The sequence below is a fragment of the Ammospiza nelsoni genome, chromosome 11 (assembly GCF_027579445.1).
Source record: "Ammospiza nelsoni isolate bAmmNel1 chromosome 11, bAmmNel1.pri, whole genome shotgun sequence".
NCBI classification, from domain to species: domain Eukaryota; kingdom Metazoa; phylum Chordata; class Aves; order Passeriformes; family Passerellidae; genus Ammospiza; species Ammospiza nelsoni.
Window position 1 is genome coordinate 6,801,746 of NC_080643.1, and position 140,215 is coordinate 6,941,960.

The following is a 140,215-nucleotide window of genomic DNA, read 5'->3' on the forward strand; positions in this document are numbered from 1 at the left end:
CATCTCCACTTGATGGAGGGAACATGCTCCAGCACCAGCAGTGTTTGCTGTGTGAGGTCAGGAAAGACAAATTCAAAGATATTTAATAAACAGATGGAGAGACGTCAAGAAAAGCAAAATGAGAAGTAGATGAACGCAGGCCAGAGTCAGACACGACTTCCACACCATCCTGGATGAACTACAGCTGAAACTAGGGCTGTTTAGGGCCCCCATTATTTACCTTCTACTTGTTCTGAGCCACAAGCTTTGGTGTAACACATTTGAACTCCTTTCTGAAACTACAAAGGCTACAAACCCACTTTTTCCTGTGAAAATTCCCCTTTGAGGTCTGTGTCCTTCCCCTGTGCTCAAACACCCTCAGGCCCTTCCTAGGCCTGTTCAGCCTTGAGGAGAGACAACTGAGAGGGCTCCTCATCAACGTCTGCCAGTGTCTGCAGGGAGGATGCCAGGAAGATGAGCCAGGCTCTGCTCAGTGCTGCCAAGCAAGAGGACAAGAGACAACGGGCACCAAGTGATGCACGGGAGGTTCCACCTGAAAATGAGGAAAAACTTTCCTGTGCAGTGACTGCACACAGGAACAGATTGTCCAGAGGGGCTGCGGAGTCTCCCTCACTGGAAACATTCCAGAATTACCTGAACACAGCCCTGCACCATGTGCTCCAGGATCACAGAATGGTTTTGGTTGGAAGGGCATTTTGAAGATCACCCAGTTCTAACCCTTGCCGTGCAAAGGAACACCTTCCACTACACCAGGAGCCCCTTCCAGCCTGGCTTTGGACACTTCCAGGGGTGGGGCAGCCACTTTCCCTGGGTAACCTGTGGCTGTGACTGTGATTTAGAGGCCGTTTCTGTGTTTAGTTGTGTCCCCATGTCGCTCTCTGTGTTTGTTTGTGTCCCCATGTCGCCGTGTCCGTACCAGGCCCGTCCCGCCGCTCTCCGCCAGGGGCCGCCGCTCTCCTCCCGCCGCCGGGGTCCTCCGCGCCGCCAGGGGGCGCCTCGCGGCGGAAGCCCGGGGCCGCTTCCGCCGGTCGCGGCTGAGTCACTGGGCCGCGCCGCCTCCCGCTGCCCAGCGCTGCCCGTCCTGCCGAGCCCCGGCCCCGCGGCCCCCGTCCCGCCGCCGCCATGCCGCTGGAGAACCTGGAGGAGGAGGGGCTGCCCAAGAACCCCGACCTCCGCATCGCCCAGCTCCGCTTCCTGCTCAGCCTGCGGCCCCGCGCGCCCGACCCCGCCGCGCGCGACGAGCTGATGGCGGCGGTGCGGCTGCACAGTGAGTGGGGCCCGGGGGAGGCTGTGTGTGTGTGTGTGGGTTTGTCTGTCTGTCTGTCTACCCGCCGGCCCGGCTCCCACCGTGTGTCCGTGTGACCGCCCGTGCTCGTCGGTCCGGTTGTGTACACGTTCCCCCTCAGTTCGGCATCGCTGTGACTCCCCCGGGGCAGCCCGAGGGCCCCGTCCCCAGCTCCGAGCGCTCTTCCATCTTCTGGGACTGCCAGAGCTGGAGCTGAGCTCCGCGGGCTGCTGTGCTCACAGCGGGATAGAGAGAGTCACAGAACGTCCTGAGCTGGAAGGGACCCACAAGGATCATCAAAGTCCAACTCCTGGTCCCGCACAGGATGCTCCGCTCTGCGTGAGGGCATTGTCCAAGGGCTCCATGAGCTCTGCCCTGGGGAGCCTGTTCAGTGCCCGACCACCCTCTGGGGCAAGAACCTTCTCCTGATATCCAGCTGAAACCTCCCTTGACACAGCTCCATGCTGTTTACTCAGCTCCTGTCAGGGCTTTCCAGAAAGCTGAGATCAGCTCCTGACCCTCCACTTGGTCTCATGAGGAAGTTTTAGACAACTTTGAGATCTCCCCTCAGTCTCCTCTAGGCTGAACACACCAAATTCCCTCAGCTTCTCCTTATACACCCCTCCCAGACCCTTCATCATCTTCATGTCCCTCCTTTGGATGCCTTTTAACAGTTTAATGTCTTTCTGGTATTGTGGTGCCCAAAACTGCCCCCAGAAGTAGAAGTGAGGCCACCCCAGTGCAAGGTACAGAAAGTGCAGATGAGGTCAGTGAAAGGAAGGCCTGCAGAAGCAGGGGCTGTGCTGTGTCTGGGTTCAGCAGGTACCTGGTCACAGAAGGGACATCTCTGGTGTTGACAGTCCCGTTGTCCTTTTAGGAACAAACACACTCTCGTTGCAGCAGTGAACAGCAGAACCCTTCCTGCCTCTCTTTCAGACATGGCTCCATACTACGAAGCCCTGTGCAAGTCTCTGGAGTGGCAGATGGACACGGATCTGCTGAACAAAATGAAGAAAGCCAATGAGGAGGAGCTGAAACGTCTTGACAACGAATTAGAGGATGCAGAAAAGATCCTGGGGGAGAGCGAAATCCGGGATGCAATGATGGCCAAGGCTGAGTACCTGTGCAGGATTGGGGACAAGGTTGGTGACAGCAGAGGCTTTATGGACTCCTAGAAAACACTGCATGGGAACCCTGCTGGCTGGGCAGGTCCCAGTGAGCACTGGGGGACTTGCAGAGCATTTTCTCTATGGCACAGGTCACACGTGACTGGCAGGTAGGGGAGAGTCTTACTGAAATATAAATTATCTAGAAACAAAACAGTCCTTGAAAGAAAACTTTTTTCTTGACAATGAGAAAAGTTTGCAGACACCTTTATTTACTTTCCTTACACCTTTAGACTTTTCCAAGCTATTTAGATTGTGCAGCTGAATTTCAAGTTACAGAGTAGATTTTCATACTCTTTTGCTTTAAAAGATACATAAGGAACAGCTTTTCTAACTTGATTTAAACTTGGATACATTAAGATTATTCCGAATGCATAATGTCGAAATTACAACTACCAGTGGGAGACAATACATGTTCTTACAACAGGTATTTTGTGAATGTTCTGGGTGCTTTTAACATTCTTACAGTAGCAAATTGTGTTTTGCCAGGAGGGAGCTCTGACTGCATTCCGCAAGACTTACGACAAAACTGTGGCCTTGGGACATCGCCTGGATATCGTGTTCTATCTGCTCAGGATTGGCTTGTTTTACATGGACAATGACCTCATCACTAGGAACATTGAAAAGGCAAAAAGGTACTGCTGGGGTTGTCTGAGTGCACTAAAGCATTTTGGAAACAAGCTGTAAAAGAAGGAATGGAAGATAAATACTTTTTTGTGCAGAAATGACTGGGACTGGTTGTGTGAGGCAGTCAGAGTGATGGGTGGGTGTTACTTTGTTTTAGAGGACTTCCTGCTCCTGGATTTTTTTTATGGGGGCAAGAGAAAGGTTTAAGATTTTGTGGTATGTGTTTTCTAGCAGCTGGCTCATTTGTATTTGCAGCCCAGCTCCCACTCCTTCTTGCGGTGTGGCTGCTCCCAGTGGCACCCAGCTGGCTGTGTAAAGAGGGAGCTTTTCCTCTCAAAGCAAGAGTGCTATGGTGTGTTTTGGTGCCACTGGTAGCTTCAGTGTCTCTGTGCTCCCAATGTTTTGAACCTCAGCAGTTCCTGTAGAAAGCTGTGGTTCCATTCTTTCTGCTGCTGCCATGAGACACCAAGGCAGAGGAGGTTCCCACTTCCCTTGTTCCTTGGGCAGGGATATTTTGTGTTGCCTTCTCAGCAGTTTTGTCTCATCCCTGCCCTTCTTACAGCCACATCGGTTTTGTGCAATCCTTAAAAAGAGGCAACCTGAATCTTTTTTTCTGTGCTGCAGCTTTGATTTTAGCAGCAAAGGCAGTGGAAATCTGTTGCCACAGTCCAGGCTGACAGTAATATTTACCTATACTTTCACAGAGACTCTTGTCACAGCTGAAGAGGCTGTAAACTTTTCCTTTCAGCTAAAACTTGCACTGTGGAAAAGCCTCTGGCCTCTCCTGTCCCAAGGAAGCCACTTTCCAACACCAACAGGTGTACAAAGCCTGGGCTGTTTCAGCAAGCTCTAACATAAACCAAGTTATCACCTCTCTAATCTCATGGTATCAGTTGATTTGTATTTGTTTCATATAACTTATTACATGACACATTTACATAAGTAAATATTCTTTGTTCTGTTTTAAGTCTAATAGAAGAAGGAGGAGACTGGGACAGAAGAAACCGTCTCAAGGTGTACCAGGGCCTTTACTGTGTAGCCATTCGGGACTTCAAACAAGCAGCAGAGCTGTTCCTTGATACAGTTTCCACATTTACCTCCTATGAACTGATGGATTACAAAACCTTTGTAACATACACTGTCTATGTCAGCATGATTGCCCTGGACAGGCCTGACCTGAGGGAGAAGGTAAGGGGAGCATGTGGAGCCCTGCTGCAAACTGACAGAGCCTTAACCTGTTCATCTGGAGGCTGAAGGGGATGGTGGTTAAAGATGTGTGTTTGTTGCAGGTGATTAAAGGAGCAGAGATCCTGGAAGCCTTGCACAGTTTGCCAGCTGTACGGCAGTACCTGTTCTCTCTCTATGAATGTCGTTATGCAGCCTTTTTCCAGTCCCTAGGTAAGGCTGGGTTCTGTCCCTCAGCACTGTTTCAGATCATACACAACTTTTGTGGAGTAGCTACAGTCTAAAACTAGAGCTATGTACAGAAAAAATTACCTGTAGAGATTTTTTTAACAGTAATCTAAAATTTTCTGCTTTGATTTTTCAAACAAAGAAAGACAAATTTCTCATCCAACTAGCCTTGTGAAAGGTCACATCTCATTAGGTGAAAAAGCACTTTGAAAATGGCTATGAAACAGCATCTTACCTGAAGAGCCAGATCAGGAAAGATTTGAAAGCTTTCTGTGTAAAAGGGGGACAGCAAAGAAAAGCTCTTCAGAAAACCCTCATTCTTGCCAGTTCTCAGACTGCTTGTTTTTCTTCTGTGAGAGAATACAAGAAAATGAGATATTTAGAAAAATAAAGGAAGAGCCCTTGATTTTGTGGAAAACTAGGCCTGATGAGACTGAGTTAAAGGGCAGCATCTTCCTATTGCCAGCCTCATCCCAAGCTGAGAACCGATGCTGAGAAGGAAAAAAGGTCACTTCAGTGCCTGGAAATCCTTGTAACTAATTTAAGAGCTAGTAGCAGAAAATTAATGTTGTGTCCTTATACAGGTGTGGGTAACAATGTTTCTTGAAGGAGTTACATACCAGGTTCTGCTTGTTACCCAGCTCTGCAGGCAGCCGGTCCAGCTCTTGCCTTCAGAGAGGTGCTCTCTCCCCTGAAAGAAGGATGCTGTGCATTTTTACAGGCTCCCATTAGCTCTGCCACAATATTGTTTGCATGTTCTTACACTCCTGGTTGCAGAACTGATACAGATTACATGAATTTACTTCTCTTAGTGCAGAATCCCTTTCATATCCTGAGGAGTGCAAGAATACAACATAGTTATGGTCGCACTTAATAACTGGTGCCGTGTCTTTTATTTACATAACTGATATATGACATTTCTTAGAAGTTACTGACGTTTTTTATTTATTTTGCTTCTTTCTTTCTCTTCTCAGCTATTGTAGAGCAGGAGATGAAGAAAGACTGGCTGTTTGCACCCCACTACCGATACTACGTGCGGGAAATGCGGATCCACGCCTACAGCCAGCTCCTCGAGTCCTACCGCTCCCTGACGCTAGGGTACATGGCAGAGGCCTTTGGAGTCAGTGTAGAATTCATAGATCAGTAAGTTCTTGGCCTTTCCCAGTTCATAGACATCTCCCTTTATACCTTTTAAATATTTTTGGTGATCTCATTGCAAGTAAAAATCTTTGTTCGCTTGTATTCTAAATATGCCAAGGTACGTTTCTATGGAAGAGTGTGAGAAGCTGGTATTTTATATTAATTATAATAATATTTTTTTTATATTGCTGTATTTATTGACCTCAACATGCTATGGAACTTTAGATTTTAGACAGCTTCGTTCACAGTTATGCAAAAACTGAGCTGTTCCAGCTTTGGGGATCTGCACATTTTTTGTACTCTGCCAGTCTCCTTCTCTCATTTTCCTTGGTTTCTGTTATGTGGACAGGATCTGATGTTTTTCACTTAAATTAAGCATACTCTGCAGTTCCAATTTGAAATTATTTTCTAGAATAAAACCAACAGATTTAGATCATGGTAAGAACTAAGTGGTGAGTGAAGTAAGAAACTGACTTTTACTCTGTGTACATGAAGCACATTATTTTCAAATGCCTTCACAAGAGTTATTCTTGTTTCAGAGAGGTTTCAGATTTTCTAGAAAAGAAAACTTACAGAAATATGAAAGTGCTTGAAATATTCAGAAATTAGTGTTTCAAGAGAAACCAAATACCATTTAATTCAAAAGTAATTTTTTTAAAATCATACTAATGCTTATGTTTCCTGTAATTTATTATGAGTTGTAACTTACCTTACTGTTGAACACAGGAATATTTTCTTCTACCATCAGTTGTATAGACCACCTGTGTTGCCAATTGTTTGATTAAACAAAACAATAATAATAAATTTTTTAAAAATTAAACATTATTGAGATACTTTTCTAATTAATTGACTGGCTTAAAGATATTTACCTCAGGATAAATTCCAAATAGCCACTCTGCTTTACTGCTGCCTTTGGATTTGAAGAGTAGTTGATACAAAGCTCAGTGATAAGTTTCACTAACTCAACTGCAACACTTTGGCCTGAGGAGAAGAACTAAGAGGTTTTGTGTTCAGGTCACTAAAATGATTATTTTTGGGTGCAGTGTGCAAGCCTTAATAAGATGAGGATGCATAAGATACCTGATGAAGATCCATAGGCTGTTGCTTCAGAAATACAGTGTGGTATAACAGCAGTTTCAGTGCTCTTAGGTCTACAAGTCCCTGGTGAAACAGGATTTAACTAACTTTTTTTCTTTATTTAGGGAGCTTTCAAGATTTATTGCAGCTGGGAGATTGCACTGCAAAATAGATAAAGTAAATGAGATTGTAGAAACAAACAGGTATGTGACAATTCCTGGAGGTTGTTTTTAACAGACCAGTTGAATTCTATATATTCTGATGACATTTACTATAGAAATGTTTAATGCTTTGGTATAAATCATGTTCTCAGTTCTAACCCCCTGTTTTTTTCCCCCATGATTCCTAGGCCTGATAGCAAGAATTGGCAGTACCAAGAAACCATCAAGAAAGGAGATTTGCTGCTAAACAGAATTCAGAAACTTTCCCGAGTAATTAATATGTAATTTTTTTAATGCAAGGGAATGCAAAATTTAGATGTTTAAAACGTTTTGGAAGTAACCTATAAATATATTGCATAACTTGGTATACTGTAGGGAAAAAAATAACTAGCAAGAAAGGTAGTGTTTTTACTTTCCATTTCATTATGTACACACTGTTCTGTTCTGGTGTATGGAACCCAGTTCATTTATTAAATGTATGATACCGTTGGTGATCTCTTGTAACAGACTTTGTTCCTTTCCTTGCCTGTATATCCAGTGTTCATGTTGAACAGCAAAGCAGGTTCACAGCCTGTGAACACAGAGAGCTCATGGCCACTTTATGCTTGCTGTTTTAAGACTTTCATATTGGAATCAGGGGTGAAAACAATCAGTTCCATAATAGTAAAGTGGCTAAAAATTGTAGTGAAGAGTGCACCCTGTCCAGACAGGAGGGAGTCTTGCAATGACGGGATTACAGCTTAAGGGAGAAGGAATAAGGATGAAAGTGATTGGGGTGAAGCAATGATACAGCCACAGAAACTGCAGGACTAAAACTTTAGGAACAGCTGGAACAGAAGTAGCCTCTCTCTTTAAACTATTCTTTTGCAAGCTGTTGAAAAGGAAGCCAGCATGTGAGCAAAGCATTACATTTGTAATTACTGCCTGAGTTAGATCTGCAGATGTCAGTGATGGTGGGAGCTGTGGAAAGGCCTGCTGCAGTCTGGCAGAGCTGATCAGGTTCTGCAGGGGTTACAGTTCCTTTCCTCCCAGCTGCTGAGGAATGAATGTGTCACTAGGCTGCTGCCATGCTGATGACACATGGTACCTGCCTCCAGCAGCAGCTGCTTACCCTGCTGGCCTGCCTTGAGGGGTTTTCTCCCTCCTCCCAAAGAAGTCCTGTGAGTTCTGTGAGCTTTTGATGCCACTGCATTTGGAACATTTACAGCCTGTGTGCATTGCAGCTTCAGTGCTGGAAGGAACCCCAGCAGGTAGGTGTACCAAAGAGCAATCCTAGCATTTGGAAGCTACTGTGTCACAGACAGGACTTGCAATTTCCCCTGCCCAGCCCTCCCATTGCAAGGTCCCAGAGGTCTCCTGTCCTGGAATTGCTGCTGCCTGCCTGAGGTTGGAACCCTTGGTGCTGTGGGGGCATTTCTATTCTCTGATGAACTTTTCTGAAACCCAAAATACAACCTCATGATTTTGGGGTATTTTACTACTTACTGGATGCTGTTTTGGTTGTTTCCCCCTCCAAGAAGCAGCTATTTAGCCAGAGTTTAAAGATTTACATTTCAGATAGTACTAATTAGAAAAAAATTCTGATCTTTCTTCAGAGTTATAAACAAGAACTCTAGTTTACCATGTGTTCAGCTCTGAGTCTGTGTTTCCTGTGTTCACACAGATACCATTTCCTATTAAGTTTTAATTGATAAAAGCCAATATTCAGACTTTTCAGACCTGCAATAAGCTCTCTTGTTTTTCTCCATTTGTTCCATGCCAGATAAGTAGAGCTAGCTAGGAAGGCTTTAATCAGTCTGACTTTTGGAAATATCTCCACCTTCCATAGGTGCAGGTGTGAAGCCTGTCAGAAAACCATACTGTCTTCATGCCTTCACTGACTTGAGGAATTTCTATTTGGTGCATAAATAAATTTACCTTTCCAGCATATTTATACATGAAGTGACCTTAATTAACTGCATCAAAGTTTCCATTCAGCATATGTATTGCCATATATTTCTTTTAACTGTAAATTAAAGGGAATAGAAACCCACTCAAGAAAAATCAGGCTAAAAGAGGCTTCATGTGTTCCAGAGAAATCTTGCTGCTTTCTTAGTGTAGGTAAGAGCAGCAGAAAAAAAATAGAAATCCCTACTCTGTGGAAAATAAAAGCATTGCTAAAGAGTTTTAGTGCTCTAAGATACTTGCAGAGCTATCAATCATTTTATCTTAACTGTGGCCATCATCCTGTGGGAGCCAAGCACTTCAGAATCTGGTGTTCTCTGCTCAGGTGGGTGAAAAATAATGTTCCAAACAGAAGTACACAATCCTACTACAGCAAAGACCCCCCCTTTAAAGATCCCAATTGCCTGCACATTTCCTGGTGCCAGCCTACATTGTGTAAAAGAGGATCCAGGGAGAGCCTGGAGATCTTCTGGACAGAGATTTTTGTGCCATGGCCTGGCAGGAAAGAGTCACAGCAATTTTAGCTGAACCTTTCAAGGCTTTGTGCAGCAGTTCAGCCTGTAAGCCATGCCAAATAGTGGTGGGATAAAATCCTGGGAAAGGTGAAAGGCAGCACCTCCTGAAGCCCACAGCTGGAGACACACAGTTTAGCCAGCATGGCAGTTCACACTGTTCTCCTGGAACAAAAAGAGAAGTAATCTGATATACACCTTTTCCAAAGAGGGAATGCTGAGGGGTCCAGGGTGGTCAGACCTTGAGGAGATCAAGGGCATAATTTTGTCTATTCTGTTGTTTTAAAATGCCTTCTTCCATCTCTATGTCAAATCAGAAGCATTAGAATTTTTACTTCCTGAAGTAATTTCAAGTTAATTTTTACTGTCCCGTGATCATGTTAGTGTTATATTCTGTTTATCTGATCTCATAATTTCCCTTTATTTAACTCTGATTGTGAGCAGCACTCCAGACACAGGCCTTCATGCCTTGCTTTTGACACCTTTCCATGGATTTATAGTCCACATGCCAAAGTTGTACATTCTCTCTTGTAATTTAAGCTTGGGCAGTTCCTTGAGCTAATGCCATTCTCCAATTTCGCTTTGCAAGGCTGACTTGACCCTCTCTACAAGGTAGCCAGAACCAGACAGAGATTTCAAACCTCAGCTTGAACTTCTCTTTGCAATTCAATGGTGGGAGAGCAGGTGGGAAGGGCAGGAGATGGGGTGGTTTAGGATTTGTTAGTAAAACTGTGCTACAAAACAGTTGAAATGTCATTTCTGTGCAGTTTCTGGCTCACCTGCCAACACCTCTGGTGCTTCTCTCGCTGAACACCAGGCTCCAGAACTCAAGGTCCAGCCTTGCAGGCCAGGGACAGGGCACTGGCTTTAGGAAAAGTCACCCGTCATGGACAGGAAAGGACTCAGGTGAAGGGACCTAAACTGCAAAATGGACAACAAAAAACTCTCAGCATTGTCAGAGACCACCAAACCCAAGCAGCAACACAGTCCCTGCTGATGCTGAAAAAAACTCTTTTGCATCAATTTGGGCACAAATATCAACACCAGCTATTTCTCATAGGCTTGGACAAAGCTATTTAACTGCATTTCTCAGGCTGTATTTCCTCCTTGGCAATAAAGTTTCAATCCACGTTAGTTTGAACAAGTTCCTTAAAGGTTTTCAAAGTTTGTTGGGTCAGAAAAACCCCAAGCATATGCCACTTTTCCATGACAAAGCTCCCATGCTGCTTGCTAGGAACAAATCCAGCGGCTAACACAGCTCTGAGCCAACGCACTGAAAAAAGCATCCAGTCAAAATAAAAAGTCCCACGGTGGATCCTACAAGCCACATGCGCTTGATTATTTGTTGCAGCAGAACGTGATAATAATGCAGCAACAAGAATTTGCATTTTAAAAAGCCAGGGCAAGCCCTGCTCTGGGTTGTTTTGGTAGTCGGTGTAAACAAGGCTGCCCACGGAGCGGCGCTCCGGCCTTGGCGGAGCCTGAGGGCAGCCGGCCAAGCCCGCACCCCGCACCCCGATCCCGAGCTGCGAGCACAGCAGGGACCGGCTGCAGCCTTTGAGCCCAACGCTGCTCCGCCAGGGAGAGCCAAACAACCTCGGGCTCCCGGGACACAGCTCCCCAGCTTTGATACTAAATGCAAAGGGCACTGACAAGATGTACAGATACGCAAACCCTACAGACAGGGAACCTCTGACCCTGGGGTTTCATTGCACGCATTGGCAGTTTCCTACATCACCAAGTTACTGTCCCAAATATAAACAGGAGTATTTTCCTGTGAGGCAGTCACTGATGGAGGGAAGCTTTTCCAGCCGGTTCAGGGACATCTGTGCTTACTGAGTTCCACTTCAGCACCTGGTCAGAACCATTTTTCATCACTAACTCCTTCAGTGAGTGGAGTCACCAGGAGAGAGCAGCCAAGGAGCAGTACTGCTCTGCCCCAGGGTCAGGGCTCCCTGCACTGCACTGCACCAAATGCAGCAAAAAAGGGGAGAGGGAGAACGCTCCAATTCCACAGAGCTCCGAGAGCTCAGGGTTACACAGGATGAATGCACCTTTTTTCCCTTCATTAACCTTGCCAGTTTTAGAGGACACTGAACCCTGTATGAAATGCGGTAAAATGCAGAGTTATTCCTTCAGTGTTGGAGCAGTCAGTCACGAACCTGCCTGAACACGATGCCAAGCTCAGAGCTCTGCACTCCCACACGCTCTGGGCTGTGGTCACTGGTACAGCTCTGCAGAACCAGCTGCAGCCCCAGCAGCTCGTACAGGATGGCACAGGTGGTAAAAATTGATACTGGGAAGGAAAAGGATTTGCAAGAAGGCAAGACAAAAAAAGGAAAATTAAAATACTTAGTAGCACAAAGTAAACATAGAACTACTAGAGGTGCTTTTTATAAGATAAAGCAAAACTTGCCTGTTGGTACCTTGCAGCATTTATTCTAAATATTAAGAAAAGCTTGTTTTAAGAGGGGAAAAAAAACAAAACCAAAACAAAATAGAGACAGAATAAAGGAAGCTTTGCCACAGATGTCACACTGAAGTCCTGTCCCAGTAACAAGAGCTTTACTGGTTTTACAAACTGCTCCGAAATCGCCCACGACAGGTCCCGAGTCACGTGCAGAGTAAAGCTCTGCAGGAGTGCTTAACCTGCTGAATCCACACACTGGAACTTCCAACTGTGAAAACACAGAAGACACTTTTTTAGGAGGAAAAAAAATCCAGGAAACACGACGACTCAACATAACCACATCTGGGGCTGTAGAGGCTGCTGCTCATTATTCTGATTAGAAAATAATATGAAGTGTGAACCTTAAGTAACAGAAGGTCCTTTGCACAGAAGGAAAATGCTGCAGAGGTGACACAGGCACTGCTCAAAGCCAGGTACCAGCCCCCTGTAGGATGGGAAGCTCCAAACCTACCGGGCTGACTCACGATGCTGAGGGACAGTGAGAGAATTTGACCACATCCAATTCTCTGAAATTAGTTCACATAGGCACCAATACAGATAATGTTTTCCTTTAATAGCGAAGGATTTTATAATGAAGCAGAAACATATAATATATTCCATGCAACCAACCTCATTTATTGAAAAGTCCTAATTTTATTGCCTTGTTTAGTAACATGTTTGTTCAACAAACTAATCTTTTTCATGAAGCAAAGCACAACTTTTTCTTATAAATAGTATAAATTATTTTATTTACAGAAACTTGTTACAAAACAAATAGACTATATATTTATTTTTCTTTTAAATATCCAAAGTAATTTTTCTATCCCATGACATTTGTTCATGTACTATACAGCAGCCAACACAGAGTTCAGCTGATCAGATGCTCTTGATTATGTATACAAATTATCAAACTATTCACACATTTTACACAGGAGATTGCTTTTAGAACCAGGCTCAACACCGAGCAAGATGCTTCCGAGGCCTACATTCACATTGACATTATGTAGTGCTCATTTCAAAATTATCTTTAAAACATAAAATATCTCGCACAAAAGGTAAAAATGATTATTTTCTGCTGAACAGTGAAACATTTAAGAATCTTTCTAAGCCCAATTCCCTCCTCCAGGACAGAATGAGTAAAAGACGAGAGATTCCTTGGCAAGAGAACTCTTACAGGAAGACAACTGCCTTAGAAATGTCATTTGGAAATCACATCTTTATTTTTTCATGGTTTAAGAGGTACTTACTAGGGGTTTTTTCTTTGTTTTGGAATACCAACAATTTGGAACATTTTCTAAATTATTTGACTAATGAATATTGCTCCCCCCCCTTCCCAAAGTGAGACAGTTAAATAAACTGCTGGTTAAAACCATATTTCAAACCCTTGGCATTATACTAAATATGAGTTATCAATGGGATTGTTCCAACAGAAGGTATTCAAATTAAAAGATTTTACAAAAGCTACCAGTATAATTTGCTTTCTTTTATCAACCCATCTCATTAATTTCAGATATATAGATATATGCATGTGTGTGTATATATATACACACACACATATATATTATATATAGGTGGAAAAAGCAAGCTCCAAAATTTCAACTGAACATTCAAGTCTTTTAAGGAGAAGCTGTCTAAACAGTCCAAGCTTAAAACTAGTTATATCAGGCACTTTCAGTTTTTCCGTTAGTTTGAAACCACATGAGACCCACACGGATGCGCACGCACACACACGCACACGAACACTAAAAAAAGAGAAGCAGTGTGTCACTTAGCTATGGATCTGCTGGGAGTCAGGCAACTGAGAAGCAATCAATGCCACACCAACCACAAGGGCTCCGGGCTCGGCATCCTCGGCGTGGATCCACCCACTCCCAGGACAAGGAAAAGGGACACAGCTTTCACAAAACGGAGGCATCCCTTACATTGCAAAGTAGGCATGTTAACTATTGGCTTGGCAGTGAACCACTTCAAATTATAAAAAGGTATTTGCTTTTTTTTTTTTTTAATTAATTAATAAATAAATACTAGATGATCTCAATTGTACCAAAACTGGATATAAGAAAAAAAGACCTGTGCAAAAATACATATTTAAATATGTACAATCAATTAACAAAATATGTCTTCTGAAATAGGGATACTTCAATATTTATAATAGAACAAGAAATTCCAAAATAAAGATACAAAAGTATGTTTTTTTTCTTGTATAATTCTTTGTTCATCATTGCAGCAATTTTTTAGGTTAAGAAAACTGCAGGAGTCATAACGAGAAGTTGGAAAGACTATAAAAACTGTATCTCTTAAATTAATACCAAAATCTGTCTAGAAACAACCCAGCCACTGCAAATTCAATTTTGCAAGGAGAAATTAATTTTAAGCTTCCTTAATTATTTACAGTAAGAACTATGTGACAATAAAAGCTTCAGGAACAGTGTTCTGCTTACAACCAAGATCTAAAACATAATATTTAGAGCAGGTCTAGGGCAGGCAGAATTTATGCTCGGACTCTTTGCTCCAGTGGCTCAAGCCCATGGGGTGCAGGTGGCTGCACCCACTGGCTCTGGAGGAGCAGCCATCAGGAATTCACTTTGTACACATCTGCATGCTACTGAAGGAGCACAAATTTGCCATTTTGCTTTCAGATCAACAGAACCTTAAAAACCAGAGGACAGTTCAATCACAAACTTGCCAGCGCCCAATCTTGTCAAATTTCTGTTTCCTTTACCTTTGTTTCTACCAAGAGTCAAATTGCACTTGTGACTGATGCTATCCTGAAGTAGAAGCTCTGCCCCAGGGACTTTCATCAGAGCATGGATTTCTCTCCAAACGTGCAGGATTTAATACACTTGGATTTCTTTTTGAAGCATTTCACTTTGGTTCCTTTTACATTAAACCAATTGCAGTTCTAACAATCCTTTCAACAGGGCATCCTATTAAATACAAATCCTTTTGTTCCTGAAAAGTTGTCTACTTTTTTTTTTTAAAGTTTGCATAATAAGAGTCTCTAGTACATTGCTTTCTCAGTGTGATCTTTTGTATCAATTCAAAGCTAAAGTGTCTGCATAGAGGCTTCTTGTTGTTTTGCTGTATAACAATGATTTCATAGGAAGTTCAGGAGAAACTGAAAGCATTGTTAGGTAAACAACTAAGCAACTGCTACTCAGAGTGGCTTTGGATTCCCTGATGTACTTACTACTTGCCACCACAACGGGGAGAAGGCTGGGCTACGTGAACAGCTGGACAGGCTCAGATTGTCTCTTCTCAGCAATAGCTGATGCCCCTTTAAGGCAGAAAATAAAAATCTTCTTCGTTAGGATTTCATCTTCCTTTGCTTTGCCCCCTTAATAAAAGTTTAGCCAGTTTTGAGCCTTTACCTGATGTTTAAAAACTTAACAAAAACATCCAGATGAGTCAAACCATAATACAATGAGCCCTTTGGCAGAATTAATTTTTGAGGTGTTTTGAAGCAAGACAAAATACTTCATAAAAATTGGCTGGGTTATACAAAACTGTAAAGCCTCCCATGCTCATAAAGCCTGGGTGGGCCTGGGATGACTGTGATGCACAAACCAGTGCTTCACAGTGAACTCTGCTGTCAAATTGGCATTTATTCCAGAATTTTGACTAAAAAACCCAAACTTACTGAGCGGTAGAAGACATCACACATCAACAATCTTGTTACACAAACAAGGCAGAAAGAAACTGACTTTTATGGTTGTTAAAAAATATTTAAATACTTTAAAAACTCATTTTTAAAAGGGCTAATTTTATCTGCTGGAAGAGGAAGACAAATCCAGCCTAATTTCATCAATACAGTTTTTCTTTAAAAAAAAACAAAGGCCTGTGGTATACAGTATAAGTCAATAAATAGGTTCTTTGGGCATAGAGTTTTAGAGGTTATTTGCCTTTGTCTGTTTGATATTTTTTGGAATTTTTAAAGAACAAAATTAACTTTTCTTCCACAATAAAATCTCATTCAAAAGAATAGAAAATAGGTTTTGTATCACACAAATACGGCATTTTTATACTTGTTTTCTGAGCAGTGGCCTCAAACAAGTTTTTCTGGTTTTGTTGGGTTTGTTTTGTTTTAAACTCCTGATAGCTTCTTATCCCAAATTACCTGCAAAAGGCTGGGCAAAACAGACTATTTTGAATTGTGCTATTTTTTATATTCCATTAAAGGAACATTGCTATAAAAACACTAAAGCCATATTCCCTTCTTGAGGGCTTCTTTCCATTGTGCCTCACACATTTTTCCCCTTGTCACGGGGTCCTCTCCATTGAGGGTGTCTGTCTGGTTAGCTATCACCTACAAAAGACACCATCAGTATAAAAATAAGTCCACAGTAATGTTTATTTCCCCCCAGAAAACATTCGTTTGCCCAGCCAAACTATGTCAAATAGTGGCAAGATGATGTACTCCTGTAAGGAAAATCTCACAGATTTGTAGCAAACAGTCCAGACCACTGTTAACACTGATAAGAGCAATTATGTGGCTGAACTTCATCCAGTGTCCATTTCTAGTATATTCACTGCTACAGACATGGCTTCAGGGAAATTCCTTGTTTAAGTGACAGTCCAGTAGATTTCCACACCTGAGGACCATGGGAAGTTGGGAAAACTCAAGGCATCTTGGAGTCCAGAAATCCAGATGGAGGTTTTGCTTGTAGTGAAAACTGTCCAGTTTGTTTCTCACCTTGGTGCCTTCAGCTATCAGGGACGGGCCTTTGGCTTGGGGCAAGAAAAGAGAGAACCATCAGTGCAGGCACTGAAAACAAACTTATTTTGTGGCTAACAAGGGCATATTTGGGGGAAAATCTCAGGCACAAAGCAACCTTGATAACCTCAGGTTGGTCTCTCTGAGACTTGAAAATCCTCAGCTAAACCTCTTTGAAGCTGTAATGGTTTCAAGCATGCTTTTCTTCTTAGTTCACTCAAATCATATTTCTTTTTTACTTATATTGCATAGTTGAAACAGTAATTATTAGGTAAGTCCAAAAATAAATTCAGCCATCTGAAGGCTTTTTTTCTTAAGTAAATACACAAAAAGGTGAAAATCTTCCTCTGTGGCTGAAACTGAAAATTAAGAAACCACTCTGAAAAAGTTCTTACCGACTATCTGGCTCTCCAGGTACAGTGATTTCAGTTTTTAGCAGCAGAGAAAACAAAGTTTCTTGCATTTTTGATCCTGAATGCACTACTTTTCCAGCGAGATTTGTTTCAAAAAAAAATCAAAACCCCAAACTAATTTTTAAAATGAGATCTTACATACTCATGAGATCTGCTTCCTTTATAGCATATCTATTTGCCTTACCAACTAAAAAGGCTTATTATCTGATTTATTACATTTAATCTCATTATTACTAAGAAGTTAGTCAATGACATCTTGGGATAATAGGCTTATTTTATCACAGTATCACAGTTCTGTTATCAGCATCATTATTATGTTCCACTTTGTAGAATGTTTGTTCCTGACACAGAAACATGGAGTCAGGCTGAGGCACACAGCTCAGTTCCATGGCAGGCTGGCAAGATTCTTTTTTAAAATTATGGTTTAAAAATAAGAGGAATGAATTTTATCTGAAAGCAATTCACAGGCAACAGCATCTAAGGAATTTGAAATATCCCATATAAGGTTTCCTTCCTAAAGTATAGCTTTTTTATTTAGAGCATTTATAAATGTCTTGAATAAATGCACCATAAAAACACTCAAAATGAGTACTGGACAAAAAGAAGAACTACCTTTTACTCAAGCAGGATCTGGAACTGGCTATCTATTTATTATTAAAGAGAAGACATGAATTATAAGCACGTGAGGAGGCATTTCATGCTGGCTTAGTTTGAGACAAGATCTCCTACCTGATGAAACAGAGAATTGTTCATCAGTCCTTGCGTCCCTGGGATTGCACCAGTATGTTTTGCATGAACATTGTTCACCGATGTCAATTTGGCAACTTTGTTTGATTTGCTGCTGCTGCTGTTGATGCTGCTTGAACCAGGTGAGCACTTTCTTTTCTTTCCTATTAATTTGTCAAGGGAAGTATGTGAATGTGAAAAACTGCTGTGTGAATTTACAGTCAGCTCACTAGACTGATGAACAAAGGGCCCTAAGGAGAGCGTGGAGTCGCTGCTGTTCATCATCACACTCATTCTCTTGATGGACTCTGCAGGGCTCCCGGTCGGAGGACCCCTCCCTGATTGGTCATGTTTGAGGCTAACAGAGTTAGCTTTGCTAGTCATACAGTTGAGGCCAACGCTGTGGGACGAAGCTGTCACTGAGGGATGATAGGAGGTCCCAGAGTTAACCACACAGTTTTTTCTAAAGGACTCTGTGGAATGAGAAGGTGCGAGCAGTGCGGAACTGTTTTTACGCTTCTTTCCTGAGCCGCCGCTGCTACTGACGCTGCCGGTGCTGTTACAGGTGCCGCTGCCAGCAGGAGATTCCTTAGGTTTAAAAGATTTGCTGGATTTCATTTTCTGAGGTTTGCTGGCCATAGGTGAAGGTACAGAGGAAAGCACTGTAGGTGTTGAAGGGGAAGAAGACACTTGTCTTGATTGCATACTGCAGACGGGATCCACGGCACCCAGAGCAGCGGGGTTGGCGCTGAGCGTCGTCCCGTGGGATGGTACTGATTTGCTGCTCAGGGACACACAGGAAGGAGACACCAATGCTGGCGATGACATAACCGTGGTGGGCAAGAGGAACCCTGCTGCACTGACCCCATGCTGAGAAGCAGGCAGCAGGTTTGTCCGATGTGGGGCACGGACTGATGCTGTGGTACTGGATGCTGGAGGAATTTTCCTGCAGGTGAATAGAAAAAGAAAGATAAAATCTCACATAGTCACCATTCTTCAGACTAATACTCATATATACTAATAATGCTACCTTAAAATGATTGTATCTTGAGGTTGATTAATGCCTCTGATTATATTAAACTGATAGTTAATTGTTGCAAAAAATGCAAAGCACAAACCATCAACCTTCAGTCTAAACACAAGATTACTTTCTTTAACTAGAATCACAAGGTTTATGTACTTCTATAAACACCAAGAAGAATAAGAACTTTCATTTCTACTCACTTCCACATCTGTGAATTCAGATGCTTCTCCAACATGAAGTCAAGTGCACATCGAATATGGTTCCACCGCTTGTCAAAGACGTAATAACCTCTTCCAATTTGCTGACTACCAAATGTGCAAAACTGAAAAGACATGATTCTTATTGGTGTTTTCTGCTTTCAGTGACAGCTCTCTGAATAACAATTTGTTTATGATACATATGCTTTTAGATGTTTAAGTAGAGGATCAAAAAATAAATTAGAGTTTTTATGTCTGTGGCCCAACAACTATTTAAAATTTTTGGCATTGGTATATTGAGAATTTTCTTGTCTTCTGATACACCCATACTTAATAGAAGAAGTCAAATTTGACTTTAATCAAATCCTTTGATTAAACAGAGAAGGTTAGCAGTATGTCTGTTTATGTATAAACATTATACACACAGACATATTTATGTAACATCTGCTTCTGAGGACCTACCAGCTACCAGCTAGAAGTCTGTTTCTGAAAAAAATATAATTTGACATCCAGGACAATAAATTTGCTTTTAGTTATACTAATAACTTTTGTCAAAATTTAAATATTAAAATACCTTACTGCTATCTTTAACATGATGTTGGTAACTTGAGTAAAAAATGTATGTGGGTGTGGACAGGGGAGTCCAATAAGAAAATTGCACCAAAAAGACACTGTTTACTTATTCCAAAACCACAGCCCTTTAGAGCAGTTAGCAATTTCATCTTTAGTATGCTGGCATTTTGTTTTCTTTTAGACTGGGGAAGTGAGCTATGAACACATTTTTTTAGCATGTTTATTTTGTAACTAGTTAAACCTTCACTGCCTACTAGGCCACAAAATAATTTTCTCAAAATATAAGAAGGGAAAAAAAAAAGAAAAAAAAAAAAGAAAAAAAAGTATCACACACCTCACAGAAAACCACCCCTAAAACCCCAAAGTAACTTGTTTACACAATTAGAGCCAGAGACAGACTGAGGTTAACTTTGCAAACGTACAGCGGCTGGTTGAGGATGATGACCTGAATAATGACAATCCAGTTTTTCAACAGGCTCTTCTTTTTCATCACATTCTCCCTCATCACTGGATAACCGAGATGCTGGCTCAGCTGCAGGCAAGGGAGGGTGTGGGGACTCATGGACAGAAGGAGACTCACTGGGGGCATTTCCACTGTGCTGGGCTGGACAGCCTGGAGGCCTGGCAAGGCAAGCAGTAACCAGGTGTTATTGAACCTAGTACAGTTAAAAATTCCACCCTTTAAGGGCTTATTATTACTGAAAGAAATCTAAATTAAGAGATCCCTGGTGTTGCCCACCTTGTAACCTGCCAAGGGCAAGCACAGAGTATGGTGGTACCCCCAGAAAAGCAGCATTGCCCAATTGTTGCTCAACTGCTTCCACTGATTGCAAGTCAGCTTTTACTACTCCAAACAGTAGTTTTACTACTCCCTCCTCACCAGGAGTTACCCTCAGCAGGTAACTGCTAATTGCAGACAGGCACCAGGCCTGCAGCAAACACACTGCCCCATCCAACAGATCCATATCTCTCCCTCATCAAGCTCCCAGTGCTCATTTCATACCACTGCATCTGCAGATTTTTCTTACCTTGGAAGACTGGGGGGGTGAGGTTTGGGTTTATTAGGTAATAAAGGCTTTGATTCTGTAAGAGTAACTCCATGAGAATTTTGGTGCAGCTCCTGGGAAGTTTTAGTAGGTGAGGGATGTGGTTCCCTGAGAGGGGGCATCTGCTGATGATGATCCGAATGTCGAAGAAGTTCCTTTTCCCTGGTTTTGCTTTTGTGCTCAGCTAACAACACATCAAATCGTTTTCTTCGACCCTGTACAGCCCTCCGCTGGGTTAAGGAATGTGTCTGCAGAACCAGGAATAAATCATTAATCCCAGGCTATGACATTTGTGGAAGTCAAACACTCAAAACATGTGTAGAGAGCTCCAAAACAGAGAAAATCATCACAGTCCTGGTTTAGTAAACAAATGGAAATATGACTTAGAAAACAAATTTTAAAATTGCTTGGTGGATGATTATGTCCTTGTCTGATACAGAGCAACTAACCCAGCAATTTGGTAAAAGGCTTCTTTAAAACTTCTTTTTAAAAACCAAACTGCCAAATTTTTAATAAGGTTAAGACTAGAACCAAAACCAATTTTTTTTACATTGATATTTCAACTGCCAACTCCTGCAAAACCAAGAAGAGAAAATATTTACTTCCACTTCAAAAAATATTCAACAAAATAATGTTTAAAATCAGACTTTTAATGGGAGACCTGAAAAATATTTAGAAAAGTACTGTGCTGCCTCCTATAAACTAATATATTCCTTGAAAACTAATGTAATCAAATAGATATTGAGGAATTCAAAATATCCAGCAGAATCCAGAGTCAGGGAGGACTCAAAGTTCTTTGAGTGTCCTGAACACTACAGACAGTAAGATGTGTATGTGTATAAATGGCACCAATTCTAAGTAAGGTGAAGTAAATGGAAGCTATTTTTCTAAATTGTTAAAGTCATACACAATACCTTTTTAATATGGCACAAAGGATTTGATTTGGTTCTTTTTAGTAGGTAAAAATTTTTGTCACGTAATTCAGACACAAATAGCAATTCCAAAAGTTATTTTATGAGTAGTATATTCTAAAGAATTCCTGAGAAATGTTTTTACTCTTTCTTTTTCACTTTTGATTTGCCTATTTCTCTTGTAAAATCTTGCAGCTTTTCCCTCCTCTATTAGCAAAACAATTTCCTCCCCTCTGTAATTCCAAAAGGGCAATGTGTTCAAGTTCAGTTCCTCTGGCTCATTAGTGCCAGCTTCATGTACCTTTGTTCTGTAGGTGGTTTATTTACCAGACCTTTCCCAAACTGAGGGTAGAGCTGCTTTGCAGGAAAGGACTGAAATATTACACAAGTGCAGGAGATCTGGATTCTTGGTTCCTTGGGAGCAAGTGACAGCTCTGTGTCCCCCCAGGGTTTTGGAGCCAGAGGATACATTTTGTCAGACTGAAAGTTTTTATGACTGTTTAATTTAGAGTTTGACCTCTAGGTGTGCTCCGTGGCTCTTTCAGGAGCTGGCAGCAGCAGTACATCCAGCAGCATTAGCATTTACACAAATTCCTACCAAGAACCTGCTGCAGACTGCTGGGGGGAGAGGAAAGAGTGTGAGAAGGGAAGAGCTTGAATGATTTAAATCCTGCATAAGCAATATTTTCAATGCTTATGAGGAATTTTAAAATTCGTGATCTATAACTGGAAGGTTACTCCCAAAAAGAGGAACACACTGCTCCTGCTACCTACATGTGGAGAGACAGTTTGCTCCATGTCAACATGCATGTTTAAAGGATTTATACAAAAATACAAATCTCCAGGTTACTTTGAGAAATGCTTTCCAAATAAATAATTAACTGAACTTCATAACCAATTTTTTTTTTGGTTCTGAGCAACATGTTTTGAGAGGTACCACGTACAGTGGTAATTACCAACAGCAAAATATGCAGTTCTCTGTTTTTTATCATGTTCCTCAGGAATTTGAATAAAAACTTCAGATAATCTTATTCTGACTCAGATATCCTACCTTGCATGTTAAAGACCTAGTACAAGGTTTCCTGGTTTCCACATCAATGACACCACAGTATATATCAGGATCAAATTCTCTCTCTGTCAAAGACACAGTATTGAAAAGTTAGCAAAATACATTTTCAAATACTAAGGTTTAGTTTCATCATAAAATTAATCATATTGGAAACTTTACAAATATGACAGAGTACATATAAAAATGCACAATAAAAGTATACAAATAAGTTTTTCTACACTCTCAGCAAGCTTATGGGGTGCTGAAATACAGATCTCAAGTCCACAAACACCTGTAAGTGTCCTCAAAGGAGGACTTGATGCTCCCTGCTAGGAGTAGACATCACCATTATGAATTGTGACAAACAAATGGTGGGTTTCTGTTGGCTTTGGTGTCGAGAACTTTTCTACCATTCTACTAACACTTAAAATAATTGTGTTAAAAAGTGTAAAGAGCAGACTGGGTTTGCATTTTTCAGTTTATCAGGTGCTGTTTTTTCTGTTTTCTGTGTACATTTGGACCTTCCATATAGAAAGAAGGAAACCAAAATCTTTGGAGATAGTAAAAGAGTAATTTTAAAACTGTCAGGACTGACAGGCATTTGAGATCTGTACAGGTTTCTGAAAGGAAAAGTCAATTTCAAGGCATCCTTAAAGTGTCTGTCAAATTATAGATATAAATTATAATATTTAAACACTCTTACAACAATTTACAGTATTACAGGAGTTTTAAGTTAGTTCTGGAACTTATTTCCATACATATATTTCTACTAAAAGAAATATAGCTAATAATAATTTTAAAAAATTACCTGACAATCTTTTATGTAAAAATTTCCTATTATTCGTATTTTCTTCAGGTTTCTTTTCCAAAAATGGAGGCACAGAGAGAAGACCTTTACCATTCAGTATCTGTCCAGGGGAAGGCAAGGGTGGCTTTGGTATTGAGGGACAATTAAGGCCAGTCTTTATTGAGGAACTCACAGTAGTAGAACAAGTTGGACCAACAGCAGCTTTTAGTTGGGCACCATCTATCTTTGGATGAATCTTTTCCACTTTGACAGATGGAGTCATACTGTTATTTATGAAAAACAAAGAGATAAAAATTGGAAAAAAATAAGCTAAAATATGTTATTATTTAACAACACTCTGATCTATTCCCAATATAAATGCAAGCCTTCCTCCTACTATCTTTCTAATTTTCACATTTCTTACGATATCCATAATCTCTCCTATCCTTTTTTCCCTGACACTTCAGAGTGTCCAGGGATTTCAGAAACCATTATTTACATTCATGGACAGAGAGCATCAATGCAAACTGTCCAAAGCAACGGCAATGGACCCATTACATCCAGTGAGAGATGCACCATTCTGCAGCAGTAAATTTTACCAGCACCGCTGTCATCTCACATGTGCAGGTTGAAAACCACCTGAATCAGAGCTAAAACTCCCTTATGATCAAAGTATGCAGATTACACCAAAGAATTAGGAGCCTCCAGTAAAATGACCTTTATTCATGATGATTTAAGATGAAGCTTTGCGAGAGTTCTTCCTCAACACAGATATGAGCATTAACTATATAATCTTTGACTAGGCTGTGGGAAAAGATCTGGAGGAGTTTAAAATTATTTTCTAAACCAAAAATACTTTGAAACAAAAGGAAGCTTTCTTGACATAGCAGTGTCTATGCAAGTAATGACATTTAACTCTGTTTCAAAAGGCACACTCACATTTTGTCATGGGGAACTTTGCTGTGCTGTACCGAATGCATTAACCTGTTGTTTCCGCTGATCTGCAGCTTGTCTTTGGGTGATTTCAACAACTTGGAGTTTGATGATGATGCACTAGTACCTCCACTGGATGAACGACTGCTCCCACTTCCACTGCTACCTTTGTTTTTTGAAGGGAAAGATGAAATGAGGGAAAATACTGAAGAGGAGGGAGGAGTCAAAGGCGGCTTGCTGGAGGAGCTGTGTCTTCTTTCTGTAAGAATGAAAAGGGTTTTAAGCTCCCATATAGAAAGAATTTGTAAATACTTCATGTCATTTACTCCATTAGCATTTTTCCTTTATTGTCCTGGGAGGTTCCCTGCCACACAGAGAGCATAGAGGATTCAAGCCTCTCTGTAATCCATGAGGTTCCACTCAAGGCTGGTCTCCAGAGGGTTACGGGAATCTTTTTGAGCTTTGGGAGCTGCACATCTCAGCCAGTAAAGCTTAGCTCTCCCTCCATCTCAAACAATCAGCTCTGGACCTCAGACACACAAAGCCGAGAGAGCCCTGTCCTCAGGCCAGGCAAGCTTAAATATCACATTCCCTTAAAGGATAAGAATTATCTGTTAGTATGTCTCCTAATCGTTAAAATTATATTGAATCCAACATTTTCACTTTTACTTAATGACAAACTTCTGGTATGATCTACCAGACCTCCAGTACAGAACACCTCTGAAAACATCAGCTAAAATATTGACCTACACTGGGCTTTTTGAGCATCCTTCGTTTTTGTTTGGTTGGGTTTTCCCCTCTTGTTTCTATGTAGCAGCAGCATCAAAGGCAGCAACAGATACTCTTCTGCAAAAACCTGAGCATCTGAATTAAGCGAGGTCAGGTTCCATCACTGGACATGTTTTATAATTAACACCAAACCATGAAAACTTCTATGTTTCTAGCACCACTCCAGGTAAAACAGTGTCTATTGTAAAGGCAGGTTTTTAGAAGCATGAACTCTCAGAACACCTGGCAGCTCCCAGCTCTGCCTACACAGACACATGGACCGTGTGCTCACTGACACACGGACACCTGTGATTCCTCGAGGATCCGTGTCATCAACACCTTCTTAAAAGACACTTCTGGCAATCAAGTAAATGAAAACCACAGATCTAAGAGACGAGAAAGAGGTCTGTCAGGGGAGTGCAAAGGCAGTGGTAACACCTCTTTTGCAGCCAAGTATTGTTAGAGGTGCCCAAATCCACCACAGATCAATCTCAGGATCACCTTACAGATTTTGACTCGAGTGAACTGTGGAAGCAGCAGGCTACTCATGAAGCTACAAATAGAGCCAAGAGTGACAGCCAAGTCCAGTGCAACCTGTGCAGAAGCCTGTGACCCTCTGGGAAATGTAAATTAGTACATCTGTGTTCTATGACCTATTTGGAAGTAGCACTTGAAATGTGTTCATTAGCTTAGAAAAATAAAAGTAATGAATGAATACAGAGGTTGGACTAAGAAAGAAAAGGAACCAACTCCTGTGTGTTTCTCTGTTTAACTGCAACAATGGGTGCAAACTACCTAACAAATCTTCTGCAAAATTTTGTGAAATACTCATCATTTCTGGATTGGTAATTACCAAGAAGTGGAGAATTCAAGTGTGAAACGCCCGACAAAAATAACAAACAAATTCAGTAACTTATCATCCATCTCAAGGAACAACTGCTTTAAAATTGTAGTATTTAAAACAATTAGTTATCAAAATCATCCACTTAGTTTTCTAGAACAGCTGCCACTGAAGAGACTGTAAATGAGATATTTTAGCATATTTATGCTCTAGTAAATGCCTGTGCTTTTAGTATGACGCAGTGCTTATTGCCAAATGGCTTTTTATAGCAATGGCAAGAATCCCTGAGCAGCTCTGTTCAGTTACTATTTGAGAGTTCAGTGATGCTACACCCTGTGACATAATGAGAAATATTACTCAATGCTCTTCCACATTCTGTATATTTAGAAAATTCAAAATCCAAGTGCTTATGACAGTTACAAATAATCTCAAATAAGCCAGTGGATGACTAATGCAATCCTTTGGAGTTTGTTATGATGACGTTGTCTTTCTGAAGGAAGTGAGAGTATTACTTTCTTGAAAAAAACCTAGCAAATGAAAAGAAGAAGGGACTAGAATAAAACTGACAACCTCCTTGCATTCCATCACTTAGGAAGCAACTAGACAAAATAGTAATTCCAGCTATTTATCTGGATAATAGGAGTATTTCTCTTCTGGCAACTGCAAACTGAGATGCTACTGCTATTTGCACAAATGTTCATTCAACAGGCTCAACAAAGTGAGTTTAATTGAAAGTGTTTTAAATTGGTGATAGCAAAAAAAAAAAATAACCTAAGAGAACTAAGGCTGATCACACACAAGTTTACAGTCTACCTGTCAGAGAGGATTTCCTTATACAGACACACACATCCAGAAAAAAATCCATCAAATTAACTTTTTTTAGAATTCTGGGACAGTTTCTGAAAGAGATATTTTAACACTGCAGGGCTGTGAAATCTTCACTTATCACTTCTGTGCATAACCACGACTTATGTTGTCTATTAACAAAACAAGAAGAATTTTCAGCTCATTTTTCATAACCTGCCTAGACCTACTTTTTTTTGTTGACACACATACAAATTGAGGTAGGGCTGCTACATTAAATATAATATTTAATGTTTCAGTCTTTTTATAACATTCATGGTTTTAAATGAAATCTACTTAAGAACTGTTTTACAAACCATGTGAAGAGCACTGAAGTCTCATCTTACTAGAGAAATCCAATATTATTTTTGAAACCAGATGTGTTAAGAATTACATATTTGACCTCATGAATATAGTTACAGACAGATTGCCACAGTTTTTACTGGAAAAATGACTACACAAACTGTCACTGAATAATCAAGACCACCATGCTTTTTATGCTAAGCATATTACAATAATAAATTCTACTAATCTTCTGCCAATTTAACATAGTTCCCATTTGTCATTAATTCTGTCTCAGCCCGAAAACATTTAAAAATATAACTATCTCCAGGTGTTCAGTTTTCAAATTTTAAAGGCTGCCAATCACATCCCTTCCCTTCACATAACTCTTAAGAGGAAAACTATTTTTTAATGTCATGATTGCTTATATAGCAGATCAAAGTGATATTCCCATTTCTGCGCCTGTGTATGATTATTCTAAACCCTAAAATTATGGGGAAGGAGGGGTTTTATTGTTGTTGTTGCTTGGGTTTTTATATTGATTTTTTTTTGTTGGTTTGTTTTGCTTTTATCAGAAAAAAGTAAGTATTGGCTTTGGACAAAGAGCCTGAAAGTCTTCCTTGATGCCACAGCACTGGAAAGAATATGATCTAAAATGACAGCTGTGTTCAACACTAAACTTTAACAGATAAACTCCTCCTTAAACACCTTTGCATTTATACAACAGGTTTGTGACACTGTGGAGAAGGGCTGGACAGAGTTAGAAAGCTGTGAAGAGAGATGGCATCCCATGTCTCTGCTCCATGACAGATAACTGTTAACTATCAAGCTGGAAAATCACAGCATTTCTGTGCTACAGCTGAGCAAGTATCATATATGCATCAGGCCAAAGAACACAGGACTTCCTGATAAAATAGATAATATAGATCTCTTCCAGAACTTAAAAAAAGCTTTACCTAGCCCTTAGTCTGGTTGCCAGTTTTCTACCAAAATCCTATTTTTCATTGTCTATTTCCTACTAAACATGTAGCAATCTCTGACAATATGCAAAAAAGTAACCTGGAAGGGGCAGGGGAAAAAAAGATGGGGAAAAAAAAAAAAGAGAAAACTTCCCATTGTGTTTGGGTACTACTGCTTACTCTTCTATCAATGAGTAAACAGTTGGACTTACTGTGACTCATAACTTATTGCTATATTAAAAGACAATACTCTTTTATTTTAAAAAATTGATTTTCATAAAATGCCACTTTGCTGCATGCCTACAAAAAAAAAAAAAAAAGAAAAAATTAATTTAAGAGCAATAATAATCTTAAAAATTTAAGATATTCCTCCCAGGTTTATGCTTATTTCCAAAAAGCTAGCAAGTATTTTGTGCTGTTCATTCTCTCTGGGCATCAATTAATAGCTTTGGGCAGCAAATACAAGATGTACAGATCAAGTTTCATAAACCCATTTTTTTTTACTGACTCCTTACATAAGTACTGGGCAAAAAGTCAAAGTGCCCTGTGTCAGTGCTGGTGCAGCTGCAGTACAAATGAAGCACACCCAGGAGCATACACATGAGTTTGGTTCAGCTAGACATGCTGGAACTTCAGTGAACATTCAGAAAAAGAGTAACACAGGTTAAGAGTATTGTGTAAAGTGTTAGAGTACTCCTCAAACTATAGGATTAGATGTGTATATTGAAACAAAGCATAAAAAAACCTTTATGCTTAAGTAATTGTTATTTCATGTCTGCATCACTAAGTGCAAGCACAATAATCATGAAATTTAAACTTGTCCTTTTCTCTATCATACTGAGCTACTGTGTGTCTTGTCATCTGAGAAATTTAGACAGGCATATCAAAACAAACATCTTCTACCTGAGGATAAAAAAACTTATTTTCTGTCAGCAAGAGTATTTCATCCCTAGAATAACGGAGAGCTAATTGCCTTTCTCCAGGAAGCTCAGATCCATGACACGACAGTAGAGCACAGACACTGCTATGGAAGGGCACCTTAACATAGCTCCAGATTTTACTCAGTAAGCAACTAAAATCTCCTTTGCAGCTCTAGGCCACCAGCACTCTGATCTCACCATGACAAAGATAAAAAAAAAGTTAGGTTCATGAGGATTTTGCAGGAGAAACTGGGAACTAAAACAATCACACGCATAGCAGGCAAATACTCCTTTGCTGCCACCCTGGCAGCTGCTTGGTCTGTGCAGGAGCTTGATCTGCTGCTCACTCACTTATTGCTGCTTCATTATCCTGCTCTAATCACGGGACCTAGATACCAAGGATTCTGCCTTAATCTTCCACTGACGTCCCTTTAATCGTGCCATCAATTCTGTGCACACTCTAAGTCAGGATGAGGTCACTCCAACTGGGTGGTGCTTGATCTTACACATTCAGCTGAACAGAGAGCAGCTGAACAAAGCCAAATTCACTTCAGCAAGAAGGTTACAAACCAGAATATTGATGGAGCCCAAGCAACCAGTATAACAGACCAACAAGGCCTGATGGGTGCCAGTATTATCTGTCATGTCCTGAGAGGCTTTGTCTCACTGTTTCATAAAAAACCATTGGTTTGCATCTGGCAGCTGGTATTATTAGTTTATCAGTGTTAGCAAAACCACAAGAAGAAACCAACTGACAGTCACATATTCTTGTAGCACCAAGAAACAGCCATATATTATATCTTTGAAACAGATAATGGCCAAGCAATACTGAGGCAACCTTATGTCTTGCACTTCCTCACTTGAGAAATACTCAGCACAGTAAGTTTATCATTTTCCTAGACATTTATTTTGGAGAACTAAAATCTACTCACAAGTGATCACTGTGCAAAATATGTTCAATAAAGGTGTGTTGGATTATGTAGAAGCAGGATCAGTTTTGTTGCTGCCATTGAAAAAAAGAGAGAGAGAAATGGAAAGTGATCATCCTCACTAGTAAGATTCTGAATGCCAACTTCAGTACTTTGAAATATTTCAAAGAGGAGATAATTGTGTAACTATAATTTAGGATAAATTATGATTTTGATGGTATAGCTACAGCATAGCCGGGATGGGTTTTACTTCTCTAGTAACACACACTACCTGGGCAGGAATGCCATCTCCTCTGTGATATCTGCTGCAAAATGGCCCCAAACCCAGCACACCTCCCCTTACAGCCAAGAATGCCACCACAGGAAAGAGTGAGGAGCACATTGCAAACACAGTTATTAGGAATATAACAATAAATTAATGTATTTAAATAAACAACCTTCAAATATCTCCCTTTCCCAACTGCTGCCCTTCCGCAACCATTTTTTTTCATTTTTCCTTATTTGTTACTAATCCTTTCAAAACCCCCTTTTATTCAGCACAGAAGTAGTTCGGTAATCAATTTCCACAGGATTTAAAATTCCTCTATATAAAATATATGGGTTTTCCCCTGAAGCACCAAGCACAGTGCTATCCCAAGTCTGCAGACAGACTGGGCTTTTCTGTGTTGTGTAGTGGCAAACTGGAATTAAGGACACTCCCATGAGGCTTGAGCTACTCAGAGCCCCCTCAGACCAGTAAAACTCTGGAGAACAGAGTGGGAAAATTGATAGAAGCAGGACACTAAATTATTCATGGAGCAGAACCACAAGCAAAAATGGAGCCAGGGAGACCAACTGTTGGAACATTTACCCTCATCACCCAGAGAAGGATGTTCACCTCATCCTGCTCCTCGTTCAGGCAAACCCAAATGCAAGGGCTTTAACATCCAAGCCCAAACTGGGTACAGTTCCCCAATGAACTTGCCAAGAGGGGTGGTCAGTAACTGTCCTGTAAACCTGTTAGGCACTGAAACACAAATATGGCAAAGTTATTATGGAAGGACAGTAGAGTGTCTCGGATGGTAATGGGGCCATGGAGAGATTACAACATCCACACTATGAACACTAATCTCTCAGCCAGTTCATGACACAACAATACCTGTCTGATTAAAAGGCAGGTATTGAGTCAGTAATTCTTCCACTATTAAAAAAAATTTCTAATTTGAAATAAACTTCAGAAAAGCCACAGTGATGACAAACAAGAGCATCAAACAGACAGAAATAAGAAGTACAGATCAGCAGTGCCTCAAGATGCACTGAGGGTCAGCTTTGACACTCTGGGTCAGCTTTCTCAAAAATACAAGACAACAGTTTTCCAGCTGCTTATGCTTACCCTGAATGACAATAAAGGTTCAGTTTTTCAAAAAAGGTATAAAGCAAATTCAAAATAAATGCCTCACCCCAACACCATTGCAAAGTTTAATAAAAACTTTGGTAAACAAATGATTAATAAAGAATGGTGTGTTAAAAGATGCAAATAAAAAAGGGAAGAACCACCACTGAATTTCTGCTTTTCTCTCTCTCGGTCCACTCTCTACCCAGAAATTAGATTTCTATCTCTAACACCATGTTCTTCCACTTCAGCATCAATAATGTTCCTGAGAAGACATTATCACATATTATAATATAGTCATGACTTCAGATCAGCTCACCTATCCAAATGCCTGTCTGGCTTTCATCTTTCTAATGCTTCTATTCACACCAGACTGGGAATTAAATGTTTTCCCCTGTAGCTATTTCTTTACACCTAGCAAATTTTAAATGTTGTATGTTGACTATCAGACTCAGTTCTGCTACAAAAGAAAAGATGCTGACAATGAAAACTTGCTTAAAAGCTGTTAGTGAACCAAAATACAAAGGGGGCTACAGCTAACTTAAAGTTCTGAAGATGGGTATAAAAGAAAGGCCTTGAAATGGAAAGCTCTCCACACAAAAGAGATCAACAAGAGGGAATTGACTTTGTTTTGAGCCTGGAAATGGGAGGAAATATCACAGGGTGTACACGAAAATAGTGATGTCAGCTAAGGAAATCACAATCTTTGATTTTGTCACTAAGAAACTAGAGGATAAAAAGACACTGAGCACAAATATTTTTCTTATGTACTGCATAACTAACTAGTGACATCCACTGCCATGATACGAGAGCTTTGTAAGATTAAAAACTAAAATATAAACATGTACATTTGAACTATTTGAACTGGCCAACCTCAAAGCCCCTCTCTGCTGATGGAAGTAAGGAGGGAGCTCCCGGGGCTCTCACTGATGTCACACCCATGTCTCACCTGTCACACAGATGTGACAACCCACGTGCTTCCCCTTGGCAAACAGGGCACTCCACACTGAGGGGCAGTGCCCACCTGCAGGAAAAACTCAAGAAATGAGAACAGCACGGGGTTCTGCCTGCACAGCCAGCACCCCTCTTTCTGTTCTGAGGTTTTAAGCACAAAATGTTTAACTCTTTCAAAATGGCAAAAATGATGGGAAGCAGTTCAGTGGTATTGCAGTATTTTTCAAATTTCCAAAATTTGAAATCCCTTGAGATGTAAACGTGCAATTTGCAACATCAGTGAAAAGCAAATAACTTGGTTCCTTCTTTTAAGACAAATCCTTACATTACTTTACCCCAATTAAATGCATAGACATGGGAACATTAATATTTAGTATCTGGGGTTTATGATTTAGTATTAATTTCTAAGTTTTACCCCATTTTTAAGCATTAGTAAGTTTTGAAGGATAAAAAAAGATCATTGTTGCTTATTTCATTATCACTGATCAATCACAATTGGCATAAAACAACTGTTTCCATGTTTAAAAACACTGATCACGTTAAACTTTACAGTAATTAAAAATTTACTGCAGCAAAATCCTAGGGAAATCACTAATACAGTCAAATGAGGGCACAGACCTACTGTGCCTGCACAATAGTGTCTTTCAAATTAAATATTACCAGCCTTTTCACACTTCCTTTTGAAAGAATGGAGCAATGCTGTAATTAGGATGTGCTAACGAAAATGTTTGTGCAGTTTAACCTTTTAAATGAAAAACATGACTGCACTTGACACATGCAGGCTGTGCCTGCGTTTCCCATTTCCTCCGGAGCCCAGACCCTCCTGCCCAGAGCCAGCCATCCACAGAGTGTAACACCAGCGTGTTTGCCCTCTGATTTACAAACTACACGGGTGAGCACGCCCAGGAAAACAAGCTAAAATGAACACACTCTTACTAGTTTCTTTAATTAACATTTTGATTAACAGCCGCCAATTTATCTAAGGGGCTGACGGGACTGCAATCGGCTGTCTAATGTTTGATAGCTATTTTTTTCTCTTGCCAGTCTCCCCATCTGAGCTGTGGCTTTTGGGGATTTTCAGGTTTCAGCAGGGAATGAGCTCAAAGCAGCAGCGTCTGGCGCTGTGTGGCACTGCCCCTGCCCGGCCTGCAGCCCTGAGGATCACAGCTCCAGGGTTTGTTGTCCCTGTCCGTGGCCAGCTCGCTGCCCGCCCGCTTCTGGAGCCGTGCCAGACGGCTCCGGTGACATTTCAGAAGGGCTCACGGGGCCGCTTGCAGTGTTTAATCCCTCGCTGTGGGATTTTCCACGCCGTGCATAGAGCTCGCCAAGGCCCGCGGCTCTGCAGGCAGCCCCACCGGACACATCCGGGCTGGCCATGGGAGCTCCGGGCCGGCCTTGGGCACCCCGCGGCCTCGGGAGCTCCAGACCGACCATGGGAGCTCCGGGCCGGCCTCGGGTACCCCGCGGCCTCGGGAGCTGCGGGCTGGCCTCGGGCACCCCCTGGCATCGGGAGCTCCGGGCTGGCGTCAGGAGCTCTGGGCCGGCCACAGGCACCCCCTGGCATCGGGAGCTCCGGGCCGGCCATGGGCACCCGCTGGCCACGGGAGCTGCGGGCTGGCCTCAGGCACCCCGCAGCCACCAGTGCCCCCAGACCTCTGCCCAGCCCCGGCTTCACCCGCAAACCTGCTGCCAGCCACTCTGGGGGTGGCATTGGCACCGGTCAGGCCCAGGCTCTGTGGATGCTCCTGTGATTCCCACCGAGAGCTGCCAGGCCTTGCCAGCAGCTCCAGGACAAATTGTCCAGAAACGTGCCTGTCCACCAGCCACCCTGGGGACACCCAGCACCCCCAGAGCTGCAGCTCCCTGGGGTACCCCTGCTCCGAGAGACACAGTCCCTGCACCCTGGCAGAGACTCCTGCTGTGCTTTTCCAGCAGCAAAAATTCACTCCATTATTTACTGGCCTGAACTTCCAGAGGGGTCGCCACATCCCAAGTCTCCATGCTCTGAGGTCTGACTGTCAGGGTCTGATTTCCACCCAAAGCATGGACAGTAAAATCTAATTTTCACCAAATGATTAATTTCTGGATAATTTCCTAAGTAATCACTTATAAAAATTACAGCATATCTGCTGACAAAAGGAATAGGAAAAAACAGTTTGTGGCTTTTGCTCTTATTTTAAGTAACCATAATCAAAGCTGAATTTTTTGGTCTTCCTTCACTTATCAAATTACACACAAATTCATTTTTAAAACCAAGCAAATTACTTTTTCACTAAGTTTGCCAAGAAGAGAGGCAGCTGGCTTGTACAAACACCTTTGTGTATTAGCATTAGTGTGTTATAATACTACTTTTCATCATTAAGAAGGTTTAAACAGAAGAAGGGAGTACCATTTCAGCAGACTTTGTTAGGCTTTGTTAGGGTTGGGTTTTTTTTTTAATTTAAAGAAACTTGCAGAAACCTGGAGGTTACTGCTCCTATTACCAAGCTGAGAAATGAATACTAAATCCTAAATCACAGATACTAAATACTACCATTCCCATGTTTATGCACTCAGAATACTAGACAACAACCAGCTCCTCTGTGGCTACCAATTTCAAGAAGCTGACAGCTCATGTCACCTACCATTAATTGTTAATGACAACTGAGAAATACAAAGACATTTCCTTGGATTATGCTGTTTTTAAAACACTACTCCTTCCACCACTAAAATTAGTATCAGAGGCATGTGTGTTTTTAAAGGATTTGTTTCTACCATACACCCCTCTACTTCACACCCATAATTAAAACTGGGTAAGTCTCCAACAGATTTTAGTGGTTCACAAAATTCTTGACTTCAAAATACTATGTGGGGAACCAGCACTGATGTATTTGTTAGAAACTAGAATTCTTAGTCTTTGATTTGGCTCATTCTTATTTTTGGGACAAGAGGGCAAGTAAGTTTTATTTTGTTGCTTGTTCCACAAATAAACTGACCAAGACCAGGCAATGTAATTCCCACATGGAACAATGCAGAAAGCTGTCTTCCTTCTGGGTAAGAGTGAGGACAAAGAACCCAACTGCTAAGAAACCCCAGCAGCTGGGCATCAAGGGAGGAGCTGGAATGGAAGGGAGAGGCATGACGGGACACTCACACGGGGAGAGAGCAGCCTGGGCCCATGGGAAGGCACACAATGGCACAGAGAATACAATGGGATTTTTTTGCCTGCTTATGCTATAGCAGGAGTTTATATGCCAACTGCCTCGATCCAGGCATTTTTACCTACTATTTTCCAATGTCTAAAGGCTTCTGAGTAACACTGAGCAGTAAATACTCACAAAGTTTCACCTTGAGATGGATTGTGCGTGTGGCACAGTGAAATCATGTGCTGCCAGTGTACTGTGACAAATGCAAAAGTAATTTTACTTAACGTAGTAAAAGCAACCCATTATGTAAGGCAATGAAATTAGTAAGTTCTTTTCCTGGTACTAAATATTGCAAGAGGTTTTATTTTCTATCAACAGTACTTGAAGCCATTGAAAAAAAAAATCCCCAAAGCATCAACAGCATTAGATTCAATATAAACACTCATACCATCAGTTAATACCTGAGTTCAGAAGGCTAAAATTAGCCCTGCAAGCTGTGATAATGCACTGTGCAGATCCATACACAAAGAACACCCACCTGCACACGCAGGGAACGAGGCTGCAGAGAGGAGACTCCTGCTCTGGCATCAGGACAGTGCAGGAGGGAGAGAAGCAGTTTGATATCAATCACTGCACAGAACCCAATTTCTTTGGAGTTACACAATCACCCAAGAAGAACAACTTGAACTGTGCCAAAACCATTGCAATGGAAGAAAGTTTGCTTCCTACCACTCCAGATAAAGAACAGCATCAACCCCCTCTTTATTTTATTTTCTCACTGAACACATGAAACACAAAAAGGTATTTATATAATTCATGATGCTATCACTACACACACACATACAGTAGCTCCCTTTTATGAATGAGTACTGCAGAATGTCAAGGAACTGAAAACAAACAAACAAGAATAAAACTGGGGGAGTGGAGAGAATCCAAAAGTTGAAGTATCCTGTGTGTTTTGCATTGCCAAGAAAAGTCGTTTTAAGAATAAAAATTTTCCAGCCAATCTTTTACTTGCATTACATTTCTTGTCTGGTTTTGTAAACTGAGATAAATGCAGGTCTATCACATCTCCTTCCATATGTCTACATTACAGTGTTCTGTATTTCAAAATTAGGCCGATTGTAGTAAAACTGAAGAGCTGGATTTGAGACAGTGCCCTCCCACCCCCTGCTGGGAGATGTTCTGAAGATACTGGTGTTTATCATTAACAATAAAAGCAGCATTCAGACAGCAAAGGTAGGACTTCTTGGTACTGGTACACAAGGAAAGCAGGAAGATCTTTGCTGGCTGGACACCATGAGCACATTCCAGCCCAGTCGTGCACTTATTAAATTGGCCAACAAACAAAAAAAAAAAAAGGCAAAACACGAAGCTCTGAAACCTGAAGCTCTGTCTGTGCACAGAGCAGAAGGTGCTGCAATGGGAGAGTGATGGCAAAACACACAGGACAAAGCCACAGACAACCAGGCTTCACTGTCTTCACCACATATTAAGACTCACTTATCCTTTCTCAAAATTCAGCAAACTCAGGCACCGGTTTCACAACCACTTTAAACTGGCTGGTGCGAGCTAATACTGCCACAGGCAAAAAGCATTCCTGCCCTCTCCCCAGTCCTGACCACTCAGTCTGAGCCTCTGCACCATCTGCTCTGTCCACAACAAAGAGCAGAGCCATCCTCTCAAAGGCCTGACAGTGTCACAGACCAAATGCCTGCTTGTGCCAAAGCTGGCAGTGAACTGAGCGAGGACTAGCGAGAATTAAACTGTGACTTGATCCCAGGGACAGGGCTGCAGGCCTAAGAACTGGGCACAAAAACCAACTGGGTTGTGAGCTGCAGTAATGATAAGTTTGCCAGTTCCTAGAAGCTTTGAGGGGTACATAGAAAAAATCGGACTTCCAAGGAATTTCATCTGATTGATATCAACAGTGCATAAGCTGGGCTTCCTTACACTGCAGCCTGCTTATGTTTACATTTATTATGTCTAAGATGATTTTCTTGTAAATATTTTGCTTTAAAGAGATTGTTTGGTTACTGGCTACTATTATTATTCTTCCTGGAAGGAAGAGAATAATGGGCTTTGAGCCAACATCAAACATCTTAAAGTTGATCAATTGAGCACTCCAGTGTGGTTACTTAGAAAATCAACTTTGCTCCTAGAGGGGGTGCATGGAAAGAACCCCTCAATTTGCTACATGACACCACACAGCCAGCCTTAGCAAAAGAACAGCAAAATCACAAAAAAATAGAGCTACTGCCTTGTTTTTGGAAAAGAGTACTCTGAAGTACCAGCATGAATCAAATTCCCAGAACCTCTAGAACCACAAGGCAATGGATTCTGAAATACGTGGATTTTTTTCACTAGCAGCTGGAGTGTTTTACATACTGCAGAACAAAACAAATATATTGGGCAAGATTACTGGGTTTGATGTTTTCTTTTCCAAGTGAGCAAGTTTAGAAGTTCCTCAGGTTTCAGAAAACTGGAGCAAGTCCAAAATAAAATAGATGACTGAGTAGAGAGGAACAACTTGACAGGCTTGTTGGTGCACAATCAAGTGACAGCATTTTATGCCTTAGTATCAACTACACTTACACAACATGCTTGTTTACACCAGAAAACCAAAATATAACTGCTACTCATGCAGCACATGTGCACACATAGAATAAAGGTTTCTATACAGAATTATGTCATTTCCAGGGACTAAAATTAGGAAAGGACATCGAGTCCATTAGATTTCAAGTGTACAGCCACAGCTATTGTGAATCTCTGCCACCTGGACAACTGGGACAGGGCAGAGGAAATAGCAAACACTCCAGGAGCTCTGCAGGGCTTTCACCACATCCTAACTATCTGCCAACTCCAGTCTTCCTAGATATGTTCTTGTAATCAAAGAAAAATAAGATAAGCATGGCCCTAAAGGTCAGTGCCCATCCTCAGTCTGAACAGAGACAAATCCTACAGAGATACAAACTTGGCACTGACCAGTTCCTAGGTGTCCTTCTCAGTCTGTGGCAAGCAAGATGTGAGCATCAAGCCTTGCAATACCACACACATGTATAAGTTTATATAATTTCTGTGGCTATTAAAGCAGTCCCAGGTATTTTTAGAAGGTAGCTGGTGGATTGCTTCGTGACCCACACAGTGACCTTTGGTCAAATAGTACATGTCACTGTGATGGGAGGGGACTGAACTGTGGCAGTTTTAAAACCTTTCCTCTGACCTTAGAGGCCAGCAGAGAGCCAGTGTGGAATCTTTCCAGGCATATACATGGTTACATGTGGCTTGCCAGAGGCTGCAAGCCAAAAGGAAACTGAGGAAAATGAGTGCTGGCTAGTCCCATGCCAATGATGAGCAGGGCCAGAGCTTTTACAGAGTACCACAGGGCTTCTCATTATACTCTAGAAAAGTGAAAGAACTAAAAACAATTACTTCATGAAGCCCACCCTAATACAGTAGAAAACTAAAATGTTTAAGAACTCAGGTGACAACTTCAGCCATGCAGTAACAAAAGAAACACAGCCAATTTTCCTCTTAGCAAGGAGAAGAGCCATGAATTCCATGTGAGTACCATATGTACCATCACACAGTGATGAACAGCTCTTAAAACTCCCAGTGTACATCACACAAAAATGACAGCTCCAACCCAGCTCTACAGATAATCTACAAACATCGGAAAGTTTTAGCCTCAAAGGTGGAAGGGTGCCCTGAAAGGGGCACACCTTCTCCCTAATGCACAGAATTCACCACAATGCTCCACAGAAACCAGGGCTTTTCCAAGAGCCAGACATGACAAACAGGTTCTTTGCAACCAGCAGGGTCAGACAGGGAGGACACAGCACAAAACCACTCCTGGCCTAGCAGAGGGAGAAAATCCTGTGCGGTGAAAATGTAAGAAAAGAAAACACTTCCTTTTGGAAAGCTACTTCATACAGAATTGTGAATTAGAGATTTTGTGACAATCTTGCCAAACAACAAGGAAAAACTCAGTTATGTAGGAACTGCTTCAACCCTGCAGGAGCCTGGTCTAATTGCATCCTTTACAAAGCAGTGCAGAGGGAGAGTGTCATACCAACCTGGGCAACTTGTTATCAGGGGAAGAGAGAACAGAAAATAGGACAAGAGTCTCTTGACAGTGGTCCTTCTTTTTCTAATGCAACTTGGTGAAACAAAACAGGATTGCTGCCTTGTGGCCTCTGACACAGCAGAACTTGCATAAGGACAAATGTTTTTCCTACATTTTTTTGTTACTGTTGAAAAGATTAACCTGCTTCCCAAATGCACAACAACTGCAGGAATATATACACAAGTTAGAGTAAAAATAATTATTTTCAATACAAACACTACATTACATATTTGTTTCATCAATAGGAGATAATAAGGTTTGGAAGTATTTTGGCTGCTACTGCCTGAGGTAGCTAATGATGACCTAATTAGACAATAATATCACAAACTTACATAAAGTTACATATAATATTTATCTATTCCTGTTAATTTTCTACATTTAAAAAAGATATTTTAATTGATCCATATTGTTACGGAGCTCTCACAGAGTTGGATAATGCAAGAGCTAATCAAAGACTGATACTGAAAAGCTGTTTGAATTACAGTAGACTCAACACACCACTTAGAAATCTGAATTGCCTTCCAGGCCATTTACATTACTTGGATATAATTATTTAATGTTAAACTGAATTAAGTCTAATGAGAAGCTTAAAAAGGTGGCATTAATTGTGTTATTTTGAAAGTGAATTTGACCCTGCAGTTAATAAATAACTTTTAAAAGAGCCATGTGGTTATTGATTGCTCTTCATCAATAAACTTACAGGTTTCATTGTACAGAAGGTGTTATACACTCCCTCTTCTGCTTATATCTTAAAAACACAGTTTCTAGACTTAAAGTGTATCATATGTTAGTTTTTAAGTGTATCATATTGCTTCGAAGACAAAAACTCTCAAGGCAGTATCATGTTTCTTTTTAAAAAGCCAGCAAACTGGGGATCAAAACAAATAAATAACAGGTGAAAACTACTTGACATAATGCCCAACTAAAGTAAGGAGCAGCTACTTTTTAGCTGTGTCTAAACCAAAATGTTATAGATTTGTTTTAATTTGGTAAAAAAAATATCATCCCAAGTCTTTCTGAAAGCTTGACTCATGCCTAATGCCTGGTTACCATCCAGTGCACTATTGCTGTAGGTGAGAATGTAGATTTTAAAGTGCTGCCTATTTTTCCAGAGGTAGCAGTTGAAGTTCCTGCAAAACATTGTTTTTATGTTGGTCCAGCATGGATAACTTTTTTCCACCTAGTACACCACACCTCATCTTCCCTGGGGGCCATTCTTCTAATAGCAAAAGCTGCTGAAGGCTACACATACATCCTGCTGTCTAAAAAATATTATTCACAGTATGGAAAATGAGAATTGTCGAATAACATTAAGAAGTCCAAACAGAAACAGTAAAGGCAATGTAAAAGAAACTAAAAGATTAACTATTACTAGGTGCACACACATGCATGCATCCATCTCTTCCCTTGATGCTCAGTGCCTGATAAAGCCAGATCTGTCTCAAGCAGGACACATTCTTGTTGCCCTCACCCCCCACCAAAATGTGCAAAATCCAAGAACATCACAGCATTACACAAACCACTTTAATAGTATTGCTGCCAAAACATTGAGAGAGGAAAAACTTGTGAAAAAGCTTTTGTTTGTTTTGCCCTGTTTAGCCTCTCCTCCTTTCTACCAATTTTATCCCTTGTTACAGAGCAATAAAACCAGCACTGTACCTACTTCATTCTCCCTCCTTCAAGGTAATTTTGTCCTACCTTCCTTATTTTGCTTCCTCCTTATTGTCTTCATCTCTTTCTTTTTACGTGTCTTTGACTCAAGTACTTTGTTTTACATTTCCCTTTTTAGCTATTCCCCAGTGTCCTCTCTTTCCCCTCCTCGGACACACACACACACACACAGACTGCAAACCACTTAATTCCAGCTGTGCTGAGGCAGCCCTGTCAAAGCTGGGCACCACTGCCCCAGGCAGCTACTGCAGAGCCAGCTGTACTGGGTGCACTGGAACCTTCACAAGAAGCAGTGTAAATGATGGTTACTGATGGGATTTCCTATCTGACCTGTGAGGTTGTGCTTGCAGAGAAAAAGAGACCATCCCAAACACAGCAGTTGTTCAAGAGTCAGATGCTGGGATGAGAGGGTACAGTCTGTGCAACTGGAAACTATGTACTTCCATGGGGAGGGGGAAGGCAAAAAACCAACCAAAAATTATTTTCTTCATGACAGTTCAATACTCAAAACACTTTTACAAGCTTCCCAGAATACTCCTCCCTGGAATCACAAAGTGCTGTGGTATTCACTGAGGTTTGCAGTTCTTGGAATAATCTACACAGTTCATGAGAACACACTTCTGCCCAAAAAACAAATGAGAAAGTCCTTATAAATAATTCATCTGCATGTGGTTAGCTTTTGAAATTAAACTACTACTAACCCCACCCTCCAACCCCAAGTCTGTATCTCCATGGCTCTGACACATTCCCATCTCTCCAGAAGAGCAGAAATTAGTCTTTGTTTTTTACTTCAACTCAGGCTCCTTCCGCCTCCCCAGCTCTTACACAGGTTGCAGCTCCGTTCTCCTGCACCCAGCTTGGGGCAGTGTGCCAGAGCCTGCGTGCCCATGGCCTGCCCTCAGTGTGTGCCACCTCCCCTGGCTGAGCTCCAGCCTGGAGGAGTGGCCTAGGCGGCAGAAAGAACCCTTTTAGCTGAGAAGGAAACCTTCCAAGGATGTGGATCATGTAAGCTGATGCAGAGTGGCCTTCCCTGACCCTGCAGAAAGTCAGGAATGATGGCTGGGAGAGCTGTGTCCTGTTCGTGCCATTTCCTCTCACAAAATGAGTTCTGAGTGATGAAACTCAACTTTAATTCTAGATCGGTTAAGTCCTCTCATTGTCATTTTTTTGTCACTAAACAAGTAATTTTTAATTGCAGACCTGATGCAACTATCCCACCTGGCTACCCTCAAAGTGAAACTGTAGTCATTTACACTCAATAACAACTTTCTATTGGAATTACTTGTTCTCTTTAGATCTTATTTCAACCTATTGATCAACATGCTTTCTCCCTCTTGCTGAACTCCTGTTTCTGGGATAGTGAACATGGCACTGCTTTTTCTTTTCCCACAAAGATAAATACTTGTTTTTCGTTCTTTCTTTCCACTTGTTCTTCCCCATCACCATTTGTTTTGAAAAGAGAGCAGTCAGTCCCAGTGTCCAAACAAATATCCAGCAAGGAGATCACTATAAAGGAGCAGGGTTCTCATGGAACCCTTGCATAATTTTGTATGTTAGTCTAGTTTTAAATATTTTAACATTTCAGTAAGAATGGAATAGAAAAACTATACTGTCTCTTCAGCCAATATTAAACCAAAAGGATTTTTGCATCCTTTTGGTCTTCTGCTATGGCAGAACAGCATAAAATTAATTTCACATTAACCAGAGGTAAGAAGAGCCTAAAGCACACCAAGCACTTGAAGTGTGCAGTATTTTAGCACACACAGTGCTGTCAAGAGACTAACATGAGTTACATGGTAAGCAGTAAACTGAATAATCACTATCTCCTAAATTTGAAGCTGAACATCACCTTTTTTCTTAGCTGATACTTAAAAATTGCTTTGTCTTCAACCAGAGCTTGACAAACTCATGTACCCACAAAAAGGAGGAAGTTGTACTAGAAAACTGCCATCAGCTTCTCCAGCAGACTCCCTGTGCTTTCATGCAATAAACAAAGACCACAGCCATTCTGTGTACAAAAATAATCTTCTGCATGTGAACAGTCTGTGATGATAGAAGTAACCACAGCACCGAACTCCACCGCTCTGTAAAATCTGCATGGCACATTTGGTATTCAGCTAAGGGCTTGGGGTGCACATTTCAAAGCTCAAAATATGTTTACAGAGTTTCTTTCCACATTATAATAATTTCTTATTTAATGATGCATTATTTAAAAATGACTAAATAGCCAGCTGAAACTTTTCCTTCTGAAACAAATCCTGTGCTGACCTCTGATCACGTTCCCTGCTATTTGCCAAGACAATTCTTGCAAAAGCTACAGAATTTCACAAATTTCTACTAAGAAATTAAACTAGTTGTTGCTGGACCCACAGATTAAGATCCAGCTGCTGCAACTTGGACTGTGTGGAGGACTGTGCATTTAAACAGAAGCTGATAATGATAATTTGTCAAAACATATACATTAACTGGAGCCATAATATGCCAAATGCCACCTGTGCATGTTTGGCAATATGCTTGGCAGATTGCTCCAGCACAGCTGTGACACACCACAGAATATTCAGGTTTATTTTGGCTGTTACACTTCTACAGAAGATCACTGATACCCAAGAAAATTCTTACAATTTATAAAAAACCTTTTCACACTGCTTTAAAAAGACTTCAGTGAACAGTGGACATTAATTACTGAAACAAATTGTTTGCTGTCAAAAGTATGCAGGCCACAATGAAGACTTATCCCTCCAAAATGTGCTTGAGCTCATCCTATCTCCCACGAGAAAAAAAACCACACACTCAAAAAAAATATCCCAAACCAACCTAAAAACCAAGCAACAACAACCCAGTCCTCAGGTCCAATGGCTTTGGAACAAGATTCAGTACATTCCTTTCTTTTCTTATCAGCTTCAAATGCTGCCTTGTACAGACACTTTGACTTTGTAATCCATGAATTCATGCTAAACATGATCTCTTATTCTACTTTAAACACGCAATACATGCACAACAACTTAAAAACATTAAATATTGACAGATTTTTCAGAACAATTAGCTGCTGCCAAATTTAACAAAAACACAGTAGGACAAATTTATACTCAATTCATGGTGTGAGAAGAACCCAAACATTTAACACTGCAGGGACTGTAATACTTAAGTTATGTATTATACACATCCAAAATACATCAGCACACCAACAGAGATAGTTAACAGGTCATTTTTCTCAATTAAAATCACAAGTATCACGTGTTCTCTCTGAATCCAGACACTTAACACCAACACAAAAAAAACCCTTTAGGACTCTTGAAGTGGAGGCCTGTAAATGAAAGGTGGGTGTGGGCCCTGGCTGGGGGAGGAAGGACCTCGGTTACACAATCAGATGAAGGAGAATCACTAAAGACCTCAAAATGACTCGGAGGATGGACCCAAGTAACCAGCAAACATCTCTTTCTCTACTGCCAGGATCTGCCCTCCAAGTAAAAGGTTGTGTGATGCTCTATTCCAATTCCACAACTTCCTAGAAACCACAACAGATGATGGGCATATCTGTACAGTAACCCTGCTTCTGATTCATGCACTTCATGTTTAAACCTGCACTGATTGGAAACCAGAATGTTTAAGCAATTCCCCATCAGCTCTCAGGACAGCAGCAGCAGTCAAAGCTCCCGGTGGTTGCTCACCTTTGCCACTGTGCCAAACCCATGCAAGTTAATCAAAACACTTTACATAGCTTTTTAATGACTCAACAGCCCAACACACTATCATCATCTCTTTCCAACATGTACTGTATTCATGGTTTTCACAATCATTACATGAGTCACAGGCACTCTCAGTGTAAGTTTTACAGGTAGCCTTCATTATTGCTCAGAGTTTAACCCTACTTTGTATTCATGGAAACTAAGGCACAGAGGGGGAAAAAAACCTCTGGGGAAAAAAAAAAAAAAAAAAAAGTTAGAAGGAAGAAACCCCACACATGTCTATGCTGATGCTCCTTTCACACTGCTGAGCTCTCAGCCAGAGAGCAGCCCAGCCAGGGCATAGAAGCAGCTCTCATTAGCCAGGAGGCTGATAACCACAGGGAGATGAGATAAACCTGTGGAACAGCTGAAATGCCAACAAAAGGTCACACAGCCTGAAAACCACGGCACTTCAGGGCTTCCACGAACAACCTGAAATAACTGTCACAATGGCTTCCTCAAAGAGCAATCTTTGGGTGCAGCACAAGAACTGCATCTACCATGTCTTGGGGGAGGAAAGAACAGAAATGAAAGGGAGACAGGCACATCCCGCTGTCCTGAGGAGTGTGACAGCTGGCACACCATCACCCAGGGTGTAGAGAAATACTCCTGGAGAAAAACACTTTCTGGGAATAGGTCATCAAAATAAGTGATCCCAGGTGCTTCACCCACAAGACTCAGTGCCTGAACATTTTATCTTTTTTCCATCTTTCACCTCTGAACTGATCTTGACTCATCTGAGGAAGATGCTGATGCCATGAAAGTGCAGCCATTCACAAAGCAGCAGCAGGAACAGGAGCAATAAAAGGGCTGCAATCACTTGCCTGGCCCCCCAAATGAAAACAGCTGTGATCTGACAGAACAGAGGATTTGTCTTTAAACAGCTTTTCCTTGGCTGGCTTGCTCCTGCCCCACCATGTCCCCAGCAGTGCTGCCACCCTAAGCCAAGGGCTAAAGCCACTGCACTGCCCTGCAGGCCAGTTTCTGTTCACAGGCTGGAAGGAATGCCACAAGCTGACTTCAGACATCTCATTATATTGGATTGCTCTAAAAACAAACCTGCACGTGGTGTTATGCACAACAGCTTTACAAATCAAGCACAGTACACATATCAACATCACTGAATAAATTATTAAAATGGAAATTCATAGCCCAGACACATGCTTGGATTGCCTAAACAAGTAGAATTTTATTTTACATTAGTATATCTTCTAGTCAAATGCATGAAATAGAAAATAATCAGTTACATAAACAAATCTGTCATTTGTATCAATAAAGTATTTTACTGAAAAGGTTATATATTCTAATTAATAAGGTTACATTTAAATTATTTCTGACTACTTATGGTCCAGAGAAAAAAGCCAGCATATGTCTTGCAAAGCACTTTCAGCCTACCTAGTTAAGTAGTTTATCACAAATATGCTTTGGAAGAAATTAATTAGCTCATTAGGTTTAACTAATAGTTTGTTTAGCTTTCCTTTGACAAAAGCGACATTTTAACAGAGCATATTCTACTACTTCAGAAAACAAAATTTCACATGACAAATTTCAAAGAACACCAAGTACAGCAACACACATCACTAGGAGCTATAGAATATTTTAAGAGATTAATACTTCTCAGGCAACATTTAAAAATAAAAGATCCTAAGAACATAACAGAAAGATACATTGATGGACCGCAACTTTTCAAATTTTTCAATTCCTGAAATCATATAATCAGTAAAAAACTTAATTCAGGGTGAACTGACTGTGGTGAATCCAAAGAGTGCTTTACCTCCTTGTTATCATGATAACACGCTTTTTTTTTTTTTTTTTTTTTTAAAAACCACGCTTTGAGGACTTCAGCAATTTCCTTCTCCTTAGCTATACTGTTAAAAAAAATAGATCATTGTCTGGTAATCAATCACCTGCCATATTTATCAGCTTCCATATTTAATTATCTAAATTAAGGGACAGCTGTGAAAGGATTTATAAAATGGGAAGGCTGATAGAAGGCTTTGAGAGCTAGTGCTACACAAAATCACCAAGTCAGCCTCCTTACCTTTCTGAGGCTATTAGATTGGCAAACTAAGGTCCTTTAATGATGTTCACCCCACCCAAGCCTGTTTTTCTCATCAGAATGACCCCGCCTGTTTCCTCTGCACGCCACAGCCCACGCCAGGCTCTTCATTGTTCAGAACAAGCTTAAGAAACACTAAGAATAACCTCATCATTTCTATCCACTTCTCCTAAAGTATGAATCTGCCACTGATGTAAGGCTTGTATTAGAGAAATGTTCACATTTAGGGATCACACTTCTATAAAATGATACAGAATGGAAATGTTATGTTAGTATTTATTACGACTTTTAAAAATACTTCCCATACCTTCATTTTGCAGTTCCCTGTTCACTCTGTGCCTTTTAAATTGCAAACAAAGAGCTGGAATTGACTTCACATAACAAGTCTAACAGCAGTCCAGGCAGCATTACAAGATGCCGTGTTTCCATGTCCATGCTCAAGACAATGCTGCACCTATTCAGCTCCTGAGCTGCTTCTGCCACCTGTCCACAGGGACAAACACAATGCTGCTTCCCACCAGACACCTGTTTGTCAGGCAGTGTTTGGAAATCACCTGCTTATTTCATAAAGACAACCTTGAGTGTCTGCAGCTATCCACAGCTCTCAATCACTACAGTATTACTGACCTCAAGATGGAATATTCAATATGCCATCACTCAGAACTTGGTATCATCCAGTCCTCCCCCATAAATTTATTTTTAGCCATCAGAATCAGTTTAATATGATATTTTAGAAGGAGTTATTGGACATCTTAAGTTGATATTGTGACATGGGAGGAATCTCACTGGCAAGGGGTACACTTGCTCTTGGCTAGTGGAAAGGCTTACAGCAACCAGAACAAGAAAAGCAAGAAAAGATGGCCTTTTCTTCTTCTGGCTCCCAACAGCTCTGGAAAATTATATCCACAAAACCGTGGGTTTAAAAAAAATTATTAGTACAGCCACCCACAGAATAACAAGCAAACTATTGAGAATTATGGCACAAAACCTATTCAGGTTATTTTCTGAGTCACACTGTGTGACACAACTGCAGGATCCAGCAGCAAGGGTAGGGCTATATAATCCATAAGGCAATATAACAAAAAGCCAAGTTAGAGGGAGAAAGGATAAGAAGTTCACCCTCTGCACAGCCCAGTAAGGCCCTTCCCCAGTCTCGAGGAAGCAGAAGTAATCTTTTCTTGCCAAAGCATTGGATTAGTTAAGGTGCACAAAAGGTTATATCCCTTTTTCTCAACTCTGGAAGAGGTTCCCTGCTCATACCCAGCTTGTATCCTATAAACACCAAGCCAACCAGTAGGGGCACTGGCCTAGAGAAAAGAGTGTACAAATGCATGCACACATGGGGAGGAAGAGCAGTTCAGATGCTTTGTCCATCATGTTTATTAGGAGTTGGTCAGAAAGCTTCTCATTAATTTCTTAAGAAACAAAAAGCTGATTTCCAAAAACCCTCCTATTCAAATATTGGCATTAAACTGTTTGAGGTTAATTTCTAGTCTTGAGAGGAGCATGGAAAAGCAGAACTGCCAGCCACCCCCAGTCAGGCTTGGAGGAAGTAACCAAGCACTTGAACTGGCACAGCACTTCACATTTTCTCACTCCTCTCTAAACACTGGCCAACCACCACAACAAGTGCTTCCTTATATAGTTTATATACTAAACCACTGGACCAGTAAAACAAATACAAATTGATAATTCTGAAAATAAATAAATAAGCTTACTGGCTATTGGAAGCTTACTACATTTTATAAATTCTGCTGTAAGTTTAGCTTTCAGTTCTAGTTCACACTGTACCAGAACCCATGTAAAAATAATCCGTATAAATACACAAAGAGAAATGACACACAGAGACACAAACACTACACATATTGGCTGTGAAATACACTAGATATGTCATTTTGAAACTGAACTGTAGCTATGCAGCATTTTAAGAAAACAAAAAACCAAAAAACAGATCTTTATGTAACTGCATTAAAATGTATATAAAATTATCAAATACAGGTTATGTTCTTTGACATTTTTTATAATTTAATGATCTCTTTACCATCTATTTTAAAAAAATTGCCAGGCTTAATCCTGATTTAACCTCACCCTTAATTATTAAAAATAGTTAAGCACTTACCATAATGTGATTGAAATGCCTGTGGTTTTACGACCTGATTACAGTGGTTACACATCACCAAATAGAAATCATCATGAGCCGGGCAAAGACCAAATATTGGCATATCTAAAAACAAAAAGACAAAATGGCATCTCTCAGCTGCTGACAATTATAGAAAAACAGTTTAATTACAGAGCCATGACACTAGTGTTGAATCAAAATTTTAGAGACATTTGTATCAAATTTGAAAATGAGGAAAAAAGAGCATTTAATGCAATAGATAATTTTGTGCTGGAGTATTACAAAAGCAAAAATCTTACTACAAAGATAAATGTAAAATGAGTGATTATTTGTAGAAAACATCTATTAGAAAACTGATTTAGGACTGATTATTTTATACCAGACGCAATAATGCAATAAAAAAAGACTGACTTCAATTGAGACAAACACAACATAAGAGGAGATGTTTTATGTATTCTGAGAAGGGCTTTGGATTTTATTCCAATGTCATTAAATGAATTCAAAAGTGAACTTCATTTGCTATTTAATTTTTTTAAACCGTTTTAAACACACAGTCATTCACTGGGCAGAATTACATGCCTAATGGTTTTATTTGTTTAACAGTGCATTATAGTCCAGCCATCTGCTGCCAGAGATCCATGGAGCAGCTACACAGGAGACAGAACCAGAGATAACAGGATGTCAAAGCATGCGTGGATTGCAGAGATAACACACATACTTGGAGACTTTTACAAATAAAATTAGTTTCTGTATTCTTCAATTTTTCTGTATTCTGTACTCTTCAATTTTACTTTGAAGAATACAGTTTGTTAAGAATATATTTAACAGTTATAACTGCATTCAGAGACTACTGGAGCAATACATTCAGCATTCACTACAAAACTTAAAGGTATATTACATTTATATAACTAAAAATGTTATTCAATCATTAAAAGACAAAAAATGGAACCTGCAAACATAATACGTGGCTATGGATCTGTAACATTATATAAAGGTTAAAAACTGATATAAGCAAACTTATTTTCTTATAAAAACCCTCAAGTAGTAGATTTATCTTAATAGAAACTTAGAAAATAAGTTAAACTTGTTTACTCTTGTTCTAGAACTGACCCTAGAGTTTTGTTTTACAGCTACTAATTTGCCTGTGTATACTTTTAGCAACATCCACTGCTTTGTTCATTAACAGAACAGCAATTATGAAATAACGTGTGTTTCACATTTAGCGTGCCATGATTCAAGGTAACTGCTCAGAGAAAGACACCATCAGCCCTGTCCACTTTGTTGCTCACAGACAGAGAATATATCCACACCAGAACTACTTCCAGAATTAGTATCTTCATCATAAAAAAATTCAATACTTTTATTTAGAAGACATAAGGTTTATCCCACATTTTCCACACATCTTACTAGTGCTACACAAAATTAATCATGACACCTGCAATAACAGCCTCAACTGGATTTTGCAGTTGGATGCAAATGCAATGACCAAAGACATCTAACTTGGCTGAGATCACAGTTACCCTCACCTGAATCACAGACACCTTTTCACAACTGAGGTTACATCAAATAAACAAATCATCTCGTTTGCACTTTAAGTAGCAACTCTTGCTTATTTATTTATATTATATTTATTGAAAAAAGCATGAAACCTGTGACACACCCAACTACTGCAAGCCAGGCAAAATTAGTAAATATATGCTGGGGGGGGATCAGATAGGAATAATAAACGTCTATTTTTCAATATCTACTTTCTGTGATGTAATATCAAGCTATGTATGAAAAGAAGTATAGGCTTAAATGTCATTGCTAATATTTCATGCAGGAAGGAGTATTCCCTTTGGGTATGCCCATGTATCAAAGTTTATACACACAAGCAAATACTCCAGGGTCACTTTCACCAAGAGCTGAGATGAATGGGACAGTGACAGCATGCACTGCCTGATATTTACATTGTTAACAGCCCACAGAGAGGCTGCTCCTGTGTGATGCCCTGACAACTGTAAATCCACACCCTGGAACCTGCTCCCATAGCTGTGCCTTTCACACTGTGCTGGATTCTCAGACTTTACACCAGCTTTACTGAATGCAGGGGGAATTGTTAACAGTGCAAGACAAAGCATTCCTTCAGACCACTCAGAGACACCACATCCATGTGCCCTCACTCTAAGAAACCTTCCATGAATATTGCTGGCAATACAGAACTGCAATTTTAAATGGTAACTGAGACAAATTGACAGAAATTGATGTAAAAAAAAAGGTGTTTTCCTAGTTCAGTTTGAGGATCTCAAGAAATCTGAATAATTTACAAAGGTCCTTTACACTGTGAAACACCTTCAGTTTTAAAATCTTAGCTCCAGGTGACAGAAAGCAATGACAATGCCAGGAGAAAGAGACAAACTCACAAAGGACCATTCTAAGAGTAAAACCACTTGACACAGAGAAAAGAATTTGCTGCACACACCAAATCACAACCTGATTTCAAAGGATTTCATGCACAAGACTCCAGCCACATCACACAAATCAATGCAAAAGATCTTGTACCCCACAATGGTCTCCTACAGCACTGATATCAGAACAACATCTCAACAGAAGCAATGAAGGAGTAGCAAAGGTCAGAGGCCTAAATGCAATTTAACAATGGCTTTGCAACTGTAAGGAGTTTGACCCAACCAAGACTATTTAAGGCTGCTGGAAGAGACCTGAGCCCACACTTCCCAATCCAGGAGCCTCATTTTTAGGCAGGTAAGCTCTCACATCTTTAATGTGCCTCATGTCATTAGTTGAGCAGGGCAAGAGCAGGATTTAGGGAAATCTTACTTCTTTTTCTGTGTTCCAACAGGACAAACACCTATGTGGCACTGTTAGGGAGTGACAAATTAGACCATGAAAATTTTAGAGAACAACATACAGAAAAGTTCAACAAAACTTACATAGTAAGTATGTACCAGGAGTAGGTGATGGATGCCCAATTTTTCTGTCCCCTGTCAGCTACTTATGGAAGCTGAACTTATGGAAGTTCACATCTATTGTGTATTGTGCAGTTGGTATTCTAACATCTAATACTTTACACCTGAGCCACTTCATGACATGCACATTCTCTGTTTAGAAGTCTAATGAAGTTTCTGGTATTTCACCAGTGTCATCTCAATGCACTGTTACTCTGGGTTTGAAGATTACTTTTTGAAATACTTCACCTTGCAAAGCCTGTGCCTCTGAAGGAAGAGCCTGGCAACTGTGATTCATATGTTCCTCTTTCAAAGCTGGGCTCATTTAACTCTCTCCATCTGGGAATATTTTTCAAGGTCAAACTAAAAATTTAAATCAAGACCTCAAATTTTCAATGTATTTTTCCATAAATATAGTGTCAACATACAGATACTATTATAAGAGCTGTTAGTTGCATTAATTCTATTAACACCAGAAAGAAAAACAACTTCATTTACCTCCATAATAGGAAGCCTCTGGACACTGATCTCCAGAATTCACTTCTCCTTTCAAATGTAACTGAATTTTTAGAAAAACAACTTTAAATGATGCATTACTGCACTCTTTACCAAGACCAGAACAAGCCCATGCCATACACAATTCTGAGATAACTGCATCAGTTGCTGAGCATGTAATAAGGAAAGTGGTCCTTACTTGGAAAAGGTCAATGTAGCATCATTTTCTAACAAAAAAAAAAGAAAAAGCAATAATGGCTAATTTGTCATACTGTACATCAAGTAAAATGGAGCTCAGCATGTCTCATCTGGAAAGTTTTCTTACACTGATCTGCCATCTTTTCTTCTCTGAAACACATTGTGGAAACACACAAATGATTGAATAATTTCTTAGTATTTCCAGCATTCTCTTTCAGGACAGCTACACTGAAGAAACTCATGCTCATTAAAACTAACTATGCCTGCATACTCTCAATCCCTCATTTCTATTACTTAATATCACACAAAACAGAACAGATAAAACAGGCTAAAACTAGCTCAGAGAACAGGCCAGCAGCTTGCATTTAATTACCCTAGATTTCAGTGACTACCACCGCTATCTATTTTAATTGGATTTTTCTTTTCTAACTCCCCAAATGTATCAAATTTCCTATAAAACTTGTATCTTTTCAGACTGGGACCATTGCACAGTCCATCTATCCTAGTATCTAATAAGACAACATCCCTTCTAGAAATGAAATTAAATATCATCAAAAGAAGTGAGGTTAAGATCCTCTCCAGGACAGCAACTGCTGGAGGAAAAGAGTAAAGGCAGCTTGTGTGCAGAGACCAGAACAGCAGTTTGCTATTTGCCAGAAGTCTGCTTACTGCAATTCAAAGAAGGTGGAGAATGAAAGCTGAATGAGAGGAAGAGAAAGCAAAACTACCAAGAGGTGAAAGGGCAAAGAACAAACTATCAAGGTTATGACAAAAGAATAGAAAGCTTGATTAAAAAAAGCAAAAGGAGTATGTAAAAGTTCTGCAGAAATATTTTTAAGCCAGAGCATTGCTAATGCTCATTCTCCCAAATCCATTCTCAGCAAAAACATCTGCTTATTAAGATTAGTTTTAAAGTCCAAGCCTGATTTACAACAAAGATGTGCATTCTACTCATCACTAAGTGTAATTTGACAATGGACATTGTAGGCTGATGCCTGATGTGAACTGTAAAATGTTTTGGCTACAAAGATTCCACAGAACAGCACAACATGCCTTCAGCACTACACCAACCTGGTTATACTTCCAGAAAAAAAATTAATCTCTATAGTTAATATTAGATGCATTAAAATCACAATGCCCTACACTATTAAATTTATACTGACAACCCAAATATAACTCCCTATTATCTTTACAACCTCCCAAACACAGAATTTGTTTTTAGGAGTCTGATCCAAATCAACCTTAAGTAAATGCACCAACTTTTATCAATTTACTAGGTTTTACATTAAGACATCAGGGAATTGTTTCAAGTACTATATAAGGAAATTGTAAATAGATCCCATTATTTTGAAATGTTGCCAAAATCTGGATTGTTTGAACTATTTACTTCACAGTAAGTTTAAATTATGTCCACCAACAGCTATCTTGAATACATTTGCTCTGCACTAGCTGGGTTTTGTCTTCTCATTAGAAGGTAATTAGTCTTGATCACACTAAGGTAAAAAATATGCCAGTACACCTTGTTTTAACTTAACTACTAGATCTCTTTCTCTACAGGCACACTTGTAGTAGAATTCTTATTGAAGACAACACAACTCTCCACTAACATCTGAGAAATTTTTGAAAAGGGTAAAAAATAGCACAGTTGTAGTAACAAAGTAGTTGACATCTTGCAGGAAAAGAAATTTTGTGATAACTCTCATAATTTGCTTGTAACACGTGTCTCAGGTACTGTCAGATCCTGATAAAGTAATAAAAATATTTCTATTTTTTTATCCTTTATGGCTGTGGTGAACATGTAATTTAGTATGTGAAAGCAGACAAAACCTCCCAAATTACTATTTTTAAGAGCTTGTGATCTGAGGAAGAGGCACGAGGAGGGAGAAGAAAGGCAACTAACCAGCACTGAGGACCACATGAAACAGGCTGTACCAAAACCAGGCATATTTCAGAGAGAAAGCTCAGCTCTGTTACCACCAGACTTGGAGTCAGCCCAAAAAATGAAAACTTCTGCCAAGAAATCTGCACGGCAGGTAAGCAATAGATTCACTGCTGAATCTATTACTGACATTAAGTCTCAATACCAAGTATTTTTCAGGCAGGAGAATCTTGGCTGCAAACTGAGGCAGCTGCAAACAGCACTGCAATGTATCTTAACTAACCTGGTTATCTTAAGTAAAGCTCTCATCTATTTAAAGTAATACAGGTCCTCATTTTAACTGATATGAATATTTTATTTAAAAAAATTAAGTGATCCAAGTTAGGTCCTCGAAACTTCCTTTTTATACACAAGATACTTCACTTTCTGCAGCTAAACCATTATTTTCTAAACAATATCTTCCAAACTATTTTGGAGAAACACTCAAGTGCTTATCATTCATGAACAGATGTGGTTTTGTATACTTATCAATGCTGACGTAAAATTAAACTACTGCACTCTTTTTACTGTGTACCATGCAAGATGATAACAAAAGAAGAATATTTCTAAACACATATTGTGAACAAAATAACTCAACCCATACAGAAATTAGAGTGCTCTGGTTTACACAAGTTTGGAACCAAAGTAAGAGATTCTAGCAAAACATACTTGAGGGTATTCTGCAAAATTTCAAGTAATGAACACTTAGGTATTAATAGAACATAAGTATTTTATGAACCATATGTGCAGGCCTAACCAATTTGTGGCTGCAGAGAACATACAAATAACCAAACGAACAAAATATAAAATGATCAAATCTACACCCAGAAACACTGTTTAAAAAAAAAATTTCTCCCATAAGGTTTACGCTCATGTTGCCTCAGATACAAAACAGCCTTTTAATACAAAATAAAACAAACCAAATGCACATTCCCATATCTGAGCTGTTTCATTTAGGTTCAGAGTGCTGAAGCATTTTCTTCAACATTACTCATCTTTAAAACTCCTTGCCAACTCCACTCCGTACATTAAATAACTTACATTTCCTGCACATACAGCTTTGGAAGTCCAGCTGCTTGAGGGGACATTTGAAAGGCAGAGCTCTCCTTGGGTTCTGAGCACAAGTGCATGAACTTTGTTTCACTGAGTAGTTGCTGATTGATCAGCTGAAGGAAGGAACAGCTGAAGACTTGATTAACTGTTTTGACTGTGTTTTCTACTTCAGCAAATACAGCAATTACCCAGCATTTTATTGAATCCTCAAACCTCAAAGTTTTGGCTCAGGGAAATGATTTTCAGTTCAAGACCAAAAAAGCCCACAATCTGGTTTAACTAGGCACAGGAGCTGCATTACAAGATTTGATCACGGTCATTAATCTCTACTAGTGTTAGAACACTTGGTTCATCTCTAAAAGGGGCATCCTCCCTGTTCAGTCTCCTTTCAAAACTCAGTTCAGGGTGCCTTTCCAAAGCTACAGCTCTCTAGATTTTACTTTGCTTTTCCCAAATTCAGATTGCCCTGCTGAAGGGGCAGAGGATGACCTACCTCTTTTCCAGAGGTGCAGCTGTGTTGCATTCCCAAAACCCCATCCCCTTGAGCTTCACCTCCAGCAGAAAGGTTTGCTGCAGGCAGCAACACTCCTCTGTGCACATACAGATCCAAACAGCCATCCTTGTGCAAGGCTGCAGGCACAGCCATTCCCCCAGAGCCCTTCCTCCCTCTCTCTGCCAGGATGCAGAATGAAACACTAAATTTTAGCTCTCTAAAATTCAACAGTTCTGGGAAATGTCTGTGTCTTTTACCCAAGGATAAAAACTGAGCAACAGATACCAAAGAGAAGTGTGTCATGCACACGTGCACCTGCAGCCTACTGCACAGCTGGGAGTTCTAATTTTAGGCTCCCAAGATTTCAGTGTTCCTGTAATTATATATAAAGCATATTAAAGTAGACATCTAAGTATTTAGTTAAATTCTTTGTATATGAATTAATCTGCACACAATTAATTTCTTTGAAAAATCGAACACAAAACGCATGTCAAATTCTTCACTCAAGCTATTAAACAGGTTTTCTAAGTTGATTGTACAGAATAATAAATAATTTCAGTGAAGAAGCTTACAGAAGATTGTCTGCAGAAAGACTGATGAGTAAATTTCTCAATGAAACACAAGTAGCATATTTTAATCTGAAAAGCTTTATAAGTCTCCCCACTCACATCATATCCTGTTACATCAATTTTTCATCAGCAACCTGAATGAAGTCAGTCATCTGCAAAAACCATTCCCATTTGCTTTTTAATGAGTTTTCAGGCCTAAAGATATTTTTAATTTCTCCAACCAATTTGTATATTACACAAATGTTGAACACATAATTTGTCATGTAAGATATCTTCATTCAAAGTCATGCATTATTTTTAGTTGGCATGATCTCATAGTGCCACTGCTGTATTTTGCGAAAGCCAACAAACTATTATTTATGTTTTTTTGTAAAAAACCCCAAACAATTCTAAAATAGCTTTAAGGAACCCTCAAAAATGAATTGAGTTTTGCAATTATGACACAAAAATGAAACTGGATTCAGGGAATAAAAACCCTATAATTTGAACAGTAAAATTAAAATCTGGACTAAGCTAATATGAAAGTGTACACAGAAACACTTCAATTATTATGCAGAAAACCTACCATGAGGGGGGAGAAAAGTTCTGGATAAGCCACTAGTCAAACACAGCCTCAATTAAACTGAAATAAATCACCCATAGAATATTCTAAAATGTATCTTAAGTCACAGCCTGAAGCACACTGCAAGTATGAATTGTTCTAACATCAACAGGTTTGGTATTTTTCTCCTGTTTCACACACAGCACTCCGTGTACTCTGCAGCAGCTGTACTTCTGGAGTAGGAAAAAGGAAGTTTGTTTTATTTAAACCTAAACTCACAGTTTACATAAAGCCGCAGAAGTATTTTGATACGACGTGACTGCAAGCGGTGAACATGTTCCAGGCTCCTCAGCCCCTCCCATCTCCTACCTAGGCATGCTTTTAAGGGAAAACAAACCTGGCACAAGTGTGGCACTTTTGCCACTTTGCTGTGTGACTGTCCTCATCCAGCCCTGTGGCTGGTGCTGCCTGTAACTCAGTAAGTGACAGAGCACAGCAGTGACAGCCACTTCCATTTACACATTTTCTTACTGGTGGGAGCTGGAGGAACACAACAACCACATCTCTTGTGATAGAACACCCCAAAATTTAGCAATAATAAAGTGCACCTTTTTCCCTGCTACCTGGGACATGCACAGTGCTCATCTTTCCACCTCTTCCCTCTCTTCCCTGCTGGCCCACAGCCCCAACTCCTGTGTGATAGCAGCAAGGTGTTAATTCCTTAATTGTGCAAAGACAACACATCCTCATGCAAAAAACACTCTGTCCACTTTTAACATCATGCACCTGATACCTGAGGGAGCAAATCAGCATGTTAAAAAAAAAAAAAAAAAGTAAGGAAAACAACACACAGGACCTGTCAACTGAATTGTATATCAATATTTTCTTTTATTAGGCAAGCCAACCACCTAAAACCACCCCACCCCTGCCACTCCCATTTTCTCCATTCACTGGAACATCCACCTCAAAAATAAGACTGTTTCAATCATGCCTCATATAGCCATAAGGAAACTGATGCCTGTTGATTTTCACATACCAGCTTACACTTCCTCACTCCTCTCAATTTGGCAGGCACTATTAGTTTTTTCAGTAAAATTTACTTTGCTTTGCAGATTTACTGGGACTTGATTTGACACAATAAAAAAAATAAAAATAATGTAAGTTGCACAGCAACAAGAATATAAATGTACTATAGCAAAAAAAAAACCCAACAGCACTGTGATAGTTAATAAGTTCAGAAGATAAAGTGTAAAATAAAACAGTGCTTTTGTTGTTACAGTGCAGTAAAAGGGCTAACTTACTTGTTATGTATTTGAACACACATGTAGTTACACAAAGTATTTTGAACTTGGCTATTGCATACTTTTAGACAAAGAAATATGACTATTTCAATTCTCTAGCTGAGGAACTGGTAAACTCTGAGTCTTTACTTCTTACAATTGACATATTCCAGCACATGCAGAGCTACTGTCATCAGAGATTTCCTTCCAAGAGGGGACCCACCTGTTCAGAAGGGTTAGGGCTTTAAATCTGTGCTAGCTGCCCTCTGACACAGAGTTATATGAATTAAATAGGTAAGCAGGGAAGAAAAATCAGGCTACACATTGACAGAATAAGGTCAGTAATTTCACTACTGGTTATTTGTGATATAACACAAACACAGTTCTGCCTAAAAAATCTTTGTGGAAGTGCATTTTTTTTATTGTTATGAAATTTTGAATTGTTCTAAAGAAGAAATTTAGGTTTTACCTTTGCATGTCATGTGCCCTTTAGATTAAACCCATTGCTATCCATATTCCAAGATGTATTTCTTCACTGTTAGGAGATATTTGCTTTATTTTTGGAGCCTGTTTCCACAAAATCTTCCAAAATTCCATCTCCAAACATTACACATAAAATACATGATATGTGTGTTACAGAGAAAGAAAAGGAAAAAAAAAAAAGAGACTTTGAAACCACTGGGTGAGCAAATCTGCATCAGGTATTATCTCTCCACTACTGAAATCACCAATTTCACTCTTCAATAGAAAGGGATTGGGAAGGACTGCATCTTGTAGTATTTTTAAATTCAGATGTATTAAAAAATTAAGATCATTTAGATCATATTATACATGCAGAAGATCTGAAAGGATTGAACTGTTTCAAAGTAGTTTTTCTGCTCTTTCATGGTCTGGGCCTGTTTAACATAACCAGAACACCAGCCCATTTGTGATGTACACAGAAAGTAACACCTTCAGCAGAGCACAATAAAAGGAAAGGAGAAAAGAATTTGCTCAGACTACTTAATGTTGTGATTTGGTTGTTTTGGTCCAACTCACATTTTTGACAGATACTTCTAAGACTACTTCCCTCCTCTGGTCTCTCTGCAGACAACAGTACTCATCATATTTGGGAAGAAAGTATTGGATATGTATGAATGGACCTAAACCACAGTGGGAGGTGAAAAAAGAACTTTTCTCCCTTTCTTAGGCCAGCTAGGGAGCAAAATGCTCTACTCTAAGGAAAAAGTAGTGAAATAGGCACCAGCTTTAATTTCTAGACATCTCATGTCAAAAAGGACATGAATCTGCATAAGGATGACTGTTGTGCTTCTTATGTAATCAGGTTTATTGGTTTTAAGATTAGACATATTCAGAGCATGACTGTGCAATGAGACACAGGCAAGTGGTGTCCTGCTCTCCCAGGAAACCCCCAGACCTCAAGAAATGCTCCTGATGCACTGTGTTACAAGATTGAGCCTATTTGCAAAGGGAAAATCACAGAAGACACATGGGATCAGTATTAAGGAAAAGGCACAACAAAGAACACAGAGTTGGTATTTCAAAAACACCCAGAAAAGGACACTTCAGAGCACCAGATAACTGCCCCTGGATGACTCAGGACGAAAACACTAAGATTAAATAGACAACAGAAAACTGAAAGGTAAACAGGATCCTTTGATATTTTAACAAATTTGTAGAGTTTACCACCCTCCAGTACACTGAAAACAAATAGAACATCCACCTTCCTGAAGCAGATAAAAGATAACTACTGCAAACATATCCAGGATAACCAAACCACGGTTTACAACAGAGGCAGCTCCTCTGCCAGGCACAGCAGTTGTGCACACACGATTTTCAGGACCTAGGCTGGGATCCTCCGCTCAGACTCACTGGGAGACTGAGGCAATCTCTACGGGTGCCTATCCAGGGTAGGCAGGAAGCCAAAGCTGCTGCTGCCAAACTTGTTGATCCAGTCCTCCCAGCCTGGCCCACAATGCACTGCTTTGGGTTTGGAAATGGCTCAAAAGCTTTTGCTTCCAGCAACAGTGTGGAACACGTGGGGAAAAATGCCAAAGGAGTCCAAGAAAGAGCATTGCCAGGCCACCATAACAGTAGGGACACCCCAAATGCTCCCGTGAGTCAGTGGCATCACCCCGGGCACGGCGATGACAAATGACGCCATGCTCCCTGCTAGGCCTCGCTCACCAAGTGCAGGAAAAGTCCTGGAGGGATTAAATTATAAATAAAACTGCTGATGCTGCACCCTTCCATCATGTCTTCCTATTTCATAATGAAGAGCACCATCCAGCCAGGCTGTGATTTTTGCCCTTTCCTGGGACAGGGCCCTTTCTTCACATTGTTGTGGTTATCCATGAGAATTTTGGATGGTGTCAACAGGAGGACAGAGAATTGCACTGTTGCACAGAGAACCCTTTTTGCATCCCAAGCACTTGTAAACAAGCTTCAGATGAGACATGTTGACAGCACAGTGAAGATTTTACTCCTGTGCTCTACTCTGAGGATAAAAATAGTATTCTTATCTCCAAGAGTATCAAGCTAACACTTGAGATCATTAAATTCAGGCCATAAAAACAAGAAAAGGAACTTATAAGTCTTATTCCAGCAAATGACACAGTGGTCTCTGTCCCTACATTTCAGGGCACAAGGTGGGAGTCAGGCAGAATGAAAAGGGAACTTCCCAAACAAGGACTGATGCATTTAGGACTTCTCCAAACACCCCATATAAACAGTGGTGCTGAAAGAGCCAGGCACAGTCAGCTGGTGTTAAAGCAGGTTCTGCAGAAGACATATCACACAAGGAGAGGGCTCTGGCCAGCCTAGATACAAACCAGAATCAAACTGTATCAGGTACAGCTCAGACATTGATATTTCCCCCTAAAAATCTCACAACACAATTGGTAGAAGAAGTCTTCCCTTAATCACTTGGCCACAAAAAGCCCCAGCCCTGTATTTAGGACAAGAATTATAAGCACATATTACACTGCCTTTGGTAGGTAACACAGATCTATTGAATTTGGCTCAAAACTTCTCCGCTATAAATTACAAACTACAATGTGGAACAGAAGTTCCTTAAAAAGCAAGATTTCTAGACAGCTGGTTTGAGTAACACAACTTCACAGAAATGAAAAACAAATTTGCTTTTGGGAACTCATCTTTAAGTACTTTTATGATATAAATGTTGCCTATCAGAAAATTAATTTAGGCCTTTCCTCTTAAATACTTTTATTTAGTACCAGTGAGAGCAGGATGACTGCCATCTCTCTTAGCTGAGCAGAACAGACACCTTCAAACACAGACTATGTTTTAAAAAACAAATTATCTGAATATCTGTGTTGGTTTTGCACAGCCTGGTTTTTGGTGTTGGGGGGGCACAGAGGTGGCCTTCTCACAGGTGGCCTCTGTGAGAAGCTGCTGGAAGCTGCCACCATGCCCAGCAGAGCCAGTCCCTGATGCTCTGAGGATGGACATGCTGCTGGCCAAAACTGGGCCAGTCACAGAGGCTGGTAACACCTCTGTGATAACAGATTGGAGAAGAAAATCAAAACAAAGTGGGACACAGTTTTTTCCTAGCCAGAGGAGAGGAGGAGGTGAGAACATGTGAGGGAACAACATGGAGACACCATGGCCAGTGAAGGAGAGCAGGAGGTGCTCCAGGAGCCAGAGCTGAGATTCCTCTGCAGCCATGGTGAGACCATGGTGGGGCAGCTGAGCCCCTGGGGATCCACAGATCCATGGGGGACACAGAGATCCACCCACAGCCCCTGGGGATACACAGGGATGCAGAGATTCATGAAGGATGCAGAGATCCACCCCCAGCCCCTGGGGATCCACAGATCCATGGGGGACGCAGAGATCCACCCACAGCCCCTGGGGATCCACAGGGATGCAGAGATTCATGAAGGATGCAGAGATCCACCCCCAGCCCCTGGGGATCCACAGGGATGCAGAGATTCACCCATAGCCCCTGGGGATCCACAGGGATGCAGAGATTCATGAAGGATGCAGAGATCCACCCCCAGCCCCTGGGGATCCATGGGGACACAGAGATCCACCCCAGCCCGAGGGGGAGCTGCCCATGCTGCAGTGGGTGGGTGCCTGGAGGAGGCTGGGATCCAATGGGAGACCCCAGGTGGAGAGAGGGCTCTGATTCCAGTCTGGAGCCTCCTGTCCTTGCAGGACTGCACCCCGTGGAAGGGTGACCCACACTGCAGCAGTTTTGGAGGCCTGTGTGCCCCTGGGGGGAATTCACATTGCTGCAGGTGCTGTGGGGCTGCTGCTGGTGAGAGTGGAGCCACACTGGAGAGGTTCACAGGGAACTGTCCCCCATGGGAGGGACCTCACGGCCTCACAGGGGAAGGACTCCTCTCCTGGAGCAGCAAAACAAAACCTCAGTGATGAACTGACCAAACCCCCATGCCCTGTCTCCCTTTGCTATGGGTGAGAAAGAGGGAATGGCTGGGGGAAGAAAAGGTGTTTAAGGACTTATTTTACTTCCGATTATCCTCCTGTGTCTTCATTAGTAATAAAGTCACTTTGTACCTCTAAGTTGAGCCTGTTTTGCCCTTAGAGTGTTTTCTCCTGGTCCTTATCTGAACTCATCAAGGCTTCATTAAATTTTTCTCTCCTCTGCCCAGCTGTAGCAGGGGAGGGTGAGTGAGTGACTGTCATGGGTGCCTGGCATTGGGCCATTGTCAAACCATGACACTATCCTAAATCCCAAAATTATATTTGTTATAAACCAAAGCCTAGCAAAGCCTTCTAGTTGTCAGAGGCAAGTTAAACTCCTTTAATATATTGCTAGAGTCACTCTAATTGAACAGGAATGAAATACGTGATTTTAACATTTCCTGGGAAAAGTAGAGAAATTCTTTGGAAAATGTATTATTTTGAAAAGTGCTTTCCAAATTATTTTATATGGCTGTCTCAATAATCCAACACCCACACTGCCTGACTATTGGGAACACTTTCTATTCCTTTGACATACCCATCAAAAATACTGCCAGTTAACCCAAATCTTTGCAGCATTTGAGGCTTCTGGTATTCCACACAAGTATAGATTTCTTCTGAAGGGATAAAAGGAGTATTTGGTATGGAACACATTTATGTATACTGTATAAATGATGCTTCTTTCTCCTTTTGCCATAATTTGTAACAGTAAAAGATAAATGAGTCTTGTTCAGCAGAGTAACACAAATTCAAATGGCATTTTCTCCAGTTCACAGAGTTACTGGGAACCACCTCAAAAATGTTAGAAAAACTTCCAATTTCTACTACCTGGCCTCTTGATATAACTAATTATAAAAAAGGAATTTTTTAAAAGAATACTAACTATAATAATAATAGCAACAACTAGTTTTTACTTGTTTAGTTTTTACAATACACATTTTACAACTGGTCCTGATTTACACTGTGGTTATCCAGTGACATGACATCTTTAACACTCAAAGATATCCAAGACACAAGATCTATTATGCTATACAGTCTTGTAGGCAGACATGAAAAAATCAGATGAGGGTCACTCTCAAAAGATCCATAATTAAGCACAGTCCAATGGATTCTAGATTTCCAGACCAAACACATGATGGAAAATTAAGGTTCTCCTTTAAGCAGCCATCAACTTGTTTTGGAAACAACTTTACAGTTAGAATACAACTATTATTTCACAAGTGTTTCACTCAGCAGAGACAGGAGCTGCTTAATCCAGCATTACTAGGAGGAAAAAAAACGATTGTAGAACCACACCCTAGGTGTAAACTGATACAGATTTTCCTCTGTAGTTTTGCCTGAAACAATAGCCAGAGGGTGTAATTTAGGGTACATACACCTTGACAAAGCCATGGCTGTACTATCTAGGGACTGACAATTAAATGTTTGCATAGTGCAGTACCTTTGGTGTCTGTCTGATGTGAGGTTGCAGTGAACATGGCTGTCTCCTCTCTCACCCACTGAGCCCCACAACCTGATCCTACATTCTCCTTCCAGTCACAAGAAAAACTCTGCTGACTTCAGTGGCTCACAGCAAGACCCCACATCCCCAGGTAACACTTAATAAACCATCAGAGCTCTCATCTTCCTGCCCACAGCATCCACTACACCACTTAGGCAGTCAATGAACAAAACATAAACTGAAAGTTAAATTTATGAAGGGTAAAATACAGCAGAATTTGATGTCCATGGAAAGCAAACATCCAATTTACTGTGTATTTATCAAAGGACTTGATTTTCAAATTTAACTCTTTAAAGCCTCCACACTTCATTTTAAGGCAAGCTGCTGTAGGACTTCCAGGCAACTGTATCAGTGAGAAAGCATCCAACCAACTTGCTTGCAAAGAAAACAATGAGAGCTCTAGATTTCAGAACCAAAGCAATATGGACTTAAACTCAATTGCTCCCTACAGGATTTTAGTCCTTCAGCTCTTTTGTACATATTTTTTCAGTGCCAGTTGAGAAAGCTGCATTTTCTGTTGCATTACAGACAGTTGATGAAGATTCAAGCTCTGCTTAGCAACAGAAGGAAGAGTAGATCAAGAACACTGCATGTTTTCTGCCTGTTACAATCCCCCCAGCAGAAAAACAAGGCATAACCAATTATCCTTTTCCCCTTGTATCACCAATGAAGTTTATCTGTGGGCTATGCCAAAGCTATCAGAAGTGGAGAGCAGGGTGGGGGTGAGCTTGTAAATAAATAAACCATCTTTCTCATTTGGAACATGTTACCACAAACCAGCTTATTCCACAGGGCTGATAGGCATGTGCACACACAACTAACTGAGCATTTGAGTATTTCTAATCTAGCTGAGCCAACAGCCCAGAGTATTTGCCATTTCCAACCCAGCAATCATGACTCCAAGCCATGTGGGAGCAGCTGCATGTGCAGTTTACTTTGATGAAGTCACATCCTGTCATACCCTGTGGTACCTGGGCTTTCCAGGGTGTCTGACCTGCCACAAGAAGCAGAGTGAGAGGCACCTGTACCAGTCCTGGCTCACAGCTGCACACAGCCTGCACAAGCAGGGAAGGATTTTCACTGAGCAAAGCCTTCTAGCAGTGGGAACACAGATTACAGTAAATTTATTGCCTTCTGTGACAACTGCTTTTATAATCATGCTACTCTGCTACATTAGACTTTGAATTCAACACTTGCTGCTAAAAAACTTGAAATGTAAGTTTAAAGCTCTATTCATCTCTGTGCTGTCACCTACCTTGTAAGAATGCCTAGGAAATAACATTGAATATTGTACATATGGGGAACTTCCACAGCAGTGGTTTATTTCATTCATTACACAGGAGGAGAAACAATTTTCAAGCATCCTAGAGATTATTTAGAATAGTTAATTACAAGTCAAATATTACAATGGTTTGTGAAAGATGAAATCTTTTCTGCCTTGTAAGAGACAAGAGACCACACCTATCCCCAGACAACCTTCAGCAGCTCCAGCCACAGGCTGGGCACAGCCAGGAGAGCTGTAAGAACTGGAGACATTCACTTTTACAGATCTGCTCCAATGGAAGAAATACCTTTTAAAATAGTTACCTTACAGAGAGTAATCTGCATCCTCTTAACCCAATTTATTTAAAAGTATCCTTCACTAAGCCTTTTTGTCTTTCCTGCTCTACTTAGATGACAAAGTTACCACCTTGTAATGAAGTCACATTTCTACATATTTATTACACTGTTCTTCTCACTGCATTTTTGTTGTTAAATATAGCACAGAAACACCACAAAAACCAATATTTAACTAAGTATTACCAAGACATCACCTCTTCTGCACAGGGATAACCTAGCTAATCATACATACCACTTAAGAAGGATTAGATAACAGTGAATTCCTGACTGTTATGTATGTGTACAGACAACTATTTCAAAAGGTTCTCATAAAAAAGAAAATATCCTGCCTCCTCACATATTATGGACAGATCAAGACAGTCTTGAGGCTGCACTTCCAGCCAAAGTCCCCAAGGCCTTGCAATACCACACTAATATTATGGTAATACCTAAAACCTGCCAAGTATCTTTAAAACATATGAGATGACACAGTTCTAACTTGCAGTCTAACATCACAATATTCTATTTATAACACCTGACTCATCCCATCAGAAATAATTAAATATTGTAAACAGAACTTAGATTTAAAGGAAAAAAAGAACCAAGTAAAAAATTAGGGCCAATCACTGCAATTTCAGAAGCATCCTTTCAAATTGCATTTTTTTCAAGCAATCTCATAAAACCTCCACAATCTTCCTAAACAGTTCAATGCAATTTTAAAGTCTCCCTGTAATGGTTTTATGATAACCAGTCCACAAAACCTTAAAACTATTTGAGTAAATAATCAATTAAAATGCAATGAAATGAAGAAGAGATTTATCTGATTACAGACTGTGATGAGCTATGCAGAATGCCAAAAAAGAAGCATAGCACCTTGTACTGCTACCTTAAAAAATTTATTTCAAATTATTAAAAATTCTCACAAGTGTATTTGCAGGTAGTCAAGGATTACAGAGCCCTTTAAGCATCTCTCTGATATGATCTGACACAACAAAAAATCAACTCGACTAAGCACCTCCCAAGGCTGAATAAAAACAAATTTAAATTTGAAATAAGATGCTGTGTCTTACTTGTATTTACAACTTAATATTGGAACAGAAGTTTCAGCAGTGCTTTAATTATTTATGGGACCTGCTGCTGGGAAAATTCTAGACCTTGGGTCTATGTGATAAAGATGCTTCTAGTGAGCCTCCCAGGCCTGGATTTCACTGCTCAGCCCTGCCCAGAAAGAGCTGAAGAAGAACAAGGGTTCATCACATGGCTCTTAGTACTGTCACAGCTCTGGTAACTTCCACTAATAGTAATTAATATAATCAAACCTCAAAGCTTCTGCTGAATGCCCTAGAGGTACACAGAACCTTTTTTATTTTATCCCCAAGATATATCAACTGTCAAAGACCAGAAGTTCAGCTGTTACCAGGTGACACAACGCTGAACAGAGTTTGCTCCCACCCGCTCTCCTGACTAATTCCTACTGTCACTAAACCTTCCAGAGTGCCTTCTGAAGGTGCCCACCACAAACTGACAATCTGCATTCCCACAGGAAACTCACTGCTTGCTTTATTAAGACAGAATATTCTAAAAGCTGCAAGACTGGTACTCTGCTACATCACCCCACAGCCAACACCAATTCTGACCTGGGACCCAGGTTACACGTCCTGTCCTCCTCCTCTACTTTGTTGCCAATTAACTCTAAGTTATGGTGACAGTACAAGTGAAGTGCTTGAAATAAACAGCAGCAAGGGATTCACCTCTCAAAGGATGTAACACACACAAAAATACCCAAACAAACTAAAAAAGGGGCTGTGTGTGTAACTGAAAGAATGAGGTGCTTAAGATCTAGTAAAGACACCATAGTTTCAGCATGCACTGAATAAATTTAAAAAAAACCCATCAATTTTAAATTGTCTAGCCAAATCTTTTTTTCTGTTCCCCATGCTTTCATTTTCCCATCTGAGATGCCATGGATTTCTTTTCTTATAATTTTAAGTATTTCAAAGTTATTTTATGAGTCAGTATAAGAATACAAGAGACTTTTATCCCAACCACTTCAAAGGGGTTGCACAAATTAATAAGTAATGGTGCATTTAATGATGATGTACATGGGTTGTATCTCTGACTCTCAAATACAGATTTGGGGGTGGGGATGGCTTGGTTTTAGGTTTCTTATTTTGGATTTTTTCCCCATGTTTTTGTTTTATTTAAAGGAACATACATGACAACCTTTAGCAGTTGGTTGAGGGGAGAGTCAAGAGTTCCTTGGTGGTGGGAGAGGGTTAGGCCCTCAGCCCCAATAAACAACTTTGGTCCTCACTGTTTCTATCCACAGCTTCTCTACTCTTTGACAGAGCAAAATGAGCCAACCTGTTGTTAATTTTGCAAGAAGCAACAGTTGCCTCTGCTGAAGCCTGTCAAAGTCACCACGCATGAACTCTACACTCACAGGCACAGTTCTATTTAGAGATGCTCTTTGCAACAATGGGCTAGAAAAATCCTTAAAAGCAAACTAAATTCAGCACAAGTTAGCAAGGATCTCCAGAAAAACTGTTTTAAGCACTGATTATGAGGTTTGACATGAAAGAATAATTTTTTTTCAAATCAAACAATGTCAGGTACTACAGACACATCAAATTCCTTTTAAGATCTACTGCACTTCCAAGATGAACTGAGTGACTGAAAACATTTTGGCTGCATCTGATGGCACTTGCTCCCACTAGCACACAAGTCTAGAAGATGCACTTCACCAAAGTTTCATTTAAAAATACAGGAAAAATGCATGAAGAGGATGAGATTTCCTGCCTTGCTGTTTTGGAATTCATCTACATATTACAATGCAACATGCTATCCTTGCTTCATCACAGCACAAGTGAGTGGCAGGGGATTCACACCTTCAGCTGCTTCACAAAGCAGTAAGTAATTAAGTGACTGCATGAGCCAAGAGATTCTGTCCCATCAATTACACATGAAAATAACTAATGAGCACAATTGCTTCTAACATGTTCTTACCTTGATAGGATTGCTCAGCAGAAGAAGGTATCAGTATATAAAGTCAAAGTAAAGTTCAAGGCTTATTTTAAAGTAAAATCTTCCCAACCCATTGGGTATCCCTCTCTCACTTCCATCTCCTGGGATTTTCCATACCAAGAGCAAGTCAAGTCCACTGGGCCCATACCTTACTCATGCAGCTGATTTCTACATCAAAGCTCAGTGTGGACTGTTACTGTCTCAAGAAGCAACATATAGGAAAGTGTCCAGTCAGTTTCTCACTTTGATGAAGGTCAGTGAGGATCCCAGCAGAAAGATTTAATATTATGTATTAGCAGAACAGAAAGTATGTAAGAGCAGTGAAAAAGAAACATGGAAGTATGAGATACAAACACTGGGAGTTTGGGAAGCCCAAACTCAAATTCTAGTTCTTACTTCAATGCAAGCTTGGTTATCACAAGGAGGGTTAGATACAGAAAAAAACAAACATGTTTCCTGATCCCTGCATGGAACTAACATCATTAACAGGTATTAAGGACTCATCAGGCTTCACAACCACTAAAATGCTGAGAGAGGAGCTGCCTGATCAGCACACAGAAAGTGCCAATGACAAAGGTGTGTCTGAAATCCTGCCTCTCTCCACTGCTTGCAAATATTGCCCTGGAATTACACAGTTACATCCTCCTTTATTCCTTTAAAATAGCATCCATCATTTTTTGCCTTTAAAGCTTAACAAAAGGAGAGGCTGGCAAATGCTAAAGCCCCTTTTCTAGTGTTACAAGAGGAACACTCACTCTTCATTCAGGAGACTCAAACTCAGCTGAAAGGCTGTGAGGTTGAAATCCACCTCTTACCATTAGATATGCTGAGGATGAAGCCATTCCCACCAGGAGATGCAGAGAACAGCACATGGGAAAAGAAACAACCACCATCCATAGCCCAGTGGGGACACAGGCCAGTGGGAGCCTGACAATTGGTAAATAAAGAAAATGGTTCTTGGTTTTGAACCCAATTCTAATATGTGGGCAGTAAAGTCATGTTCCTTCTTCTGCTCCCTCTCCAGGCCATGAATATTTAATTATTTTATGCAAACCGGAAGAGTTGCAATGCAAGGTTAAATTAGCCTAAATAACCTTGAAATCCTTTTGTGAAGTTGGGCCTCAGAGTCAACTCCCAGTCTGTAGAGAAATAACTTTCTTACACAAGGAGCTCTGTTGTTACTTGTATTTAAAATACTGTGGGGCACCACGACAAAAGTCTTGAGGTTAAAGTGGATTTTACAAAATTTATAGTTTTGGTTCACCTTTCTCTGTTAAGAACCAAGGTTTAGAAAGTCCAATTACTTTATAAATGTTTCTTCCTCAATTTTGAATGCAAAATTCTTCCTGGGAAAATGGATAATTTCAGCATTTTCAAAGTTTTATTTGATAACACATACATATGCTGGCATGTTTGCTGCTCCCCTAGTTCCTTAAATTAAGTTAATCTAAACTTAATTAATTCTATTTTAGCTCTATTTTGCAGCAGGCCAAGCTCCCTACAGGCCAGCTACAGGTATATGCCAAGTCAGTGTCTCATTCATATGTCATAAAGCAACCAAAATAAATAGACTTCTGGAAGCCTGACAGGGCTACTAAGTTTCACTTTTAATTCTCAAAGTATTTTATGAAATTCCTTCAACTCACAACCCTACAAATCATTCACATGGTTGGAGTCAGTGCAGAAAAGCTGTGTCTCAGTGATCAGCCTGCACAAAAACAGTTTCATGATCTCTCTCCAGTGGGAAAAAAATAGGATAGATTATTCTTTACCCTGCCAGCTAATCTTTAGAATCTGGAAACCTTAGATGCTTGCATTTTAAGAGGTAGAAATAAGAGCAAATGTTTGAAAATCCTTATTGGTAAAATCTTCACTAGGATAATGTGCGTGTTTATTGTTGTAAATGCTTTTTTAGCATTTGAATGATTTGCCTATTCAGAAAAACGAATTACATATCCAGCACAATGATTAGATTGGAACTTGGCAATGAAGTAATGAAGTGGTTTTTCAAGTGCCTAAGAACTCAGATACGCTTAAGAAGATGGCAAAACAACACAAGTGAATCTGCACGCTGCAGCACAGCTGCCTATTGCATCTTTCTTCCATGCCCCCGACCACTGACCCTGACCCTAGAAACTGCACTTTCCAAATTTTACCAACACTGGGAATGGTACAAAAAATAGCCATTTTGATTCAGGCTCAACATGGATCAGTGCCTCCCAACCCTGCCAGCCTGTGCCACCTTGCTTTAGGTTTCATTTGCTGCCTGCAGCTCACCAGTCAGTAAGTGCTGAATCAGATCATCTCCTAAGGTCGCTGGCAAGTTCTGCTTCCCAGGATTGTAAACCATGTCTACAAACTCAGTCTTCCATTTCTACAGCATCAAATAAATGACTTGGGTCTAACTGCTCTAGTATTTAAAACAGCTGGGCCTGTTCCCTGGCACACGTCTCAGGCACTCGGAGGGAACCAAGAACCAGCAATATTAAGAAAGGTTCTAAAACTTTCTCTGTTCTAAAACAATCATTAAACTAGAAAAACAAACAAACAAAAATTAACATAATAAATCACACTCATCACTTCCTTTTTTCCACTGCCTGTTAGAAAGCAAATAATAATCTATAGCTTTCATTCATCATCTGCTTACAACTCCAAGTAGCATTGTTACTCTTGCAAGAAACTAGGCCGTAATGGGCTTTTGCTAATCACAGGTGAAAGGTCACTCTCATTTAGCAGAGTACCAAGCAATAAACATAACACAATGACATGACAGAGGGAGGGATTGGTATAGAAATACTGACATGGATTATACCAAGAATAAAAAATATTGTATCTCGAGAGAAGATTTTATCAGGGTTGGTCACTGAGCTTTCTTAGGACTATTTATAGTCTAAAGAAAAAAAAAAAAACAAACAACATATAGAAACACAGTAAGGACAGACTATGCCCTAACTCGTAGTTTTCAAAATATGTAATAATTTAGTAATAATGCTAATAACACCAGTCACTGACAGGCCACCAGTCCTAAATCCAAACCGACAGGAAACTTTGACCCTTTCTCTTTCCCGTGCCTGCCCCTCTGCTAAGTAGTTACGAGGAAGAAAACTTCTTGCACTTTTCTTCAAGAATGAATTGCACTCACCTTCTCGGCAAAGTCGCATTGCTTCTCGGTTTCTCCCGTATTCCTTGAAACTTTCTTCTAATGCCGTTCCTAAAACCAAAAAGCCACAAGATTTCAATCCATGGAAAAGCCCGAGGGTAGGACTGACCCCCGTTCGTGACCTGTAGCCCGTTCCCCCGTGGGCACCGTAAACACGGACCGGAGGGGCCGAGGGCTGCTGGGCCCCGGAGCCGCTGTCAGCGGCGGGGATGCCTCACCTGCGGCGGGAGCTCCCCGCCCCACGGCGCGGCTCAATCGAGGGCAGGAGGTGCCGGGCTCCGGGGACCGGCTCCGAGCCGCTCGCACCGTGTCCCGGATTACAGGAACTGGGGCAGGCGCTGCCCGCTCCGCGCCGCTCCCGAGCCCGCCCGGGGGGCGCGCACCGCACAACGAACTCGGCCGCGAACGCCGGGGGTGGGAACGGACCCGGGCTCCCCGCCGGGCCCGGCGCCCCGCCGTGCCGTCCCGGGGCACCCGCGGGCTGCGCCGGGCACGGCCGGGGGGAGGGGGGTGGGGGCGGCGGTGCTCGGCGGCCACTCACCGTCGTTCCCGTGAAGTTTAGCAGCATCGACCCAGTGGCTCCAGGGCTGCCCCAACATCGCCTCGGGGCTGGGCAGGGACCTGCGCTCCCCGACGGCCGCCATTGCCGCTGCGGTGGCGGCGGGGCCGGCGCCGCTCCCGCCTCCTCCGCCTCCTCCCTCGCCGTGGCGGGGCCGCCGCTGCCGCTGCCTGGCGGCCGCGCCGCGCTGCTCCCTCCTGACGTCACCCGCGGCCCGCGCCGACATTCTTTCCGCTGCTACAATGTAACGAGAAAAGTCAGCGGCCGCTTAAGGTGGCGCCCCGCTCTTAAGGCAGCGCCGCGGCGCTGTCAGCCCGCCCGCTCTCTCGGCTTCCTCCCCCCGGGGAACCTGCGGCGGCGCCGACTCACCTCTGCGGCGGCCCGGGGGGCAGCGCCCGGGTGCCCATTATTGTGCGGGGAGCGCTGCCTTCCTCTTCACCGTGTAGGTGAGGCGCGCTTGTGTTCGCGCTAACAAAGCGGCCAAAGGGAGCGGGGGCGAGCGAGACTACGCCGCCTGCCAGGCGTACCCCGGCTCCATGGGCCGCCTCGCTACCTCGGCCCCGCGACCCTACAAAAACAACGGCCGCATCACAACCCCGCCTGGCACCCGCTGCCCCGGCCAGGGGGGCGGACCGGAGGGCGACGCGGCGGGCGGAGCCGGGCGGGCGCGCCCCGCCCTCAGCGCCGGTCCACCTTAAAGCCGGCGCCTCCTTAAAGGCAGCGGCGAGCAGGAAGCGCGCTCCGGGCGGGCGCGTCCCCGGCCCCCCCGGCTCCCTCCCGGCCGTCCCCTCCCTCCGCTCCCCGGCACACGGGGACACCGAGCGAGTTTCCTGCGCGCTGCTGCCCTCGCTATCCCGTAACCTGTCTCCCAGGGGGAGGGCTTTCTCATTGTTATTTCACATTTCTTTTTTAAACAGCCCCCTTTTTTTTTTCCTGCCTCTTGCCTAAACTTTGCGATGACGTCGTGCCGCGTCAAAAGCGAGGATTAAAGGATGCTGTCGTACCTGCTGACTCCAAGTAATAAAGTCTAAGCTTTGCAAAATCAAGCTCTTTGATTAAGACCCCTGGGTTTAGAATTAATTTATTACAGAGTTTTCTCCACTAGAGTGTTCAAGTACCAATGTCAAGCTGTCAGGCCATGATCTGCAACAATTTCTGGCCACGCTTGATGCCACTGTCAGTAACAACATCCTCGAAGAAAAAAAAGATATAAATCTGATGTGCTGCCTCCTCTATGGTACTCGATGGCACTGTCAGTGGAACTGCTGACAGGTCCCATACCTGTATTTGCAAAACCACACAGCAGAAATCAGAAATGTAAATAAATTTGTTTAACCCGCAGAGGTGCACATACACACAGTCTTAACTAATTTTCATTTTCTATTTCAAGTGTGGGACTACACAAGCTAAAGATGTTTCTTTCCAAATTTATGCATATAAAAGATCTACAAATTCAAGCTCATCAGATGGAATAGCATAGGCTGTAATTATAAGAATAGTTTCAGTGTTCCACCCAACTGATAATTTATGTCACACTCAGAATGTATCTCGTAAAATTGCAGATCTAATACAAGCAGCTAGCGTGATTTTTCTCTCCTCCTGATCAACTTGAAGTCTAAGTTAGCTCCTTCATAAAAGGCCAACACCATAAAATTTAGGTAAAGAGAGCAACACTGACTTCTACTGCAGACATTTGCAGCAGGATTAATTATCAAAGGCCATCAGCCTCTTGAGCTGGGCCCTGATGTGTCAGACAGTTACACTGCCCTACCTGTAGCTTCCCAAAACTCTTCATCTTAGTCTGAGAATAAATAAAGGTGTTCATGGAATAAAGATGGAGTGTATTATTGTTTGAGTAATTATCAAATAGCATACTTTATAATATAGAAAACTAGTTATAATTAAAGCTAAGAACATCACTGGAAGAAAAATGTTTGTCAGGTGCTGAACAGCTTCTGAACAGAACCTTAGCTTTTTTTTGTGGTGTAGAAGCCAGATAAGAAAAAAGCCTATGCCTGATTGCTTTCAAGCTTAGTTCTTCAACAGTGATTCACAAATGCAGTCTAAGATGTCTAAGTGTCCATAGCTGAATGCAGACTCCAGGCATAGGATAAAGCAAGTTCCAGACAGATCTATATTCTCTATGTCAAATATTCTCATTTATACTACAAACTTCATTCAAGCAGCTTTCCTTTGTCCTGGAGTAAGCTGTCAGAAAGCTGCCTCAGCTACAGTTTGAAAAAGAAACCTTGATATGTCCAAAGTGTCCTCAAATTCATAAAGGGTTTTTTTCTATTATTTCCTTTACATAAATCATAAAGCAAATATAGTGACAAGTGATCAAAGAGAGTCATAGAACACCATCACCTACCCTTTAACAGTGACAGAGTTGACCATGGCAGGTCAATTTCATGTTCACATGATTCTTTTCTTTAAACATTACCAATTGGCAAAAATTACATCAATTAACTAACTACATCAACAAGCCAATAGATTATCAACTTCTTAGTTTTTAAAGCTGACACTGATCAAGTTACTCAGAAGTGCCAGCCACACGGGTAAAAGCACACGCCACTGTTATTTCATACAGCTCTGATTATCCCCTTTATGGCTCTTCTCTGCTCTTTCAATCTGGCTGTTGCATTTTTAGCCTCCCTCTTTCACAGCTTTTCTTCTCTGCCTATATATTCCCACTCAAGATCTAATTCTGCAGCCTGGGCCTCGGGCTGTCCTTTAGTAAACCTTCCGCTGCTGCAATATTTTCTCTCTGTGCCGTGAGTACATCAGTATTCCAGCAGAGGGAGGGAAGTGGCAGCACAAGGATCAGTTCATCAGTTCAAGTGCACAAGACCGATTAGTCAGACAGCAGGAATAGGGGCAGATGAAAAACTAATTTTACAGGGACTGGAAGTGGCAAGAACTTTCTTTCCCCACAAAGTCATTAGGCTGAATATGATGTTTTGGCTCTTTAAAGCACACTAGTTCAATTTTCTTACATTGTTTCCATAATGCTGTAGATGGATGCATTGATTATTTTAAGTAAAAATAGGGAAACCCCTGAAAATCCATCATGTTAGAAGGAGACCAGAATTGAAAACACATGTACAAGCAGGAGACTTTAACAGAGGTGGCTGTTACAAATCTGAGACTCAGGTTAGAAGAGCTGTCATCCAAAGCTCCCTTGGTGAGCAGCAGAGAGGAAGGGATACTTCTGGGATCAGTTTGGTCCCTCCTAGTGCAAACCACTATTTGAAGAAGCCCTTCTCTTCCCACTGACCACAGAAGTAGCCGTGGATAACCACACACATAAATTAGGCACCTGCATTAGACATCCAGAGTTCAGTGGGGTGAACCTGGCCAGGAGTGGGGAGAATATTCAAGTGTGTAAAACTGCCTAGAAGCCAATACTTCTCTTTAACACAACAAAAAGGAGCTTGGAAATGCCCTTGGTTGGTTCTAAGACTTATCTGAGGAAGTAAAATAGCCCAAGCAGTAGCATTGGGACTGAGACAATGTGTGAAAAACCATGAACCGCTCATACCTGTGAATGAGAACAAGTATTTGGAGAACAGAAAGAAAGCACAAAGAGGAGTTAAGCTCAAAGAGAAAGTAGAGAAGGAAAAATATGAGGCAGGAAAACAGCAGAAAACAGTGGATGATATGATGTAGAGAAAACAGTCAAATAATGATGTGAAGAAAGCATAAACATGTAACATATAACACAGCCTGCAAAAGCAAAGAAAGGAGACAAAAATAGGAAACAAAACATACAGAAAAGGAAAACTCACAGTTTTAAAGCTCACCAGGTAGATTTAACAATAGATTAAACATGGCTGGCAACACTATGATTAAATGTATGCCTACAAACAGCATGCAACTGCTGAAAACTGCAGCGGATGGTGATTTCGTGGCATGACACTGCAGGCATTTTTTCACCTGTACCAGCAGGTTTCATTCTTTTGCCAGGTGGTCCAGGAAAGCCGTTCAAACAGGGAACACCTACTTCAGCTGTTCAGTTAGAATCTGTATGACAGCCTCTGTATAGGACCTGAGGTATGACAACTCTTAACTGGAATGAAAAAGGAAGGATGAATCTGCAGCCGAACTCTTTCAAGAGCAGAAGTACAATGATACCATTCACCGATGATTTTCCACAATGGGAGTGAAAGGATGTGAGAGTTGAAGTGCAAAGGGAGAGACAGGGAGAATCCACGGGGCTGTCACTTTATCAGTACTCAGAAGAAAGGAAAATAGTGAATTCATAAAACATCTGTCAAGGAGAAGCTCTGGTTGGGGGGGGGGCATTATGGCACTAAACGAAAACAAGTAAGTTAATTCTAGCCAAAGATATGAAATAACCAAGAAGGGCATAAAAACTAAGAAGAAATGTCATTATTTGTTGGTAGGTGGGATTCAGGATGAAGTGACAACTCAAGAAGCTGACATGCTGAAGTCCTGACCCTCCCATCACCTCCTGCTGAAAACACTGGAATGGGGAGCACATTCTATGCATTTTAAAAATGTATCTCCAGTATGAGAAATATAAGACTGTAATTGGGCAAGTATGGAAGCAAGAGATAAAAAGTTTACATAAATCAAAACATCCAGATTAAGACAGAACTACCTAGCCATAACAAACAGACCATTTAATTTAAGCCCCATTATGGCAAAATATTAACACACTAAGAAAAACACATTATGGTTATCTGTAGTTCACTCTGACACCCAGGAAATCAGCAACTTCTCCCTTTACAACTACACATAGGATTGTGATCCTGCAAAAATAATACTAATCATAAGCAGCACAAAATAAAAAATTATATAAGAAATCATGCTAGTTTATTATCCTTTTTGCCATGGATCCTGGAGGTTGATGTGTATAATTTTATTTATGAGTAACACTTCAAAGGTGAAACTGGAGATGCTCAGAAGAATTGGAATACAGCTACTTTAAATGCTGGAATATAAATTATTGTGCATATCTACTACAAACCACCTGTACCAGGGGAAAGAACAATATTATTAAGATTAGAGGACTAACTTTTCTGAGAAGTAAGAATTGGGGAATGGAGGCTAATAAGTACATCTACAAATAATTCTGCATTAGGGTGAGAAAGCAACAGATGCCCTTATATGTTTATCCAAACATTACAATAACACTTTTACATCCAAATTATCAAACAATGTTATTACCATGTATTAAGAACCTAGCAAAAGACTACAACCACTTCTTTTAGTTAGAATAGAGGAGCACAGATCTTTGCCCTGCTTAATGACACTACATACTGTCAATTCTTGAGGGGAAATTTACAGAGAAAATGCTGTAGTGATACAAAGTTTCCAAGTGTTAAAGGTAAATAGGCAAAACTACGAAAAATACACTCAGGTAATGATCTGGAAATCAAACTAATGTTTACTAATTTTACATAAGGTATTGAAATTACCTTTTGAATTTGGAAATGTTAAAACTATTTCAGCAACCTAACTGTGCAGATGAATCATTTTAATCAGAGGAATCAAGCAGTTATGACCTTTCAGATTCTCATTTATACACAGAGAATATGATATTATAATTTAGAATTACTCAAGTACACAGCTGTTCAGGCCAATTGCAACAAAACATTAGTGCTGGATTTCCATTTATTGAAACCAAAGCACTTGATGGGGACAATTTGGTACTACTGATCTGCTGGAACATAACTTCCATGCAAGGTTTCATAACCCTGCCTGGTTTCTTGCCAGTTTAAGACTCTGGGTCCAAGCACAGCTCACAGGACTTGAGTTTCTTGAAGGGAAGCTGCTGAGGCCCCATAACTTCTGATGTGCTTTAAACATCGAGCCAAAGATCCTAAGAACCCTGGCACAAGGACATTCAAATTTAAACTTTCTTCTCATGTTTTGACTGTTGCCTGCTGATGCTTTGCTGATGCTACCTGCTCTAACCACATGCTTAGCAAGTTAACAACAAAATATTACACAAATTGGACATGGGCAGGTCTGTGGGACTTGGCAGGATGCACATGAGGGAGCTAAGAGAATTAGTTTGAAAGATCACAGATGGGGACCATGAGATTGCCAGCAAACTGGCTAAACTGCTGTGCTCAAAGGGTGGGAATGGCTCAAAATCAAATGGCAATCAGCCACAAACAAAGCTCCTTGGGGATCAATATTGGGCTCATTCATATCCAATATCTTTTAGAATTATCTGGATGATTGGAATAAATACATCTTCAAGTTTGCAGGTGACACAAAAACTTGGAAAACAAACAGATCCACCCAAAGTGTCCCTATGCACAGAGATTGTGATAGGCTGGAAAACTGAGCCATTTCGAGAGACACATTAAAAAACTGGACAGGGTCCAGCAGAAAGCCAACAAGTGATTAGAAGGTTGGAAAACTTTGTGAAAAAATTTAAAGGAATTGGGTTCATTCACCTAAAGAAGATTCAGGTGAGATGCAATCACAGTCTTCCAAGAAGTACAAGATAATTATAGAGAAGATGGGGGTAACTCTCTTCATAAGGAACAAAGTGATAAGGCAAGAGGCAACAGGCACAGGTTGGTTCTGAAGTTCTGTCTAGAGGCAACAAAATATTTACTGTGAGGACAATTACATATTGGAACGGGCTGCCCAGAGAAATTGTGAACTTTCCCTTGCCAAAAAGATTTAATCCTTAGCTTGACCAGGCTATGTCAAGATGATGTCCAGAGGATTGTTCCAATCTAGACTTTCCTAGATTATATGAAAGCCTGATAGATGTTGTGACCCTATTCAGTGATGAGGAAGTAGAAAGAACAAAGCCAGTTTTTGCACCCAGACACTCTGGATGCAGCACATCTCAGGATGCTGGAAAATCCAGGGAAGCATTTTGCTATAAAAACTTCAGGTATTACAGCTTCAAATGTTACATTTTGCATGATCTAGACAGTAACAAACATTCCTCACAGTCCTTGAGTCCAGGCTAACTCTGCCACTTAAATAAGCTCTGCAGACCAGATCCATGCTAAATATAATGGCCCTTTCTGCTGCTGCAATCTATTTCAAAGTATATTAAAAGATGATTGGCCCAGCAAATACTGGCCAGGCTGTAATAGTCTGGATTCTTCATATCTGTGCATAAGAGTGAAATCTTTTTCTTCATGGAGTTAAGCAAAAATATACAAAATGGTGAAATGCACGTGATGATATAGAGTAAAGATAAATGTAAGGGAAACAGAGAAAGAAACAGATAATCTTTCAATGAATTAGCAGTACCTGATATAATAATCTGCACTAGCAGCCCTTCAGACAAAATTTCCATTTATTATCATAATTTTTTCTTTTTTCCAACATTCTGCAATGAACACTAGTCATGCAGAATAAACCCACTGTGTTAGGCAACTGTACAGTCTTATCTCAGATTACAATTCCACTTTCTCAACTTGTAAAATAATAGGACTGATGCAGGTGGTAGGCTATGGCATATGCCAGAGCCTAACAGCCTTCAAATGCTTTAAAATACCATGGAAACATGTAAATAGAAAAAAATAATTATTCAGAAAAGGAAGATTACTTCTTCTAAAATATAAAAAATAAATAAATTTAAAATATTGATTCTACTATATTCCCCATCTGCCACAATTTACTTTTCCAAATCACCTAATTGATTGAAAAATATAATCCAGCTTAGTTTTATCTTTTAAGTTTGGCATTTGCATGCCAAGTTGAACTCCTTCTAGGCTGACTGCAACACCACTTTATTTCCTACTGAAACATACATTAAACATCTGCATTTAAAAAAGTCTCCCCACTGCATCTGGTAACACTTCAGACTTGCTCTGCAACCCTGCTAATATTCTGTTCTCTACGTTTCTCACATCTAGAGATTGAGAATCTTATGCTTAAGGAAAATATTTGGTTAAGCATGTCACAGTACCTTGAAAGTATGGTGAATCGCTGGGTTGATTTATCAATTGATCTTCATCTGTTCAGATTTTGGAAGCTTTTCCTAACTTGTACCCGATTAACTCTGAAAGAAAAGAAAAAGAGTACAGCACTAAAACATTTGAAACCTCAACTCCGTTTCCTAATGATGAACGTGTCTATTTAAAAACGAATACGAACCATTTAATCAATTTTACAAACAGAGTTTGTGCAATGGATTTCAAACTGAAAGGTAAGCAGGGAGCTGTTATGGTGTGTTCTGTCCAGGGGATCTCTAAATGGCAGCCTGACATTACCACAAAGGCATGCATCGGATGAAACCTCAATCTTCAGCCCGGCTACCGCGCTCGCGCCGGCTCCCGCTGCCCAGGTCCGAGCACGCGGCCGTGCCTGTGTCACAGAAAGTACAGAAAACACACTGGAAATGCAGCAGGGCTGGGCTTTCTGCACAGGGCTTTTCTGAAATACAGCACGACCCCAGCAACAGGGGCTCTCAGCATGCAGCCACTGACAGCTCAGCTTCACCACCGTGCCACAGAACATGGAGAGGTAAAAATGATCCCTCGTGTAATCAACATCAGGGACTGTCCCTGCACCACCGATGAAGAATTCAGAGAAATGTTCAGAAGGAGGCCTTCCCACAAACAGGACCTCTATCATCTCAAGCTCAGGTTTTTAAGATCTTTTCATTCAATGCTTATAAACTTGTTTATATAAACTAAACTTAATCCCAGTTTGCTTTGGTTTCACATAAATCAATGCCAAACCAGCTAAAGCTAAACCAAAGCCCTTTTTCTAAGTTAAAACTTAGGAAAAAAATCAACTATTTTTGTGCACAGGTTATATTTAAGATCTATTAATTGATTTTTACAAGTGATTTGAAATTAAACTGGTGATTTGTTTTTCATCACTAAAAAGCCATGAAGATACATACAAATTAGCCAGCCTAGCACTGGGACTGGATGACACTTCAGAGACATCTATTTTTTTTCCCCTTAAAGGACTAAAGTCCAGACAAGAGGAATGCAGTCCAAGAGGGCACCTGAGCTGTCCCCCAGCCTGCAGGGCTCTGCCCCAGTGGAAGGTACCAAATGAAGCTTTTCCTGCCTTCTGGCTCTATCCTGTGGGAAGATGTCTGCCAACTAAGTTTATATCTTTAAAGTCTTTTTATGTACTGAGGATAAACCCTTTTTTCATCTTTTCCTTTAAACTGCAGCAAAGCAGCTAACATTACCTTGACTGAGATCCTCTGGAGATATATTTACTATTTCTAAGATTGACTCTGTTCAGTGACATAGCTGATCCTAAGAAGAACATCCTCACTTTCCAGTTACTGCATAAAATCCAAGTTACTTTCTAGTTACTGCATAAAATCCAATAAAATTCTAGTTACTACATAAAATCCAAATTTCTCTTGTTTTCAATGGACAAGACTTGAGACCAAGTCCAATATTTTTTTTCTCCCCTCTGCAGGCACTGTTTTGCTTTATGCTTAATAGAAGTGATCCTTGGTAAATTTCTACACTAGTAGAAGTCTCAGAAAATGTTTGTTACACATACAAATCTCACTGAATACTGCAGTATAAAACTTTCTGTTCAACTCCTGCTGCTGCTAACTAAGAAAATGCAGTGTTTACCAAGAATACTTTCTGTCATTTAGTAGTTTAGGACAGGAGACTCTGAATTGATATGGATCATCTCCTTCCCAGCACATCATTCAAGGTTTAGCCTCAAAGTCCCAAGCCCTTCAAGAATATGACCTACCTGCTGTGGAAGTAATTCCACAAGTAATTTCCACAAAGGAAAATCCTCCTCCACCTCTAGCCCAATTTCTTTAGGGGATATGAGAGCTTTGCATGCAAAACATTCTTTCTTTTATCCTGATGTGTTACTTTTTTATAAAAGGCAAGTTCTGTTGCTTCATGCAAAAATGAAAACAAAAACTAAAGAAGACATCTCCAAAGACTTACAAATCTAGAAATAGGGGAGTAAAGACATTGTCAAGAGTGAAGGAAGGATCAGCAAAAATTTTATTCCTGTGTATAAAAGATCAGAGCATGCTATGTCACCACCTGTGAATTTTGCTGTAGGGATTACACCTGCAGTTAAGTTTGAAAGAAGTTAAAAGAGTAAGTCTCAAAAGAATAAACTGACAGCTTAATGACCCTTTAAGGAGAACTCTTTCTCTGGATAATGGGTGGCAGAGAACAGGAACGATTCTTGTTGAGAATTTACAGCAGGTCAATTACAACCACAACTGCCAGCAGAGAGTAACACAAGGAAGTCATGGGATGATTGAGAACAAGCCAGATGGAGCTCTCTCCTTGGTACCCTGGAAAAGGGAGAGCTGGGTGAAAGGTGGAAAAATGACAAAAAAGCCAAAACAGCCATTCAGCAAAATGGAAAAATGTCTGCATTTCCAAACCAGTGAAGCATTAAGTCTCTCTCATTGCCTGACTATCAAAGAAACTTGGACAAAATTGCTGTTTGATACTTTGAGGAGTTACTGATATGCAAGGCAGGGAACCACAGCCTGCAGAGCAAAAGCTGTATATCCCAGCCAAAACTGTATCCACACACATTACATATAATATAGGCAGTTACAATTACAAATGCATATTATTGATTTAAGGAGAGACACATTTACACGAAAATTATAATTGCAAATCAACTCATTAAAATAAAGAAAATGGAAATGTATGTGATGGAGCATCCCTAACTTTTGAAAGCATCAAAACTAATGCCTCAGCTATTGAAGGTCCTTTAACTCTGTTTGTTTTCAGGTGCCAGAAATTTGCTGCAGAAAATTGCACCAAAGGATGTGCCAAAAAATTTGCAACACTCTTTCCCCTATGTTACCTACTAAATATTCAAATTGAAGATAAAACACAAAGGCTATATTTATATAACCAAAGATGTGGACATGCAGGGCATAATCACACCCAGCTCTAAGTCTGGGAATAACCTCACAAGGTCTCCCTCTGCCCCTCGGAGAGGCAGGAGCAGGAGGGGTGTGCAGGGGCAGGAGCAGGGCAGCAGCAGCCCAGGGGCTGCTCTTGTGGCCAGCTGGCAACTCCAGGGCAAGCCCCAGCAGCTCCCAGGCTCATCCTGGCTGTGCTGGACACTGACTCTGAACCCCCCAACTGCAGAATCTCAGGGGCTCAAAGGTGGTGTCAGAACCACCAGGTGCATAACTGGCCCTGCTAGTCTCTCCAGGAGACACAATGCTTCACATCTGCACAGGCTGAGAAACAACTACCAGCTCCATTCAGAGATTAAATACCAAACTTCCATAAACACCACGTGCAAAATTACAGCTTATCAAGATTTCATGTATTTCCTATGTTTACCAATAGCAAGTGTTCCTCAGAATTACCTAAATATTTACTATTATTTGTGCTAACACAAATGCCACAGAATATTTGGTGTAAAATATAATAGTGATAGAAGTTATTCTGAAACTATTTCAAACATTGGTATCTTAATAATGAGAAGGATCAAACTTTAATAACTAATCTTTCAGTTGCTACATAACTAATACCTTAATCAATGGAGAAGCAATAACACCTTTTGGATAATTGACAAAAATTGCAAAATGATTATGCACAGCTAAGTGCACTTGATAGGTCTTAACTTTGACTACTGTAATTTTCCTTTGTCTAATGACAACAGGCAAAGACCAGCATTCATTATCTTCCTCAACAAATCATGTCATCACCGATTTTACCTTCCAACAATTTCTCTTTTAACTGAGAAGTCTTCTTCAGCAACAAGATTAACAAAGTCATAAGAACCCTTTGCATATTCCACTTCAACAATTTAAGTAAAATGACACAAAGCATTGAACAAAAAGGTAAAAAACATCCCTCATTTCAGAAATAATGCAAGATTTTCTATAAGCAAGTATTTTGTCCTATATTTCAAAACACCCACATCTTGCAGTATTATTTATGCCACAATTTGTTTCAAAGTTCAATCCCTAAAACACATTATCTTCTTGCAGCAAACTAAGATAAATATGGACAGTTGGAATTATATTTATACATTTCTTTAAAAATGGTATTTATATATGTCTGTAGAGAAGAAAAAGATATGTTCTGCATTTTAAGCCACAGGAATATTTCATACCAATTACAACTTGTATTACATCAGAAACACAAACAATGAAAGCCTGGTAGCTAGCAGTAAGACACTGGACATCAGGATTTTCCATTTTTAAAATAAAACAAAAACATGATTGCATAATTTAAAAGGGTGCATGAAGTAAAACAATAATGAAGTAAAAAAACTAAGAAAAATATACAAACATATAATGTAAACATACTTTTCAAGACAGAAAGGCATAGCTAATCAAGGCAATTGAGAGTACATGAATAATAGGATTTGCAAAATTTATTACTGAGCTTCTCTGTTAAAGGTAACATTATTCAAATGACACCGTCACAATTATTGCAGATTAAGGATTTCAAATTAGCTCCTTGTGTATATCATTATTTTGAGTAGCTGCATTTTATCTGTCTAATTTTAAATTACTGCAGGCAGATGAAAGTCATCCTAAAATCTGACTCATAATTCAGGTACCATACCACTAACCTTAACAGAGATGCTGGTTCCTACACAGGTACAACACTATTCCCAATGTAAACAAAGGACACTGGCATGCACCCCAGGCTAAGGATGTCAGCATTTTTCAGACACCTTTCTGACTGTTCCATTTTATGGTGATGCAATATGACCTACATTTTCAACGGCCAAAGAGAGACAGAGAGATAGAAAGGGAGGAGATAGAGAAAATAAAGACAGACAGACCTTTGCTGTCCTTATCCTCCACCAACTACAGCTTTAACTGTCCCTCATGGGGGTAGTAATGGGCAAGAATAAAAGCAGAATAACCTTATCACAAATTCTGAATGAGAAGCTGAAAGATAGGCAAGTGTAAGAAACAGCAAGATTTTTTCCTACAATCCTGTGAACATGTACATAGTGACACCCTCAATAGGAAAGAACAGCAGAATCAATAATTTTATAATCAATTGCCAGAACAAAGCTGTCTGCAATACAGATGCATATTTTACTACCTTGGATTTCCTCTCATGTTCCTACCACTTCATTTCCATGTATTCCCTTAAGATCTCAAAACAAAACACAAAATAATCCACATCATTATCATCATTTTTACAGGGAGAGCAATTGAGGAAAGAGTGATTTGCCTACAGTTACATACCAGGCCTAAGGCAGGCTTGGGAACACAAAGCATCACTCTTCATTATCTCTGTCCTCTGCAATCTATCAGGGACTGTGATACCTGTCACTCTAATATATAATCTTGACATAATACCAGAATTATCTCTATCTTGTATTTCTCGCACATGAACTTCACAGAGAAATCTGTACTAAATTATTATTAATAATCCTAACTCTCAGAAAGCTTTCCCTCACAAATGATGGTCCATATTTCCCAGTCTGGCTCTGGAAATGCACTTGACTGAGCTGTAAAATTCAGCTCTGGAAATGTTAATGGTCTTTTTCATTAGAAACATGTGAAAATATAGAACTAATTAAATCTTTGGGTGGTTTTTTTGTGGTTTGGCTTTTTTATTATTTCTTTTCAAAAATCTGTAGTTTTCCACAGTTAAAACTAGTATTTAATAAATTAAAAGCTTGTTGCTAAGTTTGTTTTAAGCAAAAATCAAGATATTTTAGTTTTTGGTTATTCTTCTTTAGGGCAAAAATATCCTGCAGAATATCTGCAAAGCACTTATAGCTGGTAGTTAATACGATATGCAAAATAATAATAATTAATTTCTTTATGTTTAAAACTGAAAGCCAAAACATGATCTTAAGTATATCTCTGTACATCCAGAATTACTTCAGATATTTCCAAAAAGATTCTTGGGATTTGCACATAGATAAACAAGACTGTAATCTGGCATGGTATTTGAAAATAAAATGTATAGACTAATCCTAGGTTTGAACTGTGATTTTATGATAACAGCAGCTTTCTTATCGAGCAGCATTCATCTCCTGAAGTGCAATCAGCCCTACACAGCAAGGGGTGAGAAACTGTTGCTCATTTGCTTGAGTGCCTCTGCCTTTTCCAACAGCAACTTCCTATCAAAATGTTCAGCAGTGAGGAGTTAGGGAGGCAAACAGCACCTACACCAAGAGTGAGAAAGTAAAAACTTAAAGCCCATCCTATTTTATAGAGAAGAGACACGGAGAATCAAGGGACAGACAGCTACCAAATAGGAGGGAAGGGAAATAACCTGTGTAATGATGGGGAAAAGCTTGGAAATTGAGAAAGGATGGACACTACAAAGGGAGGATGGGATGCAGGGGGAAGGGTGGAAGACACAAGGTCTTAAGCAAGAAAGAGAATTATTTCTCCTTCAACACTGGCCTAAAAAACTGTGGGGAAGTCCTCATTCAATTAAATGAAATTACAATCACACATTTCTCCACTCCTATTATCCCTGACTGCACTTTGGTCAATCTATTTTACTCTTTTACTCTTTGAAATTGAATTTGGTATTTCTTCCATTATAAACACACTTATTTATGTTAATCTAGATCACAGTTGTGCTGATATAAAAGAAATATCTTCCATATTGTAAGCATTAATAAAGCTCTCCTTTGTATATTTTCTAAAGCTCTTCTTTCAATATTTTCTATCATTTTTTCCTTTCTTCATAGTATCTCTGTCGCAGTTCAGAAGGGAAAGAAGCAGAAGTGGCACTGTTATTGCTGTCCAACACCATAAAAATTTCAGCAGGAGAAGCCAATCAGTGCAGGCACCAAGCCCAGCATCCATCCCAGAAGGAATCTTCCCTTTGCCTACCAGTGACTGCCACCTAGAGCCAGAGTGCACCAAGCAGGACAGAAATGTTATAGCAAAAACAGAAACGTCAGCCCCAGCCAAAAGAAAAATACAAACCAAGAACTCACACTCTAGGAAGTTACATCCAACTGAAAAGATTAAATTAGTTAGGTTTCTCTTCTTAACATGCCTTCTGAGTAATGAGCATTTGGCTCACGTCTCCCTGTTTTTCTCTGAAAACTGATATTTAGTTATACATTTTGAGTCACATATGTGGGAAAATATATATAAAATAGCACTATACTGCTTTTCAAGTACATCCTGTGTTTCAGTTTGTTTGCTAAGAAATGTGCTGGGCCACGCTAAGAAACTGACTACAGAATCTCATCATTAGCTGAAGATGCAACAGTGACATTTCAAAGACTTACTTGTATTAAATGCTGACAAGGCTTTAACATTCATGACATTAGTGATATTAATAAGACAAGAAATGTCTTTTTAGTGGCATGAAAGTTAATTAAAAAACCCTAATATTTTCATTTTAAGAAATACACTCATACTCACCCAAATATACCAGTGGCTTGAATGTCTACAAAAGCCCACCCAAGCAAACAGCACTGCTGACACACTATAAGCTTAACACATATTTATAAACTGTATTAATTCATAGCTGCTTATTATACTGTATAAAATCATATCTTTTTCTAACTACTACTTATGTAACTATTAATAAGGTGCCTAATTCTCAAGCATTAGTCAAACAACCACTAGATACTCTTTAACAGAATAAAAGGAAGGATTTTTTTGTTATCATTTACCTGGAGAATATAATAATTTGCATTTTAAAATATTCCCAGTAGCAGTTCCCTTCTCTGTGAATTATACACTGCTGCAAAGGCAAAGCTGTGTGTTAGCATATTCTTTAGCTATTAAAATAATTTATTAGCTATGACTAATAATGCCTTGTGAAGAAATCAGTTCTCCAGTTTCCTCACTCTGCTGCTCATGGACAGGCAGACTGGTAACAGAGCATTAGAAAAACAGAGAGTTTCTTCTCACATTTATCATTCCATTAGATACACAACCTCCAGGTTAGACAGTATCCCTCCTTTTACTGCTAGTCCCACTAAGAAATTAATTTTCCCAAGGGGATGCATGTTCACAGATAAAATGAAATTAAATGGAATTACAAACCTCACTGTTGAACACAGCTACCTAAATATGAACTAAATGTCAAGCTGTAGTTACTGAAATCAACAGTTTGAGTGCAGCCAGCTGGAAAAATTGCTCATTCTGATCCACACTCAGGACATACTTTCCCCCACAAGGCACTCCACGAATCCCCATCATTTTTCCAAGCAGAAAAACAATTCTGCAACTGGCCTAGATGCAACACTGCAGCAGAGAAGAATATTTAAACAGCAGGATGACAGGGACTCACTGTAGAATTGTCCTGGAGGATGACATGAAAGAACTGCCAAAAAACCCAAACCCGTTGAAAAACACATTTCCTTGACAACTACCACAGCTTTTCTTACAGATACAACAAATTCCACTTGAAATAGAACTGATGAACAGGTCACAGAGCTGGAGAATAGCTTTCAGCATGATCCTGTAAAAATGTCTCCAGTTAGAGATCTGTTAACCAAAGGGGAGACAGAAGGAACCTCCAAAGGTCAGCCAGGCCATCCCTCAGCCCCAAGGCATGATAACCAAGCTACCTGTGGGAACAATCCAGGCAATCAAACCTGTTCTCAAAGACCTGGGGCAATGGATAAGCCATTGTCCCACGGGTGATTATTCCAGCCTTTCAATACTTCCACTAGAGAACTGTGTTTGTCTGTGATCAATCTTCATTGCTCAAATGTGACCTATTTATTTCTCCACCTGCCACAGCCCCCTGCTTTGCAATGCCCTCCAACAGATCTGTGTTCTCACCCTCGGAGTCCCCTCTTTTTTACTTTTTTTTTGTAAGGAATTGCATTCTTGTGGCAGGCACACATTGTTTATGCATTGTGGGTTTTTTTAAATCTTCAAGCACTGGCATCTCCACACCTCCTCTTTCCTAATTTCATTTGATACAGACCTGATGTCCTCCATGAGTGCACTTAATGAATACTTTATTTCAAAACTAAAGCAGATCAAGCAGACTTATTTCCACAAACTCAGAATCTTTAATATTATATAGATTTACTTGGGTTTTTTTTGTCTAAGGAAGTTTAGGAAGCTCAGCTAGAACACAGCATGCACCCCTACTCTATGCAGTGATTTCACATATAAGTAAAACAGATATAACCATAGATGATATTCCTATCACTTTAAAAATTCAAGTCTTGTTCATGAGTTAATAAAATGGCACTATTATGGTGTGAGCACAAATATAAAAAAGATGTTGGCCCAATCACCCTGCAACAAAACTGCAATTCCCCATTGTTATCAGAGATGGTGCTCAAAGAACAGCTGTGAAAAACCAGAATCACAAAAAAATACTCATCAAATGGCAAGAAAAATAAAAAGTCATAAATTGATCAGAAAGCTTCAAAGTAAATCTTCACAAAATATGACCACATGAAAGTGAGGTTTTTCTTTTATATATCCTCCAGTACTATATTTACGTGTGTAAAGTTATGTTTTCTCTTTTGAAGTATTTCTTTTTCTAAGGCAAATATCACTCTTAAGCTTTAAATTCTCTGATGACAACAGACAACTGTATCTCATATCAACATTGCTCTCAATGAGACACTTGCCTGGGAAGATCTTTGACTCCAGAGATCATGGAATTTCCAATTACTCCTCCCTCCTTTCTCAACCAAAGGATAATGGAGCATTGCCAAGTCTGGGCCCTGCTGACAATTGGATTAGCACAAACCATTCCTTTAACTGCACTCACACATAGTTAAAGTGATATTTTCCTATTTCTTTGTAAAAAAAAAAAAATTACATTTTGTTGTGAAATGCTGTACATTTCTTAACCACAACACACGGTGCTGTATCCTATCCACCTCCCAGAAGGTGCCCTGTGCTAGGGCTGTTACTTATTTTTCCCCAAGCCATGACAATTATTGCAGCTGCTTAAAAGACACCACCTGCACAGAAGCCAGCACAGAACAACTGCTTATTCGAAGACAACTTAACTTTAAGAGGCCTTTGTAAAGAAGCAACACATTCTCATAGCATCCATCTCAAAAAGAAGATGCAGAGCAGCAATTTTACTAACTGCTATTAGCAGAAAGAGAAGAAAATGTAGGTTGCAAAATGGCTGTCTTAGAGTTGAAACCCTGTGCCAAATTTAGTAAGCTAGTCCTAGAAAGACTGGGAGGCAATTGCAAATTAAGATTTGATAAGAACAATCCAGTCATTGGGAAATTTGTTACCTGTGTTATCATCATAAGTCTACACTAACATTTGAGAAGATGAGTAAGGTTCAAAATCCCTTCAAGGGCTTTTAAACATTTGAAAACAGCAGCTCTTGAGCTATTTCCTTCCATTTGTTTGATGACATGAACTACAGTTACAGTCAGTCAGTCCTTGTGCAAGCCTTTCACATAACAACAGGATAGAAAAGCTCCACCAGAAAATCTGACAATAAATATCCTCCTATTCAAATCCAGGCAAAGTGGCTGCAGCTCAAGTGCAATTTGGGTACTTCTAAAAGTAAATTTCAAATTAATGACATTTAAAAAAATCCCATATGTTTCATTTTAATATACACGTGCACAATTTTATTTCAGGATATGTTATTGTTCAACACCATCCAACTTTTTATATATACAGACACAGAGCAAAAACCACAAGCAGTTCTCAGAAATGAAAAAAAAACCAAACCACCAACTCATAACTGCCAAAGTGACACTGGAATGAAACTGAAGTGAAAATATTTACCATGAGCCACAAAATCACAGGTGCATACTTATTAATAGCATGGCTTTGTTTTACTCTGATCTCCTACAAGCCAATCTTTATTAACCTAAGTTATAACATCCAATTTTTCTGCCTTGCCTGTTTTATTAGTTCAATTCTCTCTGCGTATAATCAAAATTTAATTTTTTATTAAAATAAAAGCAAAGACAGGGGATCAAGAAGAACTCGTGATTTTCAAGCATTCTGCACTAATGTTTTGCAAAAAAGAAAATGCAATAAGCAAATTTGAATAATTGTTTATAAACATTATAAGGAAAAGTTACCTTGTAACCTGCTTGAAATAAAACATTGCAACAATAGATACATTGTTACCTACTTTCACAACTATTACTAAAGGAAATAACACTTTGGGCTTAATGTTTTGGGTACACACATAGCCACTTCCAAATCTCAAATGAAAATGTACATGTATGTGTACATACATATGGATACATATATACTTTATAGATAATGTATTTTGTGTCCAATTCCTCTGTTTCCTGATGACATTAGCTTGTCTATTTACCTTTTGTAACTCACCAAAACATTTTATGAAGCTGATTATTTTATTCCACAATTTGTTGGAGTTTTTTTTCCTGTTATTTATACTTTTCAAGTTCAAATTCTATCCCTGATGGAAATAAAGTACAGAAACCACCAGAGAGGCACCTGTACATCTTTGAATAGAATCTGACCTGCAATGCAAAAATTATCTTGATTGTTCTTTTCTTGCACTTCTGAAATTACTGGTTTGCTCTTATGAATTACTCCCTAAACACCTTAGTCCTCAGTCACTGGATACCTTTTGTGTTGGGTTTCACTGCTGTGTTCAGTCTGTCATTCTGACAGCAACACCACCTCGTACCAGTCAACAGTCTGGTGATTACAAAATTCACTCTGATGGAAAGAATTATGGGCATTAATCCCCTCAGGAAGGAGGATAGCTGGGTTGAAGTCTCCCACACATGTGGTGAACAGTCCAGCAGATAACAGCTCTGCTAATGATGAAAAGGGAACCAGAACCACTACCACCTCCTGGGTTTTGAAAGCAAAGATTGACCTTTGCTCCCTTTTTGAAAGAAAGGGCTTATGATCCTAATTTCAAGAGAGCGCGAATCCAAAATGCTCCCTGGAGAAAGGTGCTTAGCCCTGGCAAGAGGCAGGATTTAAGCACTTCAGCTACTGCATAGAAAATGTGCAGATTCATCATCTCCTTCAAGCCTTTCTGGTTGGTATAATTTTAACAAAACACCAATAAACACTAAAGAATTTGGCTCTCCACCTTCATGGAAACATGACCCAACTGGCCTCAGGCAGACCAGCCTTCCCTTTTTGACCAGCCTGAGCCACAGCCTGGATCTGCCCCTTCTGGCTCTGACAGTCTCTGCTGGAAATGCCCAGTTATCCTCTCATCACACTTCCCTTGAAATATTTGTTTAAACCATCTGTTTGGACAGCATTTGAAGCAAGTTTAGAAGCTACATTTGGCACACCAGAAAGAGAAAGTGAAGAGAATACACCATCTTCCTAAGGCCACAACTTCATTTTAAGGTTTTACACTGTTTCCAGTCCTTATTGGGAAGCTAACAGTGGTCAGAAACAAAGTTCAGTGTTTTCACAGGATCATGGAATCATAGAACCACAGAATATTATAAGCAGGAAGAAACCCATAAGGATCACTGAACCCCAACTCCTGGCTCTGCTCAGGACACCCCAATAATCCCCCCTGTGCTTGAAAACATTGTCCAAACACTCCTTGAGCTCTGGCAGGTTTGGGGAGCCTGTTCCAGTGCCCAACCAGTGCCACCTGTATTTCATTCAACATTTTACAAACAAAAACCTGAGCAGGCATCACCCAAGCATGTAATCATGCCTACAATTATTTCTATTTCTCTGCTCAGGCTTGTACCTCAGAAATTGGGGGTGAGAACGTGTGTCAGTGTATCATGTTCAATGGGAACAGTAAATTTTAGTTGTGCTTGAACATTACCCACTGGCAGAGTTTCTCTATTACAAGAAAATAAACCATTAAATAATCCAAAGCAAAATATAAACCTCATTTAAAACAAGAAGCAGATGTTTATCAATAGACCTGATACCCTTTCTCCATCTCCTGAGACAGAAGCCTTTCTTTCAACATCTCCCCATGATGCAGCCAAGCTCAAAGCCTTGTAAAATTTCTGTCTTCTTTTACAGTTTGGGACTGCTTTTAAAAAATAAAGAAAACAAACTTAACCAACCAATTTTTTTTTTTAAACTTCAAAAAGCTGACTCAGAAGCTGTGCAAGAGCTCTGATTCAGCTTTCTTAGCTGAGCCAAAGCATCCACGTGATGCAGAGAACACGGCTCTGGAGTCGGGCAGGAGCTCTTTCCAAAGGAGGAAATGCCTGGCTTCCCTCGCAAGCGTTGTGCAAAGTTTCCTCCGTAGCACTAACAGTTATTTATTTAAACTTGATACAAGTCAATATGATATTCACAGCTCTCTTATTGTTCATCCAATGTTTCAAACCACAGTTAAATAAAAATATTTACCAATTGGCCCAATGCCAGCGAAGACAAATTCTTCTAAGTCAGTGGTAACACCTCATTAAACACCCACCTCTTCCTCTGAAAACCCTGGCACAGCACTGACCACTAGCACAGCCATGAACTGAAGGACTGAGGAAGGAAAAAACAAAAAATATGCTCTCTTTCCGTAGGAAAATAAAATAAAGTGAAAACATCCTACCAACAAATTAAGAGAATGCTAGAAAATTGGCTAATCTTCTGAAAAAAACCTCCAAAATAATAGTCTGCTTTCTTACAAAACACATGAAACAGAATCCCAGAACAGCACGAAATGCCACCCCAAAATTACCTGAGTCACTTTAAATCCCAGAATGCAGACATCATGTGGGATCTCCGAGCCACTGCGCAGGCAGTCTACAGTGTTAATGGTTTTTAAATTACAAGAAAATTCTAACCAGCTTATCTGTCCTGCAGTGACATAGAGTTTCTCGAGACACTTGTTAAAACACCTTGACTTCCTTGCTAAGTGGGAATCCCAGTCCCTGGGAATGGGTACCATGGCCCAGGGCACCACTCCTGCTAATCCCACTCCTCACACAGAGCCCCTTTGGGCACACACACTGGGCACGCTTTCCTTGGCACACCTGCACCCGAGAGCTCTGGCTCCTACACTCAATACCTACACTTCCAGTATCATGAAATTTCAAGCTGAGTTTGACAAGCTTTAATAAATTAGTCACAGATCATCCTGAAATGTACAATAATTGATCCTCAAGCTTCATGAATATTCAGTAGGATCTGGATATGAAATTTGGAAAGCTGTTGCATAATTCCTGTGAAGATAGCTGAAAGAGGACAATATCAGAATGCCACCTGTGTAATTGAGATTAACTAAGACACAGAGTCTTTACTTAGGAAAAAAATATTTCAAAGGACCATACAGTACTTTAATTTTTTTTTTTTTTACTAAAATAAGCTTTTCTCCCTTCAAGAGAAAAGTAGTAGTGATAAAATGTCTTTTTAATGAACAAAATATTTCCAGGACTAATATTTTTTAAGGTGCTTCCATCAAAACTTCTGGAATTTTACAGGCTTCTTGCAGTTACAAAATAAAAAAATAACAACTAAAACCAATACTGTAGACCACAACTTGTGGTTACACTATTATCTGATAGGAGCCTGGTTTTTAAAGTATGGGATTAACAGTACATTTAATCAATCTTGGTAACACAGGCAGTAGACAGCAAAATTGATTATTGTTCAGATAATAAAATGTTGCATTTTAAAATTATTGGTATTATCACTACAGTCACAACAAGTATTTTCACCCTCCCTTCTCCCATTCTGCTCTAACTCTATGAAAATGGGCTGGCTCTGCAGAAACACAAGGGTCCATGTCAGGAAAGCTTTCTACAAGGCTAAGAACCACTTTTATATCTCAATCACTGGGTTGAAATATTTCAGGTTTATCTGCCAAGAGTGACTATTTTAATATCTGCAGAATTAGACAGGAATTTTTACAGAACAAGATGACAAGCTCTTGGAACACTGATGCTAATTTTCAGTAAATGCTGAGGCTACAAAAGACTGCAGAGAGAATAAAACTCTAACATAATTTAAAATAAGAAAAGCAGTCTGATAGGTTAACTTGGTATCAGTCTTGCACAGAATCCTGGTATATAATCAACAGAAAGATAAAGGATGGTGGTAAAAAGTAATGCTAAACATAGACTTACAGAAAATAGGTCTCACTAAATAAATGTGGTATGGCTTTCTGACAAGAATATAGGTTGGACTGGATAAAAATACCCTGCAGTTTCTGACCTACTATACTTAGATCTCTGTAAGATTTAGTGCTACACAAAAGTCTGATTTAGAAGTTAGTCAACATGAAGAAAACCTGGAATTTAAATCCACCTCATAAATTATTAGGGAGGCTAAAGAAAAATATTTTAAATCCACCTTGTCAATAGTTAAAAGCTGTTTTCTTAGCTCTTAAAAATCATAGCTCATTATAGCCTGCAATACCATAAAAAGCTTCTTCCCCTTCAACTTTTTGTGTGGTTGGGAAAAAAATCATATACACACAGAGTTAAAGAAAAAGGGAGGAGGAATACAGTCACTTTAAACTTTTGCTCTCATAGATTGTTTCTCAGGAAAGAAAACTTCAGCACTAACAGATTTCCTCAATAAAAAACCATCAGTGCACTTAAAAGCCATATTTTCAGGAAAAAAAAAATTTAAGTATGAAAAATCAAAGCCAGTTGCACACACGTGTAACATCTTGCAGTACTAAACTTACCCAGGTTACACCTCTTGCATCCAGAGTCACCTGGAAACATTACAGAGGATTATTTAACACTTTTGACAAGGACAGATGTGCAACAAATTATTATGTATAAGCTGCTCCAGGGTCTTACCATATGGCACACATAAAAGAATTCAAGGAAAGAGGGAAAACTGTGACATTTTAGCTTGGTTGAAAGCACACACAGGTACTTGTTCCAAAAGAGCTGGCACAGTCAGGTGCTATCCCCTGTGCAAGAACTTTTTCCTATTGTGTGAATCTCCACTACTGATGCTTTAGGGAAGGTCCAGAGCTACTCAGTGCTCCTGCTGGTCAGTTGAAGGATTATATGAAAGACTGCAGCTGATAGAATCTGCACAGAGTACCCAAAGTGCTGAAGGACAAATAAATAAGAATAAGTCAATCCTGTTCCAGAGATCCAAACCATCTATCACACTGAATTAATGGGAAAGACATGGCTTTGGGTATACAGCCCAGTGCAACACCCTCCACACATGAGAAATGAGGGTTGTTTCACACTTAAAGATGAGGAATTCTGCTTGGAAATGGAGCAAAGCAAAACAAAAACTCCTAAGACACAATGAATTCTCAAATGAATATAGGAACTCAGCAAGCTGGAACTGGCTTCCCAAGCAAAAACATCCCACGGATATTTAATATGTCAAAATGGAGCAGGAGAGAGAACAGGCTGTTACATCAATACCTGCCCTTAGTGAGATTCTTGATGATGTATTTACCAAGTTCTACTTGCATTCTAAAAGAGAAATTTAATGAACATTGGTGATGCCTGAAAGCTCTGTCTTAAAAAGAAAAATAATGGCTTTGTTCTCAAAGTTGTTCTTATGAGCTTAAGACCCAGAACAAAAAATTTCATAGAAGCTCATAATTAGTAACACATGAAGAATGGAACAGAAATCATTAAATATAATAAACTAGTCATATGTGCTGCTGTATTCTAAATTAATTACTCAAGGACTATCTATTTGTCATTCCAGAGACCTTAATAAGACTATCTGACCAAGAGTGGAATGATGAACAAAAAGTGAGAAAAGATCGTATTGGATTAAATGACAGAAAATTACACAGAAGTTCTGAAATTATTAAATAAATTGTGGATTTTCACTGACAATGGTCTTCAGTTCTGACCAACTTCTTTCTGTGATAAAAACCAAAAGGGCTCAGAAAATTAAAAGAGCTCAGAGAGGTGTAAGAAAAATATTAAGTCTTGATTAAATGGATGTTTCAAAATGTTTAAGACTTCCAAAAGGAAGTAAGTGGATAAAGAGGAAAGGCAGTAACTGTACAAAATTTGCATAGAGAAGTTCAGCTAGGTCTTCTTCTCATGCTTTGGCAAAATACTAGGCTGTACCATAACGACCAAAGCCTTAAGAAAAACAAAGATTTTAGTCAAACCAACTAAATGGAACATATCAGAGTTCACAGAGTGAGCACCTTCAGTACAGCTTACACAGTTCATGAATGCACGGCCCATTCTTTGGCCCAAACCTGGGTAAATGGATAGGTCGTTAGTTTTTCATATAAAATGCTATCACCCACCAAGAGTACATAAAAATTCAAGATCAGAAGCCACTTATCCAAGTTTTCCATGTTGGAAACGCTTTATTCCTAAAAGTTCTGGCAGAGTTTTAATGACCACTCCCAGCAATGCTTCCCCACTAGCACCTTCCAAAGGGCCTGATCAGTTGCCTACTGAAGACAAAGTTCCGACTTGAAGCAATCTACACATCCGTAAACAGCTGTTAAATGCCTCCATCCAGAACAAGAAAGCGCCTTTTAATCTCTCACAGTTCTAAAACCAGGAACTAACAGATTACAGCATATATTAACTTCGTTCTTTTCTCATCCTGATTTTCCCCACCACCCTAAAAATGTCAATGAATAGTGCTAAGCAGAACAAGGCAGTGAGCCACTTAATTGTCCAAGCCGAAATGAAGAGGGAATAGAAAGGTGTCAGGCTCTGGCAACGCCTCAGTTTCTGAGATATACACTGCAGTAACATTACCAGCACTGCCCAAGCATCCAAGCCTATGGACCAAAAGCCTCAAACTCAACACATGGTAACACCTTAATATCTCTTTTCTCCAGACGCCTCTAGGCACTTCTTCCAGCACCAGCTTAGTTTGCCAGGACAGGAAGAAACAACCATTGTTCCTATCTGCTGATCACAGTCAAACTCACCAGGAAACATCAGAATAATTTTTGGCACACCCCAGGCCCTGCTGCTTGTCCTCCGAGCATCGAGTGGGGATGAGCCCAAGGGCGGCCAGGGGAGGCCAGCCCAGCTCCCTGACACCTGCACCATGGGCACGTCCTCCACACCCTCACCAGGGAAAGGCACCGAGGGACCAGCGCTCGCTCTCCATCACCCACAGGGGCTGGACAGACACCACAGGGGACCCCACCGCCCTCACAGTGCCATGTCAATGACACCGGGCACCGAGACGGGACCATCCGCCTGCCCGCTGGGTCATGGCCAGCGCGGCGGGACCGTCCGCCCGCTCCCCTGTGCCATCGCCACCATCGCTGTCGGTGGGACGGCACCGCCGCTGCCATGCGGGACCCAGCGAGGGGAGCTCGGCACCACCGAGGGCGATGGTGACGGCACCCCGGGGAGGACACCCCGAGCCGGGGCCGTGGCGGGAGGGCAGGCGAGGCGCCCCCGACCCCGGCGGCCTCGATGGCGCGGGACCATGTGCCGGGGGCATGGCGGGGCGGCCGGGCGGGGGGCGGCGGGGCCGGTGCGGGTGGCGGGGGCGGGGAGGTGGAGCCTGGCTGCGGGACCGCCGCTTCCCTCCCCCGTCGGGCGCTCACCTGGCGGGGCCGCCCCTCGCCAGGGGGCCGGTTCCACGCGGGGCGCGGGGCTCGCCCGCCCGCCCTCCCCGGGCCGCGCGTCCGCCGCCCGCCGGCTCAGGCCCCAGCAGCCGCCGCCTCCCCCTCCATGGCCGCCGCTCTCGCCGGCTGCATTGTGGGAAGCTGACCTCACTCGCTGCTGCCGCCGCCCCGCCGGCTCCGGCACTCGCCGCCATGGGGGCCGTGACCGACGGTGAGACCTCCCTCCCTCCCTTTCTCCATCCTCCTCTCCTTCCTCCCGCCCCGCTCCGCGACCCCCGCCGGGGCTCCCCGCGGCGCCGCGCCCCCCGCCCGCCCTCCGGGGAGCGGCTGCCGCGGCGCCCGGGGCCGCTCACCCCGCAGACGGGCCTCCATCGCGGCCCCGGCCCCGCGGCCCCCCATGCTCCCCCGGCTCAGCGGATCCGCCCGCTCTGGCTCCGGGAATGGTTCCCTGAAGGGCCCGGAGAGCCCCGGGCGCGGCGCCGGGAGGCGGCGGCCATGGCGTGAGGGCTTAACGGGAGTTTTTCCCCAGATGAAGTTATCCGCAAGCGGCTGCTGATCGATGGCGATGGAGCTGGCGACGACAGGCGGATCAATTTGTTGGTGAAGAGTTTCATTAAGTGGTGTAATTCCGGATCTCAGGAGGAAGGGTATCTCTTGTTTTGCTTTGGTTTTTTAAGTCTTGGAACTGCTTAGCTTGCGTCTCCGTGGAAAGCAGGGCTCGATCCATTTGGAAGAGATCCGCGTTAAAATGCACACAGCTGCTTTTCTTTGGCTCTGTGGTGTTTCCAGGACAAACGCCGAGGTCTATGCTGGGAGAGGAGGGCTACAGACGGGTCAGGAATCGCTGGGGGCTGCGGGCTGTGTCCTGAAATCTGCCAGCACCGCTCCAATGCCCGCAGGATTGCTGTGCCTGCTGCGTGAGCCAGCCGGGAGTCCCGCTCTTATAACAGGATCATGACTCGGATATTTTAGTTGGCAGTTCTGCGTTTGTTCTGTTAGGGAAGGGAAATACTGCTGGTATTTATGCTGCTGTCGTTCTCTCTTTTTTTTCTTTTTTTTCTTTTTTTTTTAAGTCTAAATTAGTAAGGTACAAGTGACAGCCTTCTGTGGGGTCTCTGTTAGTAATGGATATAAATTCCCAGAGATCACAATATTACCAGTGTGTAGACAGAGAAGCACTGCTGTATTAAAATACTAATTTGGTGGCCACAGAACCAACCCGAGCTGGAAGATTTATAAGCTCTGGGTCAAACTGCTCACTGCTTTAACTTTATACTGATAAGGACATGATGCTGGAATTAATGTGTACAGTGTTTCTAACTGCACTTCCAAAAAATTATACACTGAATCTTTGAAGTGTTTTCTTTATTGAATGATTGTTATTTAGCCATCCTTTATGCTACAGAAGTTTTGTTTTCTTGCTCTATGAAGTTAGGAACTATTTTTATGCTGCTTGAGAGTAAATGTCTTGTCTGTTTTCAGATACAGCCAGTACCAACGAATGCTGAGTACTTTATCACAGTGTGAATTTTCAATGGGAAAGACTCTTCTGGTGTATGACATGAACCTGAGAGAGATGGAAAATTATGAAAAAATCTATAAGGATATAGGTAAACACGAGAAAACGTTACTGGTTTCTGTTTGACAGTTTCTCTTCTGAACAAGCTTAAGCCTGGTGAACATAATATATACATCTAATGAGTGGTTTGGAGGTTTTTTGACTTTGTTTTTTTTTCTTACTAGATAGCACTCATATGTGCTATAAGCATCTTATAATTACATAGAATACATACAAACAAGAGCTTTTTAAACCTATTGATGTGCATATAGTTTTTAAGCTGATGGAGCTAACAAGCCACTATGTCACAAACAGCTCTTTTATAGTTTATCAAATAGCTTATTTACATGTATTGTTTGAATTCAATATAACTCTTTATCTTTCTTTTTTTTTTCCCCTAAAGAAAATAGTATAGCTGCAGCCCATGAGAAGATCTCTGAATGCAAAAAACAAATCCTGCAAGCAAAAAGGATTCGAAAAAATCGCCAGGGTAAGGGGCCATATCTGTATTTACAGTGGTGGGCTTCATTGGTTTGTTACCTTTTAGAATACATTGTATTGGAAAATAGATTCTAAATTTTTGAACGTGCAAGGCATCATGATTACTATATTCAGCCTGGTGGGTTCCACTAACTACTGAATGTTTTGGGTAGATGACACAGGCAAGATTGAACCAGATCTCAATGACATGCAGCATCAGGAAAACCTAAAACAGTGTCCTTTCTGAACACCTGTTTTAAGAGGTGTATTTTTTCCCTACTTTTAAAATTGTATACCCATAGATCATTGAAACCTACAACACTCTAAAAGATGAGCAATTGATTAGAAGCAAAAAAAATTTTTTCATTATAAATGAAATGCCAAAAATTTCAGAAATATAACATGAAAGCTTTTAAATACAGCTGTTTGATCAATGCTGTGGATAATTTTGAACTCAACTGGAAATTAAAATAACCTTAACCAGTAGGAATATGGAGCTCTTACATCTTCACAAACATAGGCTTGAAGTGTTTGCTTTTTAACGTGTTCTGTCCAGTCTGCAGCACAAATTTTTCCAGGTGAATGAAGTAGTTGTCATCTGTATGGTCTTACTATCAAGAAATGGCTGTGTTAGTTTACCTGTGTAATCATAATATTATTCTTAATGTGTAATAGTTTTTTTAAAAATCCTAAAAATAAAAAAAAATCCATGCAGCATTTTATACTAAATTTTATACTAAATATTTTTCTAAAAATCTTTAATGTTCGTGTGTAACATAAGCACCATTTTCTGTACATATACATTTGATTGTATCTAAACCCAATGTTTATGAATCAGACACAGAAGACTAAGTGTGCAGCAATGCAGAGCTATCTTAAGGTGTTTTGAAAAACATTAAAACAGTTTTTCAAGGAAAAAGAATCTGCCATTCCGTGATACCTGAGTTTGGGTTCTTGAATCCATATTTTCGGAAGTATTTAGATCAACTATTTAAATGTCTTTCAGAATATGATGCATTGGCCAAAGTCATACAGCATCACCCAGACAGACATGAAACACTGAAGTAAGTATAAAACTACATTAAATTATAATAGAGCAGTAAACTAGAAGTCACCAGACTTGACATTTCCTTGATTTCAGTTTGACTTTTCCTCACGTTTATATAATTTTTTTGCCACAATAAAAACTTGTGTTTCTGTGTCTTTATGAGCTTTCCTTAATCTCCCATCTATATTGGTCAGAAGCACTGCTAATTGTTCTGTAGTTGAAATTTTTCCACTGCTAAGGTGAATAAGTGAACTGTGATGTAAATGCACGTCTCAGAAAAGGGAGATGGTGGGAAGTCCTTTAACTTGCACCAGCCAGATTCAGTGGTCACTCGAAATGCATAACACACAAGCAAGTAAGGTGGAATGAGAGAGAGCAGGAGAAAGCTCCTAGAGTTCTTTTTTATGTTTTCCTTCTGGTTGTTGTTCCTGCATGCCCAGTTATAAATGGCTCTGTGGTTTGCCACACATAACCTGCCCTGGCATGCAGGGCAGACCTACCTGTTGTCCAACTTGTCCTGTGTGTGTTACTCACAGTGCTGCTTGTCACATTCTGGGTTTGCATCACTGCCTGTGCTTTTGGGGCAGTTGTGGGGAGATTACTGAGCCATACAAACATTCCAGGATTTATTGCATCTATGAGTTTGTTGTTCTAAAACTGATTAAAGAGGTGGTGTGGGATTACTGTTCCCATGTAAGTGCAGCTGTGCACTTTTCCTCTTCCCACTTTCAGTGAAATTGCCAGGAGAGGCTGTCTTTTCATATTCCATAGCCTTTCATAGCAAATGGAAGTGATTTGGTTACACTATTACCCTAACAATAGCATTTTTATAGCTATAAGCCACTGACAATATTTCACACATTTCTGTCTTGTATGTTGTTTTTCTGTGCCTTGATTTCATTACCCCAACTTTGATTATTAGAGGCAATTCTCATGAGGCTTGGCTACTTCTTACTTCATTAGTGCTGAGTAATATGACATTTATCAAGTGAGGCTTTAATAAAGAACCACCAAAAATGCAGTTTCTCAGATAAGTTAATTAGGAATAGAAACAACTAAATGAGAGAAGTTGTGACTGCCCCATCCCTGGAAATGTTTGAGGCCAGTTTGGATGGGGCTCTGAGCAATTTGGCATAGTGAAAGATGTCCCTCCCCATGGCAGGGGTTGTGAACCAGATGATCTTTATGGTCCTTTCCAACCCAAACTATTCTATAATTCTCGGATAAATGATAATTTTATCTTAGAGGATGCTGGATTGTTTAAGTTTGGATGGTTTATTCTAAGTTTGCTTAACGCATCCAAGCATAAGTTTCTAAAGCAAAGGTAGAAAAGGTGGTGAGTTATAGCTGGTAAGGATGCAGTCTGTAGAAAAGTACACAGAAAATGATACAATGAACCAAAGGCCACCCTTAATTCAGAACAGAGGAAGCCTCACTAACAATGTCACACTTTTCATGGAACTCTTAATCACTGAAAACACTTGAGAAAACTTCTTGTGAGAAGAAATAGAAGGGTTTCTTGCAAGAGTGACATTTACAGCTTTTGCAGGTTATCTGGCACAATAGGACAAAGTTTAGAAAAATACTTTCTTTGTGCTTTTAAGAGTCTATTTCTTGGAACAAGGAGTCTTACAGCACAAAAGAGCTGTTAACAGCTTAGTCACAAGTAGTGCACAGGAGCCAATTCAGGAAGTGATAGGAGCAGAAGTACTGAACAACACTGCCCACAGTGTAATTAGATGCTGTATCAGAAGAGCTGTTCAGAGAACCAAGAAATGACACAGTCTTACAAAAAGAGATATGAAGGTAAGAAGGCTAAGCAAAGATTCTCTGGAATGTAAAGCAGAAGGAGTAAAATTCCAGATGTAGCTTGGATGTTACTAGAAAAAAAAAGTCTGTCCTCTCACAGTCTGCTTTCACCTGACAGCACAGTATAAACAGCAAGATTTGGGCAAATAGAAGTTTTTCAGAAACTAGAAACCAAATGCTTCCAGAATCAGTGTATGAGCCTGTAAGCTGAAGAGAGGGGTAATGTCACACACAACTCTCTCAGGTATTCCCATTGAGGTACCAAGCATGCTGGCTCAAAAAAAGACAACACCCTCAGGTAGCACTAAAATAACCTTTTCCCATCCACAGTGAGGTACTTAGGACTGGAGGGCTTTTTGTGGTTCCCTTCCCAGACTAGCTGCAGCAGCTGTCAATGGCTTCAGGAAAAAAAGGTTGATTTCCTTGCTGACCCCTCTATGACTCTGCCTGCTAATTAATCAGGGGTGATCAGCCTCAATCCACTTCACCTTTAAATGAGCATTTTGCTGTAATTGCATGGTGCATAAATTATGAAAGGCATTAGAAAGACCAAACTGGGGGTTTGGCTGTAAGAATTGGTGTTCCATTCTCATATGAAATGTATACTATGGTACCTGCTGTTCTTGGCCTCAAAAAAGGTCCATGGTGAGCTCAGGTGAGAGCAGAAAGTTCTTCTCCCAAACTGGCTGGGCACTGAAGAGGCTCTCCCAGGGAAGTGGTCACAGCACCAATCCTGACAGAGTTCAGGGAGCATTTGGACAATGCTCTCAGGCACAGGGCATGACTTTTGGGGTATCCTGTGCAGGACCAGGAATTGGAATTGATGTTCCTTGTGAGTCTGTTCTGGCTCAGGATGTTCTAAGATTCTATTAATCTGCTTCTTTGACTTGTATTGTAGAGTCAAATAAATAACATGTCGTGTCAGGACTGAATTGTTACAAATGCCCATGGTACAGCTGTATTCCAGCTTGGAGGTCTAATTTTTTAGATATCGTAAATATAAAATATCGTAAAATTACAAGTTGAGAACATAATAGTTTAAATTACATGAAGTGACCTTACCTCTAAATCATTCCACTTGTTTTGTTTACATAAACAGTATATTTTAGAGTTCTTTCTCCTCTACCTAGAGCAAATCTGTTTTGCAAGAATTTTACAGAATTTTTTAAGAACACTCTGACAATTTCTTTTCAGGCAGCTGGAAGCTTTGGGAAAAGAACTGCAAAATCTTTCTCACATTAAAGAAAATGTTGAAGATAAGGTAAGTTTTTCATAGAGATGGTTATATAATAATTTATTAGGAATACAATTAATGTAGAGTCTGCTATGGGTTGTTTGACTGTATGTGCTCTGTTTCCTACAACATGTATTTTATCATTCCAGTTGGAGCTGAGAAGGAAGCAGTTCCATGTTCTCCTCAGCACCATCCATGAACTTCAGCAAACCCTGGAGAGTAAGTGCTGTTCTTTGGTAATAGATATAACTGGGCTGTGTTTTAGCAGATCAAAAGGAACCACAACTTCCAGCAGGGGGATGGCTCTGTGCAATTGAGGCTGGTGACCTCTTGCATTGGCAGAATTTTTTCCCAGTAGTAGTCCAGAGCCTGAGCCTGCTCTGAGTTTTTTGTCCTCTACAAGCTACCCACTGTGCCATTTCCTGACTAGCTTCAGGTTAATTTGTAGGTAACAGAATTCTTTAAAATGTGAGGATGGAGAATAGCCATTTGAGTTTTGGTTTTTTTTGTTTTGGTTTTTTTTTGGGTTTTTTTTTGTTTGTTTGTTTGTTTTTTTAACAGAAAGTATTTCTTACAGAGAGTTATTCTTGTGCTGATTTCCAAATTTCATTTTATAATTCCTATTTCAGTAGTTTTGAACATGTCACTACTACCATGGTATCATTTGAGGCTTTACTAAAAAAAATTGAAATACAAGAAAGGTAAATGCCAACCTACTCAGACTGTGAATCTGTGACAGAGCAGGGACTAAAACTGTCAGACATGAGAGCTAAATTCAGGAATTAGTTGTACTCATCTTTTCTCATACAAATACTTAATATTTTCAAATCAGCACCAACTTTTCGTGCTCTAATATGGGTAATATTATTTTAAATATTTGCTGTATATTTTCCCTGTCTTTCAAAGACAGAACAATTGGTACAGCCTCTGAGCATGACCTGATTAAATGCAGAGATGGCTCTAAGAGCAGACTTTCATTCTCTAAGGCCATCTAGATCTTCTTAAGCAGAATGAACTGTTAATCCTAGGTGCACTTTAGCAGAAGGTTATTGTTATTATGTGTTACTAGCACTTGCTTAAGTACTACTCTTGAAAATGCATTTTCATGTGAATATATAGATTACTTTTCAGGGTTTTGTGAAGGAAGTAGCAGTTCAGTGAAAAGCACAGCTTCAGTATAAAATAAATAAACCATTAGCAGACAAAGAGAAAGAAAGGGTTAGAAGCAATCTGGTACCATTTGCTTCAATTGACACTATAGAATTTACCCCATATTTTCAGTAACAGCTGTTAGAGAAAACATCCTTAAAAACTGAAGGATTATTTTGTTTGTTTGAACATAGCATTTTTTAGAATGAGATACTCAACTACACATTTAAAGCAATCATAAAGTGGAACAAAGTTCTGCAGTATAGTCTATATATGACCAAGAATGTTTGACTAACAGTGACATTGAATTTTAGATGATGAAAAACTTTCAGAAGCTGAGGAATCACAAGAAACTCAGATGGAAGCAGAGGCCAAGCAGTAGATGTCATCTGAAGACTGACAATTACTACTTTAAGTCCAAGTATCTTCACTTTCTATTGAAATCAACAGTAAGAGAGATGGAGCTGGAAATAGTTTTCTCCTGCTTCTGTGAATTTTTATACAAAAATACATGTTCTGCATATGTTTCATGGGAAAAGAGTTGCAGATGTTTGCAGGCAGGCACTCAATGTTAATCCACAAACTTTGTAATTTGTGACAAATATACTTTGTTTCAGAAAGGATGAAGCTTTTACACCATACTTGTGAACTGAGGTGTTTGTAAAACTTTGTCAATAAAAGGTGTTTTCACAGATTTTCCTATTTTTAGTAGAGATTGAGCCTTATAATAAGAGCTTGTTTTCTTACATGGCATCAGACTGAGGGCAGTGCATCTTTTCATGAATCCCAGTTTCCATACCCTGTTCTGGATGGGACCTAAATTTGAACTAAGTTGGCTCTTAATTTTTATAAGTAGCTGCCATTTAGAACTCACTGTGACTAGACTAGAATTTGATAGTTTCATATAAAATAAATTACTTCTATAGAATCAACGCTTGTTAGGTGTTATAAAAACCTAAAAATTACACTCTACTAGCTTTAATTTTTTCCTCAAAGTGATGCAAAGAACTGCAACAATCCAAGCCTTGCTCTGCTGTATTTGTTGTACCACATCAATAGTCACATTTTGAAATGGCTTGTTTAAAACTTCAATTTAAAAGGTTTGTTCTTGAAGAACCAGGAATCTAATCCCAGTAACATTTATAATCTGCTTCTGGATTTTATCTGTCAATTGACTACTATCAAAATACATAATAATTTCTGAAACAGATGGTGGAACCCTTCTTTTCTCATGGTGAAAAACTGAAGCAGTAGAGCCATAATCGTGATGTTAAAGAATCAGAAATACTTTTGTTATTAGCAGGCAAAGTGGAATCTATCCATCCACCTGGATCAGCCTGCTGTCTGAGCAATCTGTTGGGAAGTAACCAAAGTTTCATCCTTCCCCAAAAGAGAAGAGAATGGAATATGCCCTGTGTTTTGTAAGACAGAGAGGAAGGAGCAAGGGGCAGTAGTAGGTCTAAAAACACTCACTAAATGGAGCCTTCCAATGATTTGGGTAAAGGAAAACATTTTGGATCTCACTAAGACTGTGCCATAAGCAAACCTGGTTCAGGTGAAATAACAGTGCTACATGGAACAGAGCTGCTGTTTCACTGGATCACAGCTGAGGGGAATTTCCACAACTGAGACTTCAGACATTTATAGCCTAGATGCTGTGTAATTCCCACTCTCAGTGGATCTGGGTGGATTGGGCTGAGCAGACACATCTGAGCTTGCTTTGCTCACATTCCAAGTTTGCTACAGGCAAGCCAGCTGAATAAGTCGTCACACAGCTTCAGTAGCACAGTGCAGCCCTGAACTAATAAGCTGTCAGAAGTCTTCTAGTTGACAGCTGGTCAGCTCAGAGCACAGGGAAGCTCAGCTTTGCCTGATGGAGCCTGTACAGACATGCACTGCTTCTCATGCACTACGAATTTGGCAGGTTGAGGGGTGGCTAAGCAAACAACAGGCATTCAGTAGAAGTACACCATCAAAACGTATTAACTGTACAGGGTTGTTCCCCTCACAACAACAGGGAATGGTAAAATATTTTGTAAAGCAGCAACACTAAAGGGAGGAGTTATGAATATATGAATTATGAAGATCATAAGTGACAAGGACTCAAGGACAATTTTAAATCATATTAATTTTTTTTTGGTGGTTGAAATGGCCTCCATGAGCTATCTGGACTGTATTTTGATGTAGTATTCACCAGTTAAAAACAGTCTTTGTAACAGTGAAAATCTGAAATTTTTCCATTCATTGTTTTACATAATCCTTTGGAAATTACTTGGATCATCAAGTATCTTATCTCAGAACTTGCACTGCTCTGTAGAGAACCTGACCAGAAACATGCCAGCCTCTAAGTCTGTCCCTCTGGTAAGGAATATTTACAGAGAAATAAGAGTTGCACACAAGAGAAGCAATAGAAATGCATGGCAAAGGAATATATTCTAGTTAAATTACAGTGATGCAATCTTGAAAATAAATTACTGCCCTGGAAAATCAAGTTGCCCTAGTGCAAGGTGACAACAAGAAAGTGATGTCACCAGGCCAGTCAAAGGAAAAAGTAAAATCAATTCATTGCAAACACAGCCTCAGTTGAACACCCAAAATACTTGCTCCTATTTTTTCAGTATTTATACCTCTAACCTCTTGAACATTAGATTTGTACCAAAAAAGAAAACCAAATGGAATTCATATACCAGGCAGTATTTAACCTGCCTTACAACCAAGACTCCAGAAGTTTTTTGTGTGCCATTTTTGCAGGGCACACATGATGGTCACTGTTCCGTCCCTGCCTAGAAAGCTCTGCTCTGTCATGCTGCCTACCTGCATTGACTCTAAATGTACATGTATAAAAACTTAGGTGCATAAATTCAGAATCTCAACAACCACACTATTTTAAAAAGCTGTTTCCTGGATTTATGATTTTCCTTGACTCTATCTAAGCTGAAAAATTTATATGCCTAAGTGGTCCATCTCAGTGCCCTTGCCATGTGGATGCAAAAACAGAAGGAGAAGGAGAATTGCTGAAGTGATAAACTGACATTTTCAGTGCCAGGACTTGTTTTTCTGTCCTGTCCAAAGGAGAGCAGCAGAGGGAGAGTGGAACATTGGACAGAATTGGCAGCTTGGGCAGGACTTGTTAAGACAGATTTACCATGCTTCATGAAGGGATGGAAGAAGGAGGAGAAAGGATGTCACCATGACACACTGTCAAATGATGGGATAGCTCTGAAACCATGTGAATTTGAAGAAAGTTGCTGCCAGCAAAGAAAACTGAAAAAAAACCCCCCCAAAATCCCAAAGATTCATGAGCTAGAAATTATGAGTTGAGATACTTGTAAGTTTTTCAGATGTCACAGCTGGCTTGTACCATGCTTTCCCACTCAAGGCTTAAGTGGGTTTCCTTTTCACCCGAGTTTGAAAAGCTAAGAAAAAAATTCAGAAATGCAGGCAAGTACTGCCAAGGTTAGTTCTGCTCTGGGAACCTGTGTAGCTTTTTCTTTCTAGCAGGGACACATCCAGTGTATGAATCACTTTACATACCTATATGCAACAGACCCTGGGGGAAGCAAGTTAGCAACAGAGAAGTGCTCCACCTGTTGTGCTTCACCCCAGTTGTCAAAGGTGTGTTTGGGTTACCTCAGCCTTCATTTCCCAAGTCTGTTTTAATAAAGGTTGTTAGAACTGTTGCAGAATCCCCTCCGCTCATAGCCCAGGGCTACACAACACAGCTGTGTGTGGCTGGGCCCTGTGCAAAGGTTGCTGAAAGGCTGTTCCTGTGTGCTGGGCACTGCCACAGCAGCCACGAGGCAAAGCCAGGTTTGGCTTTGGCTTGTGTCCACTCTGGCCTCGTGTGATTCACTTGTAGCTGGCAGCAGGAAAGCATCCAGCAGGAGCTGGCATGGCATGGCATGGCAGTGTGAGCTGTTCAGTGATGTGCCTGAAGGGAAGGATGAGGGGCTTACACCTCTGTGCTAGGTGAAACGATGGAGGGCTTGTTCAGTGGAAAGAGCAGCTCTTGACCTGTCCTGGCTGCCCTGGTTGTGTTGGGCAGCCATTGCTGGCTGGGTGGCTGGAGCTGGACTTAACCAAAGAACCCACGAGGCAGGAACCTGGGGACAGACGCGTGTCCCCACACTTGTTCCATGAACGTCTGCGCAGCTTTTGTGAGGGGCACGAACCGCGCGGCTCGGGGGAGCGGCGGGCAGCGGTGCCGAGGCGGCGCTGCGGGGCGGGGCCGGCAGGGGGCAGCAGAGGCCGGGCTGGCCGGGCGCGGCGCCTCCCGCGATCCGCGCATCCCTCCGTGCATCCCATCCGCCCATTCCCGGGATCCGCGCATCCCTCCGTGCATCCCATCCCATCCCATCCGCCCATTCCCGGGATCCGCGCATCCCTCCGTGCATCCCATCCCATCCGCCCATTCCCGGGATCCGCGCATCCCTCCGTGCATCCCATCCCATCCCATCCGCCCATTCCCGGGATCCGCGCATCCCTCCGTGCATCCCATCCCATCCGCCCATTCCCGGGATCTGCGCATCCCTCCGTGCATCCCATCCCATCCCATCCGCCCATTCCCGGGATCCGCGCATCCCTCCGTGCATCCCATCCCATCCCATCCCATCCGCCCATTCCCGGGATCCGCGCATCCCTCCGTGCATCCCATCCCATCCCATCCCATCCCATCCCATCCCATCCCATCCCATCCGCCCATTCCCGCGATCCGCGCATCCCATCCCATTCCACCGGTCCTTTCCTGGGATCCGCGCATCCATCCACGCATCCCGCCAGCCCTTTCCTGGGATCTGTGCACCCATCCATGCACCCCATCCCATCCCACCAGCCCGTTCCTGGGATCCGTGCATCCCATCCCCCTGGTTCTTCCCTGGGATCCGTACATCCCATCCCATCCCATCCCATCCCATCCCATCCCATCCCATCCCGGTCCTTTCCCGGGGTCAACTGGTCCTTTCCTGGGATCCATACATCCCACTGGCCCGTTCCCAGGATCCATGCATCCATCCGTGCATCCCATCCCATCCCACTGGCCCGTTACGGGGATCCATCCTTCCCACTGGCCCTGTTCCCACTGCTTCCCGCCCAGTGAGCCCTTTTCAGACATTTCCTTTTTTGTTTTGCTACCGTTTCCCATACACAGCCAGTCCTGCCACTGTCTGGAGGGGTTAAAACCCTGGAGAATCATGGATTATCCTGCGTTGGAGGGACCCACAATGTTCACGGAGCCCAAGTCCTGGGCACAGCCCCAAGAGGGGTTTCCCTGCTCTCCCCCACACTTCATTTTCACTGTCTTGGCCTGAACTACCCTGATTCTCAAAGCCTCTCTCTAAGATGCCCCAGAACACATAAAACACTGCCAAGGAGCAGAAGGTGCAATCCCAAAACCTCCATTCCTTGGGATGCCACATGACACAACACAAGCATATCCAATACTTCGTTTTCCTGCTGATTATGACAGATCCCAAACCCTCCACGCTGCCTCCCCCATGCAAGTGCTGGAAGACCAGTCTGACAGTGTTTGCAGCAGGAGCAAAGCACCCTCTGGCATGCAAAATTCTGCTGCCCCAAACACATCCAGCCCCATCATCCTGAAACCAGGGCAAGAGTGGCTTCAGGATCATTACACACTGGTTTGCTCTGATATGTTTGATCATCATAGCGAGAAACTTGGCAAAAGTTTGCTAAAAGCATTATAGTGCATGAGAGTTCCTAAAATATTTAACAGCAAAAAACTTGTGTTTTTAAATTGCTTTCACAATAAAGGGAAAATAAAAAGTAAACTACCTAAACAACATTTTTTTCATGTTGTGTCAGTTTGCTGACAATGAAAAGTCACCATGAAGAGAATTTAAAATGATGATTTATCTCCAAGGAGGAAAGGAGTTGTGTCTTCTCAACACAAAATTTCATCAGAAGTGTATGCTGGAAATAACAGTGTGTGCTGCATGTAACAAATAGGCCCCACTAGGATCCCATTTGGAATAAAAACAAAATATATAATTTATGATATGGCAGGGCAAACTGACTGTAGACACCTTCCTAAAGATTTACATAAAATATTACTACACTTAAATCTTATATGAGCCTAAATGAAATTCACATTTACATTTGCTGCTCCAAAATCCTGTCCATGAGCTCCTATTTCAAACTGTGTATCTTCCCAAAAGTGCCTTATTGTTGCTAAAATCTCCCAAACAACACTAAGCTTCAAAGCTGAAAACAGAAGCCTCTGGTAGATTACCTAGCATAAGACACAAATTTAGACACAACACATGGAAACAACCAGCACTGCCCAGTGCAGCTTCTCCCAGTTACATTGAGCAAATTTTGAATATCTAGTGGAATTTCAGAGGTGGGGATGTTTTAAATTATATGAGAGAAAATATGGGGGAAAAAATATTGCTTTTTTTCGTAGTGCCTATTGATATCAGTATCTTCTGACTCACTCTGCATGAATTCACAGAGAGCTTTCAGATCAATTCTTTTGCTCTGTTATTGTGGCACAAGAGATGGGAAAGGTCATGGAGCTCTGGGGCCACCACACCACATTATGAGTGTCCCCTGTGCCCAGCAAGGTGCAAAACTACAGTGGGGACACCTCCTGCAGTGGGAGCACCCAGAACCTGCCCACACACCCATAAATGCCCTGGGGTCAGAGACTGGTTATGCTGGGCTTGTCCCTCGCTGGCTGACACGTGCTGGTTATTTTTCAAAGCTTGCACATCTGTGTGAGATTTCTACCCTTCTGACATAGTGGCATGTCATGTTATTGAGGTGAATTGAGGAGTGATTGAAGGCAAACTGGTGGTTTTGATGACAGAAACCTTCCCTGGGACACCTGTGCCTCAGTCAGATAAAATGTGAGCAGCAAAGCAATTTGCTGGTGTGTAACAGCAGCAGGGTTCACTGGAGGAATGAGAGAAATCCTGCACCTTGGGACTCAGCTTGTCAGGGGCACAAATTCATTCCATTTCTTATCTAGAAAAACAGGTTCTTCCCAGCACTTCAGCCAGCCTTTCCCAGCCCACAACGCTCAGCAAAGTGAAGGAAAGCTTTTTCCTGTGTGGACTCTGGCAATGCCCATGGGTGCCTTTGCTTGTGTACATGGGCTCAGGGTGGCAGTGAGGGGGGACAGGAACTGCCCTGGCCAGATGGGCACTGCTCTGCAGGACCTGCCTGGGCAGAGCAGCAGTGCTGAGGAGCTGGGGGAGCAGACAGGCACATTTGGGATGTGTTTGGGTTTGACTTGCCACTACTACACATTCAGGATGATGGTGTAAGAGTCAGCAAACCCCTCTTTGAATAGACAGCTTGTATTTGTATTTAGCTCGTGATGGTTTCTCTCCTTTTCTCTTCTTTACTGCCTAACCCACCAAACCTGCACTAAGCACACCAAGGGATGGCAAAGGATCTCAAGACACATGGGGAAAACCCCTTGTGTAATCTTGTTCCAGTACAATAAATAGCCAGCATAGCTACCAAATGTAGAGAGGTAAAAGGGGGATTTGTGCTCCATTGCATCATCTCTCAAGATGCAGGTAGAGACATGCCCTAAATTTGATAGGGCTAAACCCAGACCCTAACCCTACAAGAACATCAGCTAACACTGTGCCATCCTACAGCAAATCAATGACAGAAAACTGTTCACGTCTATCTCAGGCCTCTCACACGATGCTAATTTGCTAGATATGATATAAGGGCTGCAGCCAGCACCCAACAAGCAAGTTTTAGGGACGAAATCACACATCTCTTGCATTTTGGGTAAGGGGTTGAGCAGAAAACGGTGCAGGGAAGTTGCATAACTATTCAGATTAAAAAAAAAAAAAAAAAAGTAAGAAAGAACAAAAACATCACAGCATATTTAGAGACCAAAATCCTGAGGGAATCAGCAGGGTTGTTTGGCAGCACAGCATTTCCCTGCAGTTTGGGAGCAGGCTGGGCTGTGCAAGCCCAGCCTTGGTGACACAGCCAGGGACTGCAGGCTCTGCCCAGGGCTCACTGCTCCCTCAGGCCCAGGCCTTGCCAGTGTTTACTTGGCCTGTGGATCCTTCTGAATCCAATGTCACAGGCTTTTCAAGTGTGCCAGTTGCTGCTGCAGCCTGGTGCCAGCTGATAGATGGTTTATGCCACTAACAGCGCTTGAGGAGGGGAATTGCTAAAAAGCAGTGGGAATATTTACTTTCTCCTGCTAATACAAGTGGCAAGCAGAGGATTTCAGAACCCTTGTAACCTGCATGTAGTCAGCTGCAGACCAAGCCTGGCTGGGGGCAAACAGAAACCACGGGATACAGCGCCATGGGGACAAGCAGCAGCTAGAACACAACAAACGCTCAGGGCACAGTGCTCAAAGACAGACTGCAGCATCAAACCACTGTGCTGCCTGCAGGGAATGACCATGGGAGGGATGGCAGCAGCGAGCTTATTGTCTTGGAAGAGCAGAAAGGAAGCAAAAAGAAAGGAAAAGCAAAGCCAATTAACTGTGAGCTGATTGCCCACTCCTTGTTCCCTCTCCAGGACAAGACCTGCAGCCTCTCTGTGTGCATACATGCAGGCAATACGTGAATATTTCCAAACACACACATCCCCTGCACCTGGAAACTTGCAGATTGCTGGATACACTGTGCAAAGCACATCTGAAAGCTTAAATTGATTAAATCAACACACATCTCAGTGACTCCCATTTTCTCTGACAGTAGCTCACAGCCTCACACCCATCACTACCACAGCTTCTCAATCCAGCCAGCCCAGAGTCCCCTCTGCTGCCTCCACTCCCACGCTCCCACCAACAATAGAAACACAGTAAATACTTGGTATTATTTGTCTTGACACTTGGGGAAGCACTGCAAAGTTCAGCGATCTTGCTATTTCACATTGCCCTGTTACCACCCATCGTCAAACTTCCTCCTCCTGTTTGCTTTGCAATTGCTCATCCCTTGGGGGAGCAGCGGGAAGGAGACTGGGCACATGGAGCAGAGAGCTGCAATTTCCCTGAGAAATAATAGCACCCGAGCAAAATGTACTGATTGCATGGATGCATCAGCGCAAATGAGACAAGAAACATTCCCAGTTGTGTTATTTTCAAATTGCTCCCTGCCAGTCTCGGTGCCTGTGATTAACCACGTCAGACTCAGCAGGCTGGGTTCAGCACCCCGTCCTTCTCCTGCTCATTAATTCCAGCAGCCGTCCCCGGGGCGTGAAATGGCAGCAGGTTTTGTTTGTTTGCTAAAAAGCTGTAAAGCTCCGTGGATGGTGGGCTCAAGCCAGCGAGACACTGAGTCACAGTGAGCTGTCTGCTCCTGGGGCTCCACAGCAGCTCCTGGTGTGCTCTCCAGCTCCCACCCTCGCTGTGTGGATGCTGCACATCCCCACATCCCTCCTGCACCTGCTCCTCTTTGCCTTCCCTTGGCTCACAAGGAAAAGTAAGGTACCTAAACTGACCACATAGGACCATGCAATTATTTCAGCTGAAAAGACTTTTTGGAGGTGTCTAGTCCCACCTCCTGCCCAGAGTAGAGCCAGCTTCATGTTTAGGTGAGGTTGCTCCAAGCCTGAACCTGGGTATTTGAGTGTCCCCAGGGATGAAGGTCCCACTGCCTCTGTGGGTCCTGGTTCCAATATCCAACCATTGTGAAAAATTTTAACCCCAAAGTTAGAGTACATGTCTGCTACTGCTCATTTAGACAAAGCACTGAACAGGTTAAAAAAGGTCCCTATTGATTGTGCTCTGCTTTTCCTTGTGGCACAATAGGAGATGAAGAGTTAGAGCTGCACATAAGACACGAGCTGAGCTCTCAGGCAGTGTTATCATCTCCCTACCATCAGTGCAGCCACCCCAGCTTTTCAGCAGCCAAGGGAGAGATCAATCACAGAATTTATCATGTCAGATTCTACTCTCAGATCAGACTGCATGGCTGAAAACCTCACCCTGATGTTTTTCTCTCTGGAAGCAGTTTTTCCTGCAGAGTTTCCTGCTGAGCGCTCACACAGTGCATTGCACCAGCAAGGCACACTCCCCCCACTAGCAGAGACACAAGGAATGTATCCTTTCCAATAATATTTTATGTGAAAATCTTGAAGAAAAATAATTACTCATGCTCCCCATCAGAAAGGCAAAAAATTAGAGTGGTGAATGATATTGTAGCAGTGCCTGTAATTAAGGAGCTGGCAGCATTTTAATTACAAACTAATATCTTCAGTGGCTGACAATCCAGCTGTTCAGCAGACCCAATAAAAGTGAGATTGCCAGTTCCAGAGTTACAGACCAGCAATTAAAGTTTTAGGGAGGTTTTCTGTACTTCTTGCTTATTAAGATGCATTTCTTGCTTGTTAAAGGCTTTGGGGAAATTTCAGTAAAGTCCTTATGTGAATGAGTAGTGAGCTTTCCTTTCACTTTCAATGATTCCTCTGTCACAATATTGGGTGGGGACATCCTGAGACCAGCAAGTGTCCCACCAGGCTTTTTCCCATCACACTAAAGCCAGCTCAGTGCTGCTTTAACATTTTCCACCTTCAAATCATTGGTCCAGCTATTGTCCAGTATGACCAAGCAGCTTAGCTGAACCATTTTAGAGGGTACCTCAAGCACCAGTGGGGGGTTATTTAGTAATTACATAAAATTTAGAACTACATTTTAAGCACTGAAACATTATCAAGCAGAACAAGAACTAAGAACTCAGGCTAAGAACTCAGCAGTTTGCAATATTAAAAATACTAACAACAGGATGAAGCTTTATCACTTCCCCAGCTTCTGCTTCTGACCCACTGCAGAATGAAACTGTAGTTCAAACGGTATGTTTTCCTTCATTCAGGAATTTAGAGAAAGTGTTAAGGTGTTGTAGACATGGAGTCCCTCTGGGCTGTCCCTACAAGGATTCCCACTCTCCAAGGAGCCACCAGGCCCAGAGGCCACCAGAGATGGCCCTGAGTGTGCAGGTACCAGGCACCAGACGCTGCTGGCTGCTCCCAGGACACAGAGGTCACAGCAGGAACAGCTCATGGCAGCTGATTTACCTGCCTGCAGGGCAGGAGTGTGCAGCCCCTCCATCTCCTGACTCCCAGCATTGTGGGCTGTGCTGTGTGCCTTGCGCAGTCAGCCCTGCCCAGCCAGGGCATGCCCCCTCCTCACCTCCCTGCCTGTTCCAGCACAGCTCTCCAGTGAGGATCAGCTCACAGCTTGCCTGGGGGCACCCAGGGATGCTCTCACCTCCCACAGGGATGTTCAGTGCATGGAAAATCCCCCTCTGGCACAGCTGAGAACACATTTGCACCCTGCAGGGCTGGCTCAAGGGAGGGGTCCCCACAGAGCTCAGCAGAGACAACCCCTGGGAATAAAAACCTGCTGAACGAGCCCTGCTGTGGCTTAATTACACAGAATCAGTATTCCCAGCACCACCAACACCATGATGGGAAAATAAAGATGTGAGGCCTGTCAGGCAGGGAGTTTATCACAATGCACCCAGTGCAGGGGTCCCTCAGATGGATGAGGCTCCTGCTGTCACCCACAGCCTCTCCCGTGGGGCATCACACCCCCAGTGACCCCCACATCTGGCAAGAGAAGAGCTGTGGTTAGCAGCCAGGGGCATCAGCCTCAGCTACAGGAGCTGCTGGGCAGAAAGTTCATTCATCCATTCATCCAGCTCCTTCCCACCCCTCCTGAACCTGCAACTCTGCTTCCCCAGAGCTGCTGCCTTCCTGCCTGGCTGTGCTTGCCCTCCCTGGGCACTGCACCCCTTCCCCTCTGGCAGCTCCCTCACAAAGCAGAGGAACAAAGCTGTGCAAAGCTCTGCTGTTGCAGCAGTGCCTCAGCCTCCACAGGCACATGGGAAGGTGTTTTCCACAGGTGTCTGTGGTTTCCAAAGGGAAATACAACCAAGATTCCTTAAAGAGTGGTAACCATGTTGGTGGAACTACCTTTACAAAGAGAGGATGAAATACATACATTCTAGATAAAAAGAAGATTTCACAGAAATTATTCTTGTATCAACAGCAAATGCTTTGTTCCTGCATAAAACCTCAGGTAGCTCTGTCACACACATGAAAAGAAGGATGCTGCAAGTTCTATGGACATAATCCCCACATTTCTTAGTGTACTACACTCTGAAGACATTAAGCCCAAGCACAAGACACCAAATAGCAATAAAATCCCAGCCTTCATCCTTTGCAGTGAGTCTATTCTCTACTAGCATTGGATGTCTCTGCAGCAAAGCTTGAAGTAAGATCTACACTGTAAAACTTCATTATAAGGTTTCAATAATATGAAAACAAGAATCCATGGCAAATGTTAGGGCTGACTGGTGTTCTGAGATGTAGTTATGCAAAATCTGCTGCCAGTTCAAATTAACATATCTCATAACTAGCCCTGGAAAAAGAAGTGATCAGCTGAGTGATGAACAAGCCCCAGTTTGTGTCCTTGCTCATGACCTGCCTCAAGGCTAATCCTCCCTCCTTCACCACAGCTCCAAAGCTTGTGGAAAAGGTGTCAAATCATGGTTCGTAAGGTTTCGGCAGGAAACAAAAGTACTTTCTTATAGCTTAAATGTCACTAATGCCTGCTAGAAGCTCACATTTGGAGTGCATTTGGTGCCTGCATTTTCTGTGGAAGGTGGGCAGACCCTATTCCCCCCAGAAGAGCCCAGCCCTGGGGTTATCTCTGTCTGGACAGCAGGTAACCTCACCTGGACCTGCTGTCCCTGTGCAGGGCTCAATGCTGACAGCACAGACTTGTTTGTGTCTGGAATAAACTGCAGGATTTGTGAGGTACTGGGTGCTATAACAGAGCCCATTTGGTGTTGGGGCTCTCCAGCATAGAAAATCAGGCTTTAAAACCAGAGGTTTAGAAAAATACTTTGAAATACTTTGAAAACTGGCACTTTTTCTTCTAAATCGATAAAACCTCTTGGACTCTAAAGTTACATCTTAAAAAGACTGATGGCAAACCCTAAAGCCATTCATTTGTTCTGCACATACACCTCTTTAGGCATCACGAGGTTCTTACCTATTTACTTCCTCTCGTTGTTCAGGCCCCTTATCTCATATTTTAAAAATAAAAATCACCAAGAATGAACCCTGTGAGAGGACTTGTTTTCCTCTCTGCACAGGGCTGCCTTGCAGCCTGCCCTGCCCTTGGCCACCTTCTCTGCACTCCCATCTCAGCAGCGCTGGGAGCAGCAGAGATCCTCAGCTCCAGGGACCCACCTGCTGCAGCCTGGCAGGTTCTGCCCTTGCTGAGTGATGCCTCGCAGCCCTGAGTGTAAAAGAGCAGCAGAAACAGGAGAAAGATTGCTGCTCTTTGCTCGTGCTGATTATGGGTGGCACTTTCAAACACAGGTTCAGTATTAATGTCAGGAAAGCACATTTCTGTCCTGTATCTTCCCTTACTTATTCAGCTCTCTTCTTAGGGTATAGGAGAGAGCAACTCCTACATGCAATTTATATATATCTGTAGATATGTGTGAGAAATTTTTAATAAAAAGAGGATGACAGTTGCCACGGGAAATGATGAATACATGCATATATACATTCACTCAAATATGCACCCTGAGCCTTTTAGACCTTTCAATCTCTTCAAGGAAATGCTATTTAAAGAAGTGTGATGCCCCTCTGTTGGATCTCACCCCAGCCAAGAGTTCAGCAGCAGAAAAGGGGGTGAACCTGAGTCTTCCTCAAGAGTTCTGATATAAGAGAATATGTAAAAAAAAACCATGTAAAGAGAACATTTTGTGACATGGGTATGTGAATAAGTTTTCTCCAAGTCAGCCATAGCACAGCTGCTCTAACAAATATGCATTTACCTTCCAATTACTGCAAGGTAGGACATGTGGAGGGATAACTATTTCTGTGACAGCTGTGTGCATCAGCTGTCCTCTACAGGAGAGGAGAGTTGGTTTCACATCTTCCTCACTTTCAGTGCAGCTAACAAAGCTATGAGGCAGCTCCACCTGAGAAATGACATTGAAAACCTTGGGCTTTCATGTTCTTCTAAAACCCCTATAATTGCTACATTAAAAATCAGTTTGGTGTAGAATGGTTCAATCAATCTGGCCCTGGGAAAACACAAAACAATAACTTGTACGAGCTGCAGAGCAGAGTCCTTATTAAAAAACTACATCAAAACCTGTGTCCAGTCCAGTCTATTCACATCATTGCTCTTGTTCTAACCATGCTCACAGACCAGAGAGTCCTGGTGGATTGGAGCTGCAGGAGGCAGAGCAGCAGATTGAAGAGGTTAGATGTATTTCTTTGTAAATGGGCCTGATGCTGTTCAAAGCCGCCATAAAAATTCAGCATGAAGATCTTCCTAAGCTCTGGGCCCTCATGAACATTCAGCCTTTAAGCAGATACAAAGAAAATTCTTTTCTGCCTCTCTCTGAATATATCCATCTCCTCAGAAGCAAGGGAAAGACTTTTATAGAGAACTTGATAAAATTCCTGAGACAGCTCATTAATTCCAGTCACTTCAGCAATGACTTCCCTGCCACTTGTGGCACTCAAAGAAGTTATAGATTGCCTTAGTAATAACAAATCCTATTCATTAGCCATGTCTCTCCACTTGCATATTAATATTTTCTGGCCTTGTTAAATATAGAAGCCTATTCTCTTCAATCTGTTTTTAACAGGCATTTTTCCCCTAAGGTTAGCCATGAAATAATTGATAATGATAGTCATCCCACCTTCAAAAATCTTGTGAAATTCCTTAAATGGCCTCTTATTGCTGCTGTGGAGCTGGGGCAGGCCATCTACATCAGTAGGTTTCACACGTGCAATTTTATCCCTATTTTGATGGGAAATTTAGATATTTTTACACTGTACACTCTCTTCTCCACTTTACAGAAACATAATTTAATCAGCAGAACTTTTATCTCTATCAGATGTGTGCATCTAAACAGGATCCAGTGGTGGGAGCAGGAAATAATAACAAGCAGTGCAAGTGGAGGGTGTGAAAGGCTTTGCACAAGCCCTAAACCTCTCTGGAGCTCCATTTCACACAGCACAACCCAGGCAGGCACCACTCACCATACAATCACAGGATGGTTTGGGTGGAAAGGGATCCTAAAACTCATCCAGTTTCCGTCTCCCTGCCCTAGGCAGGCACACCTTTCACTACACCAGGTGCTCCAAGTCCCATCCAGCCTGGACATGAGCAATTGCAGGGATGAGGCAGCCACAAGTAACTCAAGATACTCTCAGGTAACTCAAAAGCAGAAAGGCTTGCCAGCAGTAGCAGGTAAGCTGATATCAAAGTCTCTTCTACAGGGAAAAGTGAGTTGTTTTCACTTATTTGTCCAAAATGAGAGCTGGTTGAAACCTCTCAGCTGTGTTCTGTTGAGCAAAGCTTTTCATGTAGAAGCTTTGAAGGACCTTGGAAAGAGGAGGTGTGCTGAAGGAAATATTGCTCTCTTGACAACAAAAAGCTTAAAGCTTTGGAAGCCTCTGTGAAAATTATGCCTCTTGTGCTGTTAGTGTTAGATCATGAAATAGGAAATGGGATTTTTCAGCTCTTTTATCAGCTTCCAAGATTAGTAGCTTGGAAGAATCTGGCAATTTTAGAAATCCATCGAAAATATTTCCCTCTTGCACCTTAGATTAGATATAAAGAGAAAAAGGTTTTTTACTATAAGGGTAGTGACACACTAAACAGGTTACCCAGAGAAGCTGTGGATGCCCACATAGCAAAATATTTAGGCAAAGTGGACACACAAAACCTTTGCCCTATTTTGAGTTAATTTGGCCATTCTGACAAGACTGCAGGAAAAGAACTGAAGGCAGAAGTGTTACAGGGGAGCTCTCAATTATCAAGTGGCAGCCAAACCCTCCCCCTGCTACTGGCAGTGCACCATAAACCAGGACAAGTTCAAACCCATGACTGTTGGTGTGGCAGAGCTTTCAATATTTATTGTACTGAGGAGTTCCTGATGGACTCTTGCTGCTGTTTATAGCACAAGCCCAGGTATAGCTCATTTTCCAAGAATAGCTTTGGCAAGATATCAGTATCTGTTGCAGCCTTTTGACAACTTATAAACATGGTTGAAAGTGCAGTGGAGCTCAGACAGCAGAGCAAATAATTTCCCAGAGTTATCCACTAGGGCAGAGCCCTCCCCACCTGAGCACCCATGGAGAAGGGAGCGTTCCCTCTGCTCAAGTTCCTGCAGAGTATTTGCATGAGGGAACAAAAAGCACTTTTTCCCTTAAGAAAAAAAAATAAAATTCAGTTTTCTCTCCTCTACAGCCTTTAGTGATTTTCTGCATGCTAAAAATACACCAAAATTCCCAGTGCTCCTACACAGCACAATGGTGACTGTCAAGCTGAGTCCCCAGGAGCCCACAGCTGTGAGCTGGAGCCCTGATGGTGAGCACTGCACTCCAGCCTTTAATTCTGCACTGTTAGTGACTCACCTTCTGTCATCTGACTCAACACACAGCACAGCCATGACAAAAGTCCCTTTCCTGCTCTTTTGGGAGTCCTGCCCACCCTCAGTACCTGTGCCTGATTCACTCCATTCAGACTCTATTAACAATTAATCAGGTCCTCTGTGTTTTCTGGAGCTGGCCCTTCGTGGGGCTGCACAGACAGCTCTGGGACAGCAGAGTGAGACACAGCATCATTTAAGTAATTTTAATAATTTAAACCATCTAAATCAGTGCTGACTTCAGTGCCAGAACAGCTGAACCTGCAGCCAGCAAATTTCACCACTAGGTTGATGCAAGACTGACATAAATGCAGTCACAAGTGTGATTCATCACTTTTAGAAGCTGATTTGCTGTGTTTTTCAAGAATCATGACACTCAGGCATATTTTACCAAGAAATCAATTACCTGCTAGCTATTACATGTATCAGAGCAGGTTTCCAGGGATGTAAATGAGCATCACCTTGCTGGAGCCATAGCCAGCACCAAGCCCACCCCCACAAGCCAGGCAAGCAGTCTCCTATGGGGATGGATGGCAAAATATGAGCCTTGTACAGCTGACAGACATTTATGGAGGATAATTATGGAGATGCAAGTGTATCAGTTACTCTGACAGGTTAATGGTTTCTTTTTGATTACATGCATGGGCTCAGGGGTGACTGCAAATAATTTGCTTGTGTCTTTCCCAGGACAGGTCCCCAGATGTAGCTCATTCTGTGCCAGAGAGCAGTCCATCAAGGATCTTAAGCAAAATAAAGGCTGGGAACACCATCTGGGAAGTAAAACTCTGCCCAAGTGCCTTGTTGGCAAAAAACCTTCCTGGTTTATGGTGGAGTCCAGCCTGACCCAAGCCCACACATGGGTGGAAGCAAAGTGGATAATGCACAAAGCAGTTGGTGCTACAGGGTTTGGGTACATGGCTGCAGCAGGGAAAGGAGGAGAGATACCTGGGGAAGGGGGTGGCTTTGAGCAGGAGATTGATTATTGCCTCTAACATACTGTTTTCAGAGTTTAAAAAACCCCAAACACAAATGCTCTTTTGTTTTTAATCTCAGATATGAATACCTCATAGAATCAACCTCATAGAATTACCTTGTCATTATATGGAATATATTTTTAACAAGCACCTAGAACTGGAGGTCTGGTTTGCTTTATCAAGCTTTCAAGGTCACTGAGGAGTGAATTTATGAGAATGCAACTGAAGCTGCAGGTGTCAATGTATATGAAATTATGGTATCTGAAATGTGACATGAGGTCTTTCCACACAGGAATATTTTTTATGTTAACTCCTTTTTTGAAAAATCCCATTTTGCAGATCCATCTGATTTTCCTATCCTTCACACCCATCAGCTGCATTTCACAAAAAATTCAATTTCCAAGAAAGCTGGCCAAAGGAGCAGCTTCCACCACAGACACTACAGCTGTGTTCCTGTGACCAGTCATCATCCCCAAGCTCCACATGCCCAGGAATTTCTTCTTTGCTGTCTGCAGTGAATGCTACTGAGGAAAAGACAGCAGTGAGTTGAATTGGCGTTCAATCCCTTGTTTCTAGGAGTAGGATGCAAAGCTGGCTGCATTTCCAGAATGGTTGCTGACTCAATGAGTTTCTGCAGTATCCTGTAACAATCCCACTGGCAAACATCATTCCCTACACTGGCACCACGAGTGCCTGGTCATGTGGGAGTGCTAAACCTACACGGCTTCAGCTTCTCTTTTTTAACCTAAATGAGGATAAGGAAGCATAGCATGGAGAATCCCAGTGTTGCTGGGATTTAAGGCCAGAAAATCCCCCTTCATCCCCTCTTGCCTCCAGCTCTCTCAACAAGAAATTGAGCTAATTTGTTTAGTGTCAGCTGTCCTCGCTCAGAAAGAAAATATTCTTTCAAGGCATACAATTACTACACATGGAACTCATAAACAATGCCATGTTTAGCAATTTGTAGCACTGAGCATTGAAAGGAATTTTATCTGATAGAGTTTGACAATTTTGTCCAAAAAAAAGAAAAATCATTTCTGTGAGCTGCAAATAGTCTTTAATGGAAACAGATTTAAATACAAACTATAGTTCCTTCACACCGTACTGTAAATCACAAGGGAGACATAATTCATTTGCAGCAGTTTTCAACAAGAAAACTTGGCAGTCTTTCAGCAAGTTTCATAATTGCTCTATTTTAAACTTCATCCTGAAAAGACTCAAGATAGCTTTTAGTTTTATTGAAAGGTTAATTTCACACCTACAGAAAAATACCAGCTTTCCATTAGATCTAACAGAGTGTTAAATGCAAAAATTGCAGTCCCTTCCCTATGAATGTGCAAAGTTTGTTGAATTTTTAACCCACCCTGATTTTCCATTCTTTCCTGGGGGAGCCAAGGCACAACAGGCTCAGGGGCTGCCTGGAGCACCAACACCAAGAGCACCTGATCCCAAATCAGCCCTGGGCCAGAGCTGCAGGAATTTGGGTGCCAGCTGTGCACACCTGAAGAACACCCAGCACAGAAGGCAAAAGGGGACATTTCCCTGGGAGAAGGCTTGAACAATACTAATCCTTCACAGATTTATGCCAAGCTGTCTCAAAAAGCACCACAGCACCTCTGGGCTCACCTTATTGCTGGGAAAGTACAAACAAAAAGAAAAGAAGAAATTTGCTCATTCCCCATCCCATCAGCTGTGTGTTCTGTTGGAGTGAAAGATGCCATTGGGAACCAGCCTGCTCCCATGCTCATCTCCCACTGGAGGGGTGAGATTAGGGCAGAAACAATGAAATAATTCTGGTGTCCTGTGCACTTGGTGCAGCATCCTCTGCCACCAAGGCACACCAAGTCCATCACTCATTCAGGGTGGGGCACTGTTTCCCTGGAGCCAATCCTGAAGAACCAGAGGAGTCCCAAGAGGACACTTTCCATCATTATACCTTGTTGTAATTATTTTGTGACCCAGCCTGAACTTCAGCCTCCCTTGAGAACATCCCTGCAAATGCGATGCTTTTGGGGTTTTGCGTCTGGCAACCTGCGCTTCCCCCAAACCAGCACTTCCCCCTCTCCTTCTCAGAATTTAAACCCGGAGAGCACTTGTAGCAGTAGTTTCAGCTACCCCTGATGGATGCAGACACCTCCTGGCTCCCAGAGCCATCATTCCTCGTGCAACAAGTGCCTGTGTGAGCGTGAGCGTGCACAGCGCCGGAGGGGGCGGATGCAGGCAGAGAGCAGAGGGTTTGTGCAGCCCTGTGCACAAGGAAAACCATCAGGGAAAAGAATGGGGTTTGCCTCCAGGGAAACCATGATTCAGTCATTACCTTATGGGGGGGAAAAAGTCACACTGAATTTCATTTAGGTATTTTAAGTTCAGTCGCACCAGAAACGACTTGTCAAGGGAAGAGGAAGAGGATTAATTTATCCCAATGAATCCTGGTGCCATGGCTCTGTGCAAGGTGTGTTTGTCATTGTACAGTGCTCCCTGTCATTGCTAGGGGCTCCTCCTGAGGAACAAGGGGCAGAGGGACAGTTCCAGGGCTCAGGGCACCTGCAGAGCTGACTGAGGTGCAGCACAGGCCACTGACACACCCAGCTGGGATCAGTGTGTGGGCTGTTCCCTGGAGACAAAGAATTAATGCAACAGAAGAAATAGGTTTATTGGCTGTGAGTTACAGCCTGCCTGTGCTTCTCTGTGGCAGGGCAGGGAGGTGCAGGGGAGGCATAGCTCAGGCAAGAGCATTGGGGCCCCTACTCCTCCAAATCGCCTACTCCAAGTCCAGCATGTTCAGAAACAGCTCTTGGGTTTGTGGCAGTTTGGGGAAATTTCATTGCAAGCCTTAGATCCATAACCCCAAAGAAATAACTGAGGGCATGCAATGCTTCTCCCTGCAACAGCAAAGCCAACCTCAGCATGGCAGAAAAAGCCAGGCCTGCAAACATCTCACTCTGAATCCATCACCAGCAAGGGGCTAGAGAAAACAGCTTGGAGAAGCAGCCCTCAGCCAGGTGCGGAGGATGGGAGCAGCCAGTTCTTCCCAAGTTGTGCTCTGGGAGAGCTGGGGCCTTGCCTTTGTGAAGGCTGGGAAGTGAGGCACAGCCCTGATAAGGAACTGCCAGGCAAGAGAGTGATAACTGGGTTTCTTTAGCTGCTGGCATTCTCTTTAAAAAAGAGCTATAATTTCTCCCCACAATTATGAGAATGAATAAATTCAATGTCTTGGATTCTGTTGTCTAGAAACAGCAAGAAAAATGTAGCTTAAGGAAGAAGTATTTTCAAAAGTAAGGCTTCCTTTTAACATTTGCAAGTTATCAGCATTGCCAGGATCCTGGTAGCAGCAGGTGAGCCATCCTGCAGGAGATGGATGGGTAATTGCTGAACAAAGGCTCCTGCAGTTTGGCTGAGTTAGTGAAAAGTTCATGGAAAAAAGAAAACGTTCAGTCAATACTGAGAGCACCTCTGAAAGTCCCAGGTGAGCAGCATCCCTCATCCCAGAGGCAGATAACGTTTATATTCCTCCCTGGTATTCATTCTCCAGCCTTTAGAATTGCTGCTCTTCCAATCTTCCTCGTGCAAATCATCACACTTCCCCTTTTTATGATATTCTAATTAAGAAAACTGTGATAACAGTAACTAATTATGTCCATAACACATTTTGAAGTGCTCTCTCCGCCTGTCAACACTCAGAATGGGAGTCTAAACTTTGGCAAGTGTCCCAGAGCCAAAAAAGGGTCTCGAGCAAGATGCCACTAACCTCCTGTCATTAATCTCAGATAAAGAAGTTCCTATGAACAACCAGCAACTCCTCTGCCATCAGACTTGGGGATCCTTGTTCAGCTTTTCTGCTACAGCTCAGTTACATTCTCCTAATCACTCACTCTGAGGCAGGCAGCCACAGTCATTTTACTATCTGGTTTTCCTGAGCAAATGATAGCTGTGTGGAAGGATTGTGAATTAGGAGGAACTGCAAATCAGGATTGTTTTTCTTTTGGGAGATTCTGAACTGTGCCAATCCTTTAAAATCAAACTACAGAGCAGGGGAATGGAAGAGCTTCCCCAAATATGCACAAACTGGTCACATTTTGTCACTTCAATGTTTTAGATACAACATCTGTCTGAGAGCTGCTCAGTGCAGCACATCTGCACCAGAGGAAGCAGAGTCTGGGGAGCCCCTCTTGCTGTGGCCAGAAAGGAGAACTTCCCAGAGTCCCAGGACAAGTTAAGACAAGCATTTTAAAGGTTGAGGGAATGCAGTTTTATTTTAGGATCATGCAACAGCAAAGCTATTGAGTCCATTTAACAGGCTGAGAAAACAAACACACACACAACTCTAAATTTCAGAAGTTCCAGCAATGAGCAGGGACTCTCACACCTGCTTTGCTGGCCTTTACCAGAGAGGTGGTGGTCACAACACATTGTGGAAGGCACCTTGAGGTATTGCCATCACAGAGCAGCTCCTCTACCTGCAATTCCTCCCCGTCTTCCTCCACCAGCAAAACGCTGGAGCTGTGACTTCAGCCCCTCCTGTCCAGTCCAAACTGGGACATCTGCCCCACCACAAAGCACTGTTGGCAGCTGGAGCCCTGCAGCACCTCTGCCTCCACATGGGACCTTTGTGTTTAAAATGATGGCAAACAGATTCCTGTGTGTCAAATAGGGGGTTCAAGTTCCCTATAGCATCTCTGGCTAAAGATGTTTATACCATTTCCCTCCATGTTTAAAGTCCTGAGAAAAATCATTTAACACACTGGATTTCATACTGCTAAAAGAGATGTTTGAACTATTTGAATGCCACAGCCCTGGGCTCTACCTGCAACATTTTGACAGCTAAAGGGTGAAATCTGCAGGTGTCTGGCTGTCTAGATGGTGGGCAGTGCCCCTCTAGGGAGTTTTAATAATTTGGCCATGTCACTCCTGCAAATTGCAGCTTTTTGCAGTGACTAAATCGATTATGTGGATTCCTGTGGCCTACAGGACCCACGATGTGCACAAAAGGTGACATAAATACACATTGCAGTGCCAACAGCTTGTTTTATTTCAGTGCCTGACAGGTTACAACTGACATTGAAGGGAACACTGATGAGCAGCCACTTTGTGAGCCCTCCCTGTAAAAGGCAATTGCATCCATCAGTGGGACTGGTGGGACAGACCTCCAGAGCTCCCAGCTAATCTGCTATGTGGGGACTGGAGCAGCTCTGCACTGTGGATTCAGAGTGGTTGGAAATGTGTGTGGTACTCCTGTGGGCTCACTGCAATTAGGGATGAGTTATTGGTCATTTATTTTGGATAAAAAAAAATGTGCAACATGGCAGAGTCCTACCTCCCATTTAGAGAGCAAAATATAATAAAAGGACCAGGACTGGATAATGAGCCTATCAACCGTGCTAATTTCATTTGTGTTATCAGGGTTAAAACCCACACAGCTCTTGCCAAGCCCATGGGTGCAATTCAGTGTCTGAGAAACAGCAAGTGTGAGCTCAAAGAGCAGCCCTGGGGCTGACCAGGGCAGCACAGCCAGGGGCTGCAGGTGCTCCCCACATCTTCCATAGCACTTGCAGAACAATCCCTGCCCTCCCATGACATACCAGGCACCATGAAAGCTGCAGACTCAGAGCCCAGAACAGCCAGGTTGGCCATGCTTGGATGGGGCCAACCCAGACACCTCAACCACCCCACTGCACTGAATGCTGCTCTGTGTCTGCCCACTGAAACCTCTGCCCATGGGCTGCAGTATTTGTGTGTAAAGTGGAGACAGCACTGGCATGGAGACTGACCAACACAGGCTTGCAAAGCAGCCGTGCAAATATACCAGCCATGGCAAAAATCATAGAGTAATTCAGGGTGAAAAACCTCCTAAAATCATCAAGTCCAACCATTAACTCAGCACTGCCAAGCCCAGCACCAAACCATGTCCCTGAGTGCCATGTCTATGTGCCTTTTAGATTCCTCCAGGGATGGTGACTCCATCACTTCCCCAGGGATCCTGTTCCCACACTCCAACTCTTTTGGTGAAGGAACATTTCCTAATACCCACCCTAAAGCTCCCTGGTATAACTTGAGGCTGTTTCCTCTTGACCAGCCACTTTTCACCCAAGACAAGAGGCTGACCCCCATCTGTCCACAGCCTCCTTTCAGACAGAGAGTTTTGGAGAGAATAAAATTTCCCCTGAGCCTCCTTTTCTCCAGGCTGAACGAGGAGCAGTTATTTCCTGTAAGACTTCACACACACAATCATCTGTCATGGGAGGTTTTTTATTCCTTTTATTCTATTCCATGGCAAAGCAAAAATAAAAATATTGCCAAGCTAGAACAGCAGCCCCGTGTGAGCACAGCTGGTTACACTCTGCCCAAGGAGTTTACAGCATCACTGGTGGTGCTTCCCATGGGAGGATGGCAGTTTTTGGGGGTTAAACCATGGCTGAGCTCACAGGGACAGTTGGGCACAGCCAGCACACTGCAAAGGTTGATTTGTTTCTAAACAACACACCTGGAGGGGTTTCACCTTCTGATCCCAGCAACAAGAACAGGAAAGATTCTGTGGAGTCTCTCTTAGGGTAATTTTGCACTAGAATGCAAGTATCTCCTATAATAATGTTGTAGGGGGGGTATAGTGGCCTAACTGGGAAAAGTGAAGGAAAAATTAAAAGAAAAAAATATAGGCTTCAAAAGAAATGTACTTAATGATTAAAAGAATCTAAAGTAAGAAAGGTTTGTTTTCTTCTGCTGAAAAAAACTAACCAACCAAAAAAACGCTTCAGAACTTTTTCATTTCACAGACAGAAATTATTGCCTTACTTCTAGTCATCTCTGCTTCTTCTGAGGAACTGAAATTTTGCAGAATGAGACAACTCTGTGAATTCTCAGTTAATAGAAAAGCAAAATGTTTGGGGATAATTATTTTCTGGGAGTTTTAACCATACAATGGGGATGCAACACAGCATCTGCTCCTTTGGCAAACTCTTCCCTCACATTTGTTTTGGTATATCAACAGCTTTATTCATTATTAGGGATTATTCACATGCCAAGGAGAGATTGGCATTTCTGAGAGATGCTCACAAAATTGCCGTGAGTTTTAGCACATGCCTCCTTATTCAGTTTACACCAGAAATATGGCACCCACCATCCTCTTGTCCTTAAAAATATTTCTCTCATTCATCAGCGCATGGTTTAGATCAAAACCAGAAGGCAGGAACAATTCCAGTCAATGATCTGTGAGCAGTCCCTTGTCTGAAGCAGACACATCCAGAAGTGATGAGTTGTTCACTTAGATTAAAAAAAAAAAACAAAAAAAACCAAAAAAAACAAACCTAAACTAAACTAAACAACCCTGAAAATGCTTTGTAAATTATCTGCTTATTGAGAAAGATGTAATTTGCAGCTCATCACCTGACTGGGTCAGCTCAGCCCCCGTTGCTGCTCCCACCTGGCTGGAGTTTGGCACCTCTCCCTGAGCCTGGTGTGATGTGATGATGCTGCTCCCTGCCCAGGGTGTGCACACTGGAGGTGTTTCCCCAGCTTTGTGCACAGGGGGTTACAGAACAGGCAGAAAGATTATCAAGCCATCGATAAAACCAGCCCTGTCCCTGCTCTGCAATGAACTACACTCGAAATATGGGTGTATCCTGGCACAGGTGCCCTGGAACTCTCCTGTCACAGCCAGAGGAAAGCTCAGCTCCTCTGTACACAAACCTCTCCCTGCTGGTCCTTCAGGGCTGGGCAGGCACAGAGAGGTTTTGCACAACCACCATCCCCATGCTGGCCAAAAGACAAGACAGCATCACTCTCCGCAGGAAAACCGGGCCAAAAACACAGAGCAGAAGACAGAACTCTTCCCAAGATAAGTGGCTGAGCTCCATAAAAGCCAGAACTGATTCAGAAAAGGCAATGAGAGCCCCTCCATGAGCAAAGCACAGGGCTGGCTCCTTTCACACAAGGCCCCAGGAAGTGTAAACTGCCATAATCCTCCCCCAAGAATCCTTTTTAAGCCACAATTTCACAGACCTTTAAAAACCTGAATATTTTCATGCATATAAAAGCCTGCTTCACTACCCTTGTAGGATAAGCCCAGTAACCAATAATCCCCACATGGGGAGGGTATCTGCTGGCTGCAGCATTCCCATTCCCAGGGATGCTGTGCTATCTCAGGCATCTATTGATGGCCACAGCTCCAAGCTCAGCAAATTGAGCCAAGCTGCATCAGCTGTGCAGTAATGTGCTCATTGCCCAGTGCAGCAGCTGCTCTACAGCCAATTGAGATGTCTCTGCCTCTGGCAGGGGAAAAAAGAAACCCTACAAAGGCACTGCTAGTGAGTTCCAGCCCAAGCACACAGTTATGTCAGGCTCCAAGTTAAATCACTGCAGGCAAGGGCAATCTTCTCCCCCTGCACATACTTAGCCATATCCTCTCCCTCTACTCACAGGATGCTCTGTTTGCATCCCTCAGCCCCAGGATGCACCTTTTGCTGGGTGTCACCATTTAGCAAGCACAGCACACTCTCCCTTTCATTGGGTCAAGCACAGGAATTAACATTTATAAGCTCTCTCAGCCCTGGACACCTGAAGTATCTCTCCAAGACTAAATAGGGAATCAAAGCTTTCTCCAGTTTGGATCATAGCCAGCTGCAGCCTGGTGGTTTTTTCATCAGACAGGCTTAAAGTCTGCATTGAACCCTGCAGGCAGGGCTGCCAAGAGCTGAGAGCCAGGGCAGAGCAGGAAAGATGCACATGCTGTTAGGGCTGTAGGGGAAATCCCTGTGTTGATGACCACTTTCACTGCTTTGCCTGCCAGCTGTTTACATAAAGGGACATTTACTCAGAGGAGGCTCCTTTTTGGAGCAATGTTTGCTACAGTATCTGCACATGTGCTTTATGTTGTAAGCTGCTTTCAGCATTTTCTAGAAGACATCTTACCTGAGTTTCTTGAGGATACAATATTGCAAAGCCAAGGTTATTCATATTTATATCAGGAATCATTTACCCTTCAGAGGAAAATGTGCTACAGAGTCAAGGGAAAAAGTCATATATAAGGTGGGGGTAGAATCTGCTGTGCATGAGACACAGATTTCTGCAATGATTTAATTTAGTGAAATGTTGTACTTGAGTGTTTAAATTAGAAACCTGCTCTGAGCCGAGGAACTCTGATTAGACAAAGAGAGCAGTAATCACTTGGAGCACTGCATGCAAGGGGCAAGCATCCACTTAGAATCCCTAATTTGTAACTTATTTATGCACTGCAGAGCCCACACACCTTAATGGTTTAGATATTCTGCTTCATGCCAAATGACTAAACACATCACGTGAGCAGACTGTCACTTGCAGTCAGGTCATTTATCTTTCAAAAAAGCAACAGAACAATCTTGTCCTCTCTGCTTGGAGGTCTCTTGAGACACAGGCATTTCAAGGTGGTTCTATTTCAATACGCATCATTTGAGAACCTGCTGTGGGCAAGTTCAACCAGGCAGGAAGCTGTAAAGGTGTTTTTCCATATGCAAACCTTGATTGTTATTTTATGCTGTGAAAGAACCAAGACATCACTGAGCACAGTGACCAGGCGAGAGCTGCTTCTGGAAACATTGTAGGAACCCAACAACAGATCCCTATTTCTATCACTGAGTGGTTTGGGTTGGAAAGGACATTAAAGGTCATCTTGTTCCAGCCCTCCTGCCATGGGCAGGGACACTGGCCACAAAATCACATTGCTCCAAGCCCCATCCAACCTGCTCTTAAACACTTTCAGGGGTGGGACATCCACATCTCTGGGCAGCCTGTGCCAGCACTTCATCACCCTCACAGGAAAGAACTTATTCCTAATATTCTAAACCTACTATTTCAGTTTAAAGCCATTCCCCTTGTCCTATCACTACATGCCCTTTAAATAGATTTTGTAAAATTAGGTATGTGTGGAAATCCTGGGGCAGTGAGCTGCCTGCTCAAATACATCAGGAACAAGGCAGTGTCTCCCCTTTGGACACTTTAACCTGGCTCTCAAACACAGTAACAGGAGCATGACTTGTCTTCAGATCCAGATCTCTCTGGGGCTGAATTGCAGATGTTGGAGCTGAGACCTTCTTTCCTCAGGCAATCAAAGCTGGTGTTGGAAAGGTGTTCCTGGGCAGCCAGTGCAGGAGAATCACAGCCTGCAGCAGGCTCCAGGATGGGGCTCATCCTCCACAGCTTTAAAAGAAACCCTCTGGAAGGGAGGTTTGAGTGTCACCATTTACAGCCTGGGCACCTCTGTCCCGTGCACTAAAGAGCAGAGTTCCAGCATCCTGCACTTATTTCTCAAAGATAACTGCCCAAGTCTCATCCAGGAGGGAGAGGAGAAGTGAAAAGCTACAAACACCTTCCTGTGAGGCTGCACACACACTGCTGTTATCTTTATGGCAGTTTTCAGTGGCATCAGCACATCCCATGCTCAGCAGCACAGCTGAAATCAGTCATGTCTGGGATCAGCAGACAGATCTTTGCCTGCTGTCTTTGCTGGTACATTAGCACTTCTCACATTAATTCATCAAATTAAGAGCCCTGCAGTAAAGCAAAGAAAACTTGCTGGGGGAAAAAAAAAAAAGCTTGTTAAATATTCCCCACACTTTTGTTTTGGATACTTCAACCAATAGCATCTCTACCCTGTGGTGCTGCACTCAAGAGTCTCTGGGACAGTCTGTGTGTGGGAAGCCATGGAATATTTTAGGTTGGAAGAGATCTCTACCCTAATTGAATCCAACCTCTAGCCCAACACAGCTATGTTCACCATAAAATTATGTCCCTAAGTGCCACATTTACATATTATTTGGACACTGTCAGGAGTGGAAACTCCACCACTGCCCTGGGCATCCTGTTCCAATGCCTGACCATCCTTCCAGTGAGGAAATATTTCCCAATAATCAGTCTAAACCTCCTCTGGAGCAACTTTCAGGCTGTTTCCTCTTGTCCTGTCACTTGTTACCTGGGACAAGAGACTGACCCCATCTGTCTGAGCTTCCTTTCAGGGAGTTGTAGAGAGCCAGAAGATCCTCCCTGAGCCTCCTTTTGTCCAGCTGAGCCCCCCCCAGCTTCTCCTCATCAAATTTATGCTCCAGACCCTTCCCCAGCTCCATCCCTTCTCTGAACACTCTCCAGCCCCACAATGTCCTTCTTGTAGTGAGGAGCCCAAAACTGAGCCAGGATTTGAGGTGTGCCCTCTCCAGTGCTGAGGACAAGGGGACAGTCACTGGCCACAGGACCAGGGCACCTCCTTTAAATGAGGTTCACACCGGGCATCTCCAGGACATCTGTTCTTGCCAAGACGAACCCTTTGTGTCTCTGAACTCTATTTCCAGACAGGCTCCTCACAGTCCCAGCCTCCCTCAGCTCCCCGGGGAACCATTAGCTAATGAATAATTGAAATACAGGGTTTGGAGCTGAGCACTTGGCTGCTGCCTCCTGCAGCTGGGGGAGGAGGTGTGGGTGTGTCTGGAGCAGGAGCTGATGGCTTCACACGGTAATTACCTCCAGCGAGAGGCAGGCAGGGCACAGCAGCGCATCACAGGCGAAATGGCAAAGCAGCAGGGCTCTGCTGTCATCACGGCCCTCCTCCCTCCAAAATAACGGGCTGGATTACACTGGAGGAGCTTGTGATGGAGAAAAGGGAAAAAAGAGGAAAAGGAAAAAAAGAGGGAAAGGGAAAAAAAAAAAACGGGGGGAAAAAAACCGGGAAAAAAAAACGGGGAAAAAAAAAAAAAACGGAAAGAAAAAACGGGGAAAAAAAAAAAAAACCGGGAAAAAAAACGGGGAAAAAAAAAAAAGGAAAAAAAAAAAAAGGAAAAAGGGAAAAGAAAGAGGAAAAGGAAAAAAAAAAAGGAAGCAAAAAAGGGAAAAAGGAAGCAAAAAAGGGAAAAAGGAAGCAAAAAAGGGAAAAAGGAAGCAAAAAAGGGAAAAAGGAAGCAAAAAAAAGGGAAAAGGACAAAAAAAAGGGAAAAGGACAAAAAAAAGGGAAAAGGACAAAAAAAGGGAAAAGGACAAAAAAAGGGAAAAGGACAAAAAAAAGGGAAAAGGACAAAAAAAAGGGAAAAGGACAAAAAAAAGGGAAAAGGACAAAAAAAAGGGAAAAGGACAAAAAAAAGGGAAAAGGACAAAAAAAAGGGAAAAGGACAAAAAAAAGGGAAAAGGACAAAAAAAAGGGAAAAGGACAAAAAAAAGGGAAAAGGACAAAAGAAGGGAAAAGAAAAAAAAAGGGAAAAGAAAAAAAAAAGGGAAAAGGAAAAAAAAAGGGAAAAGGAAAAAAAAAGGGAAAAGGAAAAAAAAAGGGAAAAGGAAAAAAAAAGGGAAAAGGAAAAAAAAAAAGGGAAAAGGAAAAAAAAAAAGGGAAAAGGAAAAAAAAAAAGTGATTGTGTCAGGAAAGTCCCAAACCCTCATGAAATACTTGGCACCCATTGGGTTCTAGCAAGAAAGGAGAGAATAGAAATATTAAGTTATGAATAAGACTGGCTTTGTACTCTTTACAGTCTCACTGGCAGTAAAGTAGTCCTCAGCTCACAGATATTAAAAAAAGAAAAAAAAACCCTATTTTTCAAGGATCTTCCACTACAGATCCCTGCCACAGCTGCCTGTGGTGGGTAACAACCCTGCTCTCATTAGCATCAATACCAGAGACAAGAGAAGTGACAACTGTGAGATGAGGCTTAAGAGAGAGCTTACTAAAGGTTAGGGGACCAATACTGCAAGCTGAGGAAAAGCTTTGTCAGAGGCAGCAGCAGCAGGGAGGGCCCAGGATGTCTCCTGGCAGAGGACGGCTCTGTCACACCAGCAGAATGATTGCCTACTCCACTCAGCAGCGCTTTAATGCCAAAGGGCTTTTAACAAAGCCCCTCTCCAAGGCACTTAAAGCTGCTAGGATGTCACAGGATGAGAAGGAGGATCTTTTAATGCATTAATAAATAGAGGGATAAAAAACCCCAAACCCCACAAGACCCAGTTTTTCAACAGAAGAGGAATGTATCAAGTGATTTGTACTGCTCAGTGCAGTCACAAGTGGCCTAGAAAGTCATTCAGAAGCAAAATGAAGTTTTTAGGCGAGATAAAGTCAGAACAGTGAAAACTGGAAGAGGTTTCATGTGTTTATAATCACATAGAGATATTTTAAGAGGTTTCATGTGTTTATATGTACATAAAGATAGTTTATATGTAGCACGTGTATCTTAGTGGTTATATATTGTACATATTACATATATATTATAGGTTGTGTATAGATAAGTCAAAATATATAATACACATTTTAAATCAATATATTTTATATACAAACACAGGTCTACATAATTTATTACCCCACCCCATTTTGTGCCACCTTTCCCTGGGCACCAGGCTCCAGGGCAGATGTGCAGGGAGGCAGCACAGCAGCTTGTGGGGCTCCATAGGAGAACACCAGCAGAAGCATCTTAGCAACAAGTGAAATACATTCCTTCAGAACAAACCAAGGGCCTGGGAAGCCAAAGCCTCTCATTCCCCCCCGGGGCAGCCCCAGCACTCAGGGAGAGCCACCACAGCTCCAGAGGGCCCCGAGGGCAGCGTTCACTCTCCAGTGGTTACAGACACCCGGGGGGCTGCAGCAGTCAGGACACAACAGTTTCAATCCATTTGCTTATTATCTACAGTTCAAGCTCCCTCCATTACATTGACAAACTGCCTGCAAGCTCCAATCGATCTCAGGGCAGCTCTTGGTCCCTGTAAGCTCCTGGTGCCCACCAGGATGCACACATCTAGCCAGGAATCTTGTTATGGAACAATTGCCAACAGCAAGATGCTCCCAGGTTGCAGCACAGCACACAGACAGATCAAGTGGCCTCCAGCTCAAGGGGACAGTCCTGCCTTTCCTAAGCTCTTGCTGCTTTTTTCTTTTTTTTTTTCAAATTAAAAACATCTTACTAGATGTGGCTTTATCAAATGCAGTGTTAGTACCAGTCAACATACACAAAAAAAAATACAAAAATCTTCCTGGACCTAAGGATAGCAGGATGAAGTTCTGTGCTCAAAACAGCTACACAACTGCACTAGGTCATGGACACCAACAACCTTCCATCTCCATTTAATACCAGCATTTATTTTATGTTCTATTAACAGATATCTAGAGCAATGAGGTGTTTCACATACCTGTAAGGCAGGGCAAAACAGCTCTCCATCTGCTCAGCCTGGGAAGGCCACCACCCTGACCTCTCTCCCAAGAGCTCTGTAAAAAAAGGGTGTTTTCCTTTTATCAGAACTCCTGAGCTGATTTGAAATATGTAGCAGCTGAGAGCTGCCAGTTAAACACCTGAGAGAGAACTGCTAAACATTTCTCAGGGCTAGAAAAAAGGGAGAGAACCAGAGTCAAAATGTTGTCCTGGGAAGGCTCTGGTTATAACAGGTGGGATGGGGGCAGCAGGTGTGTCCAGAGCTTGGCTGCCGCCTACGAGAGCTACAAGCCAGTTTCCTCAGGAGTCCTGTGTTAGATGTATGCATCAACAACATAAGGAAAAGGTCACTTGAGATTTCAAAAGTCTCCAGTCCCTCATAGCCATTTTTCAAATCCAAAGTTCACTGTCCTGTCACCTCAGTAGTCTCTTCACTCCCATCCCAGACCCTGCACCAGGCAGCACAAACTTGCCCCTACTGCAGCCCTGGGCACTGCCTGCTTGTCCAGGTCATGAGCAGACCCCAAACTCCCACCCCAACACCCCCAGCCCCACTTTGCACCCACACACTGCCCAGGCTGGGGGCAGCTCAGCACCACTGCTGCTCCAGCATCCTGCACACAACACAGCCTGGGAGCTGCTGGATGAATTCAGCTCCCTGAGGAAGAGCTTTCCTTTTGACCTTTGTCATCCTCTAATAGGGATAAGAAATCTGCAATTCTTCTGCATCTCAAGGACTGGAACGGGTATTAGAGAAGAATTAAGCGTTTCTCTTTAATTTGCTGTGCTTACCCACTCTTTCCTTCACATGTACTTGAGCACTCCCAGCATTGCTTGGCCTCAGGCTGCATTCAGCAGAAGGCTTTAGGTGCTCATTAATTAATGCTTAATTTGTGTGGGCCTCTGCTTACAATTCTTATGCAAATCCTTATCAAATTGTGTTCTGGTTTCAGCTGAGCTGGATCCAAGCCCTAAAGAGCTAAAAGAGGAATGACAAATTGAGGAGTAAATGTGCAGGTAATAAAGCCTTTCCTGTCCTCAGAGGCTTTGCAGTCACCTTGGGTCATGTGTACTACAAGTATAAAATTAGAGCAGAAATAAAGAGTGCCTTAATGTTTGAGTCTTGCAGAATGTGCAAGAGCTGTTGTTGGAAAGCAACTACCAATAAACAGTTACTGATGTGTTGGTTATTAATGTGACATTTTTATAAAAATGCTTCTTCCCCTAGAAAGAAGATAGTTTTTTACCAGAAGAGGAAAAAATGAGTTTTTTCTGTATAGTTTAATCATTGTGTATGTTGCCTGGTACTAACACAGCATTTGATAAAGCCACATCTAGTAAGATCTGGTTTTAATTTGTACTCTTTATTACAGTTTGTTGTAGCTGCCTAATTAAAATTTGTCAGGGAAGTAATCAGCCTTATTTCTGCAGTGAGATCAGTTTAATAAGAAAGCAATTTTGCAATTTGGTTTCATTAATTAATTAGGCAAAACACTATACAATCCACGTAGTGGTGTATAAACCCAGGGATGCCATGACACCAGACACAGTGCCCCAACAAAAAAGGGAATTTACCTGTGGATATTCCATACCCAGTGTGGTTTTTGCTCCTGCCAGCTTCAGAGAAAAAAGCTGTCATTTAATGCTTAACTGATTGTGTCTGCTAGTGCAGGTTTTCTTCAGACAAACCTCAAAAGGGCATTATGTGGGATGGAGGAAGAACAACTGGATCAAGAAAAATTCACCAGCAAATGGGTCAGCATCTGTACACAGACTTCCTCCAACAGTCCCAGGTGCCAAAGCAAACAGATCTCATACTCCTGGGAAAACAAATCAGAGAAATAGTGGGAAGGCTGTCTGGGCAACCACTGGAGGAGGAGGAAGGGTATCAGGTCTGGGTTGTAGATCTTTCTGCTTGTCCCTGCTGTAAGAATACCTGCCCAGCTTCATTTTCCAAACTCAAGCAGAGACGTGGCATCCATCAGTTTGGATGCCAAATCCCAATGGCACAAATCCCAACACAACCCCCAGCACACAGAGGTCAGGTCCTGGCTGGCTGCTCTTCACACCACCTTCACTTCTGGGCTATCAGACTCTGCCATGATGCTCCCACTTGCTGAGGCAGAGGAACCTGAGGATTCCATCAGCTCAGCTGCTGCTCAGCTCCTCGGCCCTTGCTGGGCTCTGCTCTGAGAAATCAATGCTGAACTCTCTGTGCTTCCAACAGGAGCAAGCGAGGAACAAAACAAAGCACAACAGCAGCATTTGAGCAAGCTCAGAGCCTGCTCCCTGAGGATGCAGCCAGACATGCTGTCTGCACCAGATCAGCTTCAAAGCCAGCAGCTGGGAGTGCTCAGGGCACAAACACACTGAGTTAATAAAAGAGCATCTTCCACAGTCATGGTGCAAATTTCTGCCTCCTCCTAACTTTCTGCCTCCTCCTAACTGGAGGAAGATGCTGGGGCTGCTCCAAGCATTTCC

The 140,215-nt window shown here is 41.7% G+C and overlaps 3 protein-coding genes across 3 annotated transcripts; 2 read left to right on the forward strand and 1 right to left on the reverse strand.

Annotated features, from left to right (window-relative positions):
- Positions 1-1,031: 1,031 nt before the first annotated feature.
- Positions 1,032-7,373, forward strand: PSMD6 (proteasome 26S subunit, non-ATPase 6). The gene is made up of 8 exons (XM_059480056.1): positions 1,032-1,267; positions 2,222-2,427; positions 2,941-3,086; positions 4,047-4,266; positions 4,368-4,476; positions 5,466-5,634; positions 6,834-6,911; positions 7,058-7,373. The coding sequence occupies exons 1-8, from the start codon at positions 1,123-1,125 to the stop codon at positions 7,152-7,154; spliced, it is 1,170 nt and encodes a 389-aa protein (XP_059336039.1). The 5' UTR covers positions 1,032-1,122; the 3' UTR covers positions 7,155-7,373.
- A 4,954-nt stretch (positions 7,374-12,327) lies between these two features.
- ATXN7 (ataxin 7) lies at positions 12,328-73,225 on the reverse strand. Its single transcript, XM_059480011.1, has 12 exons — positions 72,993-73,225; positions 72,606-72,860; positions 72,047-72,115; positions 48,840-48,944; positions 24,153-24,405; positions 23,235-23,497; positions 22,430-22,512; positions 20,450-20,715; positions 19,844-20,042; positions 18,852-18,973; positions 17,631-18,573; positions 12,328-16,502 (listed from the first exon to the last, which is right to left on the reverse strand). The coding sequence occupies exons 2-12, from the start codon at positions 72,847-72,849 to the stop codon at positions 16,485-16,487; spliced, it is 2,565 nt and encodes an 854-aa protein (XP_059335994.1). The 5' UTR covers positions 72,850-72,860; positions 72,993-73,225; the 3' UTR covers positions 12,328-16,484.
- A 25,722-nt stretch (positions 73,226-98,947) lies between these two features.
- Positions 98,948-106,904, forward strand: THOC7 (THO complex subunit 7). Its single transcript, XM_059480017.1, has 8 exons — positions 98,948-99,143; positions 99,462-99,579; positions 100,415-100,542; positions 100,894-100,980; positions 101,977-102,034; positions 105,022-105,088; positions 105,211-105,280; positions 106,525-106,904. The coding sequence occupies exons 1-8, from the start codon at positions 99,125-99,127 to the stop codon at positions 106,590-106,592; spliced, it is 615 nt and encodes a 204-aa protein (XP_059336000.1). The 5' UTR covers positions 98,948-99,124; the 3' UTR covers positions 106,593-106,904.
- Positions 106,905-140,215: the final 33,311 nt, after the last annotated feature.

Bases quoted from the DNA above. Each gene is read 5' to 3' on its own strand.
- THOC7 (XM_059480017.1), top strand. The intron at 99,580-100,414 runs GTATCTCTTGTT...GTCTGTTTTCAG, and splicing joins TCCGGATCTCAGGAGGAAGG to ATACAGCCAGTACCAACGAA. The intron at 100,543-100,893 runs GTAAACACGAGA...TTTCCCCTAAAG, and splicing joins AAAAATCTATAAGGATATAG to AAAATAGTATAGCTGCAGCC.
- PSMD6 (XM_059480056.1), top strand. From the start codon at position 1,123: ATGCCGCTGGAGAACCTGGAGGAGGAGGGGCTGCCCAAGAACCCCGAC. The intron at 1,268-2,221 runs GTGAGTGGGGCC...CCTCTCTTTCAG, and splicing joins GGCGGCGGTGCGGCTGCACA to ACATGGCTCCATACTACGAA. The intron at 2,428-2,940 runs GTTGGTGACAGC...GTGTTTTGCCAG, and splicing joins TGTGCAGGATTGGGGACAAG to GAGGGAGCTCTGACTGCATT.
- ATXN7 (XM_059480011.1), bottom strand. From the start codon at position 72,849: ATGTCGGCGCGGGCCGCGGGTGACGTCAGGAGGGAGCAGCGCGGCGCG. The intron at 48,945-72,046 runs GTGAGTGCAATT...TTTTGTTTTTAG, and splicing joins AATGCGACTTTGCCGAGAAG to ATATGCCAATATTTGGTCTT. The intron at 20,716-22,429 runs GTAGGATATCTG...CTGGTTCTGCAG, and splicing joins CTAGGTCTTTAACATGCAAG to ACACATTCCTTAACCCAGCG.